Source organism: Juglans regia, chromosome 11 (assembly GCF_001411555.2).
Source record: "Juglans regia cultivar Chandler chromosome 11, Walnut 2.0, whole genome shotgun sequence".
Classification (NCBI taxonomy): Eukaryota; Viridiplantae; Streptophyta; class Magnoliopsida; order Fagales; family Juglandaceae; genus Juglans; species Juglans regia.
In genome coordinates, this window is record NC_049911.1 from 34,629,088 (window position 1) to 34,736,472 (window position 107,385).

Below are 107,385 nucleotides of genomic sequence, written 5' to 3' on the forward strand. Positions count from 1 at the left end.
ATACTTATAATTAATATAGTTATACTAAATCGCTAAAAGTTTATAACTAATACTAATATATAGTTTTTATTAATACTAATATATAACTATACTAATAGTCTAATATTAATACTATTATATAGTCTAACTAGTATTAGTATAGTTATTAACTTTACTAATAGTATAAATATTAGACTATTAGTATAGTTATATATTAGTATTAGTGATAGTGATTTAGTATAACTATAGTTTATATTAGACTATTAATATTAGTTAAATAGTTGTAAACTTATATATTAGTATAGCTATATAATATATTAGACTATATAATAGTATTAATATTAGACTATTAGTGTAGTTATTTATTAGTATTAGTTATAAACTTTAAGTGATTTAATATAACTATATTAATTATAAGTATAACTAACTATAGTTTATATTACATTTATAATATATATAGACTATATAATATATATATTGAATCATTGATATATATATATTTGTAATACATTTAATATAATATAGTCTAATATATTAGACTATATAATAGTATTAATATTAGACTATTAGTATAGTTATATATTAGTATTAGTGATATATTATAACTATACTAATAGTATAAATATTAGACTATTAGTATAGTTATATATTAGCATTAGTGATAGTGATTTAGTATAACTATAGTTTATATTAGACTATTAATATTAGTTAAATAGTTGTAGACTTATATATTAGTATAGCTATATAATATATTAGACTATATAATAGTATTAATATTAGACTATTAGTGTAGTTATTTATTAGTATTAGTTATAAACTTTAAGTGATTTAATATAACTATATTAATTATAAGTATAACTAACTATAGTTTATATTACATTTATAATATATATAGACTATATAATATATATATTGAATCATTGATATATATATTTGTAATACATTTAATATAATATAGTCTAATATATTAGACTATATAATAGTATTAATATTAGACTATTAGTATAGTTATATATTAGTATTAGTGATAGTGATTTAATATAACTATAGTCTATATTAAACTATTAGTATTAGTTAAATAGTTGTAGACTTGTATATTAGTATTGTAGACTTGTATATTAGTATAGCTATATAATATATTAGACTATATAATAGTATTAATATTAGACTATTAGTGTAGTTATTTATTAGTATTAGTTATAAACTTTAAGTGATTTAGTATAACTATATTAATTATAAGTATAACTAACTATAGTTTATATTACATTTATAATATATATAGACTATATAATATATATATTGAATCATTGATATATATATTTGTAATACATTTAATATAATATAGTCTAATATATTAGACTATATAATAGTATTAATATTAGACTATTAGTATAGTTATATATTAGTATTAGTGATAGTGATTTAATATAACTATAGTCTATATTAAACTATTAGTATTGGTTAAATAGTTGTAGACTTGTATATTAGTATAGCTATATAATATATTTGACTATATAATAGTATTAATATTAGACTATTAGTGTAGTTATATATTAGTATTAGTTATAAACTATAAATTAGTATTAGTTATAAACTTTTAGTGATTTAGTATAACTATATTAATTATAAGTATAACTATAGTCTATATTATATTTGTAATATATATATATATAGACTATATAATATATATATATATTGAATCATTGATATATATATTTGTAAGAGTAATGCTACATACAGTCGTGGAATGCGCAAACGCCGTGCAGTCGCTTTGAAAAAAAGTGGGGTCTACTATTAAAAAATTAATTTCTTTTCAGGTGGATCCCTTATTTATTCACTTTTTTCAGAGCGACTGCACGGCGACTGCACGCTCACGACTGCAAGTATCATTTCTCTATTTGTAATATATTTAATATACTATAGTCTAATATATTAGACTAAATAATAGTATTAATATTAGACTATCAGTATATTTATATATTAGTATTAGTTAAATAGTTGTAGACTTATATATTAGTATAGCTATATAATATATTAGACTATATAATAGTATTAATATTAGACTATTAGTGTAGTTATATATTAGTATTAGTTATAAACTATATATTAGTATTAGTTATAAACTTTTAGTGATCTAGTATAACTTATATTAATTATAAGTATACCTATAGTCTATATTACACTATTAGTATTAGTTAAATAGTTGTAGACTTCTATATTAGTATGGCTATATAATATATTAGACTATATAATAGTATATATATTAGACTATATAATAGTATTAATATTAGACTATTATTGTAGTTATATATTAGTATTAGTTATAAACTATATATTAGTATTAGTTACAAACTTATATATTAGTATAGCTATATAAATTATTAGACTATATAATAGTATTAATATTAGACTATTAGTATAGTTATATATTAGTATTGGTTATAGACTTATAGTGATTTAGTATAACTATATATGTATAAGTATAATTATAGTCTACATTCGACTATTAGTATTAGTTATAAACTTATATATTAGTATAGCTATATAAATTAGTAGACTATATAATAGTATTAATATTTGACTATTATTATAGTTATATATTAGTATTAGTTATAAACTATATATTAATATAGTTATACAATATATGATCAATTAAATTTTCATTTTTAAGATTAAACTTTTATTTTATAATAATATTATCTTATATATAATTATATTAATTGCATAGGATCAAACAAATTATAAATTTTCACATTTAAGGTTAACATTTTTTGTTAAAATTTATAAATTATAATATGAAATTATTTCATATATGATATATAATTATATATATTATATATAAAAATTCCACATATAATTATACATTATATATAAAATATTATTTATATATATATTTTTTATCAACCGTCGGTTTTTACATTACAAGAATAGGTCCCGGACTGGACCGGTTCAAAATCGGTCTAACTGGTCTGGACTGGTTTTCCAGTTTAAATTTATACCCTTAAGTATTAGTATATGCTAATTATAATATCATATATCCTATGATACCATTCAAATAGTATCTGTTACATTTGACCGGTAATTCTGCATTCAAACGTACACTATATACGTTTGAACGTGAATTTTCACAATAGATTATGCATAACTTTAATTAAATTACGAATTAAATTGTAAAAATGTATTTTAAATTCTCACATAATAGAACATCATAATATTAATAAATATAATGTGAGTATAATTAATACTTAAAAACATAATAGATAATTGGAGGTTATCATAATAGACATAATAATAAATTATAATTATTACTTAAAAACATAAATAACACAATAGAACAACATAATAATAAACTATAATTAATACTTAACAACATGCACCAAGTGAATAAATAGCACAATTAATCATATAGCACAATTAATTAGATTTAACAAAATCGTATAGCACAATTTATTATATTTAATAAAATCATATAGCAAAATAAAATCATATAGCAAAAAAATAGTACCTTAATTATATAATTATCTATTGTTTGATATATTCTTGTATCCTGATTTGATGTTGTGTATTACATGAGATTAATAGTATGTTACATCGAAATAAACCTTAAACTCGTTCGAGAGTTATCAATCTCATTGAACGATTAATTGATAACTATTGAATTGTCAAGAGTGGACAATTTGGAATTATAAGATCAATATCGCAAACTATTCAACTATTTATTCGCGTTTGACATTATCTTTTTGGTAGTCATCCGTTGTTGTTTTGTTGATAGTGCATTGATGTTTTACTTGTCGGTGCACACGACCGAACGAGTATATTTAAAGAACTATGGAAATATGCTGCTGAAATTTTGTAGGACGTGACAGATAATAATTGATATATTGACAACTATGATCTTACAATCCTAAATGAGATAGCACCAACTACATGGTGAAATGAATAAATTGCACAATATGTTAGATACATGGTTGCTTGTTGATGCCCACATGACTGTTTGTAATAGGGTATTAGGCATGCATAAAAGTTGGATGCGAGTTAAAGATCGTTTGGGTGAGGACTATAATGTATATGATGAAGGTGATAAGAAATTTTTAGAATTCGCATCCTTTACAGTTGATAGTGACGAGTGTATTAGATGGCCATACTGACAATGCAAGAATTTGCATTTTCATTAGATAGACTTGCTGAAAGAGTATCTATTTGTCAAAAGCATTGATCAGGGTTATACTGATTGAGTCTTACACAGCGAACCATATCTAATGTTATTTAAGCCTCCACATGAAGAAAAATACATCGATGAAGATATATAGCCAAAGGTTGTTAGTGATAAATACGATAAAGATATGAAATAAATGTTGGGTGACATTGGTGCGAGAATGTTTATGGATGAATGTGATACAGACACATCAAACTCAAATGATGTGGGCTATAACACTTTTGCACGCTTGTGAAATGATTCACAGCGTGAGTTATATCCAGGATGCAGAATGTACAGTAACATTTACAGTTAGACTGTTTCACATAAAATTCATGTTCTGATTATCTATTAAGGCTGTTAGTATGTTACTCGAGCTGGTTAAAGATGTACTTCTATCAAACAATATTTTGCATCGTAACTTTTGTGAAGCAAAATAGTTGAAATGATAACTCAACTTTGATTAAAACATAATACATGCATATAAGAATGATTGTGTATTACACGAACTTATGCACATTTGGCTACGAGTTCATGGCAGAAGGTCTCCCAAAATGTTAATTATATTAATATTATTTAATATGTATGCAAAATTTAGAATACTCTGGGTGATAATATCTTTATATATATATATATATATCTAATTTTTCAATGATGACTTTGAACTAAATTTTGGTCGGAGAGAGGAGCGTAAAACTGTCAATGAAGTTATGTATAATGCATTCCGCAAATGTAAGGCGATGTGTCATGAACATTATAATAAGTTCGAGAATAAGGAAGATGCATGCCAACATCCTTTTCAGGATGTCCGACCTTCAGATGAGAAAAAGTTTTATGACATGTTTGAGAATCCATCATATAAGGTAAATTAAACGAATTTTTTATGTGTCTTATTTATAATTTTCGTTTCTTAATATTTATAATTTTTTTGCAGGAGCGAAATTCTACAAACAAAACAAATAGATTGAACTTAAAAATTCATCATCATGCAGACTCAAGATCTTTTCATGGTCTCTCTAAAAAACTGGTAAAGCTATTTTATTTTTATTGTATATAGTTTTTATTTGGAAGTATTCTAATGATTTTATATATCAACAAATGTCTATTGTAGCAAAATTTAAATACCAATTATGATTTGACAAAATTACATGCTGCATCATATACTGATCTTCATTGGACTCATCCTGAAGCCCATGAAAATTATGTAAGTATGATAATCTGTTTTAATTAAACATATTTGAATATTCGTAGCGATATTAAATTTTGTTATTGTATGTAAGATAAAATAGTTGTCCTACATTTTTTTTACAAAAGAAAAAAAAAGAGTAAGAGCCACATGTCAATAGTGACCCATACCCCATATTAATTAACAAAACTCTCACTTGTGGCGGAGAAAAACCGTGTAACAATAAACCACTTGAGTGTAAAGTAATAAACAAAGAAACATTCGAACCCAAGTGAAACTAAAAACATAATCCTTGATCTGGATCTGCAAATGGTTGCACTACATGCTGAATTTGTAGTAGATCAAAATTTCTCAACTAGTAATGTTGAAATTTTTATACAAGTTTTAGGCCAGCGTTCATAATATTTGAAGGGTTTGGGTCGTTTTGTAAAGCCTTCTACCTCTTCCTTATCGTCTGGTTTTGCTTCTAATACTTCTATAGTGTTAGAGAAGACGAATTCTAAAATTGAAAAATTAACTACAAGGCAACATGAGTTAAAGACTCAATTGATGAAATAAGCAGACATGGATATATGCATGAAACAACAAGAACAACAACAAGGAGAGTTCAGGAGAGAGATGCTTATGCAATAGTTCAGGCCTCCAAGCAACTGATTTACATTATAAGTACAGATTTTAGGATCTATTTTTGTACGAAGGAAGCTAGTACTATTATTTATTTATTTATTTAGTTCGCACTTATTTGATTACTTTTATGGCTATTGAATAAATTGTATTATATTTTTTTAAATATTATGTATGTTTATTTGATTTTTTATTATTGGGTAAACTAGAATAGTTACTGTTCAAATGACAAAAAACTGTTTAAACATTGATACAGAATATTCGAATGTAATCAGTATTAAACGTTCGAACAATAGTTCAAACCATTCGAACAAATCATCGAACATGAAATAAACGTTCGAATGTCATCTATAACAAATCGTTCGATTCTATCATGGCCCGGTCGAACGTCTTACTCAATACATTCAAACATATTTTTCTGTTTGACCATCAAGTTGTTTATTCGAACGTTTCCTCATGCCTATTTAGTTGAACAGACTGCTATTGATCGACTGCTCACGAAGGATGCATTCCAACATAATTGGCGTTCAAACATCAAGTTTGTACCATTTTAATGTTATTTTGGAATGAAATTCAATCGTCCAAAAAAAATATTCTGTTCGAACACGATTGAATTAATTTGCTCAAGTTCGTTTCAAAAGATATTTTTTTGGGATAAAATTAATATTTTCATCATAAAATATCTTTTGAGAAGTGTTATTGGAACGACTTTGAGACGATTTTTTTAATCTCAAGAAATATTTCGGGATCAAATCACAATTTTTTGTGACAAAAATTTTCATCCAAAAAACAACTTATGTTGTAGCGTTTTTTGTTCAAAGATATTTTAAGACTACATATTTTCAAAGCCCACCTCACATTTCCACAGCAAGTGAGATAATGATCATCTATATATCTTGAGAAGAAGCTGCGCACCTTCATTAGTACTCGATCATGACATCATGAGTTTCAAAAAAAAAAAAAAAAAGATCATGACATCATGCATGCGAATGAGGAGCCTTGACAATAAAAACACAATGATTGAAGGCAACGCACTCAAGAAATTAAGGAATATCAGGATTCAGTACTGGGTCGAGTCGGATGTCGTGTGGATCGATCCGTATAACTTCAAAGAGGCTGAAAGAGCTAGGATTGGTCAATGCTTTTAAGTACTGATACGGATTTCGAATTTAAGATTTAAAAAATATTTTAAATAATATTATTTTTTTATATATTTTTTTAATCATCATAAATATTTTTTAAAAAAATAAAAAATTTATAACATCTTTCAAAAATACTTTTTTAATTATTCGATAAAATAAAAATATCATTCGAAACATTTTTTAGATTTCAAATTCAGAATCCAAAGCATTTCTCATTTTCTAATGAACAACGCAAGCAGGTGCTAGCTACATGCAAACTCACATTCTTTTATGTTCCCTTAATTTCTTTAACTATTCGATTATCCGATTATCGCTTCTCTCTCCCTCTCTCCCTCTCTCGCGCATATATGGTGAGGTGAACTCTATAAATTAAGAGTAATAATATGTGATATGATATGTAAATTTAACATAGATAAGAGATGAAATTAACGAGTTTGAGTTTGATGTTAACGGATTCGGATCAAAATTGGTTTATCCATTAAGATACGAGTTATAAACGGGTCAATTTACTTAATACGAAATCAATCCGTTTTGATCCGTTTAGAATTTATTTCAAAATCAAAATTTTATTATTGTTAAGTTATAATAGTAATATTTATCGGTATGCTTATATTGTTATTGTTGAGATTGTAATTTTAAATCTATATTCATATTTGTTATTATATGATTTGTAATATTGGTTTTATATGTTAAAATTTGAAAAAGAGAAAATATACTTACAACTGTGAATTGCGTAACCGCCGCGTAATCGTTTTGAAAAAAATGAATAAAACATGGGACCCACATGAAAAAAATTAATTTTTTAATAGTGGACCCCACTCTTTTTCAAAGCGATTACGCGGCGGTTACGCACTTCACGGTTGTATGTAGAATTACTCGTAAAATTATGTTAATCATGTCAAATGAGTTATGCATTTTAGTTCAATCCATTTACATGAAACAAATGGGTCCAAATGAGTCGCATCGTATTAATATATTTTTAATTAATTATTAAACGGATCAAAATGAGTGACATAATAATATGCGTTATTTAAATAGGTTGAATTAGGATTTAAAAGTTTAACACATTTAACTTAACGGATTAGGTTAAACTTAATCTATATAATCGAATGTTCATAATTTAACACAATAACAACAAAACTCAAAAATCCGAAAACACGAAAACATGACCCGGCCGGAAACGGCAAATCTTGTACGTATAATCCTGCTCGTAGCTTCTTGGGTTATGATATATCAAAGAAAAGTAACTTAATTTAGGACAGAGGTGTTACCTAGGTTGTCGCGCTTAGGATACATATTCATTGGCGGCCTTTCCTGTAGCTTAGGATTCAGCTTCTTGTCGTTTAATAATCTCCTATTTATTTTTATGGGGGCCGGAAGTTTGGTAGCTTCAAAAATATATATCAATTTGCATTAAAGCGGATCCCCCGAGTTCGACTGTTCCCTCATAGCTAGGTTTCTAATCTTATAGGGTTTGGCTCACAAACTTGATCAATGGCGATATGTACTATTTTCGATCGGTGACATCTAACTGCTGGATATGGCAAAAGGGTTTCCTCCGACAAATTAACCAACGAAATTTGAGTGTGATAAGTATAGTACTTATGACAATACTCTCTTTACTCGCCCACCAATTGGTTAGTTATATTTAAGAGAAACGCTAATCTTAGGGCTTCCGACAGTTTTTTTTTTTAATTTAATAATTAAGAAAATGTTTTTTAATGATGTTATGAATTTATTAAAAAATATTAAAAAAATGCATGAAAAAAAATTATTGTCGGCTGCCCAATCGGGAGCCCCATGTGTGGCTGTAGAGCCACTCATATATTAATCCAGCCGATGATCAACACGTGGCTGGATCTCTTCCTTATTTAAGAAGAATTTCTCCATTTTTAATTCCTAGATATGTTAAAGATCTCGAATTTATAGCTTGATCTGTTTTCCAGAAAGAGTTTATGTGCCTCTCGTCACCTTTTTTTTATTATTAGGTTGGACTTGTTTGATAATGTATGCCATTGCCATTTTCCTTTATTATATATATATATTAATTTTTTTTTTGTATATGAAAATATGTGCTTATAACGGTAAATTATATTTATATATTCAACGATATGATTAAAAAAAAAAACAGTAGCTGCTCTATTAAGAACCTTTGTCGGAAAATTAGTTCCTCTTATGCTTTTTATTTTAACTAGTTTATGGACATACCTTTAGTTGGGCTGGCTCGGCCTAGCCATTGTTGTAGTGGAAACCCAGCTCGGAGTCCATTATGGGCTGAAAGATAAACCCACGGGGCCATGCCTAGTCTTCCGAGCCTGCCTATACTGAAACGTTGAATTCAACACTGTTAGATCTCCTGATGGGTGGCCCAACGTAATACTGCCTTTTCCCGACGGCCCAGCCCATTCTCGCAGTCATGTATATTTTTCAAAATTCGTCGGCTTTGCATCGGCTTCCTCCTTTTATTTAGTGCTTGGACTATAGCATCGACGAAATAGAAAAGAAAAGCCAAAAATAAATAAACACACATTGCTTTTTATAATATAACTTACGCAACTATGTTTTAAAATGAAAATATCTCATAAAAATAATATTACTTTATAAAAATATTCTTATTTTAAAATATAATTATAAAATATATTATAAAATATATTGTATAGTTATCGTTAATCATGAATTGCAAATTAGGGATACTATCAGCCCATGCGAGAGCGAGGTCGACCCTTCCCCGCACACCGCTCCCGGGTTGCAGCCCAAAGAGGCGGGGTCTCCCACCCGCTCCAATAGTGGCCATGGCCCACTAGGCCCAAATACTATTTTTGTGCCAAAAAGTGAACAACAAATATATTTTTAAACTTAAATTATCACATAAATTAAATTATAAATTTAAATTTATAAATATGACAATAATTTAAAAGTCTTCCAAGCGCCACTTGGCAGCCACCCCCAAATCCCCAAATTTTCTTCCCAGAAGCCCTTAAAAAGGCGGAGAGGTAGTAGAACTAAGAGCACTCTCATTGGAATAGCTAAATTAAAATACATTTTTTATGAATGTAAGATGAATTTAACTTTTAGCTATTCCATTTATATAAATCTCTATATTGGAATAGCCATTTTTTCATTATATGACAATAAAATAATATAAGATGAATTTAATTTTGACTATTCACATCAAATCTCCAAATTGAATTATCTATTTATTCATTATATAGTAATGAATAATTAATAATTTTGAAAATTTTTTAATTTTTTTAATTATGAATTTATTTTATTTTTTCATATTTTACTATTTATAATATTATATATTAATTTGTAATTGTATTCTAATTATATTTTTTCAATTGTCATTTAAAATGGAGAGAGAAATAATTAATATTAAAAGGAAAGAGAAAGAAATAATATAAAAAGGATTTGATGAATGAATAGTATCTTCTAAATTTAGAAATTAGTTTGAATATTACTGTAGTTATAATTCAATGTGAGTAATTTATCTACCTAATAGTTAAATTCTCATTGAATTTAACTTTTAATTAATCCAATGAGAATATTCGCAGTTACCGATTCAACGAACAACTCTAATGACTATGAACAGAAACCGAATCATGATGACGTTAGCCTTAGTAGAGATGCCAGCAGTGGTGCTTCTACTACTAGGCTTGCCAATGATGGTAGCACTAGCAATGACAATGGCAATAGCACCAGTATGACCGACAACCCTGAAAATCCCAATCCTCGAAACAACTCTATCGGTAGGATTTTTAACAATCCCAGAATTCACGATGCGTTCTTGGGTGTTGGCGAATATGGGAATTTGGTTTTGCCAAATGGGGATTTTGGCCTAGGATTTAAGAGGTTCAATTTGAAAGAGGGGCCCCCTGTAGCCTTTGGGCACTCGGGAATGGGCGGATCAACAGGCTTTGCCGACTTGAATAACAGGTTTGCTATTGCTGTGACCCTGAATAAAATGTCTTTTGGCGCTGTAACTGCAAACATCGTACAGCTTGTTTGTTCAGAATTGAATATCCCCGCGCGGGAGGAATTCTTGAGATTTGGAGGGATGGGACCTGATGCCCATTTAAATCTTGCAAGACCTTTGATCAATTGAGGACGGGAAGAAAAATTTTTCCCGTTTACATATCACAGTGTTTTTACTAGTAAAATTACTATTTTAGCCGATCACAATAATAAAATACACAAAAAATATGTAAAATTTATTGTATTTAACCGAACTCATATCATTTCATCTTATCTAATCATTACAGTTTTAATTCTTAAGTTTTTACGTAAAATAAAATAAACAATTTAATTTTTTTAAATCTTAAAATAAAAATAATATTAAAAAATATATATATTATAATAATATTTTATTTTATTTTTAATTTATCTCATTTCATCTTATATGTAAAAATAAATGAAGATTGGAATGACATTCGCGTGATTTACAAAGAAAACGAGGGTATAATGCCATTGTTCCAACTATAAAAACTGTTGAACACGAGAGAAGGAAAGCAATCTCTCTATTATCTGCTCAACTCCACTCGTTCAGAGTGCTTTCTTCTAAACGCTAGTAATTCTTTTGAAAGGTGAAAAGCTTTTAGTCTAACATAACGGGCATAACCGAGGCATGCTCAAGATCATTGATTAGAGACCGCGTGTTGCATGCATTTGGAAGCTCAAGTGCAAGCTCAGCGGCAACTCACCTTGGTGAGGACGATCATGGTTGCAAGCCACAGAATGCGCGCAAGGTTGATGACACAATGGTCCGAGCTCCAATTACCGTGTTCGGAATGCAAAACAATGGAAGAATCAAGAAGGAGAATGCGCGGCGAGTGGTAGAGAAGCTTGGCTTGATATATAGTACTCCTTCTTCCGAGGAAGACAGATATGGCTTTGAGCTACCTGGCGAAGGTCTTCTAGACGACGACGATGAAGTACCCATAGAGGAGGTGCTTGAAGCGCAACGAGTTACTGCGTGAAGCCTGAATTTCGACGAGGATGGTGATGGATATATAAATTTCTGCCTTGGTATCGATTATATATTATAAGTTTAACCGTAGATCCAAAACCTTTGGAATGTTGGATAGTAATTATATGGCAAGTTTTTAACCATTAGGATCATAGCAACCTTTAGTCCTCGTGATTACATTTATAGAACCCTTTTTTTTTTTTCGTTGAAAAATATATGGCGTACTTCATCACACAATATCAATTAATTCTAAACTTTACTTTATTTTTCTCAATAATATTTTAATCATGGATTAATCATTTCTCATTTATTTCTCTGTTATTAGATTGAAGAGATCATTATCAAAATCGTTAATTACCTAATTAATTAACCGACTTAATTTTATTTATGGTCTATGGTTTTATACAGTGGTGGAACCAGAAACTTTTACGAGGGAGGCCAATTTTTCTATTGTGTGACATGTTTATATAAAATAAAAAAAGAAACTAGAAAATCATAAAAATATAACTATAGAAATAAAATTAGATCTCAATAATTTGCTACATATATATACAAATAAAATTTTAAAAAACACAACTTAATATATGTTTCAAATTCCTAATGATAATGTTTCAAATAATTATATTAATCCATTATTATTTTTGTAATGAAATATTTAGAATTTATTTTCTTCATAGAAATTATTAAGTGATCTTTTAGAATATTATCTTTCTTATTCTAGTATGTAAGCTAATTTATTAAGTTTCATGCAAAATCTAGATATTTTTCGTGTCACATTAAGTATACAATGCTATAATTGAGACATTAAATAATTTTTTTTACTCATTGAAGTCTAGAGGATAAAACCTCTCAACTATTTTTCATGTAAATCATCAATCTTAAATTATTTCTCTTGTATTTTTATTTTGGATTCTATATTAAGAAGTCTAATATTGTATAAAAAAAACTTTGAGATCTATATTAATAAGTTTATTATTTTTTCTAAACTTAATTTTAATTTAATTTTGGTGAGGTCACGTCGTTAAAAATAAATAATATATAGAAATTATATAAAATTTTGACACTATAACAAAAAAATTGAAGAAAGACATAGCACTATAGAAAAAAGCTACCCAACCCCCGGTCCCCTAAACGCACGCCACACTCCTGACGTGGTGAACCCGGTTTGTCGCCACATCACGGTTTATTATTTATTCCTCCCGAGCTCCTTCATTCTCCCCCTTCTCCCTCAGAGTTCCCACTCGACGCAGACCTCTCCCTCTTCTCAAACTCCAGCCTTCTGAGTTTCTCATCCATGGCGCCGAAGCCCTCTCCCTCAACCCATCTCTTCTCCGACCCTAGCACCCATATCTTCTCCCTTGCCCAGCACCCATATCTTCTCCCTCAATTTATGCACTGCATTGTGGCGAATAGGTATTTCAAGCAAAAGCGCATCTCATATTTTACCATTTTTTTAGCACAAACTCCTTTACCCTTGTTTTGCAGATATATCCCACAATCATTGTGGTTGGTGCACTGGCAATCTTCAAGCAAAATTAGGGTCCATTTTTCAAAATATAAAAGTAAAATTTTTAAGCATAAACATGTACGTAGATCCATTTTCAAGCATAGATATATGTAATTTGGAAGCTAGCTATATATTTTACTACAATAAACTGGATTCCTGTTTGAAGGCACGTTCTTGATTATTAGCATGCGTTTGAAATTAGGGGTCGATATGGTCTTAATGAATTGAAAGTGGAGCTCCAATTTTGGAATGGTTTGTTTGGAGTCCTACATTAGGACACATCGCAGGTGGTTGAATTACTAATTATTATCTTGTTCATGGAAGGCTCTTTGTGAGCACCTGGGAAACATAAAGATTTATGTCCATCTCTTCACGAGTGGCTGTCAAAGATGAAGGTTAATAGACTTGGTGCCATTCTTGTCTGATGCATGGCAACATTTTCTACAGTGAATGATTAAGATATTACTATTGATTTGTGCGAGTCAAAAGTTCTTGGATGAGTAATAATTATTGTAAACATAGAAGAAAATAATTGCAGTCTAAATTTTCTTACAAAGCAAGTTTTTTCAGGTGAATTGATCAACATACTAACAAATAAATTCCTCCTGGATTTTGTAGGTGGCTGCAATGGCTTGCTTCATTTCAAACAATGCATTTGCAAAGAACTTGGCAAGAAAGTCTGGGTCAGGGATGATATCTTTTGCAACCAAATTAAAAAGCATCATAATGATCATGATATCTATTCGAGCTGCAAGTGTGTCGGGAGAAGCTGTTGCAAATGAAGATATTACTTATTTTGTTGAAAAGTTTAAGGAAAATAGCATCAGGATGGAACACTTTATTTTGTATTGTTGTTCTTGCATGTTGCAGCTCATTTAAGTCACTCTCATATTTTTGAGTTCATGTGGTTGATAGTTTTGTAGAAAACAACCTACTTTGAAAATGCAGAAAATTGACCTGTTACAATCTTTGGGTTTCTGTGTTTGTGTTTGGGTTATTCCATTAAATAGTTGCATATTGGCATAGCAAATTTTTGTTAATGGAAAATCTTTATTTAGTTTTGTTCTGCCACTTGCCTATTTAACTTGTTCCACTTTTGAAGTGGCATGTTTAGTTGAGTGGGTTCCATCTTCACTCACAAATTAAACACTTTCGAAATGTCAGCAACTAGAACCATTAACAACAATTTATTTGAACAATCAGCAAAAGGTTCTGGTTCAAAGGCCAATATGTTCTCACTCATATATACTTTGTCCTCACCAAGTTCCTAAACTAACAAAACATAGAAGAAATACATTCTGCTGCAATCTTATATCAAAGATTGTGAAAACAAACTGCAATATAAGAAGTAGCAGCCAATCCACGAATATAATGTAAATGGAAACAAACCATCTTTAAGAAAATATTATATTGCACTTTACATATCAAAAATCACATATCTGGTTTACCCCCTTTACAGACAAGAAAATATTACATTTCCAAAAATATTACACTTCAAGAAAATAATCCTTCGTGTATACGGAAAGCATAAATCCTTTGCACGCCCATATCTGATTTCACAAACATATATACGCATAATGCTCGCTCGTATCTGGTTTATACCTGTGCCAACAATTCAAAAGTCAAATAACTAAACTTAACACTAACTAACATCTTGAAAAAATCAAATAAAATGTTATTAGTTATACATGTACCAACAAAGGAAAAATAAAATGCTAACTAAACATAAGACATGCTAATTGAACATATTTTCACTAGCTAATGAAAATCTAGATATGCTAGAAGATACATTTTAATCACCAAAAGTAAAAGCAAATGAAGCGTTCAGGTCTAAAGATTATATGACTTTCTCCTGGGGATGAAAAGTATAAATTCATTATCATGGGGGCCACATCCAAATGAGGCCTTAGACTAATCACCATCTCAAAAGTAACATCCAAATGAGGCCTTAGAGAAGTTGGAAATGAAGAGTACGAATATCTTGGTTTATTTTTTCAGCCTATATAGTTTTTCAAGTCCAACTTTTTCAAGACCATAGCATATGGCTTAATCACATTCAGATTTATTTTATTTCATAAATCAATTTTAAAATGGATAAAGTTAACTAATTTTGTTGGTGAAATGATGTTCCTTTGACCAATATAGCAGACCTTAGCAAGCAGAACATGTTTACGGGGGGCTGGCATTTTGGTAACTAAATCTTGGTTTGATTTAATATTTAATTAGCTACACAATTTCAGTTGTTATCAACAAGCAAAAAACCAGTGAATGGAATACAACATCAGCAAACCAAAAACCAGTGAATGGTATATAACATCAACAACCCAAAAACCAAAATCAGGAACCAAAAAACACAGTTGATGCGTTGTGTGGCATGGTATACGAAATTTATGCGTGCTATGAACAGTTGATGCCATTCTCGGATGATAAAACACCCAAAAAGTCAACAACCAAAAAACCCACAAAACACAGATCAAACAAATACAAAATCGCAGATCCATTAAACACAAAAACACACAATATGAGTAATGCTAGAAATGGAGAGATACTAGGAGACGAAAATAGAAAAATAAAAACCCTTATACTTTCATTTCTTACCCTTGTTGGCGGAGCTAGACGCTGCTGGAAGTAGATGACGGATGGTGATGATTTCAGCAGCAAGAATGCGAGTGGAGGGGTGAAGCCGTGCGAGAATGGTGAAGCTGGAGGTTGAGTAGATTATTTGAAAAAAAAACCATCTTCAAACTTTTGTTAATCTTGTCGGCGGAGCCACACGGTACCGAAAGTAGATAAAGGACAATGATGACAGTAAGAATGCGGGTAGAGGAGTGAGGCCGGCGTAAGGAAAACGAGCTGGGGGGTGGGGGTTGAGAACGCGGGGGAGAACAATTTGGGGGGATGTAATTGAATTGAATTTGGATCCCTCCACAAATCAAAACTTACGTTTCATATTTTTTAAACAAAATAAATAAATAAATGTCACGTAGGTTTGGCGTGCGGAGGTTGAGGAATAGTAGGGGGTTGTATAGAAGAACTCTTTGCTATATTTATAGAAATATAAATAAAATATAAGGTATATTTTGAAGTTTTAAAAATTCTGGGTGGCCATGGCGCCCCTAGTCATGAATCATGATAACGTAGGTGCGCCGCTGGTTTTAATGACAATTGACTTTGGAAGGCCGGGTACTTCCATCAATCGCAGTACTTATCACTTAATTATCACTTGTACCTTACCAAAGTTAGATTAATCACTTATATTTATCTTATCATTTATTATGACAAATGATTTTTTTGTTTGTAATTAAGGTTTTGTGAATTTAAATAATAATTTAGTGAAAATTACGTAAAGATATTGAAGCAGCGAGATAGCATGATACAAGCATAAACTGGTAAAGGTTTGAACAAAATTATTAAACTAGCTAGCATCGATATAAATACCGAAAAATCAGCATGTCTTCAGGACGGAAGTACTACTACACTTAACATGAATGTTCTTTCGATCATGAGGCGACAATGGTGATGCCCAAAACATAAACAGACATTGAAATTAATGATTGCTTCAATTCATTTCAATATAACGGTGATGAGTACTGATCATGAGTACGATACCTCATGTGCTTGGCCATGAAAACAAATACACATGACATGTTGGAAGGAATTGAAGCAACCAAATTTGGGGAAGCAGTACTTAGATTTGGGAGGCAAAGGCCATAACGTCTAGATGATTTTGAAACAATACCATGTTTTTCTCATCCTAGTTTACCCATGCCTCAATTCCATCACCATCTTTGGTGTCTAACATATATATATATGAACTAATTCCACGGGTGTACGTACACTGCTCGCCCAAGCAGGTTTTCCCCAACCAAAATTTACTTCATATACAAAGGGAACCAACACCAACTACCAAATAAATACACATCGGTTCCACCTCTTTCAGCTTCTTCAGAGACCTCTCTCATGGAATTAGTCACTATGGAAAACAACTCGTCCCCATTTTTTGGTTTCATGCAGTCGGCCACTGCATTCTGTATTGCATCAATAACCAAACTTGCCAATTCGTGCAACTCCAACTTGCTCTCGCTGTCTCCGCCAGATCTGGTATTGACAAAGATATCTTTCCGCGTAAGTCCACCGAATGATTCATGATAGAGGTTCTCAGGTGTGTTGGGTGTTGCTCTTTGGAGTCCCACATTCGGTGGGAAATGAGCAAGAGGCAAGGCTCAGGGCCTATAAAATGAGGCTTAGCCTTCTTGGTTAAGTATTTCAGTCATAAGCTTAGCTAGTAATTTGTGACTCTAAGAATATTCTTCTGTTAACTTTTTTTTGTGAAAGAGAAAGATATGAGAGTTAAAATTTTGTTAGTGAAAAAATTAAGCTATGTCCCGTCTTTGGAATAAAGAGAAAAATTATGTGATTGAAACAATTTTTCATATAGTGAATTTTCTTTTTTGAATTTGATAGTTTTTTTTTCTGATTTTGAGAGTTTTTCACGTAAATTATTGTATTATTTTTATTTCTCTATTTTTCTTGATATTCCTTTAAAAGGTGGATCATAGGAAGTGAATTTGAAAGGTCCAAATTTCCAACAAGGTGCCCATGTCTAGCTTGAGTGACACCAATTAAAGCCTTCCATATAAGCGCTGTGACCGCCACTACTCGTGAAGGTTGGCGTTTTGTTGTAGAATCACCGGCGCCACCTTCTGCAATGGTTTTTAGAGTTGCTATTGTTTCACCTCTGAACACGAACCTTCCCTTGGTGTTAGCTCTTCTTATGGGACGTCGCAAACTGCAGCATGCATGTATATTCTCTCTTGGTGGGAAGAAAGAAGCCAGGTCAAATATTGGAGTACTACGAATCACATTATTGATCCCTCCTACAGTCCTACACTGCATGTTGTAGCCCAAGCACTTATGAATGCACTGGCCGTGAATCCATCGACTATCTTGTGTAAAGCGCATAGCCCAATGGCTAGCCCACCACAATCGAACAACGTTGACCTGAACAATTAACAAAGGAGTAGTTGGCGAGTCTGATATTCCACAATATTGTACAAGATTATCCAACATCTGGGGTTTGATTTCTCCATCCAGAAGTTAAGCAACCTGACCACTTACTTGGGCGTTCAAGTATTTGTTAGGGTGAACATCAAATATTATAGCGTCAATGTGTAAATTAAATTAATAATCTAGTTATAAATATAAACTCTCAAGCAAGACACAAGAATTTTTACGTAGAAAATCCTCCAATGCAAAGAGAAAAATCACAGAACTTAGTCCAGTTAAACTTCCACTATCAACGATAATAAGGTTACAGATTGTCTTCTATAGAACAATATTTAGAGGCTACCAATACATCAAGAATATTTATATTCTTGGTTCAACACAAAAACATCACCACATATAGAAAACCACAAGGGTGACAAGAAAAACTTCACCAAGTGAGTATTTGTAGAGGATAGATGAAAATGGATCTCAACGATCGGCACTAGTCAAAATGAAGCCGTCGACATCATGAACAACATAGTGAAATTTCATCAAAATCCAACCACGGATGATCTCTCAAATGTTTGGTGGAAATGTGAGGAAAAAAAAAGAAGAGAAAAACTTCATACACTGACGGCTCTCTCTCCTGTCTATTCCTCTTCTCGTCTATTACTCTTCTCACTTTTTTTCTTTTTTGCGCAGGTATGTCACTTTCAGCCGCCACTCTCATTTACATATAAAAAAATACTAATATGTCGTCTGAGTTTATCCCCTCACTTTAACTATTCATATATTTAATTTTTTTTAATTAATGATTAAGAAAGTGACTACTCTTATATATGTGTGTGTGTGTGACAAGCAAAATTACTAGTATGTCATTATAATAATTTCCCTCGCATGGAAGGACCCACCACAACAGTATTCTACCCCGTCATCATTACAGTCAACTAGTTGACTATCTTTGACGTATCTTCCAGCTAGGGGATAATAGAGGGTTAAGATTCATTCCTCCAAAAGCTTCCTCCTATGATCACCATTAATTTCATGATCTCCACTGGCATGGTAGTACAGAATATACGGGTGGTGTATATAGGAGGGTTAATTTGATCTAGCGATGATAATTTCAAACTCCGAAGAGCAGGTGGAGTTGGATTTGCTGGTTTGATCAACTTTTTGGATAGGATTTGAACCTTCATATTCAACTTTTGATCAGACATGATCTTGTAGCAGATCGATAGGTTTAATCGAGATCTATGCTCTCTGTGATTGGCTTGAATAAACCAATTGCATTTGATTGGAACTATATGAACAAATTACAGCCAATATCGGAATCGCTGCATGGTGCATGTTATTTTATTCCACCCGCAAATATAAAACTACCTCATGAACTAACAGCAAAGGGATCGTATCAACTTGTCAATGTCGATCCGCTTTATAATAGGCCTCATCAATGAAGTTATTAACGTGAGAATATATATTTATTATATAATATATCCATAATATTCTAGTATGTGTGATAATATTATAACTTATTGTCTATCATATTTAATTTATTGTATAAAATAATTAGTATAATTGATTTATTGTATTTCCATTATTTCTCTAATCTCATAATCATTCATCTATAAATAGTGGCAGATGTTATATATGCATTCAATAACAATTGATATTAATAAAGATGTAATCCTCAAATCTCTTCCCTTCCCTCTTCTCTATCTCATTTTTTATTTTATTATATTTTCTACGATTAAAAAGCAAATAGCGTGGACTGGGAAGACAGTTTGAAGACAAGCTTTGGGTTTTCTAAGGACCTGTGTGTTACTTATGTTTTATAATTATGTTTAATATTTATATTTAGTATTTATTTTAATACTTATGATTAAGAAATATCTAGATAGTGAAAGTTAGTAGAAAAAAAAAAAAAAAAAAAAGAGTTAATTGGAGCTCCATCTGGGCTAGTCATCGGGATGGTAGCCATTCGATTTGGTCATCTGGATGGTAGCCATTCGATTTGGGTATCGGGTGGCCACTCGATCTGGGCTATCCAGAACCGCCCAAGGGGAGGTGATCAGTACTGTTAGTCACCCCATAGATTCGATTTTTTTTATTATGTATTTATTTTATTTTTAATATTTTAATTGAAGGAGTGAAAATAGCTAGGTTGAGATGAAAGAGCAAAAAAAAAACACAAATAAGTGACACGTTTTTAGATTTTATATATTTAAGAATGAAATTAATGAGAATTAATGTTTAGACTTATTGGAAAAACTTTCAAAAAGTCTTGCATCCGTACGAGGCTGACTTAGTCGGCCTTGTTTAGATTTAGAAATGAGTTGACATGATTTTAGATTAGTTGAATAAAATATTGTTAGAATATTATTTTTAATATTATTATTGTTTTAGAATTTAAAAAAGATAAACGGTTTATTATATTTTGTATGAAAATTTGAGAAATTTTTAATTATGAAATGAGATGAGTTAGAGTTGAGAATCCAAACGGCATCTTAATTAGATGAACCAACTCACGAACTAATAAGCTAAGAAAAGTTCGGTCTCATTATTTCGTCAAAGAATCCAACATGCATAAATTGAGGCATAAAGAAAATCATACATAGACTCAAATTAATTTATTCAGACTAACGACTCAATACATGCTTGATATAGCTAATTTACATTTAAGCAAGCTCAGATCGACCATAATAGATCTGGAATATGGTGATCGAGCTCTTTATTGTAATATATATGAATAATGCAGCATTAAATAACTTGGTAAAAACACACCATGATATATATATATATATATATATATATATATTTATATAATATATCATGATCTCGTACATCATGATCTAGCAGCCGGATCTGTGGACATGCATTTATTGAATTGATGTCGGGTGATACATTAGGTTTGGGATGCAAAGGCGATAATGTCGGGATGATCCTGAAACAGGAGCATGTTTTTTTCATCCAAGTGCATCCATGCCTCCACTCCATCACCATCTTTGGTGTCTACCAGATAAACAATTTCCACGGGTACACGTGTAGTGCTCACCCAAATAGGTTTTCCCCAACCGAAATCTGTTTCATAGAAAGGCAACCGGCACCAGCTAAAGAACATATAGACATCAGTCTCACCTTTTTCATATTCCTCACAAACCTCTCTCAAGGAATCACTCACCATGGAACATAAATCGTTCCCGTTTTTTGGTTTGAGGCAACTGGCCACCGCATCCCTCATTGCATCATTAACCAAACCCACCAACGCATGCAACTCTATCAACTTCTTGTCGCAGCTCTCTCCACCAAATCGAGCAAATGCATTCCTACATAGGTTTCCGCTAGAGTTCTCCGATATTGGCAGAGCTGTCTTTCCACGCATGTTCACTAAATGACTCAGGATTGAAGGTCTCGAGCGCCCATGTCTAGCTTGAGACACGCCAATTAGAGCCTTCCATAAGAGTGCCGTGACCACCGCTACCCGTGAAGGTTGGCGTTTCGGCGTTGTAGAATCACAGGCGTCGACACCTTTGGCAGTGGCTTTTAGGCTTGCTACTGCTGCCTTGTTGAACACGAACCTTCTCGTGATGTCAGCTCTTCTATAAGTTTGGTGCAGTGCAGCAGGCACATTTTCTCTTGGTGGGAAGAAAGAAGCCAGGTCAAATATTGGATGACTAATGTCATCGATTCCACCTACACGACATGCAGTAGCCCACGAGTTAAAGAATGCAGTGCCTGTGAATCCGTCGGTTATCCTGTGTGCACACCGAATCCCAACGGCTAGCCCTCCACAATTGAACATGTTAACCTGAACAATTATCAAAGGAGTAGTCGCCGATTCCAATATTCCATACGGGATAAAATTGGTCAACAGCTCCATGTTGACTTCTCCTGTCAAAAGTTGAGCAAGCTTGCCATCTACTTGGGCTTCCAAGTATTCAACCCCTTGATCATTACAGTCAATCAGTTGTCTTTCTTTGATGTATCGCCCAGCTAGCGGGTAATAGAGGGTTAAGATTTCTGACAGTGATTTCTCCAAAAGCTTCCTCGTTTTATCATTTTCATACCCATTGGCTGGGTAATATAGAACAGATGGCACGTGTGTTGGAGGGCTAAGCTGATCTATGGATGATATTTGCAAACTCCGAAGGTGGGGTGGAGTTGGATTTGCAGGTTTGATAAACTTTTTGGATAGGATTTGAACCTTCATATTCATCTTTGACACTTGATCTTACAGTAGATGACTATAGGTAGACTTGGTTTTACGTGAATGGCTTTAATAAATTCATTTTGAAACGATCGACTATATATAGATAAAAAAGGCACTGTACGTAGGGGTGGAATTTCAGCCCTCTCCACAAGAAATAATTACGAAAGATAAATATTTCGACTATAAAGAAATTACATAAAAGTGATAAGTTTAGAATATAAACACATCTCATTTTATTATTATAATTTTTTTAAATTTTAACACAAAATATAATAAACAATTCAATTTTTTCAAATTTTAAAATATTAATAATATTAAAAAATAATATTCTAACAATATTTTATCATCTCAACTCAATTCAACTCATTTCAATATTTAAACGTAGTATAAACTGATATAGTTTGATATAGTACGTCAGATTATAAAATTATTTTTATTTTAAAATAAATCTAATTAATCACATAAAATCACGTTAATTTATAAATTTATTTTTATATATTCTATTTATATGTATATAGTACTTCTCATTCAAAAATCCCTTTCCTCCAAAGAGCAAGTGCTGCATGTACGTGGCCTTTGCTACTTGCAAACGATGTCGGCTACCATGTTAACCAGTCAATTACACCAAAGACGTCGTCAGCACTTACTTCCTAACTACCATTTGTTTTTGTATATAAACCCAATCTTCTTCCTCATTAATTATTATTATTATTTTTTTAACTCTGGGGCTAGCTTGGCAAATCCAAAGATTACACAAATTAATCACCCTGGACTAGTTCATGCATGTTACCAAAAGTACTCGACGTCCCTGCGAGTCCTCTCAATTAATGATTAAAAATAAAATTAACTCTCTACGTATCCCAATTGAGATCCACGGTACTTAGAAAATGGCCGTAAGCATGGCGTGAATGGACCAGAATGTCTACGGGCTAGCTAATTAGTTGTCAAAGCTTGAATTTAAGGTTCCTGATGTCAATAGCTTGACCAACGACAATAACGTCGGTGTAGCTAGCTCAGTTTAATATACTAATTTATACAGCTCAATTGGCAATTCTTAGGGTGAGTTTGGCAACCAAACTCATCTCAACTCATTTCAACTCATCATTACAATTTTTTTAAATTTTAATATAAAATATAATAAACAATTTAATTTTTTTAAATTCTAAAATAATAATAATATTAAAAAATAATATTCTATCAATATTTTATCATCTCAACTCGACTCAACTCAACTCACTTCAACATCCAAACACACCCTTAGGGCATTCACGTCCGATTTCTTAAATTTTTTTTAAAATTTTAGTTAAAAATGACACTTCTTATAATTTTATTCTAAATTTTACTCATTTTTAAAAAACCTTCTACATTTCATTCCCTATCATTTCTCAATTCTATTAAAATAATATTCTTTTATTATTTCTTTATTATTTTTTTCTCTCACTTCCATTTACAAACTTAACTACTTAATATTTTTTCTTATATTTTGAACTATTACTATAGTGAATATTTTAAACAAAAATTTAAATTATTTTTTTACAGGTTTGATAATATTTTTAAAATTATTATTTTTATATTTTAGTAATTATTTTAATTATTTTAAAAATTATTATTTAAAACTATAATAAATATAGATATAAGAGAAAATGTAATTGATTAGAAAATGAATATATTTTATTTATTAGAATAAAATATTAATAAAAGATGATTTAAGGAACTACTGTTCATCCCCTAAACCAAAATCTTAAAATAAGGAATGGAATGGGAGGAGATTTTTGAGATTTTTTCTAAATTATTCCCTATAATTTAAGGATAACAGTGACATGAAAATACGAATGGAGATGCTCTTAAAGGTTAAGGTACTGTTTATATTTAAAAAGTATTTTATTTCATTTTATCTTATCTCATCATTATAATTTTTTTAAACTTTTATATAAAATATAAAAAATAATTTTTAACTTTTAACTTTTTCAAATCTTAAAATAATAATAATATTAAAAAATAATATCATAATAATATTTTATTTAATTTTTAATTTTTACCTCAACTTACCTCATCTTATCTCATAGATTCACCGTCCAAACCGAACCTAATAGCCTTCAGCTCGTACAAGGAAGAAGATAAAATTTTCGCAAGTGGGAAACAAAATGCGATGAATGAAAATAACATTTATTTGTTCTTTCTAAATGAAATTGATTGCTGCAAGGGAAGTCTTACACGGAATGTATTGTACGGGATGTTAATTTCTTTTTACCCCTAATTATGTATTGTTGATAGTCATGTAAGAATTGATTTGCCCGTCCTCTTCTTGAAAAAAAAAAAAAAAATTACTTGAACAATAAAAATAAATAAATAAATAAGACCAGCCACAAGTTTTAAATGCATAACTATATATAAAAAGAAAAATGCTAGGCTTCCGTTTGATTTGTCCGATCACTTTTTTTATTTTTTTTAGTTTTTTTATTTAATGATTAAGAAAATATTATTTAATAATATTATAAATTTTTTATTTTTTAAAAAATATTTAAAAATATTAAAAAAATTATGTGAAAAAAATCAAAAGATACTAAGTAAAAAAAATTAGAAAAAAAAAAAAGTGATTGGGCAAATCAAATGGGACGGGCTCCCTAACATTTTTCATATAAAAAAAGAAAAATACTATATTGACTCTTAATTTTGATACTTCATTTTGACACCTCTTATATTTTAATTTTTTTTATTTTTTTATTTAATAGTTAAAGAAATAATTATTAGTATATTAATTTTTTTATATTTTTTTAAAATGTTTAAAAATAATTAAAAATAAAAAATAAAAAGATAAATTTATATTAAACGTTACGCCGAGCGGTGATCAACCCAGCACTACTCTATAAAAAAAGAATCTGTTCACACATTTCCACAATAGCACCAACTTTTTTAAAATTAACTTGCGCCGACGCTTAAACTTGTATATATTATATTATTATTCTAAGTTTCTGTTTAAATTTAGAGATAATTTTATCTCATTTTATTGTTATAATTTTTTAAAATATTTATATAAAATATAATAAATAATTTAATTTTTAAAATTTTAAAATAATATTATTATTAAAAAATAATATTTTAATAATATTTTATTCAACTCATCTAAAATTATTTCATATCATCATATATTATCTTATTATACAAATCAGTTCTAAAAAAATTTAATTACACCAAAAGACGTCGTCAGCACTTACTTCCTAACTACCGTTTATTTGTCTATATATACCTAATCTTCTTTCTCATTATTATTATTATTTTTTTAACTCGGGCGCTAGCTTGGCAAATCAAAAATTACACAAATTAATCACCCTGGAGTTCATGCATGTTACCAAAAGTACTCGACGTCCCTGCAAGTCCTCTCAATTAATGATTAAGGTCATGTTTAGATTTAAGAAATATTTTATCGTATTTTATATCATCTTATTATTATAATTTTTTTTTAAATTTTTATATAAAACATAATAAATAATTTAATTTTTAAAATTTTTAAAATAATATTATTATTAAAAAATAATATTATAATAATATTTTATTTAACTTTTAATTTTTATATAATTTATTTTTTTTCAACTCACTATTCAAATTACAGCTACTCCTTCCACTCGTACGAGTAAGAAGATAAAATTTTCGCAAGTGGGAAACAAAATGTGATGAATGAGAATAGCATTTATTTGTTCTTTCAAAATGAAATTGATTGCTGCAAGGGAAGTCTTACACGGAACGTATTGTACGGGATGTTAATTTCTTTTTATCCCTAACTATACATTGTTGATAGCCATGTATGAATAGTAAAACAATTGCACATTGAACGATTAAAAAATAAATAAACCAGATATAAGTTTCAAATGCATAACTTTTGGATAATTTTTTTTTCTTTTTTAAGGACTGGGTTCAATTTAGATATAAGATAAAATGATTTTAAATAAAAGATGAAAGTTAAAAAAATATTATTAGAATATTATTTTTTAATATTATTATTATTTAAAAATTTAAAAAATTAAATTGAGATTTAAAAAAATTAAATTATTTATTATATTTTATATAAAAAATTTTAAAAAAATTTATAATAATAAAATAAAATAAGATAAAAAACTTTCCATTCGAGCCGTGGTAAAAACAATCCGTTCATACATTTCCACGATAGTACCAACTTTTTTATAATTAGCTTGCGCCGACGCTTATACTTGTATATATTATATTATTATTCTAAAGACAATTTTGCCACAAATTGAAAGCAGTCATTGTCCAAGTGACGTGACATTGTTATCAAGGCGGCTCAATGGTAAAGTTATTTAGATAATTGCCTGAGGCCCCATCTTATGCCAGTAACGTAACATTGTCATCAGGCCGATTCAATGACAAGGCTCTTTAGAGCATCATCAAAATTGAATGATAGGTAAATTTTAGTTAATATGTGTCAAAAAATCATCATATTAGATTGGACATTTTTATAAAATTTTAGACTTTTATTATAATTATTCTTTAAATTTGTAAGTGAATAGTAGGTTAATCAAATATTAAAATATTAAATTTTTATTTTTCTCATAAAATATATAGGTATTTTTTATAATTAAGAAATTTGGTTCAATTTATTATTATTAAATATAAAATGTAATAAAAATAAATAAATTAGTTAATATTAATTATTAATTTAATTATAATGATAAGTTAATGATAATATAATTATTATTAATATTAATATTTAATATTAATTTAATATTTAATAAATGTGATAAATATTAATTTAATTTAATTAGGGTGCCAATGAGATTTGATGATAATAAGAGATGAAGAAGGCTGAAATAATAATGGAGGATTAATAATTTGGAAATTATAAGAGGAAGAGGGAGAAACAGTTTTAGAATAAGTTGGTAATTTTAGAGAAACTAATAGTGAAAATGAATTATAAGAGGGTCTAATGTTTTGAGGTAATGTTTTGCGATAATATAGGAAATAGATATGAAATAAACTTCTTCATTAAAAGCATAATACTTACAAGGAGATTAATTCTCAAATGAGTTGAAGGTTGAAGACATTAAGAAAATAAGATTGAGAGATTTACAAAGTGAGGAGGACGGACAGGACTGGAACAGAGAGGCAGATCCCATTTGAGAATTAGTTTCCTTATAAGTATTATGTTTTTAATGAATAAGTTTATTTCTTCATACATATGGTCAGTTTTAGAATATTAATTATTAAGTTAATTATAATGATAAGTTAATGATAATATAACTATTTTTAATATTTAATATTTAATAAATGTGATAAATTTAATTTAATTGAATTAGAATATAATTATTATCAATATTAATATTTAATGTTAATTTAATATTTAATAAATGTAATAAATATTAATTTAATTTAATTAGAATATATTTATTATTAATATTAAATTGATAGAATTATAAAATGTGATACAAATAAATTAAATAAAAAAATTATTTAATTAATAATATTTAATTATTATATAGAGAGTAAATGACCAATCTCATGTGGAGATTAAATTCAAATGGAATAGACAAATACAAAAAAATATGATATTGACTAAATTTTGATTATGAATTTGACCAAACCAATGAGAATACTCTTAGGTTATTTAATATAATGAATTATTTATATTTTTAAATACAATTTTTAAATTTTTGTTAAATTAAAACACAAAGTTTGCATTAAGACCCGCCCCTATTGTCATGTGAATCCGTGTACATGGATTGGTCATAACCATTTTTTTTTTTTTAGTGGGGGAGAAGGGTTTTGAATTACAGACCTCTTAAAAATTATGTCAATCAAATCACATGTCTTTAACTCTCCTAACCACCTTGTATAATTGTTGCTATATTCATTAAGGAGACTGCGGAAAAAAAAAATTTATTCTTAGAAGAGGTTGACTGTTGGATATTGTATGCCATCTTTAGATCCTGCAAAGATTTTGTTTAGAGTATTAATATTGATTTTATTAAATTTACTTTTAAAATTTGATGAAAAGTACATATTTTACATAAATTCAAAATCTCATTATCCATAACCCCACATTAGATTAGTCATTAGATTTATCAAAATAATAATATCATATTCTTTTTTAATAATAATTTAATTTTTTTTTTCATATTTTACAATTATACTAACCATATATATATTAAAAATTTAATTTGATACTTAAATTATTGATACTAACAAGAGGGTCATTGCATGAATGATAGGAAATGTAAGAAATACATTTTATAATAAAATAATAGGAATAGAGAATAAATAGTAACTCTTCAAATATAGAGATGAAAGTGAAGATATTGTAGCTCAAAGCTTGAGTTTTGATGGTATACCGAATCTAATGCCAACATTTTAACCCCCAAATCATCAAATTTTGATCAAAACTCTATTTTGATGAGACCGATGTTGGTGCTCGTAGCGTTTAGTCCTGGGTAGATGGATGTCGCCCACCAACATAACCAAGTCTATCGTATAGAACTTCATTTAGATTAGAAAAATTTTATTCATCATCTTCACATTATTTATTATACATAATTTTTTTTTTCTTATTAAATATGTAGTGTATGAATGATAAATAGAAAAATTTAATTAATTTTAAAAAATAAAACCAAAAATAAAAATAAAAATAAGTGTTATATGTGGTGTGTGACCTGACATGATGAGTAACAAAACTCGATAGATTAATAAAAAAAATTATATTTACAATTTTAATTAAGAGATTGCTAGTGCAGCCTCATTATCTAATCTAGGGACCTTTATCTAATGAATTAATAAATATTATATCCAGGGACCTTTACCTAATCTATACAGACTCAAAATCATTTTTAACTCTTATATTCTGTTAAAAAAATCTTATAAAGTAGAACATCCTTTGAATTTGATCCTCTCTCAAAGTTTTTCCGTCGCCGGCGCCACCACCTGTATCTTTCCATATTTATAGAATAATAATAACCTTACACTTCATTGACAATCAGTTTACAACCTAAGTAACGAAAAAAAAAAATGATGTGAAAAGCATCTTATAATCTTGCAATATGTTTTTTATTGTCTTAATTATAAACTGGTTGCAAATTACAGTTGAAAGCCTATCATCGTACATATTTTATATACCTTGTTAAACCAGTTTCTCATTTCGCCCCCTACGTACATAATATTTTATTAATTTGGATCTTTCTTATTAGCAATATATCAAAAAACCCTATGAGATTTTCTCCACACGTTTTGTCGGTCATGATCAACAACACCGATAGCTTTATTAACACTCTTTTATTATCTAACACGCGGTTTTAGTTCCATTCTTTTATTAACTCTCATTTTAGTTTCCAACTCCAATAAATTAATAATCCCATTTTTAACTCAAGCTATCCACCTGCTCTCGGCCAATGAAAGGCCCATTTGAAATCCAGATCAATTTCCTCCTCCAGTCCTTTCCGTTGCCGTCTGTCTCCTTATCTATTCTTAACAACTCCCCTGCACGCAATACTCCACTTCCTTTCTCTCAATACTGGTGTATTTATTTTTTTTCGAAATTTGAAAGTTGAATATAATATTATTTTTTAATTTTATTATTATTTTAATATTTAAAAGAGTTAAATTATTTATTATATTTTATATAAAAAATTTATAAAATTATAATAATAAAATAAAATAAAATAAAATATTTTTATTATTCAAACGAGACATAAGTCCCTGCTCTGCTTCCCTTAAGCCTTTCAGTCTCTTCATTTTTCTTCGTTCTGAGTAATGCTATCAAAATTCAAAACATGCAGCTATTTTATTTTTATCTCACTATTATAAATATAATATTTTCTATGTGGTAAATCATTTCTTGATTTAAAAAATATATATATTTAAAAGTTAATGAACAACATCATTTCATATAAGAATTGATTAGTAATATAGGTTTTAGGTGGAAGTTTTTCTTTCGTACAAGCAGTCATAACATTGTTCTCTCTCTAGAACCTTGTTGCCATATATACTTATCAAATCAATTCTTAATTTGATATTATTTTCAACGAACTTAATTCAAATACAACATAATGCTTCTGTTTGTTTACGGAGTGTTGCTTTGCTTGCATACCCTCCCTCGGCATGGATACCCACAAAGAAAACCAAAAGATTGGTATTAAACCCCCGGGCGGATTCCACTCACGGGTGCTACCGACAAGGCTAAATGACTTTTTTTTTTTTTTTATATCCTTCATAATTTAAAAAAAATAACAATATCATTAAAAAATAACTCCTTAATCATTAAAAAAATAATAATAATACAAAAAAACCATTAGTGGATTCCATTGTTGGACTAAGCATTTCTCAAACTAAAAAACCGATTTGCCTCTGCTTTACTTTTTTTTTTAATCAATCATGTTAAAGGACGTAAATTTCCCCACAGGTCTGAATGAGAAAAAAATTATCTTCGACTTATGGTGGTGGCTCAGGTCTTGATCAGTGTCGTCTGAAACTCACATAAGTGGTCCTGAGCAGCAATACGATGTCTATAGGTATATCCATAGCAATGAATATAAAATAAATGCATGAAATATAAATAAAGAATGAGTCATATAGATTTATGTGGTTCGGCATAGGTATACATCCACGGGTCATTTTAGAGCAAATTCATTATAATGAGAATATTTTACGATCAATGGTGATCTCTTATATCTCACAATATAAATGGGATCTTAACCCTTTTAATCTAGAGAAGTTAAAGATGAGTTTCATGTGTGGAGGTTGAAGAAGCCCTCCCTCTCTTTGTTTGTCGCCCATAAGTCTCCCCCCTTTCATCTGATCAAATCTCCTTATATTGAGTCAGTGTCTGTGATTGGTGGGTTTTATATCACTTCTTGTTCACTTTTTCATACTTGACCTTCATTCTCTCTCTTTTACCTTTCTCTCTGTCACTTCTCTTTGATATCTTATTTTTTCATTTTTCAATCTTTATCCCTTCATCTCATTTTTTTCACTTGTTTCCTGATGAAAGTCACACAATAGACTAGACTATGAATGTCATATTAGGCTTGAGCTCATTTTTATCCCCTTCAAATCATAAACTAAGAATTTATCCTTTTCTCTGTCACTTCTCTTTGATATCTTGTTTTTTCCTTTTTCAATCTTTTATCTCTTCATCTCATTTTTTTCCCTTGTTTCCTGATGAAAGTCACACAATAGACTAGACTATGAATGTCATATTGGGCTTGAGCTCATTTCTATCCCCTTCAAATCATAAAACTAAGAATTTACACGGTTTCACAGAAAGACTGATGGAGAAACTAAAAAAAAAGAAAAAAAAAAAACAACGACAAACATAATGTACTTGAACTTACTAGACCGGCTTCAAAGACATCTCATGAAGTCTGAATGGCAAAAGACACTTACGAGCAGACTAACACATTTGCCGTTAGACCTCGCAAAGTTCAGGCAGACTGAATTACTTATCGAAAAAAAGAATCATAGCTATAAGAATACCAAAATACATGAAAAGAACGTTAGGAATAAAGACGTTCAAGCCGTATGTTCTGGAGAAAGCATTGTTAACTCGAGTTCGTATGTAATTGTGCCACTTTATTAAAAAATATTTTCAGTTTTACATGATTACTCTTTATTTTAGATAGAGTTGTAAAATAATTGTAGGTTTATCATTTTTCAAATATTATATTTTCATGGATTTGATATTCCATCCGTCTAATAAGTCCATGAGAAAATGAAAATTGAAACAGAACACGAACAGCCAGAACCGAATTAATCATAGTTGCGATGACATATATACAGTGTCTCACATGCTGATAGTGGAAGGATACGTGGACGAATTTGGAAGAATAAATATCAAGAATTCTATTAAACAGACATGTATGGCTCTCTAAGGTACGGGGACACGGCGGCCCGTGAAGCTCGTATGCGGATTGGATAATGCCGTTGCGTAAGGCCCATGCACTTGTTGGATAAAAGGCTTTACTCGATTAAATTTGAATATTGACAGCTAGGCTCCTGGTGGTAGAGGTGATATTCGCATGGTGCAGGGTGGGATATCCTTCCCCGCACCCCGCCCCTCGTTTAGGCCATCTTATTGTGTTTAAAAAAAAATTTTTAGTTTAAAAATTTTCTTTTAGACTCAAATTATAATATAATTTAAGTAATAAATTAAAATTTATAAATATAAAAAAAAAACTTAAACTCATTAGAGTTAGATTTTGAATTGATTTAGCCTCCAATGACAACCTTTATATAAGAGGTCAATACAATATAATAGTCATTCTTAAGCAATGTGAGACTTAGTAATAAATCCTACATTGCTCAAGAATGACTATTATATTGTCTTGACCTCATACATAAAGGTTGGCCTAGAAGGTCAAGGTAATCCAATGACTTGAATATGATTTTAAGTCTTTAATAAATTGTATATATATATATATACAATATATTTATTTTTATATATGTAAATAAAAAAATATATGTGGAAAAGGGGTGGGGGGCCGGGCGGGGTCAGCCGGCCCTTGCCCCCTCTAGGCCCTCTCCATGTGGGGCGGGGGACCCCGCCCCCACATAGGCGGAGCAGGGTAGCCCGCCTGCCCATGCGGGGCCGGGGCCCTGCTACCCACCCTTACCTGATGGCACATGATGTGTGTTAAGAGCGGATCCTTTATAATATATTATTCTTTAAAATATAAAGAGACGTTCTAAAAAACGCCTTCGATTATATCTTTTATTTTAAAGAGATTTTTACATTCATCTACAGAAAATCGTTAGGTGTAGATAACTCTATTCATTATTGTAAATATTTTTAATTAATTTATCTTTCCTTCTCACGCCTCTCTCAACTTCAACCTTCTGCAGTCACAGACCGATTTCATGTCCGACCCTCCCATCTTCAATGTTCATATTTAAGCTTCGAGGTTCATATCGCTTCAATGTTCATAAATTTGTACAAGAGGTTTGACATAAATTAAAAAAAAGTTATTTGCCGGATTTTGACTCAATTTTTTTTAAAAAAGTAGTGACTCAATTTTCTTAATAATATTCTTTTATAATTATCGAGAATGGATATTCTCATAATATACTTTGAGAGTATTTTCATTATATAATCTCTTCTTTTTAATTTTTGAATTAATTTATATTTTGGTTTAGCTTATAAATTTTGATTAATTTAAAATATAACATAATTATATGACATTATATATGGGAATATATTGTAAATATCAAAAGCAAATATCAAAAGATATAAGGATATCATTGGTAGTTAGAGAAAATATTTGAAATGAATAAAAAATATTATAAAGTATAATATTTAAATGATATGAAGAAAAAATAGACAAGCTAATGCATGGTATATTGTAAAAGGCAGTATGTAAAATAGAAAAAATGAATTTTGGTGATATATTTTAAAGAATAGGATGAATGATCCATTGAGAGTGCTCATAGAGCATTGACAATGGTCTAGAATTTGACTAAAAGTTGAAATTTTGACTAAAGTCAAAGCCATTGAAAAAAGTAGTTCATATTAGACTATCCATCCCAAAGTCAAACTAATAATATAATATTATGTATTTTAATAATTTTTTTTTATAATTTGCAAATAGACTACATATATTAATTGAGAATTAATCTTTACTTAAAGTTGTTGTTTCTCAACTATTTTTTTCCTCAACCTAATTATCTAACATAATATAACCTTGTTTACTAGTTAAAGTTTTAAAAAAAACTTAATAAAGCCATGAAGAAATTGTGGAGTAATTTGTCTAAGATAAAAATAGTCTATAGCACACACATTAACAAATAAGAACAATATCTGTCCATTGTCAATAATTTCAAAATACGACACTTTCAGCAATGCAGTCTATACCAACACCAACACTTTACTGAATCAAAATACAAATAATTTTAGCAATGCAGTTCATCCCACTAGTCCACAAAAATTTACAACACAAGCACTCACAGCCTTATCATCCATTTACAAGTTGTGTATCATCCATGTTAAACACAAAAACCAGATTATTCATTTCAACCAAAATAAATTGTCTAGGTCTCATAAGTAGGGGTGTAATCGGTCCGGTCTGGTCCGGTTCGGTTTTTGAAAAAATCTATGACTGAACCGGTATGTACCGATTTTGCATTTTTTAAAATCGATTATGCACCAGTTATCCTCCTAAATCGGAGGTACCGGTTTTACCAGATTTTGTTTTGGTTCGATTCGGTTTTTGAGTTTTAATAAAATGTAAATTTGTCATAAAAAAATATGTTTAAAAAAAATGCTCTAAAAAAATATGTTTTATTAAAAATCTGTTACTATTTACAAAAATATGCTTTATAAAAAAAATCTGTTATGTAAAAAAAAATTCTGCTATAAAAAATTGGCTTTATAAAAAAAAATATGCTATGTATACTAATTAATTAAAGTGAAATGTAATTAATATACTAATATATATTAGTATTACTATTGTATCAGTATTATGTATTTATCAAATATTCAAATCAATATTGGTATTAGTTATGTTTAAAGTATATAATCAAATAAATTTTCATGTTTAAGATTAAAATTTTATATTATAAATTATAATAATATTATCTTATATATAATTATAATTTATATTATTATATATATTATATATAATATTAAAAAAATTAATTTAAATATATATTATAGTGAACCAATCCGGTCCTAAAAATCATAGAACCGGAACCAGAACCGTTCTGGCCAGTTTTGACATTTTAGAAACTAGTTCCGAACCGATTCCACCAGTTCGGACCAGTCTGGACCAATTTTTCAGTTAAAATTTACACCCATACTTATAAGGCAAAATAAAAATAAGTCACTTCAACTGTGCATATATCAGATCTCATCCATAAAAAATGACAATTTTAGTTGCTAACCAGTCGCATGTTTCTCTAGCCCACATGTGACTAAGCAGCCACTAAAATCATAACAAAAATAATTTGTTCAGCCAGTTACACACCTCCATAAGGAGTGGATGAACATGTAGATGTACCTTCGGAATGAGACTTTGATGCCTAAAAAACTTCCCTCTAAATATTAAGGAAGTATTCTTGTTGTGTGGCATTCATGCCAGCAAGATCCAATTTTATTATCTTCATCTCGAACTTTTTTTTCTTTAGTTTAAATTTAGCACATCTATTGCGATTTGCCTTCAACACAACTACTTTCTGCTCTACCATGCACCGATATCTATCGTCAGTCATTCGAGCTAAGACCATGTTGATCTCGACATCATGGCCTTCTCGGGACTTTCGCTTCATCTCCATTTCTTTCTCAACTTTTTTGCCTAGATGTCACTCACCAAAAACCTCCATGTTTTTCTTCACAGAGTCGCCCACAACTTGACTTTCTTGCTTAATGGCTAGATGTTTATCGTGTGGGCTTCTCCTTGTACCAAGGGTCATCGTGTATTGCTGTTATTTTGGTTGGTGTCTCAGAAGCCACCAACAGTACTTCATTGTGAAGTTCGCCTTCTTCATCTATTTGTACATAAGTTTTGCCTTCTCAATCTACAAAAGTGAATGAATATTGTTAGTTTATAAATCAGCCCTATATAATTGCATAATTAAAGGAAAATGCTATATACATTGTCTTGTTCCGTTGCACCACTCGGGTTCAATAATTCTATTTGTGCTAAAAATACACAAAACTTATTTGTGCATTTTTGAATGCAGGACCAGCGATTCATCAAAAAGCCTACAGAACGGTTTACTATATTTGGTTTTTTATATTCATGATAAAAATCTGAAATTTTGTCCCATATTTGAGTGAATTTTTTATCAATATCCCGTATAGCATTAATAATAACGTTGAGCCAAGTTGAGAAGAGGAAGTTATCCTCATCTACAGTAAAAAATGTATCTTTTTGAACTTTTTTTGTTAGAGACCTCTTTTCACTGTCAATGGGGGTTACTTAAATCACAACATTAGAATGTTATATTGGAATGCTATTACAATATTCTCTTTCACTTTGTAAGAGAGTAATGAAAAACGAGTTATCATCGAAAGGTGTGCATTCTTGAAAAAATTTTGGTTTTTAGGGAGTCAACCATGAACATATAGTAATCCATGAACAATTGGATTACAAAAGCAACCACAGTGAGAGATAGCAATTGAAGAAGCTATTTCAAATATGAATTGCACACAAACATTTTGCAAACACAAATTAAAAACAAGACAGGGAACATAATGCAGTAGCTTTGAAGTAATGAGCCCAGGCACTGAGTCTGACTCGAGTCAAATGAATTTAGTTTTCTGCACTTTCTTAAGTTTCGGTTAACACTTTAGAGGCATTTCTAATTTGGTTTTCACCATTCAGTTGCATTGTTTTCGGAGATAAGATAAGATTAATTGAGATTAAAATTATAAAATTGAATAAAATATTATTAGAATATATTTTTTAATATTATTTTTATTTTAGAATTTAAAAAAATTGAATTATTTATTTTATTTTATATTAAAAATTAGAAAAGTTGTAATGATGAGATGAGATGAGATGAGATGTTTTTTAAAAACAAATAAGGCCTAAAATTGATATATAAAACAAAGGAAAATGAAATCCTAATGTACTGCTAAAAAATGCAGGACATGTGTGTCGATTATATACAGCAAAAAAATGTACTTAAAAGTTTCAGCCTTACCAACTCCATGAATCATATCGATTATATGCATTTCAATATCCCAAATTTGTAGTCCAGTTGCAATGAAACATTATGTACTCTAGTTTAAATTTTCTAAATGTACTTGCTTGCTAGTGGTTCCAAAAAAATTAGTAAATTGTTTCCTGAAAGTACTTGACCAGACCTTTCAATGGCTATAAAAGCAGTCAAAATGAGAAAATTAGCTATCAACCTCATGATTGGTAAGTATATTCATTCATTATTGGTTGCAAACTGTGTGAATGAAAATGAAAATGAAAATGAAATCCTAATGCACTGCTAAAAAATGCAAGACATGTATGTCGATGGCCTGCAACTAAGTTTGTCGCTATGCATCTCTGTGCAGCCATACGTACGATTTGGAGCCACATGCAGAAGCAAAAAAAAGTAGAACTACTGGAGCTTGTTGGTTGTTCATCCTGTGGGAATGATTGCATCAGCAAGTCATATGCCAAACAGTGCCTCTTCAAGTTTGGATCTGCCTTTAGAATTATTATAATTAAAAATCTAAGTTAAATATTTGTTATTAGTCCAATGCAGGTCACAAGTCTAAAATTTATTAAATTTTGGATTTTATGATATTTAACTAGTCCAATACCAATATTTAAGAATGTTAGAGAAGTCATATAATGGGATTTTTTTCCTACTCAAAAGGATAAAAAGAAAAGACAAATCATAAATAAATAATAATATATTTTTTTCAGGTAATGCTACTATGTTCTCTCAATTTGATCACTTAGTGTATCCTTAGTGTAAATTATATTTTTTTTTACTTTTTATTTTAAATATTTTTTAAACATGTTTAAATATTTTTTAAAAATAAAAAATAAATATCAATATATTAATAATAACTTATTTAATCAGTAAGTAAAATAATAATAATAATAATAATAATAATAATAATAATAAGAGTGGTCAAAATGAGATAGTAAACTGAGAGGACATATTAACATTATTCTTTTCAATATATTAAATTGGAGAGTTTTGAAAATTTTTTTGAGATTAGGTTTTGAGAAAAAAATAGAAGAATTTAAATAAAAATATTTTTTAAAAAAGTTTTGTATTGGAGGAGTTTGTGAAAGTAGATAGATAAAGTTAAAAATTTGTTTAAATATAATTTAATTGTTTTTATTTTAAAATTTATATGAATTTTTATGTTTAAATAATAATTAGATAACGTCAGATACAAAGTTAGAATTTTAAATACACAAATTTTGAATAATGTTTAGAAATAAAGTCGGGGAAAAGCGAGAAATGTTTAAAAAAATTTCGCCAAACACTTCGGTTGCATGGCCTAAAAGTCAAGTAAAAAAAAGCAAGAGTCAGACATGAGTTAATGACGTGCGTGACAGACTCCCTCGGATAGGCCCGATAGGGATAGGCTTACTAAATTCGCATACCGAGCTGAGGTGGCGCTGACATGATTTTACCAATCGAAACCTCAAATGCTCAACTCAAGAATCGGAACACCCGCTAACGGTGTCTCCGAGTTTCCTGAGAAGGATCCGGCGAGGGTTTATTCTTTTTGGGGAGCCTTTTTTTCTCCGTTACTCACATCTCTTTATATCGTTTCTACTTTCTAGGGCTATTTATTTATTTACGTATATATATATATATATATATATATATTATACATACCCGAGAATTCTGATCATCAGATGCAGAGAGAAAAACAGAAGCAATGAGGATTAAGGAAGAAAGTGATGGAGTCTCGGCGTCCAGAAATCATCTTGTCTTCGCTTATTACGTCACTGGCCATGGTTTCGGCCATGCCACTCGTGTTGTCGAGGTGCCATTCCCAATTTAATTAGCTTCACCCGATCATTGCTCGCTCTCTCTCCTCTCTCTCTCTCTCTCTCTCTCTGTATTCTTTCTTTTTTGAACTACCAGAGCCATATTTATTGCTTCTAGATCAAAATTTTCCGTTTGGTTTAATTTTGAATTTTCAAGATTATGCAACGCATTAACTCGGAAGTTTTCGGATCAATCTTTCTTATTTTTCTTGTCATTTTTGTTGAACAAGAAGATATAATTCTGATATGATAGTGATAAGAAATCGCTTTGGTAGACTTAAAAAAATTCCGAGGGAGAGTTTGGATTTTTGTTGTTTATGCTTTTAGATATACTTTTGTACAGATTTCTCGTTCTTCGAACGGTTGGAAAGTTTATAATCGGAACAGTGTCCGTGAAGATAAAATTATTTCAACGTTTTATTTGAAGAATGATAGTTATTTACTCGATGTGATGTACGTAGGTGGTCCGGCACCTAATACTTGCCGGGCATGATGTACATGTTGTGACCGGTGCTCCGGATTTTGTTTTCACCTCCGAGATACAGTCCCCTCGTCTCTTCATACGAAAGGTAACTTGTAATCATTAAAAGGAAAAAGAAAATAATATTTTCCTGTTTCTTTTTCCTAAAAATCTATCCGGGATTGGGAAAGTCATGATTATAATCAATACCTCTGCTCATCTCCGTGTCTGAAGCCCGTTTTGGATACAAGAAGTATTTTATCTCATCTTACAATTTTTTTATGTTTTTATATAAAATATAATAAATAATTTAATTTTTTTAAATTTTAAAATATTAATAATATTAAAAAATAATATTCTAACAATATTTTATTCAATTTTCAACTTTTATCTCAATTCATATTGTCTCAACTTACTATCTAAATGGCACCTTAATCTATTTATTTTAGCATATACTATAACTAAAGAGTACGCTTGACCATTAACTGTAAATAATAATCCTTTGCATATCAATATATGTATTCTTAATTTCTATTTTTTCCAAACAAGGAGTGGATGCCTTAAATTATTCTTTTACTTGAGGGGAGTGGCCATACAAACTTCCACTTTAGAAGTGTTATCTGATGCAACTCTATATTAATTACTTCTTGGCGTGTGGGAATTCAGGTTTTATTGGACTGTGGAGCAGTTCAGGCAGATGCATTGACAGTGGATCGTCTTGCCTCCTTGGAAAAGGTATATAAATAGCATTCCCTCCCGAGTTAATAATGACTATGTTGTCTGAAGCTTTGGCTTGAGCAGTTATTGTATCAATGTTATTGAATAAGTTAGTTACCAAAAAAAAAAAAAAATGTTACTAAATAAGTTACTGCAACTTATTGTTTAAAATTATTTTTATTTTTATTGATCCCTTTGTAAAGATAGATACTTGAATATCTGTATGCCTTCTTTGAAATCTTACAAATTCTTTCCTTTCTGGTATTCCAGTATTCAGTCACAGCTGTTATGCCTCGGGCTTCTATTTTGGAAACGGAAGTAGCATGGCTGAACTCCATCAAAGCTGACTTAGTGGTACTTAGAGGCTTCTCTTATTTGTTTGTTAATTTGTTATCAGTTTTATAGGCATTTTCATATTGTCAACTTGGCCATTTTGCATGCTATGATCCAATTGCTGGGAATTTGTTTAATTATAGACTTGAATAGAATGGCTTTAACTATTTTTTGTGCTTATACAAAAACAGGTCTCAGATGTTGTTCCAGTTGCTTGTCGTGCGGCAGCTGATGCTGGAATTCGCTCTGTTTGTGTCACGAACTTCAGGTCACTCAATTTGTGGTGCTTTTGCAATTTCTACTTTCAATGATTTAAAACATTTTTCATGATCTAAGATACTAAATATAGCTTTGAGTAATGTTTATACCTTTTACACTTGCTTGATGGACAGTGAAGCTATCAATCTAACTAGCAATTATGTTGTTGATCAATGTCTATTGAACCTGTGAAATTAATGATGCTTCATGCTCTCCAACTTCCCGCTTTTCTCTTTTCAGTCCTAATTTTATGCTTTGTGATTCACATCTTTTTTTGATAAGTAATAAGAAATTTTATTGACAAGTAAATAGACATAGTCCAAGTACACATGAAGTATACCAAAGAAAACACCTAAATACAAGCTAGGAACTGGAACGGGCTAAAAGCAAATAATGAAAGTGATTCATATCTATTTGTATTTCTTATATATATGTGTGTGTGTGCGTGTATACATGTATTATTTTCTCATCCCCTCTTGGATTCTCTAAAGAACCCATCACCACTTTTACTTCATACATCTACTACTTGGCATAGTCTCTTGCTGCTTTTTATCCAATTAGTTATGTTTGTTTCTGCTCTTCGCAGGATTGACCATAGATATATTCTGTTTTGGTATATTTGCATCAAGCTTTGCCCTATATTTAATCTACCGAAATCTGCCTTTGGCTTTCCTCCTAAACCGCTACCTTATGATAGAAAACTATCTGTGGTAACTAAACTAGACAGAACTATATAGTGGAATATGGTTTATATGTTACAAGTTGTGACTTGGTGAGTAGTAATCATTTACCTATAAAAAAAAAAGTTGTGACTTGGTGATAATCATCCCAACCTTCTCTGAGTTATTGCATTGAATAGAGCTCCTTAGTTTTCTGCAAGCTGTTATACCCTCATATTCCCTACTATTGGCAGTTGGGACTTCATCTATGCAGAGTATGTCATGGCTGCTGGAAATCATCATCGCTCCATAGTGTGGGAGGTGACCGAAATTTTCTTTCCCATCTTTCTATTTATTATTGAAAGAAGTATCGCCAATTGCTAATTGCATCTTATTTAGTTTGGTTTTATTTGGCCACATTTGATTTGATTTGGTATACTTTCTTATCTCAATGTCAACATAAAGAAACTATCTTCAACAAGAAAATAGCAAAACTACTCCAACAATGATGTGCTTTAGGTGCATTGAGTGGCGTCTGATGTTGACAAATTTCCATGAAAATCATTTGGAAAATCAGATAAAATACAAGTATGATTGTTTTGGGTCTTGCATACTCAATTCTTTTTCTATGAGCAAGAGAAACATTAAATTAAAGGGTAGTGCAACGGTGGAGGTGGGGGACCCTAACAAATACCCAAATAGGTTAATCAAGAATTTAAAAAAATAAAAAATAAAAAGGGAGATGGCTACACAAAGCTGGTCCCATGTTTCTTGGCACAAAGCCATAAAAATGTCACTGCTCGGGTATTTTGAGTGCAACCCAGAGTTGGAGTGCCATGAAGTGAGCTTTGTAAGATCCCATATGAGACAGATGTCATCGAACACTAAATCCACATTGCATACTCATAATTAAATATTCTTGTGGAGCTTCTTGCATGTTGGCGTGGTTGTGAGGTGAGGAAAGATGTTGCTGCCAGGAGGAGAATGATTCCTTTGTGTTTAATGTGGTGCTGGAAATAAATGGGAGATGTTTTGAAGACAAGGAGCGCTCTTTTGAAGATCTTCGAAACTTTTTCTTTTCTACTTTGAGTTTGTGGGTTAAGATCTTTGTAAGGAATGATGAGAATGTACTGAATCTGTTTCTGTTTTAGTCTTCCTGTTTTCTAGAGTGTGGTAGGTATTTCTTTTGTATACTTCCTGTGTACTTGGGCTATGCCTATTTGTGATAATAAAATTCTTATTAATTATATAAAAAAAACTATTCTTGTTCTTTATCCAAGTCACAAATGTAGAACAAAGTGATACCCAAATAAGATCATAAACTTGATGTCTATGTTCAGTAAGTAACACTGCCATACTACCAATTTATTCTGAACTTACTAGAGTTTTTTAGTAACTGGGGAAGGGAGTATTTGTGTACGTAAACACTTATTTTTTGTCATTTTGGGAATTTCTTAATGACCTTACCTTGGGAAGATATAAACCAAAATTCTAGACAATTACTACTTTACTAGCCTCTTGGCATTGATTACCTTTTCCATTGTTGAGAAAAATGTTGAACATTCTCTGTGTCGTGCATTATATGCTTTCCTTTTTGGGATGTTCCAATGTAGATGTGACTTTCGAAATATGAAAGCATCTATTAACTTCCTATATTAACCCTAAATTTGAAGCTGCAATTTTCCAAAATTTATACTTATCTTTCTTGGCCAGCCTAAGAGCATCTTGGGAAGAGTTTTATTTCTTTAAAGGGCATATCATTTGTAAATTTTCATCTATTGTTTATAGAGCGCGTATAACATGAGGTAATAATACCAGCCTTTTAGCGTTTTCTGCTTTGTTTATGTCATTCTAAACTGTTTCAGTTGCTTGAAAATTATTACAGATAGCAGAAGACTATTCCCATTGTGAGTTCCTAATCCGCCTCCCAGGATATTGCCCAAGTATGTTGTTTGATAACCACAAGGAAAATGGTTTTGATTGTGCTCATTTGATCCTCCTCAACTAGATACACTGATCTGGGACCTCTTAATGAATGTCTTAAAATATCTTTTACTTTGCAGTGCCTGCTTTCCGAGATGTTATTGATGTGCCTCTGGTTGTTAGGAGGTTACACAGATCCCGCAAGGAGGTTTTGGCTCACAAAACCCTGCTAAATCTCTAGTTGCATCATTTAGTTCATGATGTATTTTTTCTTTTTGAACGAAATCCTTGTTGTAGGTGAGGAAGGAGCTTGGAATTGGGGAGGATGTGAAGCTAGTTATCCTAAACTTTGGTGGACAGGTGAGTAACTGATTGACCAGTTGTAATGGTTAGTTACTTGGACGCTTTCGTTTTTGAGGTTTATCTTCTTTGGAACGAGTCAATGGCTACAAGTGATGCATGATGGATGATTCTTGTTCTCTCTCTGTCTCTCTCTCTCTCTCTGCCCCTCTTTATTTATTTTGCATTGATAGATAACCAATTGAACTGTGTTGTGGCTGCATAACCTGTCACCTCCAAAAACTTTTATTCTGTTATACATGTTTTTGCTGAACTAATTGTTGTAGCACAATCCCAGGGTCAGGATCTCTAAGCCTGTCACACGTTAGCAGTGAAATCTAGTTGCTGCTCATCATAAGATTTTGCTTGTGTTTGGCAAAATATAGTTCTCATTGACCTAGAAAATTGATGACAAAATGCTGGTAGTTTGAATATTTGCTAGTCTGGGTCCATACCCCGGAATATATCTTCTATTCAATAGGTTTGTAGAGATATGCAACATAATATCAGTTTTTTTCCTCTCTCGATGTGGGTGTCTTTTGGGCATGACAATATTTGCCTCACATATCAGATGTATACTAGCACTTCTCTTTCAGAATTTCAATGATTGTGCTTCCTTCTTGAAATTCTCATTGCACCTGTATATACCGTGTCTCATTTGCAGCCAGCTGGTTGGAAGCTGAAAGAGGAGTACCTACCTTCTGGTTGGTTGTGCCTGGTATTTTTTGTGGCACATTCTCTACATCCTTCTCCTTTTTTAAATGTCCTTTGTAATTGACATAATTGTACAGTTTTTGCAAGATTTGGTGATGACACATGCTTTTTTTGTTTTTTGTTTTCCTGTATATTCAGGTTTGTGGTTCTGACACCCAGGATCTTCCACCAAATTTTGTGAAGCTTGCAAAAGATGCTTATACACCCGATCTTATGGCAGCATCTGATTGTATGCTTGGTCAGTATGAAGTTTTTTCTGTTAACTGACCTCAAACAAATGGATAAGTATTATATCTAATAGAACGAACCTTCGTTGTTTCAGGAAAAATTGGATATGGAACTGTCAGTGAAGCCCTTGCATACAAGTTACCATTTGTCTTTGTTCGGAGAGATTATTTCAATGAAGAGCCGTTTTTGAGAAATATGCTTGAGGTTCAGCCGCTTACTTTATTTCAATATCATCATTATCATCATTATCATCATCGTCATCATCTTTTGCCTTCTTTTTTCCTTTACCCTTCCCTTTTGGTCTCCTTATGGTCCTCATCTCTTTCAGGAATGCTTAATGAGAATCTAATACTGGTTGAGATATAATTATTGTTTTGAACAGTATTATCAAGGTGGTGTTGAGATGATAAGAAGGGATTTACTCACTGGACACTGGAAACCTTACCTTGAACGTGCAATAAGTTTGAAACCCTGCTATGAAGGCGGCATCAATGGTGGTGAGGTAATCTTTTCTGTACTCATGTTTTATGACTCCATTTTAGGGAAGCTGTTTTCTCGTTGTGCACTTTTAGTTATGGTTATATTGACGAAAAGAGTTCGCAAGATTAAATTCTGACTGCATTTTAATCACAGGAAGCAAAACTTATGCCTCGTTTGTATTCGTAACCCATCTCAACTCACCTCAACTCATCTCATCTCATCATTATAACTTTCTCAAATTTCCACACAAAATATAATAAACAATTCAATTTTTTTAAATCTCAAAACAACTTTCCCAAATTTCTACACAAAATATAATAAATAATTCAACTTTTATTCTACTATTCACAAACTATCTCAACTCATCTCAACTTATCTCTGAATCAAACCACTCCTTAATCTCACATCTCACATAAATATTGATTTGTGACTTTCTTCATCTCTCTTTGGTTGTCGAGAAAATCCAATTAGAAACAGGAAATTTGAGCCAAACAGATGAACTTAAAATGAGCCAAGCTAGAAGGGTCAGAAAATTGAAAATAGGCTAAACAGGCCCATTGATATGATGGAGATCCAAACGCATTAAACAAAAACTTGAAACTCATTCCAAACAGCCGGTCAAACTGGATCACATCGACAGCAATTGATGCAGTTCAGTTTGGTTTCTGACCACCAATCAGTGTAGATTTAGGCCTGGTTTGTTTTCACAAATGATCTCATCTCATCATTACAACTTTCCCAAACTTCCAAACAAAATACAAAAAACAATTCAACTTTTTCAAATTCCAAAACAAAAATAATATTAAAAAATAATATTATAACAATGTTTTATTCAACTTTCAACTTTCATCTCATCTGTATGACCAAATGAGGCCATAGTGGCTCTTTTTGCTGGCCTTAAGAGTTGGATCAGCTGTCAATTCAAAGAATACGGACCAATCAGGATAGCGCACACCTCTATTCACTTGCAATGTAATAGTAATTTCTCTATATATTAGAAAGCCCAAAGATTATTATTATTATTATTTTGATAAGTAAGAAGAAAAGATTAAAAAAAAATATAAAATGCCAAGACATATTTGTCTTAGTTGTTGTGGGTGTGAAAGTATAAACTATTCACATAGTAAAATTTCTTGTTACCACCACATGATCTCTTTGTCCGTGAATATTTTTAGGGCAATTATCTTTGCCACATTGCTGGGAGCATTGGGGATGTGCATTTGGATTATCTTAAATTAAAAGAAATATATGTTGACAAAATATGTTCAGCTCAAATAGCATCTCTCATACCCTATAAAAACAGAGTGGAGGGTGCGGCCTGGTGTTCAAACCAACCAAGTGCTTGTGTAGCTTATCAATTAAAAACAAGATATATGATAACTTTGCTTTACTAAGTAAATAGCTGAATGGAAAGGGTTATCAATGCAGTGATTGTATCTTTCCCATTGTGACAAACCACACAGGAAATATGTAGAAAAACCTGAGCTTTTTGAAAGATGAACAACTTAGTCTGCAAAAAGGGACCAGCAATATGCAAACACTGTTGAATTAAGTTTATACTTTAAGCCAGTTTAACAGGGCTGGAAGTGTTGAATCTTGAAATAATTTGTAAGAAGTATTTATATTTGCTTCTCTAGTACAGTGTTCTAACAAGAAAATACCGATTTGTTTCTCATTCTTATAGGACGTAGATTTACAATCGTTTCTTTATGTTTTTCACAGTTTCCGGGTTTTTTTTATACCTATAAAAAAAAATTTCCTGTTATTTTAAAGTTGATACAAATTGATTTCACAATTTTTTCCTGATGCATTTTATAATTATAGGTAGCAGCTCAAATCCTGCAGGAGACAGCTATTGGTAAAAATTGTACATCAGATAAGGTATTTGAATGTTTGATATCATTATCATGTTTTATTTGGGTTCTGGCTTTTGTTAAATTTAACGTTTGACTCATGTTTCTAATTCTATTTTTACATTACCAAATTGCAGCTTAGTGGGGCAAGGAGATTGCGTGATGCTATCATTCTTGGGTATCAACTTCAAAGGGTCCCAGGACGAGATATCTTCATCCCAGAATGGTATGCAAGTGCTGAAAATGAACTTGGTATTTCTAGTGGATCACCGACTTACCAGAAGTCTGAGAATAGCTCCCTAATGAACTCGTGAGTTTCTCTCTTTTAATAGTTTCTAGTTTGTTCATGAAATGAATTTGCTTGCTTTGGTTAAATCTTTCTTTTTTTTTTCAACCAAGATACACCGAAGACTTTGAGATTCTTCATGGAGATCCTCAAGGCTTTCCAGATACAATAATGTTCTTAAAGAGCTTGGCAGAACTAGATGCTGTATCTGAGTCCGAAAGGACTCCTGAGAAACGCCAGATACGGGAGCGTAAGGCTGCTGCTGGACTCTTCAATTGGGAGGTCATGTTTATTTCGACTGAATATTCTTTTTGTTCACTTCTCCCTTGAATGTTTTTTCTTACTAGCATTTGTTGGTAAGGACAATATGCACTTGATAACTACTGATGTAGTATAGAACTATATGAATTTGATGCACAACATATACATTGTCTGTTTCTGTCATTTATGGTTCTTTCAACATATCTTGAAGTTAGCATGTGATAATGTTTCTTATCCATGTAGACCCTCAATTTGGTAATTGATATAACTGGGTGTTTCTTTGTTTGAGATCATTATGTTACTTCAGGGAACTGTAACCATTAGAGAATTTAAAAAATGTTTGGCCGTGTTGGTTAAATCTTTGCCCTTCACATTTCTTCACATTTTTGTGGGAGTTAAAAATAAATTTGTTATAGCCATCTGCTTCTGTATTCAAGCTATTTGGCATCTTGATAATTTATTGAATGATTTCATTTTGTTTCCTTTTTCTAAATTTTCACTTCAGGAGGAAATCTTTGTGGCAAGAGCACCTGGAAGGTTGGATGTTATGGGAGGGATTGCTGACTATTCAGGAAGTCTTGTCTTGCAGGTTACATTTATCAGTTTGTTAATTCTAGTTTTATGTCTTTAATATTATTGCTATCCATTGCCTTCTTTTCCCTCAAATTTAAATCTTTCTTCAAAGTTAGATTCTGGTATGTCTTTCATAACATATTTTGGTGTTGCATATTTAATAACTCTTCTAGCTCAAATTAATTACAAAAATGCTGGATACAGTTAGTGTGTAAACGGTGCTGATGTGGAAAAAACAAAACGCACTGTTTCATTTAACAAAAACACCAAAACCGCACTGTTTGAGGCATCCCCCTCCTCAGTTTCCCTCTCTGCGTTTCTTCTCTCTTTTACAGATTTTGAAACCAGGTGATTGTTGTAGGAGGAGAATAAAAACACCCAGAAGAAAACAAAATTTAAGAACAAATCCAAAGAGAAGGAATAAACATTGAAAACGGAAGCGTAATCACTATCTGTAGGAACTTTAAAAAAAAATCATTATCTGTAGGATACCCAAAACTAATTCCGACGAGGAAGTGCAACGCCCATTAAATGTAACTAAGTCCAAAGAAGCCAAAAGATTGAAGACTCACCAACTAACCAACCCACCACATTCAAAGACTATGGGAGTGATGGAATACTAAAACAAAGTCGCTCTGCATTTGAAACAAATCATAACAAAGAAGAAGGGAGGCTTTAAAAGGATGGGTGGCAAAGAACGTGAGCCAGAGTTTAAGAAGGGAACCAAAAGCTTACTACATATAAAAGATGGGTTTTGGTGGAGGATTCAGATACCATAGATAGAGAGAGAAAGAGAGGTGATGGTGATAAATGAATCATTATACACGCATGCAAGTGCTTTTGGTGTTTTCTTTATCACGTGTAAAAGGCTTGTGAGGCCCCTGCCTCTTCCCCCCACCCCAGCGGTAGCGGCTTCAAATAGAAAGATCAAACGGCGTAAAGACATTCAAAGAAGGAGAAATGGCAGATGGAGGGGAGATTTCGAAGTCCAAAAATGCTCATTTGAAGTCCAGAATTGGCGTCTTGCTGCTTTGAAGCCAAAGACCCACATGAGGAAGATGACGGTGTCGAATGGGTGAGCATAGATCCACTTGAAGACCACAGCGCAAGAAGCCGAAGACCACAACACCATGCAAGTAAACAATCTGAGAGGAATAACACCACGAAGCAAGCTGAAGACGAGATCGATGGAAGCTTTTGACCAAAGCACCAAAGTGGGAATCCATTTCCTTACAAAACAGAGTTTTGTTTCTCTAAATTAGCACACACAGGCATTGCTCTTGTATATGTCCCGTATACTTGGGCTTTTTGCCTCCTTTTGATCAATAAAATTTTGGTTACCGATAAAAAAAAAAAAATAGAGTTTTGTTCAGTTTTTCGGTTTTTTTTTTTTTTAATAATAAATATCAGCTGGCAGGGCATTATGCCACGTCAGCTGTTTACGCAGGCATTTGTATGGGTCGACTATAGCAGTTTTGAATTAATTATCCTACACAAAATGATATTTCTATTGACAGATTGAGACTATTAGGTTGTTTAAGAAGGAATGGAAAGAAGTTAGTAGCCACTGTTTTGAGGGCAAAGAGAGTCACTGATAAGGGTGAAAGATTAAAATCATGTTGTTCGGTCTTGGTCCATAGTGTATGAAAAATTCGATTTTTGGTCCAGTCCTGGGGTGTGGTTTTTTTGGACCAGACCGGACCGAAATGTTTACATATAAAATTTTTAAATATTTTTTTTATATATATAATATATTATTTTATATAGTAGTTGTAAGTTAATTATTTAATTTTCATTTAATCTATCACCATTGATCATATCAAATGTAAAATAATATATTCTATCAACTAACTAATATATCATATCATAATATATGTTATTATATGTTGATACATATTCTCATATTTACACCTTTTCCTTGTAACTATTTCTAGTTCCTAAATAGGTGTATGCCTCTGTATACTCCTAGTGTACTTGGGCTATGCCTATCTTTTTATCAATGAATTAACTTATTACCTATCAAAAAATAAAAAAAACATACTCTCATATTTACACCAAATTAAAATAATTAGGTATCTTAAAAAGATACCTAAGTTGCAAGTAAGCATGAATAATCAACGGACAATGAAATTATTTAATATTCATTGACCATATAAAATGTTAGAATTTTAATATAGGCCATTATGACTAATAAAATACTAAGTTAGGAACTATTAACATCATAAATATAGTTATAATCAATTATTTTTTTAATGAGTTAGATGCATAATCCACATTAAAGACCTCACTTAATTTTAATTTTACTAATTTAATCAATTTTTTGTATTAATTTACTTGCCAAAAAAAGAAAGAGGAAAAAAATGTCCATGGACCGAAATTTTCAGTCCGTGACCTCCCCAGACTGGACCAATTACACCCCTAGTCACCGATACTGCATATGAAATTTCAGCTCTGATTTTAGCAGCTATTTCCTTCTTAAGATCATTTGACGACTGTTATTTATGTGAACTCCAAAATGTGATGTTTCCTTAACTATGTGAAGACTAGACGCATTGATTAAGGATGGGCTTCCTGAAGTTACTTATCAAAAAAAAAAAAAAAAGATGGGCTTCCTGAAGTTAGGAATTTAATATATTAATCAATAACTTTTATTATTATTATTTTTTTTATAAGTGATGCAATTTTACTGAGTGCAGATGGACACAACCTAGTATTTAGGAAGTATACAAAAGGAAACATCCAACTACAAAGAAGAAGAGGAGTGAAAACCTTCAAAGTCTAGGAAACTAGAGAAATGGAAGCCATGGTGATCAGTCATCCAAGCACAGAGGATGCTGAATATAATAGCTTTTAATTCTGCCACCATCCTCTCTCTATCTTCAAAAGTTTGAGTGATTCATGTCAAGATAAGTTAAAATACGATGTATGAATGGCTGAATCAATTGGCCTTTGAGTGATCTGTATATTATATAGAAACTTTATAAGAGAACTATACATGGGAAGAAACTAATTATCGAGTGATTCTAGCATTCTTAGCCTTATAAGGAAACTATATATTCTGTACAAGCCTAAGTAACGGAAGTAAAGATAAAATAAGGAAAGAAGAATAGAAGGAAACTATATTGATGATGGACAGCAAAGCTGTCCATTGACAGCCCCCCTCAAATTGATGCGGGTTGATCAACAAGCATCAATTTGCCACTTAAGAAACAGTGTCGATGGCGAGTGAGAGCTTTGGTGAAGATATCAGCAATTTGTAGTTCAATGGGAACATGTGGGAAAGTGATAACACGAGCTTCAAATGCTTCACGGATAGAGTGACAGTCGACTTCAATATGCTTCGTGCGCTCATGATAGACAAGATTGGCTGTGATTTGAATAGCACTCGTATTATCAGCATGTAGTGGTGTATGATCGGTCTCAGAAAAATCTAGCTCAGCAAGCAAACCTCGAAGCCAAATAATTTCGGAACAAGCAAGAGACATTGCCCGATACTCAGATTCTGTAGATATGACTTAGAGACTCTGTCTTGCTTCTTACTCTTCCAGGAGATCAATGCATTACCTAAGAACACACACCAACCAGTAATAGATTGATGTGTATCAGCACAACCGGCTCAATCAGCATCGCTATAAGCAATAAGGCGATGAGAATTGCCTGCAGGAAAGAATAAACTACGGGCAGAAGTGCCCTGAACATAGTGTATGATCCTACGGACAGCAGCCAAATGAAGATGACGAGGGGTCTGAAGAAACTGGCTGACTTGTTGTACTGCAAAGGAAATGTCCGGTCTAGTAATGGTGAGATAGACAAGACTACCTACCAACTTCTGGTATAAACTGGGATCATCAAGTAAATCACCCTCCTCTTTGCGAAGCTTGACATTCAATTCCATGAGAGTATCAACAGAAGTGGCCTCCTGTAGCCACCAGGTCACTAGCATACTTATGTTGATTGAGTGAAATACCAGATGAACTACGATGCACCTCGAGACCAAGAAAATATGTGAGTGACCCAAGGTCTTTCATATGAAATGACTCAGAGAGATGAGTCTTGAGCTGGTCAAGTAAAATAGAATCGGAACCAGTAATCACAATATCATCAACATAAACCAAAAGAACAACAATACTCACATGATTTTCGAAGAAACAATGAAGTGTCATACTTGCTCTGCTTGAATGAGAATTGTAATAAAGCGGTTCGAAATTTATCAAACCAGGCTCTTGGAGCTTGTTTGAGACCATAAAGGGAGCAACGAAGCTTACACACATGCGAAGTCGAAGGAGAAATCAGTCCCGGTGGTGGTTTCATATAAATATACTCTTTAAGATCCCCGTGAAGAAAAGCATTCTTGACATCCATCTGATGTAGTGGCCAATCATTGGAAGCAGCAAGAGCTAGAATCGTACTAACAGTAGTCATCTTAGCCACAGGAGCAAATGTCTCTTCATAATTGACACCATATTCCTGATTATTCCCAAGAGCAACAAGTCGGGCTTTGTAACGATCCAAACTTCCATCAGATCGAACCTTGACTGAGTAAACCCATTTTCAACCCAGAGGAGCAATTGTTGGAGGGCATGGCTCAATGTCCCAGGTATGATTGGCCTCTAAAGCGGCAATTTCTTCCTGCATAGCTTGTTGCCAACAGTCATGCTTGGCAGCTTGTGAGTAGCATGTGGGAATATCAAAATTGGATAATGCAGCAGTAAGAGCTGAAATAGAGGACCCAGAAGGAAAACCATACCTATCCGGAGGTACAGACACTCGAGGAGAGCGTCGTACCAAGGGCTCTGGAGGTGCTGCAACTAACTGGTTCTGGAGTATGTTAGGATCAGATATCGGGTGAGCCACGAGAAGAGACTGTGGCCGGGAGCGTCTCGTATACACAATACCTGGTTTAAAGCGAGAGCTGACTGGAGGAAGATTTGAGAATTGTTGCTCAAAGGAGGGGAGGACCACAGTGGAAGAAGAGGGCACAGATGACACAGGAAAGAAATGTTGATTTTCAAAGAAAATAACATTCCTAGAAATGCGTGTACGATGTAAAGTAGGATCATAGCAAACAAATCCCTTTTGACACACATTATATCCCAAGAATGCACATCTAACAGATTGAGCAGATAATTTATGTCGCTCATGAAGAGGTAAATGAACAAAGCATACACAACCAAATGTACGGAGATTATCATAACTAGGTTGCTTACCAAATAAGCGGAAATAGGGAGACTCCATGTGTAAGACTTGGGAAGATAAACGATTAATCAAATGAGTAGCAGTTTTCAAAGCCTCGACCCAGAACATGGATGGAACAGAGGATTCTAACAAGAGAGTACGTACCATGTCAAGAAGAGTGCGATTTTTGCATTCGGCTACTCCATTCTGTTGGGGAGTAGCGGGACATGAACGTTGATGAATAATACCTTTAGAAGCCAAGAAAGCCTGAAACTCATTAGACAAATATTCACCACCAGAATCTGTGCGTAATGTCTTAATAGTTGCAAAAAATTGATTGTCAACATATGCTAAAAACGCAGTGAAAGTACGAAAAACCTCAGATTTGGAACGAAGAAAATAAACTCAAGTAAATCTGCTATGATCATCACTGAAAGTCACATAGTATTTAAATTTATCATGTGAACTAATGGGGGAAGGTCCCCAAACATCACTATGAATAAGATCAAAGCAGTGATAAGCTCTACTAGCATGCAAAAGAAATGAAAGAGTTTTGCTTTTACCAAGTTTACAAGAATCACACTCAAGAGATATTACCAAGAAAACCAGAGTTTAATAACATGAGATAAGATCTGAGTATTGGGATGGCATAAACCACGATGCCACACCATACTCAGATTAGGAACATTATTACAAACAAAAGACGTAATAGAAGAAAATGGAGAAAGTGCTGGAACAGGTAAAAATAGTGGAAACAAATGCCCCACTTTAGGTCCCTTCGCGATCGGCTCCCCCGTTACCTGGTCCTGCACAACACAACCATCACCAGAAAATTTAACAGCGCAATTGTTATCCACTAATTGACCAATAGAAATAAGATTCGTGGAAAGTTGAGGAGCAAGAAACATATCAGTAAATGTCGAAAATGCATCTCCGACAGCAGCTATTGGCAAAAAACTACCATTGGCAGTTTGAATAGCAGATTGACCAGCATAGGGTCGAACATGACACAGAGCAGTGGGCGTATTTGTCATGTGATTAGAAGCTCCCGAGTCTACATACCAGAGTTTAGTAGAATTTTTACCTTGAAACCCCATTGCAGAAAATGCTGAAATTAGCATCTGTTGCACCATTTCAGGGGTGCAATAAGTTGCTGCAGGAGATGCAAGATCAGAGGAAACACCTGAGGAAGAGTCATGTGCTGCAGAAGTCGCTGTGGGAGAAACAGACACAGAAGTCTGAAATGCTTGAGCCTGACGATTCTGGGGGCAGATACGACATTCTTTGATAATATGACCATTTTTCTTACAATAAGAACAATATTTTTTAGGACAATTGGCAGCAATATGCCCATAGGCCTTGCAGCAGAAACACTGCAAATTTTTAGAAGTCATAGGTGGTCCGTGTCCTTGGGCAGCATAAGCCACAGTTGTTGTACCGGAACTACCATGAGATTGCTCCAGAATAGCTTGAGTACTAAGATGTCGTTCTTCGCGAAGTAACTCACCAAAACAAATATCCAGAGAGGGAACAGGAGATCTGTTCAGTAGAGAAGAGCGAACAGATTCATATTCCGGGCGTAGTTTCATAAGGAACTGATCACGCCGGCTAGTCGCATGAAGCTTCTAAATAGTCGAAAGTGCGACAACAAGAACATCCGCTATAACCAAATCAGTATATTCATTCCAAAGAGTAAAAAATGCCGAGTAGTAGTCTTGGATGGAAAGACTACCATGTTGAAACATGGCAATCGCATATTCCAACTGAAAGCGACGAGCATCATTGTCTTGATGATAAACCTTCTTCAAGTAATTCCACATGGATTGAGCGGAGCGATGAGCCCGCAAGTTAGTGACAATATGTGGCTCCATCGAACCAAGAAACCAAGACATGATCCGAGCATCAAGCACATCCCAAGAAGGAGAAGACACGACATCTTTGGATTTTTCAGTATTGGATGTTTGTGCAACATCCGTGCCATCAATATGGCCCCAAAGGTCTTTTCCCTTGAGGAAAAGTTCAAACTGAAAAGCCCAAGTAGAATAATTCTTGCCTGTAAATTTGACACACAGGTGCAGAATCCATTGAAAAAAAATGGAACCTGAGACGAAAAAAAAATCCAGAATAAAATTAAAGGAACCAAAAAATGACTTTTTGCCGACAAATGTGTGAAGGCAAAAAAAACAATACCAAGACCAAAAAAAATTGTGCCGAAATCACCCACTCCAGGACCTTAAACAGATAACGCAGAAAAAATAATGCCCAGACCTTAAACAGAGGCTGCCGAAACACCACTCCAGAAGAAGTGCATGTCGATGGAGGAAGGAGATGCCGAGAAAGCCCAAAACTGAGATAGAACCTGCCGACAAAGGCTACCCCATAAACAGATTGCCGAAAAATACGAAGCTCTTACGTCTGTCGTGATACACTAGAAATCGAAGATGCCGAGAGGTACCGCCAAGACTCAGACCACGCCGACACACGAAACCGAGACAGAAGATGATGCACGCGGGCAACAACGAAACCGAGAGAAAAAAAATTTAACCTGTCTCTAATACCATGTCAAGATAAGTTAAAATACGATGTATGAATGGCCGAATCAATTGGCCTTTGAGTGATCTGTATATTATATAGAAACTTTACAAGAGAACTATACATGGGAAGAAACTAATTATCGAGTGATTCTAGCATTCTTAGCCTTATAAGGAAACTATATATTCTTTACAAGCCTAAGTAACGGAAGTAAAGATAAAATAAGGAAAGAAGAATAGAAGGAAACTATATTGATGATGGACAGCAAAGCTATCCATTGACAATTCACGCTTACCAAATACATCGCATTAAACATATGGGAACTGTCCTCCAAACTTCTAAATTTCTAAACCCCCACAGGGGTTCCACCAAAACATGGTCAATAGCTCGACCACTAGCTGGGATGTCAGCCCTTCCGTGGGGAATACACAAGAGTATGCCTTTTTCTGGTACAGGAGAATGTTGACCATAGACTCACTTGGATGTTGAGAAAATTTGAAATTTACAGTGTTTTTATTGTATATTTTATATTGATCTTGAAGGGAAAGTTCTATTGGATGACTTTAATCACAAAGATGTTTCTTTTTTCGTGGGATTAATTATCTTTCAAGAAGTCCACCCATTTCTTATCTTAATAGTTGACGACATTCATTATATGTGTAATTATATTTCATGTATATCTGCACCATTGTCACATAGTGTGGCTTCCCAGTATCGCTTGTATCAACATGTTCATTTATATTTTTCTATTTAAAATTGAACATGGTCTATGAAACTTAAGAGTTTCTTCACAACTGTCAGCTTTCAGTCACAACTATGTTGCTAGATAAGCATCTGAAATAGATGTAGCAAATTTGATAGAAACACCTTCCTTTTGCATCAAGTATAACTCCTTTAGAAGTTTTTTTGATGCGAGAGAGCTGGTATTATTGTTTTCTTTGAAGTTTTTTTGTCTCCTTTGAAGTTCATTGATATGATTATGTTCTCCTTTCCTCCTCCCACTTCTCTTCTCATGATTCTTTGTCTGCTATCTTCTTGCAGCTGCCAATAAGAGAAGCATGCCATGTTGCCGTGCAAAGGAATCATCCAAGTAAACATAGGCTTTGGAACCATGCCTTGGCTCGACAGCAGGCCAAAGGACAAGGATCGACACCCGTCCTGGAAATAGTATGTATAGGCATTTGAATGGAGACGAAGTTTTTCTTTTAAATATTATCATCTAAAAAGGTGGTTGATTCTTCTTCTCTGGGATGACAGAAGGATTTTTAACTATTTATTTTCGCGATAAGTAAAGAGAGGTTGTTAGTAGTAGAATGCAGATATAATTTGCTTATTAGTGTGGTTGAGATTTAGCTTATTGCATAAAGTGTGCTCTCTGAAAACAAAAATTTTATAGACCTAGATAATTATTCGATTTTATTAATACTTATGCAATGGGTATTGATATTAGTTATATCTTATGCGGATTACCCATTGCACTAGGAAAGATCCTTACTATGGATAATTCGAGAAAGAAAATTTTAGTAGTGGATTGGTGCTACTTGTGCAAGAAGAATGAGGAAATGACTGATCATTTGTTGATGCGAGTGAAGTTGCGAGAAAAGTATGGGTCTCTGTATTATTCTATTTCTTCAGTTTTTATTGGGCAATGCCCCAAAAGGTAGTAGAGTAGTTGGTATGTTGAAGTAAGAATGTTGGCTATTGTAGTGTGGAAGATCGGCAACTGGCCCTGTTATGCTTCATGTGGTGCGTGTGGGATGAACATAATGCTTAGAATTTGGAAGGTTGCAAGAAGACAGATGATGAACTTGGGTCCATAATGCTGGAAAAACATTTTGTCTGGATGTCAGCTTAGAACAGTCTTGGCTGTTCTACTTATCTTGATTTTATGTCTCTTTATTTTTCCATTATTACCTAATTGGGTGTTTTCTTTTGTATACACTCTGGTGCACTTGATTGTGTCCTTTTACGCCTCATCATAAAATTGTCTAATAAAAATAATATCTCTGTTATCTCAACATTTTGGCCAAATTAGGTATCATATGGTTCTGAATTAAGCAATCGTGGCCCAACATTTGACATGGACTTATCTGATTTTATGGATGGAGAGCAGCCAATGTCATATGAAAAGGCGAAGAAGTACTTCGCCCGGGATCCATCTCAAAAGTAGGTTAATCTTCTTTTGTTTGATTATCTGTGGTTTTATCATTCTATGCAACTAAAATGGTTCCTGTTTTAGGTGGGCAGCATATGTTGCAGGGACGATTCTGGTTTTAATGACAGAACTTGGTGTACGCTTTGAAAATAGTATCAGTATGCTGGTATAAGATGCTACCTATATGTTTAGTATATTTTGATTCATTCAAAGACACTGCAAAAACTCCTACTACGGGCTAAATTTCAAGTATGTACAAAGGCCATGTTTAATCTTCCAATATTACAAACATACAGGTTTCTTCTGCAGTCCCAGAAGGCAAAGGTGTATCTTCTTCTGCTGCTGTGGAGGTTGCTAGCATGTCTGCACTAGCTGCTGCTCATGGTAATTATGTATTCAAATATTCCATAGTTTTCTTTACTCAGTCTTTTCTCTCTTTCTTGGTGGTGACTTTTGCTTCTATCAGGAAGGGGGGGATTAGAAACTAAGTGATTTTTTTGTAAGTAATAAATCTTTATTGATAGGCATAAAAGGTTCAACTCAAGTACACAGGGAATATACAAGAGATACACCTATCTAGAAGGTGAAAAAGAGGATTAGGTGTTACATCCCTATATATATAACTTAATAAAGGACAAGTAATAGATCAAGTATGTAAGAAGGCTTCTTTTTCTGGGTTAATCTTTATACAAACATGAGCTGCCTCAACAGGTTGGCTTCAACAGACTCTTTTAGCAATAATTATTGCAGAATCACTCTTAAAATTTTTTTTTATAAGTAAACGATTTTATTAAATAATGATAGGCATAGCCCAAGTACACAAGAAGATATACAATGGTACGCCTTATTTATGTGGACGCAATAGAGACAAGAAAAAAATTGAGGCCATTAAAGCTATGGCCCAAGTACATAGAGTTCTAATAAAAAAAGCTTTGAGTTCCTCTATTGATCTCTCCTTGTCTTTGAACGTCCAATCATTGCGCTCCTGCCACAAACACCACAGAATGCATATAGGGATCATCTTCCACACAACTTTAATTTGTTGAATGCCTCTTAGATTTGTCCAGCTAGCCAAAAGTGCAACCACTGTCGCGGGCATAATCCAAGCTAATGGTAGTCTGCTGAACACCTCATAGAATCACTCTTAAAATTAGGGAACTCTCATAGTAGTTTGAGGTGCAATGAATGCAAAAATGCCCAACGTTATGACTATACACAAATAACCTCAAGCAGGAACCGGTTTTGATGGGACCAGCACTGGGTAATGACCAATTTTTATTTTCTTATTGTTATTTTTTCCTTGAAGTGGGTGAGTGTGAGTGTGTGTGTGTGTGAGAGAGAGAGAGAGAGAGACCATGGTGCATCTTGGCATGGTAATTCACTCTGTGGAATGTGAGGTTGGTTCAAGGCTCAAAGCTATAAGACTTCATAAATGATCTATGTAACCCAAGCACTGAAATGAGATGTAGCTGTGGAGAAGTAACCACTAGGGTGTCTGGTAAGTGAAAATTTTTGTAATTATTGAGAATTCCTGAAAAAAAAATTATATGCGTTTCTTATTGGTTTTTGTGAAAGCGGGCAGGTAGATGAGAAGTTTTTTGGATAAACAGTTTTCAAGATGTGTTTTGTGTTAGAGTTTATGAAAGTGAATACATAGATTTGAAAAATTACTAGGATAAAAAGGTTTTTGGATTTTGTATTTTTTTTCATGGAAACTTAAGGCTAATTAATAGATGAAAATTTATTTTTTGGGAAGTAGAATTGGTGTTTAAAATATGTTTAGATTGTGAAGTTGAAAAAAAATTCTGAAAATTTTTGGAAACTAAACATGGCCAAGAGTTTCGTATAAGACATAATTTTTCAAAAAAATCCAGGCAGGACTTTCCCGATTATCTTGTAGATGGATTAAAAATGAAATTAATTTACCAGTGTGAAGCTTGTCGCATGAAAATTGGACCTAAATGCCAATTTTTAGAATGGCTTTGTATACTGGAATTATCAATTGAGAGTTGTGAATGCACAGAGGAAAGTGGCCTGTTTGAGCTTGAAATTCAATTTAATAAAGTACCTCAGCATAAATGATTAATACTGAAGTATTGCAGTCAATACAACAGGCAAATATATGACTAGGTTTTCTCTGAATTCTACTATGAATTCAGGATTGTAAACATGGCAGTTAATTGAAGTATGCTTGTGTAAAATTTAAATACTGAACATACTCTCTTGGTTTCCCCCCAAGGCCCCTTCCATTTTACTGCAATGTGGATATTCGTTGTGTGAGATTAATTTAGAAGAAAATGTGCTCGTTATTCCTATTCTTCCTAGGAGCAGTTGGAGAAACAGTCAACTTAAAATCTTCAACTATACTTTGCAGGGTTAAGCATCAGTGCCAGAGATCTTGCTTTGCTCTGCCAAAAGGTTTGACTTTTTATTATAACCTTCTGGTGAATATTCTTCCCTTCATTTTAGAATGTTTAATTTCTATGTACCTTGTGCGTGAATGTTTTGTTACTTCATTTATCATTTTGTTTTGTTTATTAGGTGGAGAATCACATTGTTGGAGCTCCATGTGGCGTGATGGACCAGATGACTTCAGCTTGTGGTGAAGCCAACAAACTTCTAGCAATGGTTTGCCAGGTAAGCACCACTAGTTCTGTAAAGATAACAGCGATATGGTTGTTTTACAGATAAAAAAATAATGCCTAAATTCATGCAGCCTGCTGAGATTGTTGGGCTTGTAGAAATTCCTAGCCATATCCGATTTTGGGGAATTGACTCAGGAATACGACATAGGTAATGCGTCTATTACTATGTTTTGTAATCTGATGCATTTATGCCTGTTGTCACAATTGAAATTGATTTCTCATCTATGCTTGCCTGATTTTCATGGATGGGTTAACTGAAATTATGCTGGATCATTCTTCTAAAGCTTCCATTTTGGATCCACATGTTTATTATATGTTGATAATGAAGTGTGCTTTCGTGTAAATGTTATGAAATGGATTTACCCCCTTAAAACTGCCCTTTATTTTGGTGTAATAGTTACATTGTCAGACTGGTCCTACCCAGTCTTTCTTTTTTCAGGTTTCACTCTTCTTTTGAAGCCTTTGAGACTTGTTACCATCCTGTATCACCACAATTATTCTTATATTTTTCTTTGTTTCATTCGTTTGAAAGTTTTTGAATTCCAAGTTCCATGGTACTTCTATGGCAGTGTTGGTGGTGCAGACTATGGATCCGTCAGAATTGGCGCCTTTATGGGTCGCAAGATGATGAAGTCTATAGCATCTTCTATGTTGTCTCAGTCATTGCCAAGCTCTAGTGGGGAAAACATAGATGAATATGAGGATGATGGTGTTGAACTAATTGAAGCTGAAGCGTCATTAGATTATTTGTGTAATCTGTCACCTCACAGGTATGTCCACTTTTAAGAGTTTTCCTTCTCGAGATCTTTTAAATAACACTGCTTTCTACTTATAAAAAAAAAATAATAACACCGCTTTCTGAAGTTTTAGAATGAAGTGAGGAAATAAATTATTGATTTTCTCAAGTTTTGGTTCAACGGCCGGTCCTTTGCTCTCCCCCTCCCTTTTCTCTGCACCTTATTGCCCCTATTCAGATGCAACCTTTTGGACTCAAAATTATGGCTCTAATTACTAGATGCTCCAATTCAAGTGGGATCGTTCTTGGTTCTCCAACTATGAAGTTGATATGTTTTCTTCCTTTTGGAACTTCAATTGCTCAGATATGAGGCTCTTTATGCTAAGATGCTTCCTGAGTCCATGCTTGGCGAGACATTTCTGGAGAAATATGCTGATCACAATGATTCTGTCACAGTAATTGATCCTAAGCGTAATTATGGAGTGACAGCGGCTGCTAAACATCCAATATATGAAAATTTCCGTGTCAAGGTTAGGAATAGTTCTCTGTGTTTTTTTATAGCTGGAAAATTGAATTTGATTCATGGATATAACATGGACTAATTTAGATGGTACAGATCAATTCATAGATATATGGTGTTGTTAATCCAAAAGGAGGGTTTTTATGACTCTGATCCTATTTATGAATTTTTTTTGTTGTCTTCTAATTTAGAGGGTAATTGCTCTGTTTCTTGCATATTTGCAAGATTCAAACTTTTATTTAACTTTTGATTGCTAGTATTGCATACCAGCTGAGTTACTTCCCTCAATTACTTGACTTACAGGCATTCAAAGCACTTCTAACCTCGGCAACTTCAGATGAGCAACTTACAGCTCTTGGAGAACTATTGTATCAGGTATACTGAAATTCCTGGTAGATTAAGCTTGGTTTGAGAAATCCATTTCTGCACATATATAGATAGGCATGCATCTAATAATGTGATGGAAGCCGGTGACATCGAATTAAATTCATCCCCTTCTATTCCTTTCATGAATGAATATTTTATTTTATTTTTATACGTAAAATGAATATTTTATTAAGGTATCTCATAACCTTTATCTGAGCTTACTAACTTATAAATAAATGGATATTCAATTGAACTTGAATCTTGACATGATTATTTGGTAAGTGCTTTCGGCATGTCAAGAACAATATCCTGTTAGTTAAACTTAACTCCTAGGGGTTGGCTCAAGTGGTAAAGGCCTTGGCGTTTAGTTAAACTTAACCCCTAGGGGTTGGCTCAAGTGGTAAAGGCCTTGGCGTTGAGGGTATGCTCCCCCTAGGTCTAAGGTACAAATCTCATTGGGTGCAAACAATCTCTAAGAGCTATCAGACTTGAGAATTTTTCTCCTGAATTACCCGAGGTGCACTTGCGGGAAAGTCCTTGCCGAGGGGATGTGCACTCCCGGGATTAGTCGGAACGCTATTCCTGAACACCTGGTGCCAATAAAAATAAAAATAAAAATAAAATATCCTATTAGTTAAATTGTTCTTTCAGAGGTCCGTCTTTGTAATTGTTAATAAATTGAATTTCAGTTTTGCTACGTACAACCGGCGGTGCGAAACCGCCGGGTAATCGGCTGACAGCCTATATATTTAAAAAAAAAAACTAAAACCAAAAAAGTATTGTAATGGAAAGATGAGTGCACGGTAAAGACATCTAAAACCAATGCCATCTCTGCTTCTTCATTGACCTTTTCCAGTGTCCATTGCAACGGAAATTAAAGTAAAGACGAAGTTCTCCATTCTCACTAAAAAGCGTTATTCAGCTTCTTACTTCTTGCCTCTTCTCTTTCATCCTCTATCTTTCTGTCCTGAAGTGTTCATATGAACTGATTGAGCCAGAAGCTTGAGTTATTTTGGGCTAAAGTGAACTTAGACTTCTAAGTGGCTCTACTTATTTCTTTAGTTTTCTTAAACGTTTTTTGAAGTAATAACTGAACTAGTTTGTTTGTAAAAGTTTAAACAAATGAATTTGAATTTTAAGCACCTAGCGTGGGTGCCAAACAGATTTTACCAATTTGCAAAAGTTTGAGAAAAGAATTTTTGAAATTCAAATGTGAAAATATTTGAGATTGAGAGTCTATTAATTTTCTTTTCCCTGCAAACCAAACAAAGCATTTGTAAAAATTTCACTATCATTTACGAAACTTGCGTCACGGTCAAATGTAAAACTTGGACTCTTTTTCAACATTGCAAAAATTAAAAATGCAAGTTCACTCTCCAGAACTGAAAATGAATGAGAGAAGGGGGGAAGGGGATAATGAGTGAAACGAAGAAAAAAGCGGGAGGGAAAAACGAGAGGGAGGAGAGGAAGAAAAAATTGATAGAGAGAGAGGGGGAATAAAAAGAAGAGAGAAAAAATAAATTTTTTTATACCCCGGTTACGCTGGGGTTTTCCCAGCCGGTTGTAAGTAGTGTTTTTCATATTTTATATAAATGACAGAAGGGTTTTTTCCTACATAATAGGTTGACTAATAGTGATGATGGTTCTTGACATTTAACCATCTTTTGCAGTGTCACTACAGCTATAGTGCTTGCGGACTTGGCTCTGATGGGACCGATAGGCTTGCAAAGTTAGTACAGGCAATGCAGCACAGTAAATCTGATGATGGGACCTTATATGGAGCCAAAATTACAGGTGGAGGTTCTGGTGGAACTGTTTGCGTAGTTGGCAGGAACTGTCTGCGAAGCAGCCATCAGATTATTGAGGTAACTTTTTCATTTTTCCCTTTTCTTTAAGGAAAGAAAGATATTTACTTCTACGCATGAAAGCATCAGAAGACCTGCCGTTTTTTCCTCTCCAATTTCACCTTGAATAAGACTAACAGAATACTCAGATGTTTAAATCAATCTACAACCTCTTCAGCTCAATCCATTTCCTCAAATCAATCAAACCAACCCCCCGTCCCGGTTGGGGGCAGAGATCAAATTAATATTCTCTACAATTTTTTTGTCCAAATTCTTTGTAAAATCTGGAAAAGAGTATAAAATATAAAATTTATTGACTAGTTTTAATAAAAATATGGTATTAGATCTAAATAGTTTCAATAAGCATGTAATTTATGTATTTAACCTCAATTGTCGACATTTTTTTTCTCATATACGAAGAAGATGAAAGACCATTAAGTAATAAGCACATGACAAATGTTGTATTTTATGCACAGCCAAAAGTTTAATACAAAGCACTATTCATCTCCTAAATCTTTTTGTTCGCTTAAAAAAAATAAAGAATTATATGTCTTATCTTTCAAGTTTTCTATGATTCTTATTGAATACAATGATGAAAAAGTTAATATATGTTTAATTCTATCATATTGTACGAGAAATTAAAACAAAAACCTAGTTGTTAGACAACTTAAAAATAAATACAATTTTAAATCGGTTGGAATCATTTTAAATCAGTCTAGAACGGGCTAAGTCAGTTGATTGAAGTGGCTCAGTGGACGATTCAAAAAAGTTTACTAAAACCGATTCAATTTTTGGCTGATTCAACTTAAATTGGACTGAATTGAACCATTTTTTCGAGCTCTGAATTTGTATGGCTTTTTCAAATGTTGTTCGTAGCTATAGTGCTAATTATTTGGTGATTCAGTGGGAGGTTGTCATTTATTGATGTTTCTAAGTAGATTGAACTGAAATAAAGAAGTTTGTACTGTTTGATTTTCCAGATTCAACAGAGGTACAAAAAAGCAACAGGCTATTTGCCATTTGTCTTCGAAGGCTCATCACCAGGTGCCGGGAGGTTTGGCCATCTGAAAATACGCCGTCACATCTCTAGCAAGCTAACTTAGTGGCAGCTTTGCAGGATAAAATGATTGCAAGATAAACAATTATGGTATTTAATAGAAACAGATCGAGTCTCCTGGCTACATTAAAGTAAAAGCTTTGGAAAGGGCCGACTTTGATTCTGTCTCTCACCTGGACATTTTCTGGGTGTATGGCAATTTACGTACTCCAGTAATAAAATCAATAAGTTTATCGTTTTCTTCATGGTTTTAGGTTTTGTTCTGGTTCTTATGACAAGAAGTTGGGGCTTCCTTTTTATTTTTTTGTGTGTGGATAAACTAGTGTTTGAAAGATGGCAGAGGATGCTGAGAAATGAGAGGCAAATAGGACTAGAAACTTGGCTCAACCAAAAACCCTAGTGGCATGGTTTCATCTGAGGAACAGTAAAAGAAACAACCACAGCAAAGAAAATGAAAGGAAATATATTCTAAAGGGAAGACCAATCTAGCATTTTACCAAAATGTTTTCTTAAACAGTTCTGCTGGGTACAAGCGGGGTGTGCAAGCAGAGGGTAACCGATTGCTTACGTGGAATAAAAAAATGAAAATAAAAAAGCAAAAAATAAAAAAGTAAAGAAAGAAAAATAATCAAAACTTCTTCAATGAGTGTGTGAGTCTTCTTCGGCAAGAAGACCACATTTCGAATGTTTCTTTTGCCTTTAAGATCTCTCTCTTTTTTCTTCCGATTCTACCTTCTGAGTTTGTTGTTTTTGTCTTGTCTCTCTTTTCTTATTTTTTTTTTTCTTGAGAAAATTGAAGAGGCAGCCGAATCAGGATATAGCTTTCTTTGATTTTCTTGTCTGGGCTAGTTCTGTGTTTGTTGAAGCTATTTTTGCTGCTCAGTGGTTCTTCTCCGGCTCAGTTTGTGGATTTGTATAGAACTCCACGGGTGTTTTCTTTATTGATTTGCTTTTTCTATCTTTGGGCTCAAGGCTGGGTGTTCTAGGGTCTTAGAATTTCTAATTTCCATTTTGTTTTCCTAGGTTTTGTCCAAAGAATCTAATGGAAACGTGTTTTGGGAGTATGCGAGATCTTTCCTTCATAAAAATCCAATCTTTTGGTTATAAAATTTGGATTTTGGGCTCATTGACTGTTGTGGAGGATATTTTGTTTGTTTATTTTAATGGATATCCCATAATGTTGGTGTTGAATTTAAATTGAGGGATCCTACCCATGAAGCTGGATGCTGAAGCTGGAATTTCTCTTCTCGCAATTAAAGGTCTGCTTCCAATAATAGGACACTTTTTTTTTTCTTTTCATTTTGTTTTTCCCCTCTTCTTTAAGACCAAGCATTGTTGATCTCTCACTAAAAGTTCTGGGTCTGAAAAGGAATGTTCATTGAATTTTTTTTTTTTTTTTTTGTTGCTTTAAAAGTCTGAAAGGTGATAAAGTAAAGCCCCTCAGCAATAGACCTAAAGTTTGAAATGTATGGACTGAGACTAAACTTCTGCAGCAAACGATTTCATTTTGAAAAGAAATCAGTTGAGAGATTGGCTGTGGGAGGGAGGCTTTGAAGGACTTTGTGTTCGTCTATGGGAAGACGAAGGGAGGGAGGCCGTCATTGTGGAACAACGATTCATGCATTATGAAACGTGCCGTTTTTATTTTTCCACATTGGCATCCGACTCCCCAGCAGTTAAGCTGGGCAACTGTCTTCAGCATTTTTCTTTCTTAAAACAAAAGAAATACTCCCCTTGGTACAGTGACTCTATTGGTACTAGGGCTGCACAGAGATCCGACCCGACCAAATTTTGGACCGACTCGACCCAACCCGCAGTGAAGCGGAGTTTTAGCTCGACTTGACCCGACCCGTAAATGTCGGATCGGGTCGAACCCGTTTGTCTTGCTTTTTATCGTCTTTCTCAATTCTCGCCCGTTCATCTTCATTTGCAGACCCACGCGACCATGCCCCTTTCATGCTCCTCTGCAAACTCAGCCTCTCGCACATGGTCCGTTTCTTTTCTTCCTCTTCCTCTCCTCTGCAGCTCAGACTTTTCCCTCTGCAACCGAAACCCACCCTCCCTCTGCAGCTCAGCCTTCCCCCTCCCAAACCCACCCTTTCTCTGCAGGTACACCTTGAGGGGCTCCACGTAGTCCTCGAAGCCGAGGGTGGTCAGGGCCCACCGCGCGCAGATCATCGCCGTTGATCGTCGCTTCTACATCTAGAACTTGTCGGATGCCTCATCGGTGATGAAGCTTATGATGTATTTCATTTTCTTTATGATGTATTTCATTTTCTTTGAGATCTAGTTCAAGATCTATTTAATTTTCTTTGAAATCATCGACGACCTTCACCTCGGGAGGAAGCAGAGGCTTTGCTTGATTTATTCTTAGAGAAAAATGTAAAACTGTTGATTTCTTGGTGGGTCTGATTAGCAGTGGAGAATCCGTCGTAGATCGATGAGTTTTTGTGAGTAGCTCGTTCAAAATCTGCCGAAGATCGACGCAAGATCAAATCTGTCGGTGATCGGTTTCAACCGACATGAGAATCATCGAACCCGTTAGATGATCTAGACCCGATGAACCCGATTTTTGTCGGGTAAATCCAATCGGGTCATGCGGGTTGATCGGCCCATCGGGCTTTTTGCACAGGCCTAATTGGTACAACTGATTGGGCACCATATCTCTAGAGAATACATCTAAAGGAATATCACTCCCACGCCACTGTATTAAACTATTTCCAACGCAAAAATGAATAATAAAAATAAAAATAAAAATAAAAATAAAATAAAAGTAAATTGAGGGCTAAACTTCTCCAACGAAAGTACTTTTATTAACAACAAATTCTGGAGAAAGGGAAAAATGTATGAAAATTTAATCTAATCATGAAAACATTGACGGTGGTAAAATAGCATTGAAGTGTAAACACGGTTCAGAAATTACAAATTACGAATATAATGTCAAGAGGCGGATGAATATTTAACCTTCTTGCTAATAGAAGGATTCGTATGTGGCAACTCTTGGCTTTGATTCAGGTAGCTCCAACTCTTCCACAAACCCAGATGTCATCTTGATAAAATCATCCATGTGCACTTGTTTCCATTCCTTATAAATAAATAGGACAAGTCAAATAGAGAAAAATAGTTGGAAAGGGGAATGGGGTTATAACAATAAAAATTACACAAGAAGAGGAAATTTAAGAAAGGCAGCTAGCCACCTTCCTTGGCAATCAAACGTTCTATCAGCACTGTATCCACAATTAGACATTATTACTGTTGTCTCATTACCGATGGTCTTTTATATTTACTATTTTCCAGAGGGCATCAGGACAATTATTTTCATCCTAACTATATAAATTACCCACTCATCTCTCCCATTAAACCAGAAGGACAAACATCGTTTCAGGAAAATGAGAAGATGCATCCTTCGTTCATGAGCACTCAGAAGAACCATAATGACAACATCCTCAAGAAAAGGCTCAGAACTAATTCCAGAAATATTTGGAAAATAGAAATTTGCAAAGCATTTTTATTTGTAGCTTCAAAAATATCTTTGAACCCACACACAGATAGAGAAAGGAGAAAATATGAAAGTGAGGTGAAATAAATTATGCATTGGGAGGTTGCAGAGCAATAAACATTAGTTTATTTTCGACATGGGTTGATGTATCAAACAATGCATGTGTAAAGCACGGTCCCTACCTATCTGCAAGTATTTTAAGTAATAATATCCCACTTTCAAACTGGAAGTGTGCAGGTAAGTAGTCCATCTTGTAAACACCAAACCCCATCCCAAAACACCAAGCTCACTATGATGAGCAGAAAGTCAATAATAACAGACATCTAAAAGACCAATGATTTGTATCCATAAGTATACCTCAAAAACCCAATCTCCGTACAAGTCTGGATCATTTTTGTCACTCCATACATATGTGTGAGCTTGTAACTTCTCAGAAATATCCTGCAAAAAATTTGTCACCCTCTTTTTTAGCACTCTCTGGGAAAGCATGAACTTATCAGCTAATGATAATCATGACTAAAGGGAAATATTTTCCTCATAGTCACCGTCTCTTTTTCCAAGTTCTTTTTGGCAGCCGTGCATGGCTTATACATGTGCCCACACAAGCATTTAAAGCATTACAAACTAGTACCAAAGTACATCTATTGACGCTGTTGAAGTAACCCACTCCTTTTTCTTCTTTTTTATTTTCTTTTTTTTCTCAGCGCCTTGCAGCAATGCACTGCCAACTAGCTATGTGGCGCACTCTGAGCACATTTTAAAATCTAGGGGTATTAGAAGGGATACTTGTAGGTTTTTTATATCAACCTCCCGCTTGAGGTCTTCTAATATGCATGTCTTTTAATCTGTAATGGTTCATAGAAAGCAAAAGAGTGGATTTCAATTATACTCACCATCAAGGAAACCTCAACAGTTCTCCTTTCATACTCAACATCCTCAAAAGCATCTAAAATATCCAATTCAGGATTTGTGATTCCAGACAAGACCTGAAAAAATGCAACAATTTGATCAAATTTATTATTGACCTTTATCATAAAAGGCCTGAATTTTTTATAACCAGATGTAATCATAAATGTGTTGAATTTGCGAAATTTTAACTATTGTTCACTACACATGTTGCTTTACATCAAGTTTGGAACAAAGTGGAACTCAGGATTTTGAAACAAAGTGGCAAACAACTAAGTGAAGTAAAGACAAATTATTTGTGTTCAAACCTATAGCTTTCAACAGATTCATGTGAATAACCAAGTGGTTCTGGAGTCTAGACCACAACTCATTACTTCACCTGCTTCAAAAGATTATATCATCTCAATAAACAAATCTCTCTCATCCATAAATCCCTCTCCCCTCTCCTCAGGCACGCGCGGGGGGGAGGGGGTGGGGGGGGCGGTACAAAAAATATACAGATGGATTAGAAAGATATCTTCAAAGTTCAAAGGTATAATTTTCCTTTCCAGCTTCGAGAAAGTTTATTCTCCTCTTTTTTTTCAAATGTTAGAAGGCATATTTCTTGTGGTAAATTGTCAAAAATGCCACCGATCAGGTTCCATCAAAAGAATACTACTGACACACGAAATGTACAGCATAATCTAGATACTGGTACAAAGCTCTTGCTCACATGAAAGAGTTCTACAACTATGATCTAATCATTATACCACAAGCTCTTGAATGGATTTCAATTATGCAGATATAGAAGCAGAAACATTATCCGAAGCAAATTATGTCAGGCAGCCACTAAAGTGAAATAGAGGATTATACATACCTTTCCCGTAACTTTCTTATTCTCCACAGGTAAAATAGCCGGATAAACACGTCCTTTGATGCTAAATCTATGACTGCAGGTTGAAAATCAATGTCCAAAAGAAATAGCAAAATCAGCGAACAGAGAGAACAAAATGATGTAGACTAAGGACTATCAAATGCCAGAAGAGGATTTTATTGAAATAACAGTAGCAACAACAGCAACACTAGGATGATGGTCATCACCAGACAATCACTCGAGGTATCGGTAAGCATATACTTCGTTGCCAAGCAGGCCGATCCAGAAACAAAATCAAAGAAAACTAAATGAGAAAGAGGCACGACTAGAAAACGTTGCATGGCTAACACGTTGTTCTTCGGATTGTACATTTCCGTGAGAAAAAAATTATGACGCTGCCAATGTAATCAAGAAATTAAAAAGCATGAATAGAAATAGACCTGACAAACAAAACCAGGTTGGTCCGGTCCGCGATGATTGTTGCATAGTTGCATGAATACTTAAAATATGGAAAAAAATATACAAAAGACAAATGCGATAATACAAACGGGATAGCATTCACATCGGTCGGGCTTGTGATCCGAAATCATAGGAGAATAGAGATGATTAGGAATTGTGTTTAAGAGGTTAGGCTGCGGGCATTATCAAGCGCACAGAGAGAGAGAGAGAGAGAGAGAGACTGACAAGCCGTGGAGGATGGCAGAGGATGATGTAGGTACTCGTTTCAGAAGCACCTTAACAACGTCGTCTGCCAGGAGGCTGCCGTACACGAAGACGTTGTGAAGGACCGGAGACTGAGACTGGGCTCCGACTCCGATTCCGGCCCCGCTCGCAAAGCTCCCACTCATTTTTTTCTTTGAGCGCTCTCTCTCAAATATATATGGCTACTCTCGCCTTTTTGGCCGGTAGGAGGTGCCGAGAGTGATCGCGATGATGGTTTCAGAGCTACTTCTCGCAGGTGGTTTAATTTATCAAAGTTCTTTCAAATAAAAAAAAAAATTTATCAAGTACTCGTCACTCTCCACCAACCAGCGCTCGCTAATATACGCTGTACATGATGCAATGAGACGAATCTCACCCAACCAATAAAAAAAATCTCATATTTCTCTTGTTTAATTTAAAAATTTTGAAAATCTCTAATCTTATTATTATAAATTTTTTTAAAATTTTATATAAAATAAAATAAATAATTTAATTTTTTAAATTTAATTTCAATCCATCCCATCTCATATAATCTGAAAATACATCTAAAAAATACATCTAAAAAATAGACGAGGTAGTGATTCTTCCTTGCACCTGTCCAATTTCTAATTTCCACCTATTATGTTCAAAGGGGGAACTTAACGAGCTGTTTTTACTTTTCCTTCTATTCTATATCATATTGGCCATCATCCATCGATCAGCTTTTTGGTCAAGTACCATTCTGTGCCTCGCCCATAAAAACTCCAAATAAAAAAACCTTTTTTTTTTTATTTTTCCTCTTTTCTTTTTTTTTTAAAAGAAAAAAATTAAAAAAAAAAATTAAAAAAAAACTGTAGAATTAATATTTGATTACCCAAAAACCAAACAGAAATATAAGGCCAGAATAATAATTTGACATAAGCCGATCGACACAATGGCCAAAAACATAAACGGAAGACCATCAAGATTGAATCCGAATATATCCACCACCATATGGGTATGGTATATGAATAGTTCTCCAACATAAAACATTATAAAATCCGTTTTCCCGTTACAACAAAACAGATGTTTCAGCAAAACGAGAAATGAATTAAAGAGTGAAGCCAGAGGCCTATCAGCGCTGAGATGCTCCCCTTTATATATTCATTGGCTCGGGGCTAGTAGTGTTCAGTATGTCCAGCAGTGAATTCTGAGGCTCCAATTCCTCGTGCCACAACGGAAGTTTGTCGCCAGGGTAGAAGTTTCTTGTCACACCCTCAGAATTTATCTGCACCCACATCAAACACCAAGGGGTTTTGTGTCAATTTATAAGCATGTGCATCGTGTGAAAACAAATCTACTTGGAGTTGCTACTGTCCCCATATAAAATCTTACAATGACCGTGCGAACAACACCGCCACTAGCACCATCTCGAGCAATGGCAAGGGAAACTGCCTTCACCACTAATTGCTGCAGTAAAAAACAAAAAAAAAATGTGTTAGCATTATGGCTACAAAACACCAAAACCTAAAACTTCAAAATAAAAATGGATTAGCAACTAGAGATCAAGAGCTCCCCTCATATTCCTTCCTACAAACACAAATTCCTCTGTAAGTAATGACAGAAATTATAAATGTAATGACTCTCCTTATCACAAAACAAATTATAATATTTTGTTTTCATGTTTTCTACGTAACTTCTCTCTGAATTCAATGCCAAGTTGTTTACTGATGTAACATAATAATGAGGTCAGCCCTAAGTTGTCTACTGATGAAACACAAAAATGAGGTCACATCTTGCAGAATCGTACGAAGATTTCATCATCATGAATTTATTCCAAGGCAGTAACCAATTTTGCATTTGCAAATTCAAGTTCTATATACCTCAGCTTCATCCTTGGTCATTCCTTCCTTCCATGCTTGATCAAAAAACCCATACAAGTAACTAGAGCCAGATCCTGTGAAACACAGAGCATTTCAAATTGCCACAATCAAGCAAAGAAATTGCATTGAAGTTGCTCGTGAAGATGACGTTAGTGAGAGTTTTCCCTAACACATAAAAAAAAGAAGCAAGTAGCATATACACAAATTTAACATTTTATAAATTAACCATGATGCAGAGGTAAAAATGACATAACATGAAGTCAATTCCTGTGTACTTACTGATGAAACAATGTTCACGACTTTCTGGTTTTAATTTCTGGATCCTAGAATGTATTTAGGTGTTCTCTTATATACTTCTTGTGTACACAGGCTTTACCTATTTCATTCATATCAATAAAATTTACCTCTTATTTACAAAAAAAAAATGAAGTCAATTCCCACAAGCTCATGAATCAGCGAGTACACCAAAATCTCATGTCCAAGGAATATGCCTCCCACCCAGACCACAAGTACCTTATGGTACAAGCTGACCTCTAATTTCATAGTATTCATACAACTACTTCCGAAAAATCCTCACTACGGCTAATCAACATTGCCTTCTGTATCAGATCACTCACAACTGAGGTCACTTCAAAATGCTGAAGTTCTCTAACAGATCTACAACACCTATCACTAGCCCCCCACCAACCACACTACACGACGTGTTATTGCAGCTTCCCTGCTATACCAATGATGTATCTCTGGAAACCTTGAGAATTATAAAATTTCCTCTTAAATCATAGCTTACATTACTCTAACATAGTCTGACCAAGTATGAAGTGGAAAAAATAGAGCATTCAGGTTGACCTAGTCCTAGGGTGCAAGGGTATATTTATTAATAGTTTAGAATCAAGTGGTTTAGATTAAGTAAAACATACCTCCAATTGCAAATGGCTGCTCTATTATTGTTCCACCGAGAGGAATTCCATAAATTTTACCGCCTTCATACTTGTCCCACCCACCAACAATTAGGCCAGTTTGTAACATGTTCTGCCAGATCCAAATATCAGTAAATACAAGCAACCAGCTATGTTAAATACAGCTTTATAGGAAACTGGCCTAAAAAACTACACACAAAAACACATATCATGTTTTAATCTTTGCAATTAAAGTTTTATTGCTCGTCATAAGCAACATGGAGCAGCTACAACTGACTCCTTTTCTTACGAATTTTTTATTTATTTTTAAATTTGATATTCATAAACGATGTGGCAGAGCACACAGTAGACAAAAATCACATGGAAGCTCAAGGGGAAGCAAGGCATTCAAAAAGTTCAACCTGGAGTCTGGAAAAGCTTTTCAACCATTCAGTGCATGCATGGCCATCCAACATAGGGGTAATGATACGTGTATTTTTATGTATGTATGTTTAGTAATTTCTTGCAGCAATATCACAGTCCTACCAATCTTTCCATTTGCCAAAAAAAAAAAAAAAAAAGGCATACCCGATTATGGAAACATTTTTCCATGTAACCATCAACTTTATGTCCTATTCTTCTCCCACGGATTTATCATTTTTTTATGAGCTGGAGCCCCTCCAAGAAAGGTAAACTCACTGTCAGATTGTTTTATCAAGTTCTAAGGAGCCCTAGAATGACCATGTTCCCATGGAATAGTATATGGCAGACGAAAGCTCCTTCAAAAGCAGTTTTTTCCGTATAGACAGTATCTTTGGACAAGATCCTCACCACTAACAATTCAAGGAAGCGCCGGGTAATGGTTGAACTGGTGTTGTATGTGTAAGAAGAATGGTGAATCAATAGATAATTTGTTTTTCCACTGCGAGGTGGCCAGGACCATGTGGAATGATTTTTTCGCGAGAATGGATTTCATTGCAAGCTGGAGAGGCCTCCGAGGCAACTCACAAGTGGCAGCAATTTGAAAAATGGTTCCTATACGTATGTGTTGGTGTATTTGACGGGAGAGAAGATAGAAGCTTTGAAGACCGCAAGAGAACAATGGATGAGCTTAAAGTTTTCTTTTTTAAAATTTTGTTCTTATGGGCAGAGGCCATTGTTTGTAATGGACTAAGGCTCAGTTTGGATTGAGAAACACTCTCAACCTATCTCATCTTATCATAACAATTTTCACAAATTTCACATAAAATACAATAAACAATTCAACTTTTTCAAATCTCAAAACAATAATAATATTAAAAAATAATATTCTAACAATATTTTATTAAATTTTTAACTTTCATCTCAACTCATCTCATCTCATCTCAACTCACTATCTAAACCAAACATAAATGTCCATGATTTTCTCATTTCAATTGTAAATCTAATTAGGTTATTCTCATGTATACTCCATGTGTACTTGTGATTTGCCTACTTCTATGAATAAAACTTCTTGATTACCTATAAAAAAAAAATGTCCTATTCTTCTCCCACAGAGTTCTTAAAACAAAAATAAGTGTAAAAATCAACTCTATTTAAATGCTAAGTTCACCATAAACATGAAAAAATTTATAAGGCAAACGAAGAGAACCAAAATAGTCAAGTAGGTGCATGCAAATATTTTTATAGCAGTCTATCCAAAGCAAGAAAGGAATTATATTGAACAATCTGAAGCAGTAACGTCAGACCTTGTTATTATAGGATATCAGCCTGACAAGGTTTGCAGCAACCTTGACAGTTGCAGGTTGCCCTAACTGTATCCTGTATATAAAGACATATAAAGATTGAAGATGTCAATACATGAAAAATGAAACCTTTAATTAGCATTGCAACAAAATCAGAGGAAAAAAACCCAAAATCGTTTAGTTAAAACTGGATGTGGTCAACAAAATTCACTCAACCTTCATAAACTCATAATTTTAATGCAAGCACGTCAGCTTATCACTAAAGGCAATTATGAAAGACTCTTAGTAATAAAATGAGAAATGATTTAGAACAAAAAATACTCAAAGAAAGTATCACCAGATCAGACACTTAACAAGGAGGAGTTACCTAGACTTGCAAAAAAATAAAGAAAAGGAAAAAGGAATAAAAAACATAAAAGAAGGAAACAAACTCTGAAAAATAATGCGAACGAAAATCACAACAACTAGTTTGATATATGATGAGCAAAGAGATACACAGTCACAAACTATCTACAATTTAAATGTTTCATTAAATTAATAGGAACAGAACCACTCACGTGTGTTGATGAAGAAAGTAACGCACATAGTCAGAAACAATCTGTGAATCTGCAGCCTGAAAAAGTCATACATGTAAAACTTACATGGGAGAAGACCCGTAGTAATGCTTTAAAGGCTTAACATTTGTGACCAAAATAGAGTCCAAGATATTTTTAGACTATGTCCAGCTGATGGATAGAGCAAACAAAGAAGCACATAAAGCAGTAGCACTTTCCTTGCCTTTCGCTAGATGCGCCACAATCCTTAATCCATTAAATTTATAAACCCCAAAGTCCCCCCCCCCCCCCCCCAACAGAAAAAAAAAAAAAATCAGAAGCCACTAGGAGAAAGAATAATACCGATCCCGAGCGACAAACATAGACATTATCGGTTAGCTGCGTAATCTTGTCCGACGCGCGGTTAGCAACATATACTCCTACCAAAAGAACAGTGAGATTTAAATAAAAACATAAATCGCCAATGTTACCGGAACAGATAACTTCCAAACTTCTATTTGACGGTAAAAATTCACCCAAACTGATTCAACACGAACATATACTAATAATGAATTAATCGACAAACACAAGCAGCAAACCTAGGGTTAGCTTCTCGGAGAAAGACAGCAAAAAATTATTTGTGTATCTTACCAACCAAATAGATAATGAAGAAAACAGAAAATATTAAAAAAAATTAGGCAGACAGAGTAAAATACCAGTGCTGGTCCGAGAGTCGGCTCCGAGAACAACTCCTCCGTTGTAAGTGACGCCGATGATGGTCGTGCCCATGGAATGAGGGGCATTTAGATCCATTTTGTTAAGATCCATATCTCGGATATTAGCGAAATCCCTAACGCGATGAAATGATGAGCTTGTAGCGATGCAGAGGAATCAAAGATCTGAGAGACGGGAGAAAACAGGGGTTTTGGCTTCAGTGTTATATAAAACTGACTTCTTCCCCAAGTTAATTTCTTTTCTTTTTCCTGTCTCCTTTTATTTTCCTTTTAAAAAATTAATAATGACGAGTGTTACGTCTCGCTAAAAGTCTTTAATTGCATAACTTCACCTCCAGCGTAATATCGAAAGGTGAAATTATATTTGCAATTTATATTTTAAAATATAATAATATGCGTGATTTATATAAAAAAAATTAATTTTTTATACATAAATTTTATTTTTTAAAAAAAGTGTGCACGATGTTTGTACAAATTATATCTATTAAAACTCATCATAAAACAATAATATTTATAACTCTATTTAAATGGAATGATACTTAGGTAAAATTAAAAATATTTTTTAATGGAATAGCACAATTTCATTAACTAATTTGAAGTAAGTAGTAAAATAGCTGTAAAAAAATTACAAGTGTATCATTATCCTCCTAATAAAGTGTTTAGGAAAATGATAAATATACCATTAGTCTACTATTAAACAAATAGTTGCTTTAGGGTGAGTGGTAAAATAATTATAAAAAAGTTGTAAATATATCATTAAGTGTTTAAGATAGATAAATTAAGACTACGTTTGGTTGTAAGATTCAGTTAAGTTCAATCTAATTTTAAACCAAATCTAACATCTAAATACTCAATTTTCAAATTGTTAAACGCATTTTAACTCAAAATTTCTATATACGTGGAACTTACAACATTTTTCAACATAACATTATAAGTAGATCTTACAATATTTTTTAACTTATCATAAAAATACTAAACTCATATTAATATTTAAACTCAATGTAGATAGACCTTACATAATTTTATTTATTACTCAACTCACTATTATTCATAAAAAATTGAGTTCAACTCAACATTCAAATACAATCTAATTAGTTGGACGGATAGTTCTTTGCATATGAGTGATTGAATTCAAATTTACGGTGTTTTTGTATTAAAGATCTATACTTGATAAAACTCAACATGCTTAACTGTACAATTACATTAGTTTTTTTTTTTTTTTTATAAATAAAAATACAATTACATTAGTTACACACACTAAACATTATATAAAATAATTATCTATTATAGGATCCCGAGAACAATATTAAAGTTAGTGTTCTAGAATAAGTTTGGATAATGAATTAAGATTAGATGAGTTGAAATGAGATGAAAATTGAATAAAATATTATTAGAATATTAATTTTTAATAATAATATTATTATTTTGTAATTTAAAAAAGTTAAATTATTTATTATATTTTGTGTGATAATTTAAATAAATTGTAATGATTAGATGAGATGATGATGAAATAAGAAATCATCTCATCTCTTCTTATATAATCGTTATCATTTTTTTAAATTTCTTCACAAAATATAATAAATAATTTAACTTTTTTATATCTCAAAATAAAAATTATATTATAATAATATTTTATTTAATTCTCATCTATTTCATATCTCTATCTAACCAAACCTGGCAAGGGGAATGCTAATTTTCATCTCTCTAAAAGACAATCCACATTTTTATTAAAAATAAATTAGGAGTAATATATTCTAAATTCACCTTACCAAAAACTTGAACCGTATAGTTTCAAAAACGCTGATCAAAACGTCACAAAGAAATCGAGCTGAACTCTCCATTACCACTTCGGTAGCCCAAATGAAAAACTGCTTAAGCAACTTTCTCAGCAATGGCGCCTAACAGCTCTATTATGCAGATAATCAGATAGGGTTTGCTTTGCTCGATGGGAGGGGGTGGGAGAAGGTTTATTCTGATATCATTCAGCTTGCGAGTGGTGCATCCCTGGCAAAAGATTTATCTCAAAAAATGTCTGAGATGTTAAAAACCCACTCAGTATTATTATCTTTAAAAACTAAGGAGAAAATTTCGTCATTTGCTTTGGAGAAATAAAAAAAATAAAAAATAAAAACTAAGGAGAAAAACCCATCGTGCTCTCGTGCTCTTACCGAACTGGCCTCTCATAAAATGAACTAGATTGCTGATTGCTCACTTAAAACGACAAAGCATGTCGAGATTAGTTTAATTGAGTTGTAAATAATAATATTTTATAAATCTCATTCAGATGAGTTTATTTAACTTTTTAGATTGAAATAAATTTAATTTTTTAAGTAAATAATATTTTTCGTTTGGTTACTAAACATCTCTCAACTCATCTCAACTTATAATTACAACTTTTTCAAATCTCAACATAAAATATAATAAATAATTCAAGTTTTTCAAATTCCAAAATAATAATAATATTAAAAAATAATATTCTAACAATATTTTATCATCTCAATTCAACTCAACTCAACTCACTTCAACATCCAAACACAACTTTCAATCTATGAAATAAATTGAAATGAGTTTAACTTTTTTTATGAAAAGTTGAAAAGGTAATGAATTTTATCAATAATTGATTCATTGATTTGAGATGAGTTGAATTTAGTTACACAATCCAATTCATTTAAGTAATCAATATTTACTTAAAAAGCCAATAGAGCCAAATCATGGATCATCTTTAGTTCTAGTATTTATCAATTTTGACAATTTTTTATAAGAAAAATTATACTCATAATCTTCTACACTACACATCAACATATGGTTTGACATTTTTATCCTTATATTTAAACACACATATTGATGTGTAAATATATATTGATATGTGATGTTGAGATTATGAGTAACATTTTTCGCTAAGAAAAATTCTACGAAGGCAACATGGGAACACGCTGTCTTCGAATTTGATCGAGTCAAGTTCCAACTTCCAACAAGCATCGAGTGTAGCTTATAACTGTAAGTAAAATGCTCATTCGCAAGACATCGAATCAGTTCTTAGAAGAAAAACTAAACCATACGAACATGCAAACGGAACAACTGAAATTGGCCATAAAAATAACAAAGTACTTCTCTTTGGTTGGAAACTGAAAGGTAACATCATAAGCGTTCTACATTGTGTATCTCGTGTGAAAAATTGTTGGCTACTCTTTCGAATTTCACAACCGGTGTTAGCACCTGCAGCACTCGCACTCGGATGTAAACTAAACGAAAGTAAAATGTAAACCGAAAAAATAAAACGCAAAATAGACTGCTAAAAGCAACAGAAAATCTTCTCCCTAGTAGAACGAACTTAAACACGGAAGGTGGTGATAAATGGGTTAGCAGGCTCTTCTTGTGTATCCAATTCCTATATTTAGCATCCTCCGGTGACAGGAAACAATGGCAACCTCTTTTCCTTTGACATCGTCTGTTGTTAGGAGTCCATGGCAATTGCTTCTGGAAGAGGATGCAGTTGAAGGGTGGGAATGTGGGACTTGAGGGGTATGTGGGATGGTCCAACCAACTTCCTCTCCTTTAGAACCTCTTTCCCTACAATCCCAAGCACTTTCCGCACCTCATTAGCAAGTTCTATCACCATATCATCCTCATGGCCTGTTCACAAGCATTCGCGAAGATTAAATAAAACAGTTTTCCCTTTTTACTTGTTTACAAAATGTAAATAAATATCAAGCTGCAAGAAAATAAAACTCACCAATATCAGACATGGCCTTCTCTAACAGGAAAAGGTAGTCTCTATTATTTCCACAAGGCCCAAAAGCAGTTGCAATTTGCCTGAAGTAAATGACAAATCAGGAAAACCAGTTGGAAAAAACATCTCATAAAAAATAAAGGAACAATGTAAAAAAATGCTGACAGCTTTACCTGGCCATTTCCTCTAAAGGAGCTGGCCCCAGGTAATACTTATTTGATTCTTTGTCTGGAGTGGATGTGAACCTGTAAAAAGGATGCGTAGTATTAGTTAGAAAGATACATAGTCTAACTTCACCATACAAGGTCAATATGCAACGTAAAGCTCATTGTGTTCGCTAAATGATATGCAATAAATATGAGATTTAGGTATGCACAAGAAGATAACTTACACTATAACTCCTGTTAAAGCAGGCTGCAAGGAATCCCCTTCCTGGATTAATGACAAAAAGACAAATGAAATAAGAATAAAATAAAAGAAGTATGAGCAACAGGAAAGAATGAACAAGACAACCCCAGGAAACAGACAGGAGTAAAATCAAAATCAAAATCTCACCCTGTAGAAGTTTACAAGAGCCTTTCCATCATATTCACATTCCCTCCGCTCCAAATACTGCATTGGAAAGATTGTTGAGTTTACTTGTACAATAAAAATTAGTCCAACTAACAGATATAAGCAACAACAGTTGCTCAACAACTTGTTCAGATGAAAGATGGCCCATCCACCAAAGGCTATAGAACTTCAAATCCCTAATAAGTACAAGATGATGGGTGAAGAGTTTGCCCATTCACTTCTCGTATGCATGATTTAATTAACAAAAAATGATAGATGCAAAAGGCAATTTGGAAGCTGGGTAAAGAAATTTCCGGTAGACAATTAGACAAATTTTTGAATTTCTATGAAACAGTTAAAAGGCCTTCCAAGTGCTCGGCTAGTGTTAACAGTCAACTCACCCACCAATCAGATATTTGCCTTGTTTTTGTACACATACAACCGCAAGTAGATTTACCAAAACCAGAAAAAGAAAACATACCTCCATTGCCATTCTTTCACTTTCAGGACTTCCCCGAACACAATACGCAGCGCCCCACTGACAGGATAAATTTTAGATGTCAGAAAATCAACAAACAAAACTCCAGTCTCTATTGCAAGGAACGGTAAATATGTCACTCAATCACTATGCCAAAAATGTGTAACATACATCATAACCAATATAAAGTTCCACTTACGCATACGGCTCCTTCTTTCTGCTCCAATGTGCAAGTTCGAGCAGGGCATTCAGGTGTACCCCTATGATCAATGCACGCTGGCGCAAATTTAATGGCATAAGTATAGGCAGTTATAATTTGATGTTTGGGCATAGAAAGACTAATAACTTCTCACATAATATGTCAATGAACACTTGTATACTGCTAAGAAGCTTTTTTAAATCAGTTATACTAATGAGAAACTTACCAAGATCAAATACACGCCTATAGTCCTTGATGAAGCCTATCACTTTCTCATCGTACTCGAATCCTGGGTTCCACACAAGTGAACCATAGCCAAAAACCCAGAATACCATGGTTGTATAATTCCTGCCAAAACAAATTTCATGACTAACTGCATTTCTTCAATAATGGTCACAAAAATAAGGTGAAACCTCTGTTCACATTTAACCGACTACTATTTCCTCAAGCAAATGATTTTTAATATGGTTTCTGTAGCTTGAGTAGGTGAATACGGTTTGGTGCAGGTGTAGTCCTGCAGTATCGTAAATTCGCCCTGGCCTCATCCTAACTGAGCTGTGTTAAACAATTTTTTCCAAGTTCGCAGCAGCATTTAGTTAGGCTCTATATCAGCTATCGCTTCATGCATACGTAAAACCAACCAAAAACCGGATCAGACAAATAAATATGTACTAGAAACTTTGACCTGCGATACCTTCTATTACTTATATTCCCTAGTTTACAAGGCATCATATTGTAAATTTGTGAAGATTCTCAAGTTTGGAGCTTGTTTTTGTAAAATCACAACTTCTGTTTCTGTTATCCCCTTAATTTGGTAAGCTCTTCCACATATCCACTTCTTCTGATGCCATAGTTGTTCCGCGACATCATCATCTCTCCCTATTCCAGGAAATTCAAATCTCATACACCCTTTCCCTGACAGCTTTAGAGTATCTAGTCTATTTATTTTTTATCAGTAAAGAAGAACTTTATCAATGAGTATCTAGTCTATTTATACAAATGCCCCAGTTGTTTACATTCCCCCAACAACTTGATCTAGTCCTTGATCAATACCAAATATAAATAAAATAAAATAAAGTAAATAAAAAAACTACATGTGCAAGATACTTTTATTTCTTAATTTATTGAAGTACCAATTTTGGAACAATGAGACAGTTTGAACATTGACTTATTTATTCAGGAAACAAATTAGCTCAAACAATGCTGGGGAAAAAAAAAAAAAAAAAAAACTAAAAACCTCTTTCCTTTACATCCATTTCCGCAACAATTGACATTCTCAGAATTCCGTATCACTCAAAAACGCAGGGAATACGAGAGATAGGAGTTGACTTTTCAACTAAACAATATAATAACGGGAGAGACTTTCATAATATAGAACCAAACACCAAACAATCGTATGGGTCATAATGCGGTTCACATTAAAAAATAATGCCAAAACAAAAAAGACACCAGCATTGTTTAATGGATCAAACGCGACAACTCACTACACCGATTCAGCCGACAAAAAACAATAAAAGGTGAAAAGAAAAGGCAATAAAACAAAGGAACAATTCTTACAAGAATATTGCGGACAACTTTTCCGAGAAAACGAGAGAGAAAGTCCTTAGAAATTCCCTTTAAGATCTGAAGGAGAAAGCGAGATGTGCGAAGATTCTCAAGTGCTGCCAATATTATGGTGGAAAAGAGAGGAACAAAGCCAAACGCGAGAGGGCTTAGCTTCAGCGAATGGGGTTTCCCTTCGTTTCTCTCTCCCTCTCCGACCGTCTATATTCTCTCTCTCTCTCCTCTCCCTTGTTTCTCCGTCTGCGTCTTCTGGTTACAAAGGGAGATGCAGAATCGAGACTATTTATAGACGGAAGTGGGGGAGGAAACTCAGACCCAACTAACCAAGGCTAATCGCATGTATCGTGCGTGCTGACCGTCTATTGATGTTATGAATCATGCGCATGTATGTATGCACGCATGTTCTGACCGCTATTGATGTTATGAATCATGCGCCTGTATGTATGCACGCATGTTCTGACCGCTATTGATGTTCTGACCGAATGAATTCCATTTTTTTTTTCCATCATTTTATCATTTAATCGCATTTGTTTTAAATTATTTTCTACTTGAGCGATAAAAAATGGTAGAGCTAGTATGTCGTTGGGTTTGACTATTTGGCATTCTCTTGTAAATCGTACTTTTTTTTTTTTTGTTTTTTGTTTGTAGTATTTTTTATATGATCTTTTATATTATATATAATATATAATTATATATAAAATAAATTTGTATTATATGATAAATTATTAATTAATATGATTTTAAACTATAGTATATTTTATTAGTAGTTATACTAATACTATATCACTCTATATTACAATATATTATAATATATCAATATATTATAATATATCATTATAGTTTATAATATAATTATAATATATTATAATATATACTATAATATATTATCACTATTTTATAGGCCTGTGTAGAAAATCGTGTGACCCGGCCCGACTCCATCCGAAAAAAGGATTTTAGGCTTTAGCTATTACTCAAGTTCGACCCGTACAACCCAGTGACCTGCCTTTTATATAACTTCAGAACACGTTTTATTCTACAAATGAAATCCTAGCCCCTTCCTAAAGTTTCCACTTCTCTTAATCACGACGCCATCACCATCACTTTCGTTCCCCTTCGTTCGTACGTCGTCTAGATGGAAAACAACTCATCTGCCTACCAACATTGAACAGTCTCACCAGTTTACGAGAGCTCAAGGTAAGAGCTTGTTCGAAGTTGGAGCAGCTTCAACATGATAGGAACAAAGCATTTATGCACACTTGATACGGAAAATGCCTTAGTTTAAGAAGAGATTTTCGTATCAGATCCAAAGGGTTCCCTTTAGTCAACAATCAGCGCTTGACAAAATGACTAATGAACCTCTGTTCAATTCCCAATCAAAGAACACAGTACAAGACCTTTGAAATCTGTGGTGATTTTTATACGAGAAGTCTTCGACATAAATATATTTTATAAAGCATGTTCATGTCTTGTGAAGTCTCAGATTGTGAAAAAAAAAAAATTGGTCCCAGATTGCCTTTCTTGAACTTGCGCACAAGTTCCTCCTGTCTTAAGCTTTTGCCTCTCTGAGTTGATTTCTTCTTTGTACTCTGTTACTTTATTCTACACAACTCTTTATTATTAGGGATAGGGAGGGAGGGAGAGAGAGAAAGGGAGAAGTGCATACTATAGCTCTATGGCTTTCGGTGAATGTAATTATATATTTATATATTTGTATATTAGTATTTGAATCTGATTATTAAAAGGGGAAAAAATACAGGTTGACCTGATTTTAAAAAAATAAATAAAAATACTTTAAAAAAAGAAGTACGGGTTGGGTCGGTCTTACATACTAAAAAATACAAGTTTGGCTCAAATCTTTAGCGGGTCCTCGAGTTGCAGGCTACTATTTTATTATATACTATAATATATATACTATATTATATATATTTAATATACTGAAAAAATCGGAATGAATATGACTGAAACTGATAAAATTGTAAGTATCGGTTTAGAGGTGTAATAGAAAAAAATCACATGATAGAAAAAAAAAATCTTCTCGAATTAGCTTATTTTTCTTCTTAAAACAATCGGATATCACCTAATCAACTGATTAATTAGAAAAATAAAATAAAGTGCTTAGATTATTATTTCATTCTCTTTTTTATTGATATTTGCATTTTACCGTCTAAAAAAAATCCAAAAAAATCATCAAATTCAATTTCGAATTGGCATAACTTACAAAACATCATGCATGCATGCATAATATGAAGTAAAGAGCATTAAACATGAAACTGTAAGAGGGCAGGTTCGTTGAACCTAGACATTTATATTATTTACTAACGTCTGCCTCAAATTCAATGCATGCCTCATTCAAGTCACGCGTCTTCATTAGAAATTAGCGCTGAGAAGAGTACCACAAAACGTGTGATTCCAGTCATTTGGTTCAATGAACTTAGACGCCTATTCGTTACAAAACCTACCTACAAGTTGGGTTTACGAATTCCTCGGGCACTCTCCGTAGATCTGGCTTTTCCTTATCTAGATGGATAGCTCTTTTATGGTAATATGCGCGTACGTAAAAGCACCACCATTAATCCATTATCAACAAGAATATCCTTTGAGCCTCGTTTATTTTTTAGTTTTTAAATTAGTAGTGTTAACGGAAAATATGAGTGCATGGAATTATGCTATTTTTTTCCTATTCGTGGTAGACAATCTCACGTATGTATATACTTGTATTTATATAAATTAGTGCATTGATCAACAAATAAAAAAATAAAAGAAAAAATTACCTCAATTTATGCCGTCAGTTCTACTGTTTTTATATTAAATTAGTATATGCTCAAGTCGTGGATAGAGCACGTCATATACATAATTTAAATGATAAAATTTAATATATAAATTTTAAAATTTAAAATTTAGTTTTTATATTAAATTTATATTTCAATCCAATATTTTATTTTTTTTGTTTTGCAAGTTGATATTGCTATATATTAGAACACAATCAATGGAATACATAGTTTAAAAGTTAAGGAAGCTAAGGAAATTATACAGATATATGTGGTGGATCCTTTCCACTATAGAATTGCAGCAATGATGATGGAATTTGGATTAGTGAGATGTTACTTAAAGCGTGCGTCTTCGTTGCCCATTACGTCATGTTGTGCGTATATCCATTTTGTAATCTATGTATTTTTTTTATCGTCTATTTTTTTAATAAAATTATGAGTAATACTATACAACTTCTCCAACTTTTACATATCATATTTTTTAAAATTTTAATATTTTTTTTGAGTTTATTCTTTTAAAATAATATAATTTTTTTATTTATTATTCATATATTAAATATTTAATAAAAAAATTAAAAAAATATATGATGTGTAAAAATTATGTGAATAATAAGAAGTTATATAATTTTTTTTTAAAATTATATAATGTTTGATATCATTTATGATATGACTCATGATCCATGTTGGATGGGAGAGGACTTTCTAACTTTCTTGTATCGCCAGCCGGCCCAAGAGGCAGAGGCAAGTGGAAGAAAAAAAAAGTCACTAAAATGAAGGAAAACATGTAGACTGATTGTCTTTTATGGGAAACGTAACGGCAGAAAAGCAAACTACGAGAAGTCGTGGCGAAGACCTGATCACGAGAAAAGTCGTGGTCAAAAAGGGAAGGACGGCTACCAGCGCAGAAGAAAAGGAACAGCCAAATTCAATGAAGTCAGATCTGAAATTAGGCGTTAAAAAAAAAAAAAAAAAGAAGAAGAAGAAGAAAAAGTCGGTGAACGGGGATCGGATCAAATCAAACGGAATTAGTATTAGGTTTGATTTGGTTCCGTTAGGTATCGATTTTATTTTTTTTAAATCGGTCAGATTTTACTCTTTCTAATATCGACCGGAACGGTTTATATATATTTTAATTTTTTATATTATATATAATTTATATATATACTATATATAAAATAATTTTTTATTATATAATAAATTACTAATTAATATAATATTAAAATTTAAAATCTTATATAACTATAGTCTATAATATATATTATAATATACTACATTATATTATCACTTTTGTTAAGTTGTATTTCGTACGCCTTTGGACCAAGTTTCAGCAACTCAGGTCTTTTGAATTGGGCCTACAAAAGTAGATAAGAAGGCAACTGGGAGAGAGTGACCTTGGGGCCGCGAAATCTCTAATGTCAAAGTCAATAAACTTTCTTAAAAGTTTATAAATAAGTAAGAGAGTATGAGAATCTGAGAGACTTTCTTGTACCTGTGAGTTGTTATTTATATTCGGAGTCTGGGGAGACAGATCGTATCTGCGAATCCGTGTATTTTGTACTGTTCATTTCGTCAGAGTCATTTAATACGGCGTGATTCTGCGATAGCATCATTAATGTGGCATGTAGCTCGGGTAGTGGTGCCATTAATGCGGCGTGGTTTCTCGATTTGCTTCACTCTACTGGTGTTATTGTTGGTCCGTCGATGTCTTCCATGTCAGGAGATCGAGGGTACCCCTTACTTTCTGCCCATTACGCGAACAAGCACTAAAGGGTTGTTCACTGTTCGTGAGTTATCCAAGTTGACGAGTCTCATCTCATTGCAGTATGCTCCCTCAGGTTGTATCTAAGGGAGTCTACCGGTGGGCCAATCTGAAGAGTCTAGTTGTTATGGGTTGGGACTTCGCTTCTTGTTCCCTCAATTTCCCTTCTTAGGCCAACTAAGACAAAGGGGAGAAACCTCTTACAGTTATCCCGCTAATTCTCATCAGATTCGTATTGTGGGAGTTATTATTAATCTTAACCCCACCCTGTCGTTAAGGCCGGGGTCCCTCTGCCGATGTGTACACGACCCCGAAGTTTGAGGTGGTTCCTTGTTGCTTGGCTATCCTAATGTCGTTTCCTTTCCACTTTTGTTAGCACGTTTCTCGATAATTTTGATGGCGTCATTTAAATTATATTAGTATCAAGGCGTCAGGCAGCTCTTTGCCTTTACGTCACTTCGTGGTGCGTATTTTTTAGGATTCAAAGCCATGACTCTCATGTCTCCTCATTCTACCACGGGGCATGGGATATTAACCGCTGCATTCCTCCTATAAATGTGATTTGGATTAGGGTCTTCTTTCTTTTCACCGCACTGTAATCTTCTTGTCATCCTTATTCTCCCAACTCCTCATTCTTTTCACTTATTTTCCTTTCTCTACTACATTTTCTTCTTTGTCAATGCTCACTGAGAAATCCACCTAACCTACAGCTTTCAGTAGGGGGGGAATGCTCCAAAGGTGGGCGATGCCGGGTCATGCTTTGGCTGTTGGGCCTCCAAGAGGTAGACTGAGAAGCCCATCACAATAGGTGACGAGAGTATCCCTTCGAATGTGCATAGTGGTTAGGTAAGACCGTATAGTGACAAATGGGTATAAATATTGTAATTTTACATAGATAATATATGAAATCTCACATTATTTAATGCATTTGTATTAAAAATATCTTGGTAGGAAGAATTACTAACCCTTAATTTATAATGTAAAGCCTATTAGAGAATTATGATGTTATGTTTTATAATTAAATGCTGTGGGTGATGAAGCAGCTAATTAACTTCATTACCATGTTATTCGCATGTGAGGAACAAAATCACCATGAACGAGCGAATAATCCTTTGGCTCGAAGTCACTCATTAATCTCTCTCTCTCATTTCATTTCATTGTGTATTTGGCGAGTGGGCAAATTTGGAGAGGTTTTGGTTTCTTACATTATCGCTCAGAATAATTGGCACCCAGTAATTGTGAGGTCATGGCGAAAAATCATAAAAACTGGCACCCCAGTAACCCGTCATGGGTCCATGGCGAAAAAATCAGACATATGTTTTCGAAAAACTGCGACTCCACTGGGGATCGAACCCAGAATCTCTGGTTCCGTAGACCAGCACCTTATCCATTGGGCCATGGAGTCAGATGCTGGCCTTTTTCCTTAATTTAATTATTGATTCGGTAATACTTGGTACGCTAATCCTCAGCACAGTTAATTGCATTTTTTTTTAGGTTACTGCATCACAAAAATATTATGCAAAAATAATCTCATAAACTAACATAATTTTATGTGATCAATTAAATTAAATTTATAATAAAAATAACTTTACTATATGACGAATCACATCAAATCACATCAATGTATGTGATTATTTTGTATAATTCATTTGTGACTAGAGTATTTTTTATTTTTTTGTAACAATTAATTAAACTGATTAGTCATAAATGAACCTATATTGTTATTACTTTAAGACAATGGATTAAAGTGAGGCTGTTTGGATAATGAGTTGAGATGAGATGAAAGCTGATCGAATAAAATATTGTTAGAATATTATTTTTTAATATTATTATTATTTTGAAATTTAAAAAAGTTAAATTGTTAATTATATTTTGTGTGAGAATTCAGAAAAGTTGTAATGATTAGATGAGATGAGTCGAGATAAACTCTAAATCCAAACGGGGCATAATGGGATGGTATCTTAATAATAGTAAATGATAAAAGTATTTATACAATATGCATGGTACATTAATAATCTTTACGATCGTATCTAAATCAGGAACATATAGATCATAATTTAAGCAATTGAAGTTATATATACTATATATGATGCGATGGTTTGTGGGTGAAAGCCGGTACTAAATTGATTTTTCCTTCCTATATATTTGAGTTACGATATCCTCCCAAGTAGAGAAAATTGGGGGGGGGGACCTAAGAACTACTGATGAAATTTAATTTCATTTATATGCAGACTCAGTTGGGCTGAATCTTATTTCCTTAAATAACAACAAAATAGATTTTAAAATGAATCTTTCTTTCGGATGTTCCTTTAGAATAGTTTGTACGTGCATGGAATTCGCTAGCTAGCTAGCTACCTTCCACTGTAAATCTATAAAGTGACAGAAACTCCATATATAAATAATATGCAGATGATTTTGTTGGACTATATATTTTGTTCAAGATTTAATCATGACAAAACAACGACTTTGCTTAGTATCCACAGCATCAGAGAGAACTCAAATGCGAACAGTGTGTGAAGCAATCCGCGATCAAGCGCGAAACCAAACAGTGTGATCCCTCCATTGTTGTGTTGCAAGTATGTCACTGCACGGAAATTAAAGCTCTCATCAGCAACATTATATTTGTATGTCATGCACGTGTATATATAATATGTCTAAAGACTGCCACGGTTAAAAAAAAAAAAAAAGGACTGAATATATATCATGTGTAGTCTAATTATAAGGACACATAAGATCAAGGCGTTGGCAGCTTGTAGTATTGGAATTATATAGTGAATTGCTCACCTAAAGCTTGCCTGGTTTGTGATAAGGAAGCTGGGTCTTCATGTACTAATGCAGGGGAAATCGAAACGAAAATTTCGGACGACTCAGAATCGCTGTGATCGCATTTAGATACTCTGACGCAATCCTCTGCCTGATCTGATATTGTCTGACGGCCTTTGCCTTGGTTTGATCCAGTAGATGCACAAGTCACAACCATGTGCCACCGAGTTGCGACAGACACAATCCCTTGAGCTCTATGCGTGATTCTCGCTGCCCCAAGTAGGCACAACAGGAACCCACTGAGCTGAGCAGCTGAGCAAACCTGCATTCTCCAAAATATATACATGAATTTTATATATGAAAATAAGTGCGTGCTTGGATTGGAGTGTGGGGACTTTTGATCACCAATATATACTTACCACAAGGTCGCCGGAATTAAAGAAAGTCTTCTCAGATTTCGATGCCAAAACCAGCAGCAGGGCTACAAACTGACTCACGGTGATGGTAACCATGCACGCAATTATGAATAACCGATACCTGTGGCTCGTCACCAACAACTGCTTCCTTATTCTCGCATGTTCCTTAAATATCACACCGCAGTCGGACTCACACCCCTCGAACATCTTTTGAAATCCTTCAAACCTTAGTATTTGAAGCTCGCAAGTAAGCCGAAACAAAACACAAACCAGCAAGAACAGCCCCGTCCGATAAACCCACGAGACCAAAACCAAAACGAGCACGATGCAATTCAATGCCACGCTTGCACTGACATATGGAAATGATATTCTCACGGTGGAGAAAAATATGATTTTATGAACGAGTTCGACGAAAAACGACGGTAGAAGTATGATTGCTAGGTAGCGGAACGCCTTGTCAAGCTCGCGCTTGTATCCTCGCTGTACGTATAAAGAATCTTCCTGCAAGCCCTCAAGCAACAGCAGTTGGCGGAGGCCGTACCTGTTTATTTTATACGTACATAAATTTTAGACAGATAATAAGTTGCGCTAATATCCATGATTAATGAGTTTTACGTTTCTAGATTTACTATTCAACACATTACCTATGGAAGAACCCGGAGAGTGTGAAGAAGGCAATGGCGGCTAGCCCTGACTCGGGAAGTTGGACAAGCTTGTTGAAAGAGATGGGGTCATCGGTTGAGGCTGCGGCTGGGACTCGGACGGAGAAGCAGGCCATGACAAACGGAACCAGGATGGTGAAGAATATAAATGTGAAGTAGGAAACGGATTTTCCAATACAGGAAGAGTGGTCGAGGGCGCACCATCTGAGGCTTATGCGGAAGTTGCGTAGCTCGTCGAAGATCAAAGATTTTGATCTGGCGTATGAGGGCTGGAGGAGTAAGGGGACGGCGTTGGAGTCGTTTGGTTCATTGGGTGAGGGGGTGCGGCAGCTGGAGGTGAAGTTGACCTCTATATGGGGGTCAGGGGAGGTGGTGGATGAGTTCATGGGGTTGGGTTTTGGTTGAGGAGATTGGGATCGGAAGAGTGTGAGCATGTACATATATGAGGTTTTGATTAAATGGTGTTGTAATTTATGCAGGAGAGGCTTAATTTTCTGGTTAAGAAGAAAGGTAATTAACTGTTTAGTGAGAAAGAATTGCTTGAAAAATGGGAGTACTGGAGTTATATATTTGCTTAATTTGTAGGCCGGTATATAATCCTACATATATATACACACACACACACACACACATATATATATAACCACAGATAAATCATAAGAATTACGCACCGAGGTGCATGCCGAAAGCATATATTTCTGGTTGATTTACAAAACAAAGATATAAAGTAGAAAAGAAAAGGCAACAAACCTTGCTTTGTCTTGTGAGAGTTCTCTTCAACTACCTGTAATAGGGGTCTCAAAGGAAGTGAAGAATAAAGGGTTGGCGTAAATGCCTGTGGCTGTGGGTGCTTTTCCGTTTGTCATGCCATTAGGATATTCGTTTCTTGAGGTTAAGACTCTAAAATATGAAGTGGATAAAAATACCCAATATTTGATTTTGTTGGACTCGATAGTTCATGTAAAGAACTGTGACAAGCCATGGCAAAGACTGAAGGGGTTGTTCGTCGCGGCTGTATATACACGGGCCAATCGTCGAAAAGAAGTCACAGGGTGCCTTGCACGTGAATTTGGAAGCGGCCACCAAGTGGAAGAAGGAAAAAGCTAGCTTATATATAGGAAAGAATTCCCTGTCCACCAAAAAAATAAAATAAAAAATAAATAAAAAATACACATGATATGATACACTTCATAACATATTTTAAATTGAGAATATTTTTATAAAGTGATAGTATTTTTATAAGATATTTTATAAAAATATCTTTTATTTTAAAATATGATTGTGTAATATTTTATAAAAAATACGTGTATTTATCATTTTTTTCTTAAAAAAAAAAGCAGTTTTAGGAAATTTTTGGTCTTTTGCTTTTGAGTCTTTGACGCCGAAGAACTCTGTTAAATATATTCTCTGTATTTTGAATTATCCACAATTCTCATACATAAGGATAATAACTGATGTAAAATTCAACTCGAGAGTAATAAAATGTATCCCTTAAAGTTATTCTCACTCCCATTCTATCTCTCTTCTCTTTTACATTTCAAGTTATATTGTATTTTTAATTTTTTTTTATGATATTACAGTAGTGATCATGAATTTAAATTTGAATTTATTTTATCTTCCGATTAAAATTAGAGTAGTGCTACACTTAGGTATCATACGTGCGTGTAATTTTACGCACAGAATTATAAGTACTTAGTAGCAACTCTATTTTATAAGAGTTTTCTTTTTTTATTTAAATTTTAAATTTTAAATTTTAAGATTTTCACAATTTTCAATGTTGATCACACGTCAACATATATGATTATATAAATAAAAAAGTAATACTATTTATCATCATCTCATGACTCGCACTCGCACCGAAGGAGAAGTACTGTTGTAGAAAAATAAAATCTCTCGTATACTTAACGAACCGATCCTTAAGGTTGTGTTTGGACGTTGAAGTGAGTTGAGTTGAGTTGAGTTGAGTTGATAAAATATTGTTAGAATATTATTTTTTAATATTATTATTATTTTGAAATTTGAAAAAGTTGAATTATTTATTATATTTTGTGTTAGGATTTGAAAAAGTTGTAATGATGAGTTGAGATGAGTTGAGAGTGGTTTGAGTTCCAAACGCACCAAAGTTCTGAAAGAAACTGGGAAGCGAAGCCCGTAAGAGCATTAGTAATGGTTTAATCATTGTTAAGTCTAAAATTTGATTAGAATATTAATTTTTAATTATAATATTAATTTTTGATTAGATAAATTCATATTAGACTAGTTATTATAAAGTTAAAATAATAATATAATATTATTTTTTTAATTTTTTTTTTTTACAAATACAATTTATAAATTTCTTAGATCTTCATATTTTATAGAAATAATGTGTCTACTCTATCAATCAGTAGAAATAAAATGTATGCCATACATGTTTTACCATTCAAAGAGAGAGAAATGATGAAATAATTAAATATTACTTTCTATTATGAATAATAGCTAGCCATATTTAGAGATGACTTAAGATTTACTATTCATCAAGTCTTAAGTTTTAGACTATTGGTTAGTCCAATGTAAAAACTTTTTCTTACATCTAACTAAAATTTAGACTTGTATTAATATTTGGCTATCAATGCTTTAAATGGGTTCTCTTCGGTCTCACGTCCTCCAGTCCACGTGGAGATCTTGTCCTAGTGGGCCAGGCTGCGAATCATGAATTTCCGAACCAAGAGGTAATTTCTTGGGCCTTGGCCTAAAGCAAACAAACAAAAATGGGTTTTTTTCCTGGAGGCTGGACGGCTGAAAAAATCACGGCTCGTTTAACAAGAAAAACCAGCTTACCAGCACATGCCAAGCTAGAAAATAATAAACAAAGAACATCAAAGGGAATGAAACTCCAATATAAAATTATAAATACGCTCTCATGGCCGGCCTTTCGATCGACAGCTCAGCCTTGTATCGGAACTACCTTGTCAATTTCACCCGGCCCTACCATCTGTCTGCTGGCATTTCCCCCCTCTTTAAGTTCGCAGTCTTCACCAATGTTAATCTCCTCCATTCTCAAGTTCAAATTTCCGCCTGAGCCATCTTCCACCTCTTCTTCATCATGGCTCACAACAAAGCACGTTGGCTTTTGATGCTGCTGACCACGTTAATACATTTACTTGCGGCACCGTCCGGTGCTGCTGGTGACGATGCAGGAGTGCTGATCAAATTCAAGAGCTCCTTGTCAAAAAACGACGTGCTTAACGGCTGGAATGAATCGATCGATATTTGCAGTGGTACTGGAAACAAGAGTAATTGGGCCGGCTTGATATGCACCAACGGGGTCTTATCGGGGCTGCGGCTGGAGAACATGAGTCTCACGGGCATCATCGACGTAGACACGCTGGCGGAGTTGCAAACTTTGCGGAGTTTGAGCTTCATGAACAATAGCTTCGACGGTCTGATGCCTAACATGGCGAAACTCGGTGCACTAAAGACATTGTATTTGTCCCACAACCGATTCTCCGGCGAAATTAAGGATGATGCTTTTGACGGCATGAACTCTTTAAAGAAAGTTTATTTGGCACGAAACGAATTTATGGGTAAAATTCCCAAGTCCCTCGCTGCGTTGCCTAAGCTCATGGAGTTGAACCTCGAGGGCAACCGATTTGAGGGAAAGATACCGAATTTTCGATCAAACGGGTGGAAAGTATTCAATCTAGCAGACAACCAACTTGAGGGTCGGATACCAAAAAGTTTAAGCAAGATGAATTCTAGTTCTTTTGTGGGTAAGTTGATCAGTCTCTTCGACGTACATATGCTGGAGATTACAAAGATATTTTTATTTAATCATAACCGAACCCAAACAGAATATTTGTAAATGGTATGCACGTTGATACCAATGCTTAAAAAACTCTCCCTATGAAAATATTTTTAATAATAATACTATTATTACTCTTTTATTTTTTTCCTGTGCCAAAGGATGTTGTTTTTGGCGTCTAAAAGTCAAACTCTTTCATTTTTTTTTTTTTTTCCTTTGGACAGGCAACAAAGACCTATGCGGACTGCCTCTGGAGCCATGCAAGGCCTCAAGGAAGCACTACATCGTAATAATCATCATCTTAGCTATCGCCGTGGTCGCATTAGCAGCAATGGGCGTATTTTTGTACGCACGTGGCCGCCGACTTCAAAAAACAAAGAGGAAAATGGCCCAAGAAATAAAAGGCTACAAGAACTCTGGTGAAGCGGCTGAAGCCTATGATGTTGGCCGGAAAGAGGCCCAATCACCCGACCTCCCCGGCGAGTACAAAAGGGGTGAACAAGGAAAGTTGTACTTCGTGAGAAATGACAGAGTGATGTTTGATTTACAAGACCTACTTAGAGCCTCGGCCGAAGTATTGGGGAGTGGGAGTTTTGGGTCCTCTTACAAGGCTGTTCTTTTGAGTGGGCCCGCTATGGTTGTGAAGAGGTTTAGGCAAATGAACAAGGTAGGGAAGGAAGAGTTTCATGACCACATGAGACGGCTTGGGAGTTTGTCCCATCCTAATGTGCTTCCCCTTGTAGCCTTTTACTATACCAAAGAAGAAAAGCTTCTAATTTCAGACTATGTCCAAAACGGCAGCCTCGCTAGTCATCTCCATGGTATGCTCTGCTTCAATTAATTTGATTGTCTTTTCCATTTCTTTTTTGGTAAGACAGGAGTCAAGCCTAAGTTTGTCAAACTTTTTCAAATCAATGTAAGAACGTCTTAACGACCCAACATCTTCCAGGACCCATCAATTTGATTGAGCTTGAAAATAACCAGTATTCGGTCCCAGAAAAGACCGAGTTTGAATGTTGTTTGTGTTGTATCTTGTAGAGAATGAATAGAAAGGTGAATTAGGGACTGCATGGTTAATTTCATCTATGGCTTTTATCATTTAAGCAAAACTAAAGCCTAATAAAATTGTGTTTTGGGTATTGCTTTTTTCAGCAAGACGTGCACCCGGGCAGCCAGGGCTTGATTGGCCAGCTCGGCTAAAGATCATCAAAGGAGTAGCCAGGGGTTTGGCTTACCTCCACAGAGAGTTCCCTAACCTAACCCTACCCCATGGTCACCTAAAATCCTCCAATGTGCTTCTGGACCACACGTTCATGCCTCTGTTGTCGGACTTCGCTCTCGTCCCAGTGGTCAACAAAGAGCATGCACAACAATACATGGCGGCGTACAAATCTCCGGAGTTCACACAACGGGACCGTACTGCCCAAAAGACCGACGTGTGGTGCCTAGGGATTCTCATTCTTGAGCTTTTAACTGGAAAATTCCCTGCAAACTATCTAAAACATGGGAAGGGAGAGAACCCGGATTTGGCATCGTGGGTGAACTCAGTTGTGAGGGAAGAGTGGACGGGCGAGGTGTTTGATTATGACATGAAGGGAACCAAAAACAGCGAGGAAGAAATGCTAAAGCTCTTGAAGGTTGGAATGTGCTGCTGTGAGGGGGATGTGGATAGGAGGTGGGAGTTGAGGGAGGCTCTGGAGAAGATTGAAGATTTGAAGGAGAGGGACAATGAGGATGACAACTATTCTTCCAATGCCAGTGAAGGAGACATGTACTCCTCCAGGGGAATGACTGAGGAAGACTTCTCCTTTCTCAGTTAATATATAATAGTGTTGATGAGTTAATGTGAAGGTTAAAACTTTGAAGAATCTGCATATATAGTGCAATATGCTTTTGGAGTACATTAAAGTTAGGTCCGCGGGGTGGCTGCTATGTCCCCCAGTTTTATTTTTGTTATATTCTTATCTGCAAAGGCTGCAATAATTAATGATGTAAAGGAGTAAAAAGTTCTATTGGAATTTGTAAATCATGGGCTAAGGTATGAATATCACTTTTGTGCGGGAAAATTTTGTCTCATTTGATTACACAGAAGAGATGAGATCAGATAAAAATTAAATAAAATATTATTAAAATATTACATATTTTCTGTGACATAATGCCTTCGAAAAAGTGAACTTTCCTTCTTTAAAAGAAGAACTTTTTAAACTTCTCAACCTTCTCGTTGTATTTGTGGACTATTTTTAGTAGCCAAATGTGTACTTGTGAAAATTTTGTACAGGTTTATAGGGGAACTCTTTCCACCGGGCAACTGATTGCCATCAAACGAGCTCAGGCAGATTCTTTGCAGGGTGGGCATGAATTTAAAACAGAGATTGAACTCCTATCAGGGGTCCATCACAAGAATCTTGTCAGCCTCGTGGGACTCTGTTTTGAGCAAGGGGAACAAATTCTGGTTTATGAGTACCTTCAAAATGGTACTCTGATGGATAGTCTTTCAGGTACTTCCATCCAGTTCTTTACGTTCTTCACAACATAAATCTGGAAATAGTTGAAACTCACGTCATTCCGTAGTAGAACACTAATATCATTAGATCTTTCGGTACCCTTGTCTCCTTCAAAAAGCGAAATTGAATGACTGCTGCTGGCCAGAAAATATGAATCCAATAGAAACTGCTGGTATAATTCTGCTGAAAGACCAATTTAATAATTAGTTTCTTTTGAGATGAAATAAGATGAGTTAAGATGAAAGTTGAAATTTAAATAAAATATTATTAGAATATATTTTTTTAATAGTAGTTTTTTTTTGTTGGTGATCCCTCTTGTTGAGAAATAATCTCACATTGCATGTGAATAAGATCTTGGGTATGTTTATAAAGAATTAGCAATCTTTTTTTTTAGAATCGATTTTATGAAATGAGTTAAGCCTATGAATTTCTTCATAGTATCAGAGCCTGCCATAGAACGAATAAGGGTCCATACTATTTATCCTGTGACAAAGATCAAGAAAAATACTGACCTGTACGTGAGAGAGGGTATTGAGGAATAATTCCACATTGACTGTAGATAAGATCTTGAGTATGTTTATAATAAATGAACAATCTTCTCTTATTGAATCAGTTTTATGAAATGAATTAGGCCATGAATTTTATAATCTCTGAGGTGACATGTATCAAGATCCAGAATGTAAAACACGTTCAATTTCTTTTAATATCTCTAGCGAAGTTGATTGAGGGCTTTAATTTATTTCGGATTTCGCTACATTGGGTCAAATTCTTGTGTGGAGAAAGGATTTTCTTTGTTGTTTCAAGGCTACTTGGACCCGGAATATTACATGACCCATGCAGCACTTGACCGATAAGAGTGACGTCTATAGTTTTGGAGTGGTCATGTTGGAGCTAATTATAACCGCAAGAAGGCCAATAGAGCGAGGGAAGTATATCGTGAGAGTGATAAGGGATGCAATAGATGAGACGAAAGATTTATACAATCTTCATGAAATTCTTGACCCAGCCATTGGTTTGGGAACAAAACTGGTTTAGAAAAGTTTCATGTGGAACTGTCAATGAGTTGTGTCGAAAAATCAAGAGCCAAAAGGCCTTACAATGAGTGAGGTGGTGAAAGAAATAGAGAACATTATGCAGCTTGCTGGGATGACCCCCAGTATTGCTAAATCCGCATCCACTTCAGCAAGTTATGAGGAAGCTAGTAAGGGCAGTTGCCACCGTGGTTACAGCTAGCGATGATGCCTTCGATTCTCCTTCAGTTCTTCAAATGATAAAGCTCAAGTGAACTCCAAATCTGTGCTCAACTTAAGTTGCTTCCCTCTGTGATCTCTTTTGAGTATATCTGTATATGGCAAAAAGATTGAATCTGAAATGCAAGTGGATTCATGGACTTGTATTTCACCTTCGAGTATGTGTATATCGTACATGTCCTGTTTTTAATTATCTATATGGTGGACTGAATACTCCTCGGTTTACAATATAGATTTATATAATGGGAAGGTCATAAAAACTTTGAATTTTTAGCATCCGTTTGGATAGTGAGATCATAAGATGAGTTGAGATGATTTCTCAATCCAAACGAAGCCGTTTCGTGAAAGTTTATAAAAAAATAAATTAAGAATTATAATTATTATTATTCCTTTCATTAAGCGTTTGAAATAAAAAGAAATAAAAAGAAATAAAATTATTATTATTTTTTAATTCAAGGGTAAAACATGCATACTTGATTATGTCTAATTAGAAAGGATAAAAGACAATTGAAAACCTTTTTTTTTTTCTCCCTCTATTTTTCTTTAAAATCCAAATAAATTGTCAGCCTGTTTCTTTTGGGTCCAGTCGGGTTCGGTCCGCCCAAAAATCACCTTCAACTTAGCCCACCATTGCAATTGCAATTGCAATATGGCAAGGCCACAAAAGTGGGTGTCCTCATTTGTAAAGGCAAGCTCTCTCTCCCTCGCGCGCGCCCGCGCTCCATCTCCGACTTTCTCAACTTTCTTATACTCTCCAAACGAAAGTAGGGGAATACCTGTTCGAGCACATTTTCCGTCTAATTTCGAGCAATTTTCTTTCTCTTTTCCCAGGGGTTGTTTAAAGGTCAACAAGACTACTGCTTTATACACTGGTATGTTTGCTGCCAAGCTAGAATGAAATGTTTCACTGATCTCCATTCGGAATTTTTGGGAATTTTTTTCATTCATTAAGGAAAGCATATATCCTTTAGGTCTGAAGAGCACCTTTTTTTTTTCCTTAGTAATGCAAGTCGTAGAGTGCCCAGTACCGTGCAATCGTTTTGAAAAGAGTGAGTCTATTTTAAAATTTTAATATTTTTTTCACGTGGGTATGTATTTACGCTGTTTTTTCAAAGAAATTGCGCGGATTTTGGCTACTCCACAACTGCAGATATCATTTCTCTATGCATATGTATATATGTATTTGTTAAGTTGTTGGATTTTCAATCCTTTTTAATTCTTAAAAGATTCTAAACTAAATGCTTATATATGTATGTGCGTAAGCATAATTAGAGAACCATCCTTGCAGCCGAATAACTATTTGTTTGGGTATCCTATAGGATTGCAAAGCTTGCTGTATACTAAATTTCCATGGCTTGGTGGGAAGGTGTTAAGGAATGTCGTCTCCTTATTGCATCTGGTAATTAATTACCCAATCACTGGATTCCGTAGTCAAGGATTTTGTTACTTTTTTCTACCTTAAGTTTGTTGAACATAAACTGGATCAATGTGAGTTGCATACATGATTATTTAATTCAACACGTGGCATTATTGATTTGAAAGTGATCTTATTTGTTGATTAGCTTCTAGCCTGGTTATAAATAGAGGATATGACATGAAATGCTAGTATCTAATATAGATGTGCACGATTAGCATTTCTGAAATGGTGGCAACAAGACCTTTTAATATCACGATATGACTCATGACATTTTTTATTATTTATCAGACACTTATAGACAACAGATAATTCTTTTAATGGGTAATCAAAGATTTTATCACAAACACTGAAGGCATAGCCTAAGTACACAATTAGTATATAAGAGGAACAACTAATTAGATATAAGACAGTTGATAATGGATATGGTATATTGATGTACAATGCAGTAATTATGTTTGATGTATATAACTTGTCAGCCTGGTTTGGTATATGGCTGAAGGATAGAAGCATTTGTGTAGCACCAAATAGGTTATGTGCGTTAACCAACAATGAACTGCTACGGATCTAGTCAAAGTTGCTCTCCTCTCTCTATGGTCTGGGGGGTGCGGGGTAGTAGCTGCTGACTGATTTGCATATATGTATACCATTTGCTTGGATTTTAGAGAATTTTTAGCTCACAAATTGAATGATGGGAAAAATTCATTCTTTTATACGTATTTCAAAGCATTTCATTTGCTAAAGACTTAAATCATCATAGACAAGGCAGTCATAAAAATTGAGGGTGTTTTTTGTAATCTTTATCCTTTTGATAAATTCATTCTTTTTGTTATCTTTTACTTCCTTGCATGGTTAATTTTTTAGTACATGCTATAATTTATGCATAAATTCAAGTATTCTGGCATTTCTGGATGTATCCTTGTAGATCCTGGGGCAACAGGAAATGGTGTTGGAAGATTTTTATCACTACGCCATCCAAAGTCAGGTTATGTACAAGAATACTCATTACATGTTTTTTCTGTTTGTTAATTTTAGATCCTTGAGGACTTGGAGTTTGCTTGTTGTTGAAGAGACAAGATACATAGCCAAATACTCTGTTTGGTTGGTTTTATATTTTTTAGTGACATCACCTGGTGTCAAGTTTGGGTTATATTTATAGTTATTTCTTCTTGATTTTTTTTTTTTTTAAGTTAAATGATCCAAAAGTGGTTAATATCTCATGTATGTGCTAAGATGTTTCAATTTTATTCTTTTCTCTAATTGGACAGGAAAGACTTCTTGCTATCTCTTCGTCAACGGGCTGCTTCAAGAACTTCATTGGTTTAAGCAATCCTATGGATCTTGGTTTGTGGGGGATTATGTTTGTGAAGGTAGATGCAAGATTTTTATGGTTAGAGTCCAAAATCTGCTTTTAAGAAATTTCAATCTTTAAAGCCAATGCGTTTGTGTTATCAAGTACATTTTGTGTCAGTTCTCTTTACCCTTTGCATCTTCATCTTTTCAAAGCATCTACTATTGTAGGTCATTATTTACATTAAATAATTTCATTTTCATTTTCATTTTCTTTTCTTCCTCATTACTGTTAAAAGCACCAGGTGCACTTAGTCAAACCAAAGCATGCGTTTTTTAAATACATGTCATGTGATTTTGGTACTTCAGGTCTGGTAGTTAGGCACATGCTACCATTCTTGATCTTTTTTTGAATCCTTGGTGACCACACTGTTAAATTACCAAACACCTGAAAATGAGATCAATGCTCTGTTTTTTTGGGCTTTAACAACACTGTTCTTTCTCTTGACATGGTTTTTTTTTTTCCCAGTCCCCCGTTTGTACAAGTTCAAGCAATGGTATATTTTTTCCTGTTAACCTGATATTTTCCATGGCTTTGATCAAAACAATTAACTCTACTACTTCTGTCCATTGTACTCTAGTTCTCTGATGCAGTTCATGACTCTACCATTGATTTTTTATGTTTTGTCTTGGATCACCATGAAACTTCTGATGGATGTATTTGATTTGAATTGTACTTGTTTCTCTTCCCACTAATTCTCAGTAATTGTATCACTTCTTTTCCTCATATAGATGGCCGCCTATATACTGCAACTCCAGTTGATCCTGTTTTCATTATGCTCCCCATTTTTGAGGAAGCTAGAATGAAGGTATATTTATAGTTTGCAGTGCTTAATTACACTATCTGGATCAGCACACAAATCCTGTTCTGCTGCTTTTCCCATTTTAATTATAAATCAACCAGTATATACTCTTCACTTTGTACAATCATGTCTTTAATTCCTCACTGCTGTTACTATATATACAATATATGTAATTTTTTTTCCCAATTATAATCTGTCAGTGTAATGTTTTGTAGTGAATGTCAACCTTTTGTTTTGGTTATTTCTTTTTTAACCTTACTGGCGGCATTGCTTTTTTAAAATGATTGCAGAAGGAAGATGATCCCGGGAAGTTCAGGCAATTAGATGAGATAATCTTCATTCATGACTATCCTGGCTATCAACATTTACTGTCCATTGCAGAGAATTCAATGCAAGTAGTTTGTGAAATCAAAGGTGGCCATCTACCTGCACCATTTTATTTTATTCCATACTTACTTTTCCAATGTAAATCTTGGTCAGAGGCTTGATAGAGTATATCAGCTTAAAATGTTTTTCTATCTGATGGTTAAAAATCCTTTTATTTTTATTTTTATGCTTGTAGTGTGGCATACAATTAAGTGGTTTTGAACCATCTTTATTAACACTCTTCATTTGACACTTACTGTTACTGGCATGAAATCAGTTGATTAATAGGATCCTGAAAATTGTTTATGTTCCGTTCTTGGAATGAGAAGAGAAAGCTGGCCTGAGTGATGAGATATACTTCATGGGAACCTTAATAAGCTAAAGATATGGTTATTAACCCTTGTTAACCATTCTACATTTTTCAGTTATCAGTAATAATTTAAGGCCCCAATCTGATCTAATATGTGAGGAACTCTTTTATAGCTAGACTTTTGTGCGATTTTCTTGATACAACAGCTTGAGTAATCAAATACTGTTCCTCCTCCTCTCTCTCCCTCCCTCCCTCTGTGTGTGCAGAGATTGGATCGTCAAAGTTCTTTAGGCTTGATGACTCAAAGGTTCTAGCATGGTTATATCACAAGGTACTTAATTTTACTTTATGGGGATGTATGAGATTGGAATAGCCAATCTTCCTTTTTTTTTAAGTAAGGGTTTGGGTAATGTAAGAGACTCACAAACACTGTTATGAACATCCAATGGACCTTTCTTTGAGCCTTATCGACTATTGAGCAGAAGCTATTAAATAGCTCATATTCATTTAAGATAATGGTACTTGTAATGTTTTTCCCCCATTAGATAATGTTGTGAGTCTAATTGCAGGTATGTGAGCTAAAAGAGACACTTTCGGTATTGGACAAAAACTATGCTGCACGACAAGAGAAGGATACGTGTATGATTATAATTAAAATTCTTTATAACCTTTTCATTTTGCGATTTTGCTAGTTAAATCCAAATGCCTTTTTTTAAATGCCTGTGTGACTGATGCTTCTGAAAATATTCTTTATTTTTTTAAATGCCTATTAATTAAAAAACTTTGCAGAGGTATGGCTCAGGTTGAACTAACTCACTTACTTAATTTTCTTACCATACCAAAGAATCTGTTACAGGAGCAAACTTATGATTATTATTACTGCTTGTGTGATAATTTGTACGTACAAGAAAAAGTGGGAAAGGAGGTGGGTGGTGGTTGAGGGCTATACAAATAAATATAATGTCAGTTTTCCATTGAAGTTAGTGGCTTGGGTTGGTGTTGAAATTGCTCTTTGGATCGGGAATTATTAAGCCATGCAGATGATCTTGTTCTTGTGTTCTGTTTTGTGTGTGTATGAATGTGTGTGTGTGTTTTCCTTCTTGGAACTGAGTAAATGTGATTAGAAATTTTGGTTTGCATATCTAGTTAGGTACTTTTTTCTATGAATATAATTTCTTGATTACCTATCAAAAAAAAGAAATTTTGGTTTGCATATGTCAACTTGTGATGTGCATGCTATATCTTGGGATGAAGTCATAGTTTTCTCTTCATTAAATCCCCTTCTATTAGTGCAGTAGCTGATGCAGTTTCAATATTGGGGGAGTATGTGAAGGATGAGCCTTGGTTGAATCTCCTGTGTAACCATCTAAAGTATTCCCTTATCTAATCTTTCCCATTCGAAAAATTGAAACTCCATTACCTCTTACTACGGTTAGAGTGGGTTTCTTTTATATGCTTTAACCCAGCCTAGATTGCTGAATGTGTCTGCAGGTTAAATTCAGTTGAGGCAACTAGAGAAGCTCTAGAGGTTGAGAACCTATCACCTGCTTCAGGAAGCCACCTAGTTTTTCAGAGCAACTTACTGGTAGGAACTGTCAGATATTATGCCACTTTGGTGTAGAAATTTGAAAGAACTTATTGGTTGTGCATTTTTAGTTGTATTAGTTAGAATCTCAAGTCATAATCTGCCAACTTTCTATGCTTGTTATGTCAATTGTGTAAAGCCTCTGCAACTTCGTTTTTAATTAGTTTTTGCAGGAAGGTGCCAGCAAACACAGCTGGTAATTTCTCTTGGTATTGTGCTAGAGACTTTGGATTGAACTATGTCTTCACTATGTTGTAGCTTTTAGGTAGCAAGAAAACTATCCCGTGTATAGTCCAGCCATTGGATCAAAAGCCAACAAATAAAAAAAGAGAAGTTTATGTGGGAAGGGTATTATTTATGTACTTGCCTGTCTTTTGTTTTTAATCAAGTATTTTATCTATTTTAGCTTTTGACTACGGAATAAAATTTTCTGGGAGTGGTTTTTTTCAAGAATGGTGTTAAAAGCAAAATGGTTGAACACAAGAAATGAAAAATAGCATCGGATTGCGCAGTTTTTTTTTTTTGGAAGTGTCACACTGGATGCAGAAAAGATGCAGGGACTGCCTACAGTGATTTTGTGATATGATTTTTCAATTGTTCGGAATGGTCTTTTATAATGCCATTTTTATCAGGGAAAGGGGAGTGACCAAAAGAGCACAAAAACTGGAAAGCCAGCTAAAAAGGCGAAAGTGGAGACAGAATCCAAGAACATCAAAGAAATGTTTTCCAGGGCGTCACGAAGGAGAAACTGAATCTCTGAAACCTAACACGAAGGAGTAAATTCTTGTCACTATGATCAAACTGCCCTCGGAATACAATCATTGCCTGGCGCTGGCGCTGGCGCTGGCGCATTGGTTTTTCACTCCCATGCTTTGTAACAATATTTTTTTAAGGTAATTCCGTTACTTGCGAGACGTAGTTTTGGCATATGCGAAGTTATTTACCTTGTTAATTTATCCTAAAGCACTGTGATGCCACACAAAATATAACTGTTTGGATTGGGATATATGGCGTCAGCCCGGTTACTTATAAAACTAAAGTGTTTTCAGCCCCACCGACCTGACTTCATTTTCTACTTACATGGAAAATTGAAGGGAAAAAGAAAACTGTCTTCTCAGGATCTTTGTGTTCGATAGACTGATTCATCCCTTCGATTTTACTATAAACTGTACATTGCCCACGGATGGGCAATTGTCCTTGACTAGCAAACAAATCCATGTTTTTTGTTCATACAGATGTTGCAAGTTGACATGCTCTCAAGTCCAAGACACCTTTTATGCTTTTCTTCTTAATTTAATGTTTATATTCTGTAAATTTATAGTGCTTTCGACCTCCTGGGTTTGGAGAGGAGCACGTTGTTTGCTAGAGAAGAGTTCAGATAAGCAGTGAAAAACATTGGCTATGAAATAAAACTGAACATTTAAGGCATAAAATGTTAATTACTGGAAACTAGATAGCAAGCTTTTGTGCACAAAAGTGGATCGTTCATAGAACTGGGATGATAAAAGTACAGATCTTGTTGAACTTGAACGTCAACCATAGTTTAAAAAAAAAAAAAAAAGCTTTATAAATGGTCGAAGTATAGAGCTCTTCCTATAAAGTAGGAGAACCAAGCGACTAACCCTAATGGATGAAGATTTGGAAGTGTGGCCAATGAAATTTCAATGTTTGTTGTTCTTAAAATAATAACACTATCGGGCGAATAATCTATTTTGATTTAGAATAATACTAGTATGTCTTCTCATTTTGATTATTCATGTATTTAATTTTTTTTTTTAAAAATTTGCTTACTGATGAAGGAAGTGACTATTAGTATATTGATTTTTTTTTTTTTTAAAAATGTTTAAAAAAGGTTTGAAAAAAAAAAGGAACAATTTGCACAACGGTACATCAAGTGGACAAATTGAGGGGTATAGTAACACTACCATTTTCTTTGTGAGAAATATTTTAGATATAAATAGATTACACAAAAATAAACTCATAAATTGATGTGATTTGATATGGTACGTCCGATTATAAAATTATTTTTATTATAAAATAGATCTAACAGATTCTATGAAATCAAGATTTATTTTAGTGTAATTTTTTTA

At 33.5% G+C, this 107,385-nt stretch overlaps 8 protein-coding genes, 1 non-coding gene and 1 pseudogene across 9 annotated transcripts; 3 read left to right on the forward strand and 7 right to left on the reverse strand.

The window, feature by feature from the left end:
- Positions 1-17,471: 17,471 nt before the first annotated feature.
- Positions 17,472-19,802, reverse strand: LOC109009423 (annotated as a pseudogene).
- Positions 19,803-21,425: 1,623 nt separating this feature from the next.
- LOC109009540 (acetyl-CoA-benzylalcohol acetyltransferase-like) lies at positions 21,426-22,827 on the reverse strand. Its single transcript, XM_018990054.2, has one exon. The coding sequence runs from the start codon at positions 22,796-22,798 to the stop codon at positions 21,488-21,490; it is 1,311 nt and encodes a 436-aa protein (XP_018845599.1). The 5' UTR covers positions 22,799-22,827; the 3' UTR covers positions 21,426-21,487.
- A 16,027-nt stretch (positions 22,828-38,854) lies between these two features.
- On the forward strand, positions 38,855-65,607 carry LOC109009541 (L-arabinokinase-like). Its single transcript, XM_018990055.2, has 29 exons — positions 38,855-39,236; positions 39,702-39,809; positions 40,367-40,435; positions 40,688-40,771; positions 40,942-41,018; positions 41,922-41,988; positions 43,553-43,610; positions 43,731-43,798; positions 43,888-43,950; positions 44,594-44,647; positions 44,782-44,881; positions 44,966-45,075; positions 45,254-45,373; positions 47,176-47,232; positions 47,342-47,514; positions 47,604-47,772; positions 48,257-48,340; positions 57,073-57,198; positions 58,067-58,197; positions 58,271-58,352; positions 58,483-58,570; positions 60,561-60,604; positions 60,728-60,823; positions 60,903-60,979; positions 61,401-61,601; positions 61,932-62,097; positions 62,391-62,462; positions 64,124-64,318; positions 65,278-65,607. Exons 1-29 carry the CDS (start codon positions 39,129-39,131, stop codon positions 65,398-65,400), a joined length of 2,970 nt encoding a protein of 989 aa, XP_018845600.1. The 5' UTR covers positions 38,855-39,128; the 3' UTR covers positions 65,401-65,607.
- A 2,538-nt stretch (positions 65,608-68,145) lies between these two features.
- LOC109009543 (AIG2-like protein D) lies at positions 68,146-71,698 on the reverse strand. The gene is made up of 5 exons (XM_018990057.2): positions 71,297-71,698; positions 70,616-70,688; positions 69,747-69,839; positions 69,211-69,294; positions 68,146-68,439 (listed from the first exon to the last, which is right to left on the reverse strand). Exons 1-5 carry the CDS (start codon positions 71,458-71,460, stop codon positions 68,326-68,328), a joined length of 528 nt encoding a protein of 175 aa, XP_018845602.1. The 5' UTR covers positions 71,461-71,698; the 3' UTR covers positions 68,146-68,325.
- A 492-nt stretch (positions 71,699-72,190) lies between these two features.
- LOC109009542 (proteasome subunit beta type-6) lies at positions 72,191-77,328 on the reverse strand. The gene is made up of 8 exons (XM_018990056.2): positions 77,025-77,328; positions 76,672-76,748; positions 76,333-76,388; positions 75,779-75,851; positions 74,073-74,184; positions 73,156-73,229; positions 72,668-72,742; positions 72,191-72,560 (listed from the first exon to the last, which is right to left on the reverse strand). Exons 1-8 carry the CDS (start codon positions 77,134-77,136, stop codon positions 72,429-72,431), a joined length of 711 nt encoding a protein of 236 aa, XP_018845601.1. The 5' UTR covers positions 77,137-77,328; the 3' UTR covers positions 72,191-72,428.
- A 2,774-nt stretch (positions 77,329-80,102) lies between these two features.
- Positions 80,103-83,917, reverse strand: LOC109009548 (gamma-glutamylcyclotransferase 2-1-like). Its single transcript, XM_018990060.2, has 9 exons — positions 83,559-83,917; positions 82,228-82,349; positions 82,002-82,078; positions 81,806-81,862; positions 81,328-81,384; positions 81,164-81,204; positions 80,946-81,017; positions 80,776-80,855; positions 80,103-80,675 (listed from the first exon to the last, which is right to left on the reverse strand). Exons 2-9 carry the CDS (start codon positions 82,334-82,336, stop codon positions 80,497-80,499), a joined length of 672 nt encoding a protein of 223 aa, XP_018845605.1. The 5' UTR covers positions 82,337-82,349; positions 83,559-83,917; the 3' UTR covers positions 80,103-80,496.
- A 5,506-nt stretch (positions 83,918-89,423) lies between these two features.
- Positions 89,424-89,496, reverse strand: TRNAR-ACG. Its single transcript has one exon. It is a non-coding gene; the product is annotated as a tRNA-Arg (tRNA).
- A 908-nt stretch (positions 89,497-90,404) lies between these two features.
- Positions 90,405-92,516, reverse strand: LOC109009545. Its single transcript, XM_018990058.2, has 4 exons — positions 91,915-92,516; positions 91,274-91,811; positions 90,876-91,176; positions 90,405-90,675 (listed from the first exon to the last, which is right to left on the reverse strand). Exons 1-4 carry the CDS (start codon positions 92,370-92,372, stop codon positions 90,539-90,541), a joined length of 1,434 nt encoding a protein of 477 aa, XP_018845603.1. The 5' UTR covers positions 92,373-92,516; the 3' UTR covers positions 90,405-90,538.
- A 2,498-nt stretch (positions 92,517-95,014) lies between these two features.
- Positions 95,015-97,556, forward strand: LOC109009424 (probable LRR receptor-like serine/threonine-protein kinase At4g31250). Its single transcript, XM_018989879.2, has 3 exons — positions 95,015-95,681; positions 95,938-96,534; positions 96,866-97,556. The coding sequence occupies exons 1-3, from the start codon at positions 95,015-95,017 to the stop codon at positions 97,531-97,533; spliced, it is 1,932 nt and encodes a 643-aa protein (XP_018845424.1). The 3' UTR covers positions 97,534-97,556.
- Positions 97,557-100,121: 2,565 nt separating this feature from the next.
- On the forward strand, positions 100,122-106,489 carry LOC109009547 (ribonuclease H2 subunit B). The gene is made up of 12 exons (XM_018990059.2): positions 100,122-100,155; positions 100,299-100,339; positions 100,787-100,866; positions 101,807-101,866; positions 102,150-102,251; positions 102,964-103,040; positions 103,325-103,448; positions 103,977-104,041; positions 104,280-104,349; positions 105,006-105,081; positions 105,202-105,295; positions 105,928-106,489. The coding sequence occupies exons 3-12, from the start codon at positions 100,818-100,820 to the stop codon at positions 106,045-106,047; spliced, it is 837 nt and encodes a 278-aa protein (XP_018845604.1). The 5' UTR covers positions 100,122-100,155; positions 100,299-100,339; positions 100,787-100,817; the 3' UTR covers positions 106,048-106,489.
- The last annotated feature ends 896 nt before the right edge of the window (positions 106,490-107,385 follow it).

What these genes read in the sequence shown, in the direction of transcription:
- LOC109009541 (XM_018990055.2), top strand. Translation starts at nt 39,129, where the DNA reads ATGAGGATTAAGGAAGAAAGTGATGGAGTCTCGGCGTCCAGAAATCAT. An exon ending in CTTCTGGTTGGTTGTGCCTG is followed by an intron (nt 44,648 to 44,781) that starts GTATTTTTTGTG and finishes CTGTATATTCAG; the next exon opens with GTTTGTGGTTCTGACACCCA. An exon ending in TTCTAGCAATGGTTTGCCAG is followed by an intron (nt 60,824 to 60,902) that starts GTAAGCACCACT and finishes AAATTCATGCAG; the next exon opens with CCTGCTGAGATTGTTGGGCT.
- LOC109009424 (XM_018989879.2), top strand. Translation starts at nt 95,015, where the DNA reads ATGGCTCACAACAAAGCACGTTGGCTTTTGATGCTGCTGACCACGTTA. An exon ending in GAATTCTAGTTCTTTTGTGG is followed by an intron (nt 95,682 to 95,937) that starts GTAAGTTGATCA and finishes TCCTTTGGACAG; the next exon opens with GCAACAAAGACCTATGCGGA. An exon ending in CCTCGCTAGTCATCTCCATG is followed by an intron (nt 96,535 to 96,865) that starts GTATGCTCTGCT and finishes TGCTTTTTTCAG; the next exon opens with CAAGACGTGCACCCGGGCAG.
- LOC109009548 (XM_018990060.2), bottom strand. Translation starts at nt 82,336, where the DNA reads ATGGTATTCTGGGTTTTTGGCTATGGTTCACTTGTGTGGAACCCAGGA. An exon ending in TAGGCGTGTATTTGATCTTG is followed by an intron (nt 82,079 to 82,227) that starts GTAAGTTTCTCA and finishes AATTTGCGCCAG; the next exon opens with CGTGCATTGATCATAGGGGT. An exon ending in CCTTTAGAGGAAATGGCCAG is followed by an intron (nt 80,856 to 80,945) that starts GTAAAGCTGTCA and finishes CATTTACTTCAG; the next exon opens with GCAAATTGCAACTGCTTTTG.
- LOC109009545 (XM_018990058.2), bottom strand. Translation starts at nt 92,372, where the DNA reads ATGTACATGCTCACACTCTTCCGATCCCAATCTCCTCAACCAAAACCC. An exon ending in TTAATTCCGGCGACCTTGTG is followed by an intron (nt 91,177 to 91,273) that starts GTAAGTATATAT and finishes TGGAGAATGCAG; the next exon opens with GTTTGCTCAGCTGCTCAGCT. An exon ending in ACAAACCAGGCAAGCTTTAG is followed by an intron (nt 90,676 to 90,875) that starts GTGAGCAATTCA and finishes ATTTCCGTGCAG; the next exon opens with TGACATACTTGCAACACAAC.
- LOC109009540 (XM_018990054.2), bottom strand. Translation starts at nt 22,798, where the DNA reads ATGAATATGAAGGTTCAAATCCTATCCAAAAAGTTTATCAAACCTGCA.
- LOC109009547 (XM_018990059.2), top strand. Translation starts at nt 100,818, where the DNA reads ATGGCTTGGTGGGAAGGTGTTAAGGAATGTCGTCTCCTTATTGCATCT. An exon ending in TAGCATGGTTATATCACAAG is followed by an intron (nt 104,042 to 104,279) that starts GTACTTAATTTT and finishes GTCTAATTGCAG; the next exon opens with GTATGTGAGCTAAAAGAGAC. An exon ending in CTCCTGTGTAACCATCTAAA is followed by an intron (nt 105,082 to 105,201) that starts GTATTCCCTTAT and finishes ATGTGTCTGCAG; the next exon opens with GTTAAATTCAGTTGAGGCAA.
- LOC109009543 (XM_018990057.2), bottom strand. Translation starts at nt 71,460, where the DNA reads ATGAGTGGGAGCTTTGCGAGCGGGGCCGGAATCGGAGTCGGAGCCCAG. An exon ending in ATAAGAAAGTTACGGGAAAG is followed by an intron (nt 69,840 to 70,615) that starts GTATGTATAATC and finishes GCATTTTTTCAG; the next exon opens with GTCTTGTCTGGAATCACAAA. An exon ending in ACGGAGATTGGGTTTTTGAG is followed by an intron (nt 68,440 to 69,210) that starts GTATACTTATGG and finishes TTTATTTATAAG; the next exon opens with GAATGGAAACAAGTGCACAT.
- LOC109009542 (XM_018990056.2), bottom strand. Translation starts at nt 77,136, where the DNA reads ATGGATCTTAACAAAATGGATCTAAATGCCCCTCATTCCATGGGCACG. An exon ending in TACTTTCTTCATCAACACAC is followed by an intron (nt 75,852 to 76,332) that starts GTGAGTGGTTCT and finishes CTTTATATACAG; the next exon opens with GATACAGTTAGGGCAACCTG. An exon ending in GTGTTGTTCGCACGGTCATT is followed by an intron (nt 72,561 to 72,667) that starts GTAAGATTTTAT and finishes ATGTGGGTGCAG; the next exon opens with ATAAATTCTGAGGGTGTGAC.